We start from the raw sequence: 125,599 nt of genomic DNA on the forward strand, positions 1-125,599 counted from the left end.
ACAGTTTATAACTAAGGAAGAGTTGGAGAACATCACTAAAAACCAATTAGATGATTTCGATTACATTAAATTAAAAAGCTTTTGCACAGATAAAACTGATGTAATCAAGATCAAAAGAAAAGTAGTAAATTGGGAAACAATCTTTACAACTAATGATTCTGACAAAGGACTCATTTCTAAAATATACAGAGAACTGAGTCATATTTTTAAAACAAAAAGCCATTCCCCAATTGACAAATGGTCAAAGGATATGCAAATTTACAGATGAGGAGATCAAAGCAATCCATAGCCATATGAAAAAATGCTCTAAATCATTAACTATTAGAGAAATGCAAATTAAAGCTTCGCTGAGGTACCACCTCACACCTCTCAGATTGGCCAGTATGACCAGGAAGGATAATGATCATTGTTGGAAGGGATGTGGGAAATCTGGGACACTATTACACTGTTGGTGGAGCTGTGAACTCATCCAACCCTTCTGGAGAGCTATTTGGAACTATGCCCAAAGGGCAACAAAAATGTGCATACCCTTTAACTCAGCAATACCACTACTGGGTCTATACCCTGAAGAGATGAGGAAAAAGGGTAAAAACATTACTTGTACAAAAATATTTATAGCAGCCCTGTTTGTGGTGGCAAAGAATTCGAAATCCAGTAAATGTCCTTCAGTTGGGGAATGGTTTAGCAAACTGTGGTCTATGTATGTCACGGAACACTATTGTTCTATTAGAAACCAGGAGGGACAGGATTTCAGGGAAACCTGGAGGGATTTGCATGAACTGATGCTGAGTGAGATGAGCAGAACCAGAAAAACACTGTACACCCTAACAGCAACATGGGAGTGATGTTCAACCTTGAAGGACTTGCTCATTCCATCAGTGCAACAATTGGGAACAATTTTTGGCTGTCTGCAAAGGAGAGTGCCATCTGTATCCAGATAAGGAGCTGTGGAGTTTGTACAAAGTACAAGGACTATTCCTTTCAATTCGGAAAAAAAACCCCAGATGTCTTATTGTTTGATCTGGTTACCTCTGAGAATTCTGATCTCTTTAAGGATGTGATTTCTCTCTCATCACACCCAATTTGGATCAAGGTACAACATGGAAACAAAGTAAAGACTGACGGAGTGCTATCTGTGGGGTGGGAGGGAAGCAAGATTGGGGGAAAATTGTAAAACTCAAATAATATCTTTAATAATATCTTTAATAAATAAATAATAATAATAAATGATATCTTTAATATCTTTAATAAAAATTAAAAAAACTTAAAAAAAGAAATCATAGGGAATTCAAGAAAGCTAAGCTGTTTACATTACTATATGAAATGAGGCTTGTAATGCCTAAGAACTTTATCATTCTTAGGGTATTTAGGAGAAGTACACAAATGCAGATGGCATGATTGTGAGTTGATTATTTCAAAAAAATAAATAAAATTAAAATTATAAGATAAAATTAAAAGGTAAGAATGAGGGATACACTGGGAGAAGTGAGAATGAAGAGGTAGAATGGGGTAAATTTTCTCACATAAAAGAAGTATAAAAAACTTTTACAGTGAAGCGGAAGATGGTGGATGGGCAATGTTTGAACCTTACTCTCATTAAAATTCACACAGAGAGGGAATAACATATACATTCAGTTCAGAATAGAAATCTACCTTCCCTCATAAGGAAGTAGGAGGGGAGGGGGATAAGAGAAGAATAAAAGATACAAGGAAACAAAGAAAAGTTGGACAATATTAAAAGTTTAACATTTATTATATAGGCTTTCTTGAAACCAAAATTTATTGATTTATATTATGAATGCGCTCATATTTTATTGCACATGACTATATTTTTAAAATTTTGTGTAATAAAAAAAGAGATAAAAAAGAAAGGAAGGCAGATAGGAGAAAGTGATGGTCATAAGCAAAGCCGAATTTTGAGGAGAGTGAAAGGAGAGAGAGAGAGACAGAGAGAGACAGAGAGAGAGACAAACACACAGAGACAGACACAGACAAAAGAAGGAGGAGGAGGAGGAGAAGGAGAAGAAGAGAAGAAGGAGAAGAAGAAGAAGAAGAAGAAGAAGAAGAAGAAGAAGAAGAAGAAGAAGAAGAAAGATAAGAAAAATAAGATGGAGGGGAAACAGTCAGCAATCATAGCTGTGTTTTAATGAAATGAACTCATCCATAAGATGGGAGTGGATAGTGGACTTGATTAAGAAACAAAATATAACAATATGCTGCTTGTAAGAAGTATACTTGAAGCATAGAGAATAAGGGTAAGCAGTTGGAGTAGAATCTATATGCTTCAGCTGAAGTAAAAAAATACCAGCAGTAGATATCCTGACAAAGCGAAAACAAAAAATAAATCTAATTAAAGAGATAAACAGGAAAACTACATTTTGCTAGAAGGTACCATAGATAGTGAGGAAATACTAATACTTAAAATGTATATAGTAAAAGGTATAGTATAAATATTTTAAAAGAAAAGTTAGATTGGTTACAGGAGGAAATAGGAACAATATCATAGTAGGTGGCCTCAACTTTTCTCTCTCAGAAGTAGATGAATCTAACCAAAAAGTGAAGCAGATGAATCAGATTTTCAGAAGTTAGCTATAAGAGATCTCTGGAAAAAAATTGTATGATAATAAAATGGAGTACATTTTTGTTAGGTATATGTGATACATTCACAAAAAATAGTCATTTGTTAGGACTTGAAAACTTTACAAACAGTGCAGAAAAGCAGAAATATTAAATGCATACTCTTCAGATCATAATGCAATAAAATTACACTCATAAAGGAAGTTAAAAACCCTAAATACCCAATTAAAAATTAATTTGAAACTAAATAGTATAATTCTAAAAATTAGTGGGTAAAAGAAAAAATCATATAGAAAAAATAAATTATTTCATTAAAGAGAATGATAACAATGAGACATTATACCAAAATTTATTGAATGCAGCTAAAGTGGTAATTGGTATGAAATGTATATGTCTAAATGCTTACATCAATAAAACAGAGAGAGCAGATCAATGAATTAGGTATGCAACTAAAAATAAACTAGAAGCACTGGCCATGGAGTCAGGAGTACCTGGGTTCAAATCTGGTCTCAGACACTTATTAATTACCTAGCTGTGTGGCCTTGGGCAAGCCACTTAACCCCATTTGCCTTGCAAAAACCTAAAAAAATAAAAAAATAAACTAGAAAAAGAATAAATTAAAAATCCCCAATTAAATATCAAATTGTAATTACTGAAAATCAAAGGAGATGATTGAAAGTAAGAAAACAAATGAATTAGTAAATAAACCAGGAGTTAGTTTTGTGAAAAATTAAAAAAAAAAGAAATAAACCATTGGTCAATTTGATTAAAAAAGAAAAAAATTAACCGATATCAAAAATAAAAAGGATGAATTTACTACCAACAAAGAGGAAAGTAAAGCAATTATTGGTACTATTTTACCCAGTCTGACAATTTATGTTGAATGAATGGATATTTACAAGAATGTAAATTATCCAGATTAACAGAAGAGGAAATAGGATACTTAAAAAAAACTGAATAAACCATCAATGATTTCCCTAAGGAAAAAAGTCCCCAGGACCAAATGGATTCACAAGTGAATTGAAAGAACATTAAAAGAACAATTAATTCCCATACTATATAAACTATTTGGAAAAATAGACAAAAAAAAGTCCTACTAAATTTCTTTTATGATACAACTATGGTGTTATTACCTAAAAAGAGCAAAAACAGAGAAAGAAAACTTTAGATGGATTTCCCTATTGAATATTTTTTTTTGTGTGTGTGTATATATATATATATATATATATATATATATATATATATATATGTATGTATGTATATAGTTTTGCAAGGCAATAGGGTTAAGTGACTTCCCCAAAATCACACTGCACACTGCTAAGGAAATATTAAGTGTCTGAGGCCGAATTTGGACTCAGGTCCTCCTGACTCCAAGGCTGGTGTTCTATCCACTGAGGTACCTAGTCGCTGCCCCCCCATTATATATTGGTGAAAAATTTAAATAAAATACTAGTAAGAAACTTATAGTAATATATTGCAAAGATCATGCATTATGACTGGGTGAGATTTATACCAGGAATGCAGGGCTGGTTCAATGTTAGGAGAAACTATAAATATAATTAGCCATATCAATACCAAAAAAACCCAAAAATCATATGATTAACCTCACTAGATTCCGAAAAAGTTTTTAATAAAAAGCAACACCCATTCCTATAAAAAAACACTGGAAAGCATAGTGAGAAATCATTGTTATTCAGTCATTTTAGTTATGTCCTACTCTTTGTGACCCCATTTGAGGTTTTCTTGAAAAAGATACTGAGCAGTTTGCTGTGCCCTTCTCCAGCACCTCTGACAGATAAGGAACTGAGGCAAACAGGGTTAAGTAACTTGCCCAGGGTCAAACAACTAGTCTGTGTCCAAGTGTAGATTTGAAGTCCAGAAGATGATTCCTCCTGACTCCACATCTAGTACTCTATCCACTCTGCCACCTATATACCCTAGGAAGAAATGAAACTTTTCTCAAAATGGTAAGTAGTGTTTATCAAAAACTATCAACAAACATTAGAGAGCATAGGAATAAATGAAGTATTCTGTAAAATGAAATCTATCTAAAACCAACATCAAGCATTATATATGATGGAGATAAACTAGAAACATTCCCAGTAAGATCAGGGATGAATCAATGATGTCAATTATCAGCACTATTATTCAATATTTCTCTAGGAAATGTTGTCTATGGTAATAAGAGAAGATTGAAGGAATTAGAATAGGCAAAAAGGACATAAAACTGTCATTCTTTACAGATAGTATGATCATATACTTAGAGAAACCTAGGGAATCAACTGAAAAACTAGTTACAATAATTAATAACTTTAGAAAAGTTTGGAGGATATATAATAAACCCACATAAATTATCAGTATTTCTGTATATGACCAGCAAAGTCCAGCTTTTGGGACAAGAACTTGCTATCTGACAAAAATTATTGGAAAAACTGGAAACTAGTTTGGCAGAAACCAGGTGCAGATCAATATTTGCACCGTATATCAAAATGGGTACTCAAGTTAGACAAAAAAAAGGGGATATCATAAACAAATTAGGAGAACATGGAAAATATCAGTTGTCAGACCTATGGAGAAGGGAATAATTTAGGACCAAACAAGAGATAGAGAGTATAATAGGATATAAAATAGATAATTTTGATTACATTAAATTAAAAAAGTTTTGCACAAAGAAAACCAATGCAAGTCAAGATTAAAAGGGAAGCAGGAAACTGTGGAAATTTATTTATATCACGTTTCCCTGATAAAGGCCTCATTTCTCAAATATATAGAGCACTGAGTCAAAGCTATAAGAATGAGTCATTCTCCAATTGATATATGATCAAAAAATTTGAACAAGCTATTTTCAGATAAATAAATCAAAACTATAATCATATGAGAAAAGTATCCAAATCAATCATTGTGTATTAAAGAAATGCAAATTAAAACAACTTTGAGGTGTCACTTCACACCTATCAGATTGGTTACTATGACAGAAAAGGAAAATAAATGTTGAAGGGAATGTAGAAAAATTGGGCACTAATGACAATTGGCAGAGCTGTGAACTGATCCAATCATTGTGAAGAGCAAGTTGGAAGTATGCCCAAAGAATTATATCCTTTGATGCAGTAATATCACTACTAGCTAGGCAATCCAAAGAGGTCAAAGGAAAAAAAAGAACCTATGTTGTACAACATTCATAGAACTCTTTTCTTTTTTTGGTGACAAAGAATTGAAAATTGGAAGGATGCACATTCATTGGGGAATGAACAAGTTGCTTTATTTGATTGTGACGGAACACTATTTTGCTATAAGAAATGATGAACATGATAGTTTTAGAAATCTTGAAAAGACTCAAAGGAACAAGAAGCCTGAACCAGTGACCCTTCCACTGGGGCAGCTAGGTGGTGCAGTGGATAGAGTATTGGCCCTGGAATCAGGAGGACCTGAGTTCAAATTGTAAAAGACACCCACAAAAGAGCAAAGTACAATAACAAAAACAAAAAAAATATGAATATAAAAGTTATTATGGTGACAAGGAAACCCAAATCATAAACCCAGTAGAGGATAAGAATGTCAAAACACCTATTAACAAAACCCCAAAGAAAAATGGGGAGAGATCTCAAGCCTGGAAAGAATGCATAGAAGAGCTCCAAAAGGAGCTTAAAAATAATATGAGAGGTAGAAGGAAAATTGGAAAAGAAATGAGCATGATGCAAGAAAATCATGAAAAAAAGAATCAAAACTTTGAGAATTGCTTCAAAAGTAGAATTGGCCAAATTGAAAAGGGGATGCAAAATCCACTGAGGAAAGCAAAACCTTATAGGGGGAAATTGGCTAAATAGAAAAGAAAGTACAAAATCTAATTGATAAAAACAGCACCTTAAAAGTTAAAATTTTACATGTGTAAGCTATGATTCTATGAGACATCAACATTATAGCCAAATTTTAGATCCTGGTTCTGCTCATCTCGCTCAGCATTAACTCATAATTTTCAGATTCTTAAAAGAGAAATTAAGTGAGTTACAGGAAGAAATAGACAGCACAATTGTACTAAAGGGGGACCATACAAGAGAGAGAGAAAACATAATTTTTAAACTTTTGTACAAACAAAACAAAGGCAATCAAGGTTAGAAGGAAATCAGAAAGCTGGAAAACAATTTTTATGGGAAGTGTTTCTGATTAAAGGCCTCATTTTTCAAATATATTGAGAACAGAATCAAATGTTTAAGAAACAAGCCATCCTTCTAGTGGTGAATGATCAAAGGATATGAACAGGCAGTTTTCAGAAATGAAGAAGTGCTCTAAATCACTTTTGACTAAAGAAATGCAAATTAAAACAACTCATTTATCAGATTATCTAATATGGCAGAAAAGAAAAATGATCAGTGTTGGAGAGGATTTGGGAAAACTGGGATGCTTATGCATTATTGGTAGAGTTGTGAGCTGATCCAGTCATTCTGGAGAATAATTTGGAACAATGTCAAAAGGACAACCAAACCATGCATACCCTTTGATCCAGCAATACCATTACTAGATCTGTGTCCCAAAGAGATCATGAAAAAGGGAAAAGGAGTTACAGGTACAAAGATATTTATTGCAGCTCTTTTCAAGGTGGCAAAATATTGGAAATTATAAGAATGCCTCAATGACTGAACAAACTGTGGTGTATGCATGTATTAGAATACTATTGTGCAATGAGAAATCATGAACAAAGTCCTGGTGGTTGGGAGGGCAGTGGCAGCTGGGAGGGAGTGACCCAAAATCCAGGGAAAGATCTGTTAGTATTTCAAGTTTCCCTGAAAGGAGCACACTGTGGGTGGGGTCCCTGACAACTTGGAGCAGCTCATGGCCAGGCTCATCTTGGGACTTCTAGCAACTACTCCACCTCTGATAATAGTTACGACTGGACCCCCAGGCCTGAGCAGGTAGACCAGTTTTTAGCTGTCTGTCAGAACACAAGGTTCCTTATGTGAACAGCCTTGGGGAGAGGTACCAAATTCAGCAAATGCTTTGACAACTCCCTCCACCCCCCCTCCCATGACAATGAGGTTTAGTATTATGTAACTCTGGAGGGAGAAGAAAAGAAGGAATTGAGACTCTTTGGCCAAAAGCAGCACCAGGAAAACCTGGGCTTGAGGGGGTTTCTGAGCATTCCCAGTGTCCGTGAGGGTGTCCCTGCAGTTTAGAAGCCCACCCCTACTTTGTACTGTACTTTTTCCATATCCACCCTCATCAAAAGCTCCCCATTGCCTCAAGGCTCCTGGCTTGTCTTGTTTTTTAGCCTCAGTCCATAGTATTCCCCCTCACAACTTGGAATGCAGCCCAGATGGCCTGTATGTTGGTCTGACGATACCTTACTACAACTCCTTTGCCCAGGCCATCCCCTCTATCTAGAAGGGTCCCCCCCCCACCCCTGCCTATTCTAATTCTGGATTTCTATCAGGTATGTGGCCTTCAGAAGACTTAGACTGATCCACCCTCCCAGCTTCTAGGGTCTCTTTCTCTCCCCAGAGACGTTGACTTGATTGTGACATTTACTCTGGGAACCCCTTGAGGGGGTGGGACCTGCCATCTCACTTTCCAGCCTCCAGCAGTGGGAACTGTATCAGGCAGTTGGTCATCACGACTGAAGCCCCTACTCTGTGCCAGATAGAGAGGAAAAGGAGTAGAGGAGTCTAGCAATGCTTCTTGAGTGCCCAACTGGCTTCTTTGCCAATGGTGCCTTGGTTTCACCCCCTTCTAGTGTGGGAAGCAGATTGGAGGGGAAGATCTGGCCATATTTGGCAACTGGGCTGTCTATAGGACCTGTTGGCACTCTCCAGTGCTTCCTCTGCATCACCTATGGTGAGCTGCTCGTCGATCTCATCTACTTCTACCAGATTGGAAGATTTAATGTGGGCACCACCATGCTGGAATTGGAAATTGGAAATTGAGAGAATGCCTCAATGACTGAACAAACCATGGCATATGAATTTATTGGAATACTATTGTGCAATAAGATGAACATAGTCCTGGTTGTCTGGAGGGCAGTGGTGGCTAGGAGGGAGCCCCGTTGCCAAGTCTGTGACAAAGTATCTCAGGGGCCTGACAGGGGAGGGGGAAGGAGAGAGGGACTTGTCTGGGGCCCTCTTGCCATTCCTGCCTCACATTTCCCTGCCATATCCCAGATCAGGTTTGTGGTAGAATGTACAGGGACTAAGGGTCACACTGGCATATCCAACACTTTTGTTGCTTCAGCTGTGAAGGGTCTCTGGGAATGCAATGCTATGTGATGAGAGGGAGCTGGCCTCACTGTGGGGCCAGATATGAGACTTTTAGGGAGCATCTTCAGGGCCCTGCTCTTCCGTCTGCACATAACCCTCCAGTCTAGTCATCCCCCGGAGGAGGACTCAGCTTGGGTCCCTCCTCCCCTTACTCTAACTCAAAGAAAGGTGGCTACTTCTTTGGGGCACCTATTCCTTTGCCCCCAGCCCTGCAAAGAGCCATTCTGGGACCCCAGGGTAAAGAAGGAAAGTAGGGGGCTTGGCCTGGAGTTCTGCTCATTAAAGTTATTACATGGGGGAGGGGAAGAAATTATGAACAGGCAGATTTCAGAAAAGCCTGGAAAGACTTGTATAAACTGATACAAAGTAAAATGATCAGAACCAGAAAAACAATGTATCCAGTATCAGCAACACTGTATGATGATCAACTAAGAATGACTTAGCTCTTCTCAGCAGTAAAATGATCCAAGACAAGTACAAAGGACATGAAGGCAAATGCTATCCTTATCCAGATAAAGAACTGATGGACTCTGACTTCAGATCAAAGCATATTTTTTAAATTACTTTATGCACACTTGTGTTTTTTCTCTTTTGTTGTTTCTTTTTTCTACAACTGAGACTAATATGGAAATGTTTTACATGATAGCATATGTGTAAATTATTTCAAACTGCTTCCATTTTGCAAAAAGGGAAGTGGAGTGAGAGAAGGAAGGAGAAAAAAGTCAGAATTCAAAATCTTCTCAAAAGGAATGCTTAAAATGTTCTTAATTTATAATTGGGGAAAAATAAAAATAGGAAAAAAAGAAAGAAAAATACTATTCGCCTCCAGAGAAAGAATGATGGATTCCAGATTAAAACATGCATTTTTTAACATATATTTTCATTTTTTCCTGGTCTATGTTTTATATTTCAGCATAACTAATATGGAAATGTTTTGCATCTGTATCAAATTGCTTGTCTTCTGAAGGAGGGAGAGAGGGAGAGAATTTGGAACTCAATATTTTAAAATATTTTTTAAAAATTAGTGTTAAAAATGTTCACAGTGGCAGCTAGATGGTACAGTGGATAGAGCACTGACCTTGGAGTTAGAAGTACTCTGAGTTCAAATAGAACCTCAAACACTTAATAATTACCTAGCTGTGTGACCTTGGGTAAGTCACTTAACCCCACTGCCTTGCAAAAAAAACAATTAAAAATATTGTTACATATAATTGGAAAAAATTAGAATTTCTTCCCAAAAGTAAAAGTAACATACACAACTGTTATTTGAGTCTGAAAAATATATTTGTGGCAAATCTGTGTGAGAATGAAGATGTTACTTCTATATTTAACTATGAACAGCAGGAGATATGCATAAAGCAGGTGGTGCTTTAAATATTTTTTACTTCAAATTGACTTTACCACAATATAAGTTGTTCATTTAAGTCCTCTTTTAGTTTGTAATTTTAAGTTGAATTCATTTAAAAAAACTATCAAGGCTATGGCAAATGTTAACTTTCGAATACCAATCATTTTTAATAATAGTGGTTGAGGACAGGTCTCATTCAGAAAAACAATTGATTTTTGCACTGAATTAAAAACATTGCAGTAAAACTTATTTCCTTTTTTACAAATAAGCATGGCTATGTTTCAATAAAGCTTTATTAAAAATGCAAAAACTTTTCTTAGCTCATGAGCTGGACACAAGTATTGGGGATCAGTCTTATAGGTCTACAATTTGCTAACTATGATCTCTACTATTTCAATTAGTAATATCATCAGCTCCCATGAATTTAATGATCATTATCATGTAGATTATTCTTAAATTATTTCCCTTTTACTATAGAAGGAATCCCTATTCTCCCATTCCTCATGCTTCCAACATAATAGTCATCCTGGGATTTCTTACTCTCTCTCACCACTTCCTCCCTCCCCCTAGATCCAAGCTGTTGGAAAAATACCTTAGTATGTAATTGGAAAAAAATAAATTTTTTAAATGATATATTCCAAACTAAACTCCTCAACTTTCTCCCTCCAAACTTCCCATTTTCCAAATTTCTCTTTCCTCCTATTCCTCATGCTCTCAATAAAGAAATCCTCCTGGAATTTATCACCCTCTCAACAGCCAGCCCAGATCAAGCTGTTGCCAAGGTCTATCAATTTCACCTTGCAGCAGGTCTAGTCCATTGCAGGTGCAGTGCCTCTAGTCCATTTCACCTGTGCAGCAGGTCTATCTCATTGCACCTGTGCAGTGGGTCTATCTCATTGCACCTGTGCAGTGCTCTTAGCAGTCCCTTCTATATCATCTTTCCAATGCAGCCCCCTTTGTCTTTTGACACAGCCCCTCTTCTGGTCCAGGCCCTCATCACCTCATGCCTGGACTATTGCAATAGCTGCTGCAGTATCTCCTTGGCAGGTCTCTCCCCTCCCAGGCTGTCCTCCATGCAGCTATTAAAGTGATCATCCTAAAGAGGAGAGCTGGTTGGTCTCCTAAGCCTCCTGGATCCTAGCAAAGGGGTCCCACTCACCCACTCAACACACACACACACACACACACACACACACACACACACACACACACACACACAAAAACAACCTTAGGGAGGGGCCAAACTGAAACTGGAACTTTGAGGAGGACACTCTGGGAATGCTCAAGTACCATTAGGCCAGTTCTGCTCCTGTCCTTGTCCCCTCCTCTCTGACTATTAACCAGGAAAGAGGCAGGGCCTGACGTCATACATGCCTGTTGACTGACTGTCTAATTGGTTGCTAGTTGATGTGACCCCCTGAGCCCCAAGAGAAGCTTCAGCCCAGCTCCAGCCATGGCCAAAGGACCTTTCTCAGGTTTCTTTGTTCTTGGATCTCAGGTTGCCTAAGAGGAAATTGGAGGCTATTGATCCCATGATCCTCCACCCACTTCCTCCTCCCACTCGGCTGGTCAATATTAACCAAGGATTCTGTGTCCACAGGTTACACCCCTGAAACAAAACCACCAAGTGGTGAAATCCCACTGATGACTCATGACTCCTATCCATACTCTGAAATGCAGTTGTTGGGATCTTGGATCCTGTAAACCTGTGCCCTGTTTCCTGTTGGAAGGCACCTGGCTACTAGAGACCAGGAACTCAGACAGCATGCATGACTGCCTCAGAGGTGCCAATCTCTCCCTGAAGAGCTGCAGCAGCAGCCCAGAGATGCTGGTATCTGCCAGACAGACTACGAGGTCACATGCCATCAGTTTAGAGTCAGAGGGACTGACCTGCCCTGTCTCTGGTCAGCACCTGGTATAGATCTATTTCTGCTCAGATTCAGGTGCTCTCTGGTCAACTCCTTTGTGTCATTTACTTTTTGCACCTTTTTCTTTGCACCACCCCCATATTTCTAGCAACATTGCCATTCCTGGAAAGGACAATTATCATAGGAACCTCCCCTCACCTTGGATATGATGCCTTAGTCCAAAACAATCCTCTCTGGCCACTACTTCTCCATTTGAGTTCCCTCTCCCTATTAGAACTAGAGCTTGAGAGTAAAGAATTGCCTCATTTTTTTTCTATCTGTGCACAGTGCCTGGCAAATAGCAAGAATTTAATTCTTGCCTCCTTCCTTCCCTTTACCCTCCCCCCTTCCCTTCCCTTCTTTCCTTCTAACCATGGAAAACAAAAAAAAGGAGCAGAAACTTGCTCTAGTTTCTAGCCAAACTGTCTTCCATCACTTAGTGCTGCAAGACTACTCAGCCAGAGAACTGAAGAACAGAAGGAACAGGAGCAGGAAGCTAGCACATGTTTCTCTCCACTGGGCTTAAGGGAAAGGGTCATCTGGGACCAGTTATATCCTCCCAGAAGTCATTTGGGGACTGACTCAAGTCAGTAAAATATGAAGTTCCTAGCATGAGACAAAGTTGACAGCTTTGAGTCCCCAAGGTAACTACAGTTAAAGTGGAAGATTCAGAAAGTGACTTATGATTTCATTGTTGTCTCTATTTGGGCTTGTCTATTTGTGACTCTCTGATTCTCTTACTTTTTTTTATTGAACTATGGTCTGTCAAGTATATAGCAACTATTGCCTTCTTACCATTGTTTGCACCATTTCTGTGTCCTAATACAATGCCAAATTTTCAAAAAGTTCCACATGGTACTTCAAAACCTATTAAAGACCTTAACTTAAAAAGGTCAAGGTCTCTGTTGCTTCAGGGTCATCCTCAAGTTTTCCTGGTCCATATCCGGTCACTAGACCCAAATGTCTCTAGAGGAGACTATTGACTTGACACAGCTCCCTCCCTCAAATCCAATTCACAAGCATAAGTCATCACTTCCCTGACGTCATGATCTTCTTTGAGATTGAAGATCAAATAACATGAGTCTTTAATAGCTTCATTTAGAAGATGTCACACCTTAGTTCTTTCTAATTTCTTAAGAAATTTATCTGGTTTTATATTTTCTCTTTTATCTTCCTGCTAGATTTGTCCAAAAGTAAAAGAGAGACATTTAAATCTTCCACTGTTGTATTATTTTCTATCTTACTGTATTTCAGTTTTTCCTAGGGTATTTGGGAAACATGTTAAATATTAAAACATTGTATTGTTGTCTTTTATTCCTTCCAGCATAAAGTAGCTTGTGTTTTCTTGGTTTTGCTTTTTGTAATAGCATGATTGCTTTTTTTGATAGTAAATAATTTTTATTCTGTGCATGTCTTTGTTTTTTAAAAGTGCTTCTTGTGAACAACAGATTGTAGGTTTGAGGCTTTTTGAAATCAAATTTGCCATTCTTTTTTCATTTTAGCAAACTATTTAATCTGCTCATATTTTAAGTTTATGAGAATCAGGTTTATCTTTTCCTCCTTTTTCCTTTAATGTATTTTTTCCAAAATGGGGTTTTCTTTTTCCTCTGTAAAGATACTAGTCTCTTTATTTGTTTTAGATTAATCTGCTTTAAGAAAATCATTTTTCCATCAAATGTTTTAACCTTCAATGTCTAGTTTAAAAGTTCTAATAATTCTTCTGTTTTTTCTTTTTATCTACTTATCTAATTCCATTCCTCCTTTTTTAGTTACGTAGTCAAATAAATTCTCCTTTCCTTTCCTTCCCTCTAACTCATTTTATTTCTTAGTTTTAAATTTTTCTTTTTCTTTGTCTTAAAAAGTATTTCTTTTTCTTCCTTTTTGAAAAAAATCTATTTTAAATTTTTATTTTTTGTTTCATGTCTCTAATATTTATTTATTTTTTTTACATTGTATATGAGTTCATGAAATTAGAGCCTCTAAAGTATCTATTTGGGGCTTTTGTGTCTAAATAATTTCTCTGCTACTGTCTTCTAGATTCTGTCCCAGATCTTTTTCTTTTTGTTCGTGTTTGTTCTTGTTCTTAGAAAAGCCAATTGCTGCAGAAAGGTCATAGAGCAGATATTGTCCTCATGGGAGGAATTCTTGAGTGTCCCTGCTCAGGCTGTTCATTCATAACTTTTACTCTCCCCAACTGATCATCAAATCCCATCTCTGGCTCTAGGCCTTCCCGGGAGATAAGTGGTCAGAGGATATGAACCAACTATTCTCCAAAGAAGAATTGCAGACTATTAATCACCAAATAAAGAGTGCTCTACATTCCTCAAACCTAAAGAAATGCAAAATCAAAGTCAAACCCTGTCAACTGGCAAAAATTACAGATGATGGGAATAATCAAGATCAGCACACTAATACATTGTTGGGGGAATTGTTCGATAATTTTAGAAAGTGATTTGGTATCATACAAATAAGGTGACTAAAATATCTACATCCTTTGATGCAGAGATTCCTCGACTAGGTTTTTGTTTTTGTTTTTGTTTTTTGCTAGGCAATGGGGTTAAGTGGCTTGCCCAAGGCCACACAGCTAGGTAATTATTAAGTGTCTAAGCCTGGATTTGAACTGAGATACTCCTGATTCCAGGGCCGGTGCTCTCTCCACTGTGCCACCTAACTGCCCCCTCTACTAGTTTTCGATAAGAAGAATGACTCCATATACACTAAAATATTTATAGCAGCACTTTTATAATAATAAAAAAAATTAGAAGCAAAGTAGATGCCTATTATTTGGGGATGGATTAAATAAATAATGATACAGAAATGTAATGGAATTTTACTGTGCTGTAAGAAATGATGTGTGTGATGGATCCAGAGAAGCCTGTAAAGACTTACATGAACTGATGGAGAAGGGTAGGGTGAGAGAATATCAGTGCAGCTTCAAGGCTTGGGGATGACTGGGAAATGCAAGGATGCATAGGGTGAAAGTTCACCAATTAGAGCTCCAGAGACTGGAACTAGCATAACTCTGGGATGTCCAGAAGGACCTAAGCCCAGGGCAAATCAGTCAGGTGGCAAAGAACTCCAGAATTAACTCTACTTTGAGGGAAAAGTCCTTGCTCATGTACCAGGAAGAAGAAAAGGTGGGAATTGGGAGCCCAGGAAGAGTGCTATGCTCCCTCTTCCCCAGCTCACACTAACCATGTGATTAGAGAGACTGGATCAATAATAACAGCCAACACATCCAACTTGGAGGGGAAAGAGATAGGTGAAGGACAAACCCGAATACACACAGAGCCAGCTAGATGGAGAGAAAGCCACGCAAGGAAGGAAACAACTCCAAAGCAGTTGATTCCTTACACCAGAGAAAGAATGCTTGCTATGATCTCAACACATACCCTCCAGGAAACTCTCACGGGCACCCCTTTGTCATCTGTGTTCTCTACATCTGTGCCTCACCATTGTTGAACACTGTCTCTCCTGGGGAACCATGCATGTATTTGTGAGAGTGTACCCCCAGACTTTGGGGAGAAGAGTTATTCTTTGTGTTGACTGTTCATACTATAGCATCTTAGTAAATACTTTGCTAGAAGCTAATTGAGGTTACTGCTGATAATCCTCAGGAAACAGTGACAAAGACTCATGAGTGACAGATTTAGAAGTCACAGACCCTTAAGACTTACCCTGAGAAGACTTAGGGGGAAAACTACTGCCTCTCTCTGGGTACCTGACCCAGTGATGCAAGTAAGAACTGAGAGAGAGAACCTTAGAGGGGATATCACTGTGGAAATCAATGATGTGATTTGATAGACCAGTGATCCTGGGCTGAATTGAGAAGAGTGTGTCCAGAGTTGAGGAGGGGAAACTCTGAGCAGACCAGATCTGAAGTACTGGATTCAGTTCTAGACATTCTGAAGTACTGGATTTAGTTCTGGACGTCCTAGTGTCTTTTGAATAGGGTGTCCAGAGGGGAGCACCCAGGATGGGGAAGGGCCTTGAGGTCATGTCACGTGGGGATACAACAAAGGATCTGAGGATGTTCATCTAGGAAGAGAGAAGTCTCAGGGGGACATGAGGGTTGGGCTCCAGAGTCTGAAGGACTATCATGTAGAGGCAGGTCAGACATGTTCAGCTATATCCAGGAGTCAGAGTAATGAATGAACATTTCAAATAAATAACTTTATACTGGTGCTGGAGCTGTCCAAACAGAATCAGCCTCCACAGAAGGCGCTGGGTTTGTCACCATTGCAAGTCTCCACACGAAAGGGCTCATAAGGAGAGATGTCCAATGTGACTGGGACAGAAGCCTGAGGTCCCTCTCAGATAGACCCTGCAGTTCTAAAGGCCATTTGTGGACTGTACATCTAAGACCTTAATGTTCAGTTCAGCCAGCTGTCTCAAGGGTAGAACCCTAGTCCTGTGGCATGTTTCCATCTCCATCACCTTTCTCACCACTGGGTCATTCATGGAGGACCAGTCAAGATCTGCATCCAACTCATTAGTAAGTCTTTTCATTTCTAGGATGATTTATCTCTCTTTCACTCTGACTCAGACCCCACAATGTAGGAAGGAGGGAGCAGACCCAAGATCTTCAGGATGGACTGGACCTCCCAGAAGGCTTTGGACATAGAAGGGGAAGCATGGGTGACATTAGGGACCTAGCCCCAGTAGGAAGACATGAGAAGGGCTCCCTTTCTCTAACTATTTCTCTTTTATTTCTTCTGCTTGTCAGTCCAGGAGGAGAAGCAGGGAGTGCCTACTAACCCTCCTTCTTACCCAAAGCTCTAATCTGATCGGAAACAAATGAAAGCCAGGCTTGAGTAGAGGTTACCCGAGTGAGCATCTTCCTGATTGCCAACCCCTGTGGATGCTGACATGTGCATGAATTAAAAATGTCAATAATCTCTTTCCTGGAGAGAAGGGAGGTGCTTGTTTGCCCACTGACACTTCTTAATCTCTGGGCTAATGATCAGGGTGGAAGGCTCTTGGACACTTGATCCATATTTGCTCGGAGCAGGGGGAGGGTGGGCAGGGATCCTGGAATCTCTGGGCTTTGAGCTAGAAGAGACCTTGGGCAGTGTCCAGGCTGGTACATTCCCTATTAGTTGAGATTGGAAGAGACTTGTCCTAGGTCATACAGGTGGAGGAGGTGGTGAAGCTCTGAATCAGCCCCAGACTTACCAGGGTCCAGGGTTCTTCCCATTGGATTGCAGCCTTCCCAGGCTGGTGAAAGACAGGGCAGGGAAACTTCCCAAGTCTGGAGGGAGGTATTTGTCTTAGAAGCCTTCAGCCCTCCATGATCAAGGCCAGGCTGACAAGCTTTCAGTAATAACAAGCTTGTCTTTATTTGCTTATTTTTATTTAAGAATAAGCTTTTGTTGATAATCGGCTTCCATACTCATACGCTTTGAAGTATCTTGTGAGCCAGGTCCTGATTATGGAAAAAAAGATATAAGCCCTGGCCCCTGCCCTCAAGGAGCTTATGTCCTAATGGGGGCTCCCTTTGTTGAGAAGGGTGCAAGCAAATGATGGCTTCCCACTCACTGGGCTAGAAGAGGGGCCTCTGAGACCCTGGGGATCCTATGACAAGCTCAAGGAAGGATGGAGTCAAAGTGCCAAGGGCCCAAGGCTCAGGCTGGATCCTGGAGGCCATGGGGAGCTATGGAAGACTCAGAGAATGGACTACTCATGGCAAAGTTCCCATATGCTTGGTCCCCCCCCCGCCCCCAAGGACACGGCCTCGGTTCCAAGAAATGCAGTTTGTCTTGTTCCCAGTCTCTGTGGCTTAGGGTGTGTTTACCCAAGAGCCTGCCCAGGCTTACCTTGTCAGAAGACAAGTTTGTTCTCCCCTCAAATCCATTGGGCCTTTCTCCTCTCAAAGGGGAGATTATTGGCAAAGAGGGAGGCCAGACTTTACGAGCAGGAAGCCAACTTTCCCTTCTTCCCTTTCTTTCCTGTTTTCTGTTCTCTGAACTGTGAAGATGTAAACCTCGGTGAGCAAACAGGGGCCAATCGATCCCCATGCACATCGTCAGCACACATCCACATCCGGGATGTCTCAATCGGGACCCTGCTGCACAATGAGGTCAAGTGTTGGAGCCCCTCCCTGCCCCCCTCCAAGCTCCTCCATCCCCCTGCTTCTAGGGTTGTTTTCACTGGATTCCTCAGCAGAGAGTGGCCAAAATATTAGCTCCAGGTTGGGGGGGACCTGACCCCAGTCAGTCAACAACATTGATTGAGGGTCTATTGGGTACCAGGCTCTATGGCATCATCATTCGGGGCTGTGAGAAAGAAGGGATTGCTAGGACTGAGGAGTGGTCAGTGACTCTGGCTTAGGCCAAACAGTAGTCCCTCCAGAGTTGGGCTCAGGGGTGATACCTGGGGAAAGTCATGAAGGGTCAGAAGTTTGGATCACCCCCCCACACACATACCACATATCACAAACATACCACACATGTACCACACAGACAACACACACAACACACATATCCCACACACCACCTATCACACAATAATACACAGACATGCAGCATACACCACACACGAAACATACACATACACCTCAAGTCTTCCACCTTGCTTTAAGCCCCCCCCCCCCCCCCGGGATGAGGAGCTCCTTGGTGAACGTAGCCCTTTCCAGGTTAGGACATGTCTGTCCTTGAAGACATTTCTCTTCACTTCAAGCCACAGAGGTGAGAGGATGAGGCTCTCTTAGAGCTGCTCTCTCATGTCAACCTCTCTCCTGTGCCCCTCTAACAACAATAGAGCTGATTTCTGTGCCAGGCTGAAGGGGTGCCCATGCATTCCTGTGCTTGGCTCTGCCGGGGATGCCAGGTGGAGGACATAAGGGCCCTCCTATTGGGCATCTCTAGGCCTCAGGAAAGGCCAGACTCCCAACCAAATAATACCAGAAAGGTCAGTCTGTGACAAGATCTCAGGCAGGATTCCCACAAGTTGTGTATGGCATAGGCACAGGAGAGAGAATAGTCACTGTGGAGCAAGGTGGTCCCAGAAGCTTCATAGGCTGTGTTCCTAGGCAACGTTTACATCTATAAAGGTAGTGAGAGGGGGGAGAAGTTCAGGGATGGAGGGAGACTGACTCAGATGTTGAAAAGGACCAGGAAGGACAGTGTCCTTGGTAGGAAAAGGCAGAGAATTCCAAGTGGCCTGGGATTCTCCCAGCATGCCCAGGTCATGTATCAGAGATGTAGTCCAGGGGATCCTGACTTTAGCTCTCTGTCTGAGCCTGAGCATCCTCCAAGGTTGATGTCCACTGAAAGCACCAGACTCTTTTCAGATGAACTTCTCCTATGTTTGCCTTAGGTTGTTGGTCATCTTTGGAAGTCAAGACTCAAATGTTGCCTATTTCCAACTCTTTTCACCCAGAGGCCAGAGACAGCCACAGTATCTAGGGGAGGGTTGATTCCCCTTTGAGGTGACTCAGAAGAGTCCCATGAGTGGCCAGGTGGCCCCTGGAGAGCTGCATCAACCTGAGAAAGCAAGACCTTCTCATTGCTCATTGGCAAAGTATCACTGTTCCCCAGACAGCCCAAGGGGATGAGAGTTGGGCAAGTTCTTAGAATTTTCCCAATGTCCAGCCACAGCATTTTGGATACTGACTGGCACCCCAGTATATTAGGCACCTTTCACAGGTGGGTGATACAGCAAATGAGGCAAGCAATCCATCTCATTCTTGATCCAAATCATTCCCAAAACTACCCAGAACCCAAGCACACATCCCGGGGGTCCTCCATCTGATGTGACAGGGACTATTCTTTGGGTCTGCCCAGCCAGCCAGTTCTGAATCTTCCACATAAATGATCATTTAGTTCACTTTTTCCATTTTCCACGAAAGCAATGAGAGATTTTTATTCTTTTTTCCCCACAAAATAGAAGTAAATCGGGTCTCCAACATTTCTCTAATCTACCAGTCTAGTAATGCTGCCACCAAAAAAAGGAAATAAGGTGGGTCTGGCATGAGCTGTTCTGAAAGAAGCCCGCTGGGTCTCAATGATCATGATTTCTGTTTCTGAATGTTCATGGACTATCCCTTTATCACTGACCATAACCAAAACTATGTGTATTGGTCTAGGGTTTGCTAACTCCTTTTTTTAAAAAAATTTATCAACTTTTAAAAATTTAAGGCAGTGGGGTTAAGTGACTTCCCAAGGTCCCACAGCTAGGTAATTATTTTTGTCTGGGGTTGGATTTGAACTCAGCTCCTGAGTCCAAGGCCAGTGCTTTATCCACTAAGTCACCTGGCTACCCCATTGTTGACTCCTTTTATTGGAGGGGTAGAAGATGGGGTTGGCAGGGATGAAAGGAAGCTGGATGGGAAGATATGAGGTTGTCCTTTATATACTTTCATCTCACACTAAGAGATATCTCTCATTTCTTTTCCCTCCTCCAACCCATTCTCCATCCCTCTGTCCCTCCCTCCCTCCCTCCCTCCCTCCCTTCCTTCCTTCCTTCCTTCCTTCCTTCCTTCCTTCCTTCCTTCCTTCCTTCCTTCCTTCCTTCCTTCCTTCCTCCCTCCCTCCCTCCCTCCCTCCCTTCTTTTCCTTTTCTTTTTCTGACTCTCTTTTTCCAGTGAGTTCCCATAACCAACAAAGCCCCAAAGGGACTTCCAGTCCAGGGCATAGGATGCTGAATGTGACACAACTACACATCTAGTTTTAGTCTGTTGTCATCATGATGAGATGAAGGGCCCCGGCCCCTGCTTTCTTTGATAGGACCCAGGGAGTTGTCCAGGGGCCAGGACTCCTTGGGAGACTCCAGTCACTGAGCCCTTCCTCCCAGGCTTACCCTACCATCCTGGCTTCTCTCCAAGCATAAACACACAGGATGCCCACTCCCAGGGAGGGGCAGCCCCCAGCACTGGCCCACTCCCCCACTGCTACTGTTGCTAGCCCAAGGCCCCACCTCCCCAGACCCTGGCGTGGGAGCTGGAGGGGAGCCAGTGTGGCCCTGCTATATAAACTTCAGCTGCCTGTGGCGGAGCCTTGCCTGGTCCCCACCTCTACTTGGGGCCATTCTGTGTCATAGGTGCTACTCAGCATGGGCACAGGGAGGGGGCTTCTGGACCTTCTCAGGACAGTGGTGATAGCAGTCTGCATAACAGCCCAGGAGGGTAAGCACCCCCATCCCCAAAGTTCTTAGAACTTATGTGGGCAGGGAAGGCTTCCAGGACTGGGGTTCCCAGTCTTTGCCCTGGGGAAGGGCATAGGCTCTTATAGCTCTTCCATTGACACCTGAAACTGGGGCCTGGCTGCCCCATCCCAAGGCTCTTGCCCCCCACAAAGCCCATTGAGGAAGGGGAAGCTGGAGGCAGCAAGAACAGAGCCCTTGGCTCCTGGGAAGCAAGCCCAGGTCTGGGTGGGCCAGAGACAGCCACAGTATCTAGAGGTGACCTAGAAGAGTCCCATGAGTGGCCAGGTGGCCCCTGGAGAGCCACATCAACCTGAGAAAGCAAGACCTTCTCATTGCTCCATCCCGAGCACAGCCCATTGGCAAAGTATCACTGTTCCCCAGACAGCCCAAGGGGATGAGAGTTGGGCAGCAGGGCGGCTTCCCCAGGCCCAGCCTGGCTGAGGCTAAAGCTTTTAATACTTACTGTAAACAGCAAAATCTAGGGCCCCAGGGGCTGCTCAGCCACTGCCTTATGATGCCTGTCAGAAGAGAGAAGACAGAAAGAGGAGAGGAGAGGAGAGGAGAGGAGAGGAGAGGAGAGGAGAGGAGAGGAGAGGAGAGGAGAGGAGAGGAGAGGAGAGGAGAGGAGAGGAAAAGAGAGGAGAGAAGGGGAGAGGAGGGGAGAGGGGGGAGAGGAAGGGAGGGGAGGAGGGGAGAGGAGAGGAGAGGAGAGGAGAGGAGAGGGGATGGGAGAGGGGAGAGGAGAGAGGAGAGGAGAGGAGAGAGGAGAGGAGAGGAGAGGAGAGGAGAGGAGAGGAGAGGAGAGGAGAGGAGAGGAGAGGAGAGGAGAGGAGAGGAGAGGAGAGGAGAGGAGAGGAGAGGAGAGGAGAGGAGAGGAGAGGAGAGGAGAGGAGAGGAGAGGAGAGGAGAGGAGAGGAGAGGAGAGGAGAGGAGAGGAGAGGAGAGGAGAGGAGAGGAGAGGAAAAGAGAGGAGAGAAGGGGAGAGGAGGGGAGAGGGGGGAGAGGAAGGGAGGGGAGGAGGGGAGAGGAGATGGGGGAAAGAAGAGGAGGACAAAATAGAGGAGAGGAGGTGAAAAGAGAGGAGAGAAGAGAGGAACAGGGAAGAGAGGGGAGAACAGAATGGGTGAAGAGAGATGGAGTGGCATCTATGTGTGGTCCAAAGAAGCTTAAACTAAAAGGCAAAAGGGGGTCCTTGGGGGAGTGGGCACATCCTCGGACAGACCTTATAGACCCACATTCCTTACAACCCTTTATTTTTCTCCTATGCAGCCCCATTAAGTTAGACCATTACCTGCTCCTCCTTTGATCCGGAGCCCTCCAAAGCCCCTTAATGTGGCCTTAATCTCTACTGTGGCTGGAAACAGAAGCCTGCTTGATTACCAGAGGCCAGAACTCTGGGATCCTTAGCTGGAGGCTGTAGCTGGAGGGGCATGGGGGCTGCCTGGATGCATCTGGGAAGGTTGTAGGGAAAGGGTGGGGGGCATCAGGAGCCATGATTCTCACCACAGGCAGAACATTTGATGGGTGCCCCAAGCTCCTTCCCTAAGACGGACACTTTCAGCTGCTAGCCAAGCTAGTGCTGACCAGCCTGGCCAGAGATCCACTCTGACCTGGGAAGTGGTTCCAGTTCCAGGCTGGGGCTGAGATGCTCCCCAACCCCCAAGACTTGGGCCAGGCTAGGTCAGGACAACTGGCTCTCTCTATGGCCCTGGGGATTGACTGTTCCACTTAGAGATGGGAGGTGTCTGCTCCTGGGATGGGGCAATGCCGATCACATTACAGGAATGGATCAGGTACAATTTCTGTTGTGATAAGTCTGACATAATTGGAGACACTGCTTTCCCTCATGGAAAGAGCCCTGAGGCTGAGGTCAAGGAGATCCCTGGGTTCTAGTTCTGTCCAGACCCCTGTTCCCTGTGTAACTTTGAGTAGATGACTTAATGTCTCTGAATTTCATTCTGCTCAAATAGAAACCAAGGAGGGTTACGAGTCTTCTTGGACTATATGACTTACTCACTGTATGACTTGGTCAAGTCATTGAAACCTCTGTGCCTCACTTCCCATGGCAAGAAGAGGACAAAATACTGAAGTACCTCACATCCAGAGTTGTAGAACAAGAGAAGAGCAGGGCTCTCAGGGTCCTGAGTTCATGGACTTGGAGCCAGAATAGCCCATAGAGACCTCACTCTTTCTCTCAGACAGGGCTGGGAGCCACCAGCTCCTATCCCCTCTTCCCTCCCCACCCAGGTGGCTCCCTCCTCCCTCTTTAGCCTTGACCAGCCTCCTTCCTCCACTGCCCTCCTCAGAAATGCCCCATGGCCAACCTTCCCAGCTGTCTCTTCAGGAAGGTGCCCACACCTTTAGTGCCCCCTTGATCACCTTTAGGGATTGTCCCCATTTTTCAAGCTTTCTTCATCAGGGCTGAGGAGCAAGTTTGTCCTCATGGTTAAGGTTGCCAGGCCCAGCTTCTTGTAGTTTGGGGGATGGGCACCTGTGAACTGGAAAGCACAAAGCTCTTGAGACAGAAGGTGCCCCTGTGGTGCCACCAGTGGCCTTTGGACACCTGACTTCAAGGCCACTAGGTCACAGGGGATGGGAAAATTCCACAGGAATTCCAGAGCAGTCTGGCCCTTCTTATCTGTCACTGTTGGCACTGCCCAGAGTGGGAGCCAGGGGTCCTGGGGGCGACAGGCCATGGCTAAGCAGCTCTAAGGATGCTAGGAAGCCCCAGGACCCTGGTGGCCTGAAAACCCCCTCTGCTCCTCAGGAATGAGGGATTCTGGCAATAATGGCTCCTGCTAGCAGGAGATGCAAGGACTAGGAAGCCAAATGGCAGATCAGAAACCAGACAGAGAGACCACAAGACTGGACCAGGAAACTCAGGCTTTGTAGCACCAAGTCTTGCCCCTAGAGGGTACTGTGGAATGTGGGGGGACTGCTACAGGGCAGTGGTCCATCCCACATGCTCAAAATGGAACCTTCCTTAGTTATCTTTTTCTTGAGTATAAAAAGGGTTCCAGTTGTAGCAGGTCCGATCAAGCCAGAAGAGAGCAAAGGCCCAAGTAAAGAGATGGACTGGGGGGACAGAGTGGGGACATCTCCTAGGGGACTGGGAGGGGTCATCTTTGGGTGGTGTGTTTCTGGGGGGGATGGGGAGGGGTCGTCTCCTGGAGGGTATGGGGAGGGGGGGGTCTTCTGGCAGATGTCTCCTGGGGGGAACAAGGAGAGGGCATCTCCCTGCCCTTCCTCTAAGCCTCCAGCCTGCCATGGAGTACCTGGCAAGGGTGCCTTCTGGGTCCCCAAGCAGACAGATGGAACAGTGGGGAATGCATGCCAGTCCTCAGGGGTCTGGGTGTCCACGTGTCCAAGTGACCCTCCCCTTATATTCCAGTGGCTAGGGTTTTGTATCTAGGACCTCCTCAGTACAATTGGGGTGCCTGAGCCCTTCTGGAGAGCAACCCCCCAGCCCAGTGAGGTTTGCCTAAGGCCGAGAGCCAAGGTGGGTCCCCCTGGATGGAGACTGGACATCTTGTGGCCATGGGCACGTTCAAACTAGAAGGAGCACTGCATGTCTCATGCATCTTCCTTGCCACCCCCCCCCAGGAGCCAGGGCTCTGGGCCTCAGAGTCAGCCTTGGGGATGCCCCTTTTTCCCCATTCCTGGGGTCTGATCTGACTTCTCCCACCTCCGTCAGCTTCTTCTCCCCCACCTCGTGGCTGCCCCACTGAAGCAGGTACTCCTGGGCTCCAGGGCTGCAGCCTCTCCCATTTCCAGTTGTACTCTACCAAGAGGCAGCAGCCTCACTCTCCTGGGGTGATTGCCCATGATTTCCCAACTCTTCACCTTTGCCTAGCTCATACCCCATGCCTGGAATTCCTTCCCAGCTGGCCTCAGGCTCCTTAGAGGGTTAGTTAAGTCCCAGTCACTGCCTGCTGCCTGCAGCTTTTTCTGAGCTTCGAATCTTCTTGTTTGGAGACCCCAGAATGAAAGTTCCCTGGGAGGGGGGGAGGTCATGGCTTTCTTTTTGTCTTCATCTTGCAGAGCCCATGCTTAGTGTTGACTCAGTTGAACTGGATTGACTTGGTTCTTGCAAGAAGTCAATGGTTGTGGTGGGGGGGGGCACCATCAACCTCAGGGGGGCCTCTCACTCATTCTTTCCGTGTCTCTTCAGAGATCCAGCAGGAGAGGGTGATGACTTATGGGGAGGAATACCTGCCAGAATATAATTATGGTAAGGGACTTGCTCCTTCCCTGTCCCAGAGAGTCTGGGGGCAGCATCTCGGGCAACGCCCTTCCTCTCTGGGTTCCCTTGCCTAGCTCCCCTCCCTCCCATTTACAAAGTACTTCCCTGCCCACAGTCTGGGGTGGGGGTGGGGGTCAGCAGCTTGGACATAATTCTCACTCATCAAGTGAGGAAAGAGGGGCCCAGGAACAGTCTTTCCTAGCTGCCTCTTGGGGTTGATGGGCTATGCTGAGCTGGGGGTAGGGGAAAGGGCTAAGGACTGAAACAGCCCCTACTGGGTGCCAGGCTAAGCATTGCCAACAACTTCAACAAAGGAGGCGCTGTTCTTTTCCCCACTTTATAGTTGAGGAAATTGAGGCAAACATAGGTTAAATGATTTACAGTTGGTGAGTGTCTGAGGCCCAGGGTTCTAAGCACTATACTACCCAGCTGCTTATTCACCACGGGAGGAGATCATAGAAAGGCCACTGGCATCTTCCTATGGCAGAAGGGGAAAGCCCAGTCTTGGGCAGCCCTTGGACATGAGAAAGAAGGGAGTTCAAGGGAAAGAAAGCCCATTGTTTGTCACTTAGGGTGACTTCTTGTCCCATGGTGCCCCCAGGATAAGGAGGAGCATTGCTCAGAGCATGGGAGGGGGATCTGAGAGTAAACAGAAAGCCCACTTTAAGTGGGGAGGTCATAACAGGTCAGCCTTTGGTCCTCTAGAGGAGGGGACACAGACTTCCCCATCTGAAAGTCTGTCTTTAGCCTTGAGGGTGCATTGGTTTTGATTGTATCTTGTCCAATGTTAGTGTCAAAGAGGGCTGACCATAAAGGGCAGATGTTGGCAAGGACCCTGAGGCTTCTCTCTAGGGACTGGACTCATCACCCATGGAGAGTGGGCTAGCCCCCTTCTCTCTTCCAGACCCTTCCTGCCTAGCTCTTGCATCTCCAAGGGACCCAGATTTATACATTGAGGAAAAATTCTAGAATCGGAGACTCTACATTTGGGGTCAGAAGGGATCCTACAGGTTCCCGAGGCCAATCTCCTATTTTATCAAGAAGAAATGTGTCAGAGATGAGATCTGAACACAGATCTTCCCAGCTCTGAGGCCGGAACTGGCCCCATCAGTTCTAGGAGTCCCAGAGCTCCTTAGGAAGCCTAAATGAATCAGTTGTGGCTTTCTTCTCCCAACTTCTCAGACTATATGACGGACTTGGATGAGCCCAGTCCCACCTTGAAAATGACCTTCATCCCCCCAGGGACCATCACCCCCTATGCAAGTGGTAAGCCTGCCCTCTACCCTCTGCCCTCAGCCATTCCAAAATCTGAGCCTGGGGTCCCATGTAGGGAGAGTCTGCTGTGGGCATCCTCTAGGACTGGTCAGGGCCCTGCCCTGGGCCTCTCTCCCTGGGGCCCATCTCTGTGCTGGGAGCCAGCTAGCCATGTGGTTCCAGCCCCAGGTTGGCCACAACCTTGAGTCTTTCATTTTAGTTATTTCCAATTCCTCCTCATCTGATCCACGGATCTGTTTCTTTTTCACTGACGATGTTTGATGGTGACTGTTTGTCCACAGACCACAGACTCCTGAAGGAGTTCTGATTGATTGACCACCAATGAGGACAACCCACACTGATTAAGCCCCTGCTGTGTGCAGAGCCCAGAACTTCTAGAACTGCTTTCTAGAAGGCCTGGACCCTATTCTCAGAAAGCTCACAGTCCAGGAAGGGCCCAGGCAGAAAAGCTGCACCCTGTCCTACCCCAGTACTGGGTTGGCTAAGGCTCTATTGATGGCCATGACTAGAGTTTCTCTGAGCATGCCCTTGGGTGTGGGAGGCAGGTGCTGCCTCAGACTGCAGACCTGGTGATCAGGGAGGGTGGGGGGAAGCCAGCTCTTTGCCAGGGACCAATGTGCCCCCTCTCCTTTGCCCGCAGCCCTGAACCCTTCACACAATGGCCAAGTATGCAGTACGTGGGGCAGCTTCCATTACAAGACCTTCGATGGGGACATCTTCCAGTTCCCTGGCCTGTGTAACTACATCTTTGCCTCACATTGTCAAGCTGCTTATGAAGATTTCAATATTCAGATCCGACGCTCCCTGGTCAGGGAGACCCCCACCATCAGCCGCATCCTCATCAAGACAGAAGGAGTAGTCTTGGAGCTTTCTCCCGGTTCTATCCTGATCAATGGGCAGCGGTGAGCTTTGGAAGTACCCCCTTTCCACTGGGTAGGTGGGTCCCTAGTTTTCTTACTTCCTGATCTCTCCTTTGAATGGCCAAGGCCTCTGGGAAGTCTCTTGTCTGGGCTCCTGCAGCCATCTAGGCCACTCCCTTTATTTACAGAGGGAGCAGTTAAGAGAAAATGACCCAGGCTTGCAGATGGAGAAGTAACAGGTCCTAGATTTGACCCGAGATCTTCTGACACCAAAGCCTGTACTCAGCACTGTGATTTAATGAGAACTGGACCAAAGGTCTGCTGCCAGGGGGCCCCACAGTGCACAGACTATGGGTCTGGAGTCTTTCTGAGCTCAAACTTGGCCTCAGATACTCACTTTTTTTTAAGGTTTTTTTCAAGGCAAATGGAGTTAAGTGGCTTGCCCAAGGCCACACAGCTAGGGAATTACTAAGTGTCTGAGGCAGGATTTGAACCCAGATACTCCTGACTCCAAGGCCAGTGCTTTATCCACTGCGCCACCTAGCCGCCCCAGATACTCACTTTCTGTGTGACCCTGGACGGGTCACTTAACCCCTGTCTGCCTCAGTTTCCTTAATTGTAGAATGGGGATCATCATTACACCCGAGGATCCAATGTGCTCCTATTTGTAATGTGACTCACAAACTTTAAAGCCTCATATAAACAGTTGCTAACACTGGAACACTAAAGGGGCACGGGATGGCCTCCAAGTCTGAGTAAGGACGGAGGGGGAGGGGAGGTTGCAGGAGCCTACTTGAGCAGGTGTGGAATGCTCTCAGACACCCCATGACTTGGACCTAGGGGTCCCACTGTGGGCTGGGTGCTCCGAGGTGTGAGGCTGAGGCAGGCAGAGCAGTCACCTGGAGGAGAGGCAGGAGGTCTGAGGCTGAACTCAGCTGTCCCAGAGGTCCCCTGGGTCTGGGGTCATCCCCCTCCCCCAGCTAGGGGGCCTTTCTTGAGAAGCCTACCCCCTGTCCAGGGATCCCAAAGCCTGGGAGCTCCGCCACTCTCAGCTCTGGCTTTGGAGGTGAAAGGCCTTCTTTCTCCCCACCCTCTACAGAGAGCAGCTGCCCTACAGTCGCGCTGGCTTCACAGTTGAGGCAAGTAGCCCCTACGTCAAGGTCAGCATGCGGATGGTCTTTACCTTCCTGTGGAATGGCGATGACAGCATCCTGGTAAGCTGGGGAGCTGCCAGTTCCCTTCCAGCTTAGAGTCCCTTTCCCAAACCCATCCTCAGCCCTTCCTCACGCCCTCGCAGCCAAGCAAGCCGGCCTCTGGTTCTAAGAGGCCTCATGATGATGTCCAGTCCTCACCAATCCCCAAGAGAGACTACCATCTCCTCATTTAAAAGCGGGTGCTGGCATCTCACCCAAAGGTATTGGGCTGCTGCCGTTGCTTCTGGCCAGTCTGTCATTTGTTCAGCACCTCCTGGGGGCCTGGTCTGCTCGAGGTGCTGGGGACAAAAAGAAGGAAAGCCACACATGGTTCCTCCTCTCAAGGAGCTTACCTTCTGTTGGAGAAAAACCCCACAATTAGAGAAAGGGACACATACCCAAAGGGACAGATAAACTAAGCCAGCCTAAGGGTGTGTCTGGGTGCATCTCTCGAGGTCTGCACACACATTGAAGGGACCCGCTGGGCCTCTGGCAGGGTGTGGTACCTGAGCTGAGCTTGGAGGGGGCCGAGGAGTCTGGGAGGCCGGAAGGGCATGTGGGGCCTTTGGGCAAAGGTGTGGAGGTGGGAGAGCAGCATGAAGGGCTGTCACATGGTAGGAGCTGGGTTTAAGAAGGAATTTAAAAGCCAAAGACAAATTTTATTTGGGAGCTTCTTGGGTGGGGGCTTGCCATGGCTAGATCCAATCTGTGCTCTTGAGAGATCTCTGGAGAGAAGAGATGGTGAAGAGAGAAAATGGAAATAGATGGTCAGTCAGTCAACACTTAGTCGGTGCCTACGGTATGCCAATATATATACATTCAAAGGTTAGGAGGAGCCCCACCCGTCTCCTCCCCTGCCCAGGAACAAGTCTTGCACCGCACGTGCCTGCCTTCCGACTTTCCCAATGAATCGCTCCCCATTTCTTCCTCCTCAGCTGGAACTGGATACAAAATATGCCAACCAGACCTGCGGGCTCTGCGGGGACTTCAACGGCCTTTCCACATTCAATGAATTCTACTCCAACAGTGAGTGATGCCCTCTCCCACCTAGTGTAGGCCTCCCTGCCAGTCGCCAGTCCTGGGGGCTGACTGCTGACCCTCATGTCCTGCCTCCAGAAACAAGAGGAGAGAGATGTTAGTTACCCACTGAGGCCCAATTTGAGTCCCTTTCCCAGCTCTCCCACCTCTCCTAGCGCTTTGCTCTGAGCACATAGAGGGTGAGGTGGGCAGGCAGTTATCAGAGGAAGGATGCCCTCAGGCAGGGAGCTACATCTAGACCAGTCAGGTTGGACTCTGGCCCAGCAGGCTTCCCAAGCTGCCCCTCCCTTTCCCTTGGTCCAGCTTCAGCAGGACCTGGTGTTCCTCAGGAGGCAGAACCTCAGAGCTGGAAGGGGGACTGAAGTCCAGGGTTAGGTGACAGACTCAGTCATACAGGTCAACTCTAGACAACTTGTTCTGTTTGTGATTGGTGTTAGCTGTGTGAAGTGTGTGAGGGTTTGCACACAAAACGTACGATAAGTGAAATGTGCCAGGTCTTGCCTTTTTACTATTCACACACCTACTTCATGGGGTGGAAACTGAGGCTCAGGGAGGGAAGGTCACTCAGTAGGAGATTTGGGACCCCAGCCTATGTCTCCTGGCTCCCAGCCCAGGCTTGCTCCCTTCTTCAGAGAGGGACGAGACAGAGTGCTGGCTTCTCACTTCTGCTCTCCATCGGCAGCCAGGCCACAGGGAGCAGGATAGAGTCTTGGCACCCCAGGAAATCCCCCTTTCCCACTCCACCCTAGAGAATCAGATGTCAGAGGTGGAGATGCTTCTAGGTCAACTAGTCTGCTACTCCCCAGGCACAGAGTCCCTATCTGAGCTTTCTGCCCCTGAAGTCCTGGGGAGGGAATGAGGCAGACTTCATCCCCCACCAATCTCCATGCCTGTAGGGGCAGATGTAGTGGGAGTGTTAGGAGAGCCAAGGAGCCAGGCTGACACTCCCTGGGTGGTCTTGGGCAAGGACCCCTCCCCCTTCTGGGCTTCACCTTTGTTGCTGAGGAAGGACCTCCCTGCTGGGTTTTTAGGAGGCTCGGGCAAGCCATGGACAGGGAAAGTTTGGGGCCTCTTGTTCAGGGCCAGGTTGGGCTCTGTTCAGCTTGGTTATTCTCAATGATCTTAGGATTGCCCTCATGCTCAGGGCCTCCTCACAGGGCTCTGGGTCTTTTCAGTCCAGAGGGGCCCCACAGGACAGCCCACATTCTCTCTGCTCCCCAAAATTCTAGCAGTGTTGTGTCTCTTCCAGATGTCAGACTAACCACCTGGCAGTTTGGGAACCTGCAGAAGCTTGATGGGCCCACTGAGCAGTGCCAGGACCCCATGTCCTCTCCAGTGAGCAACTGCACGGATGAGGTGAGCCACTAGGACTGAAGGAAGGTGTGGGCACACACACAAGGCCTGGGGAGAGAAATCCTCCATTGCAGCTCCAGACACTTTGGAAACCCACAGTGGAAATCCTCTCTGTCTTTCAAAGTCTACCTTCTCCCAGCCTGGCTAGACTTGAAGCCTAGAATATCCTCTCCATGGAATCCCATTCTGCTTATTTGGTGTCCTCATCCCAGCATGCCTGGACCAGTGTTGAACTGCTGTGTCCCCAAGGGTCCAACTGAGTCAACTTATCTTTGCCTCCTCCTCAACAGACATCACAGGATCACATCTGCTGGGTGGATGGATGGATGGATGGATGGATGGGTGGATGGGTGGGTGGAAGGATGATTTGTGGGAGGATGTGGGAGATCGTTATACAGGAAGAAGAGTTAAGGGTGGGTGGGAATTGGAAGTCAGCAGCCTGACTGACACAAAGGAAGGAAGGAGAGCCTGGACAAGATTTAATGGAGGCGTCTGAGGCAGCTCTCAGTCTGGGAGATGAGGAGAACCTGGAGAAGATGAAATGAAGTCTCAAGGATGGGGGATTGTGGTCAGGGCATGAATCCCAACCTGCCTCTGGATGGGGTTCTGCAAAGAGCAAATGGAGAAGAGTCTGGAAAGATCTAGGAGATCACAGGATGATGGACTTCCAGTGCAGGGAGCCCTGGACATCCCTCATTAACCCATTCTTCCTCCTCTTCTCATCTCACAGAGGGGAAAAAACAGATTCAGAGGCCTACTACTGGTCACCCTAAGGGGATGGGGGAGGAGCTCTGGGTCCAATCCCAGCTCAGCCACTTCCAGGGAATATGAAACCCCTCTCCCCCTCTGGGCTTCCTCACTTTCCTCCTTTGTGAGATGGAGGGGGAAGGAATAATCGGTCTCCACCATCTCTATCTGAGTTCTAACCATCAAAGTTGGGTCACTGACCTTGCCCCACATTCCCTCCAGGAGAACAGTTGCCTCAGGGTCCTGACTGGCCTGGCTTTTGTGGGATGCAACCAACTGGTAGATCCCAGGCCCTATGTGGAGGCCTGTATCCAGGATCTCTGTGGATGCAGAGAAGTTAACCGCTCCACCTGTCTGTGTGCCACCCTCTCTGAATACTCACGACAGTGTGCCCATGCTGGTGGGCAGCCCCTCAACTGGCGGAACCAGGACTTGTGCTGTGAGTGGTGGACAGGAAACTGGCTTTCCCCATTCCTTGGGCTTTTACTGTATATATTCACTGTATGCAGACCTTGGAATATAGGGCCAGGGGAGACCCTTAGGGGGCTAAATGCTGGGGTTTATGGCAAAGTGGTGCTCATCCAGGGCTGTATGAGGTCTGAGAGCAAAGGGAACAGCTGCATGGAAATCTTCCTGGAGGAGGTGGGCAAAGAAACAGAGGGAACCTTTGGAGCCCTTGAGAAAGGTCTGAGCATAGGAGCAAAGGTGGCTGGAGTGTGTTTCTGTTTTAACTTGAGATGAGCAAGCTAAAATTTTTGGGGGCAGATGGACTTGGCAAGGTCCTCTGAGTGGGAAGTCGCGGAGCCAGGATTTGTTTGCAGAATTTGTTTGTTCTCCATGGAACAAGCTTCTCTCTTGATTTCCTATTGCAGATAAGACGTGCCCCTCCAACCTGCAGCACCACGAGTGTGGCTCCCCTTGTGTGGACACCTGTTCCAACCCTGAGAGGTCCCAGCTCTGTGAGGAACACTGTATGGATGGCTGCTTCTGCCCCCCAGGCAAGTCTTCTTCAGCCATGGAGCTGCCCCACCCTTTCCTTAATGCTCCTAACATTGGCACAGGATGCCTTAGCACCCTCTGCCTGAAGTGAGGCTGCTGTGGCAGTGGGGTTGAATGAGAAGGAGACTGGGGAGCATGAAGAATCTAGAAAATAACAGGTCAGGCAGTCAATGGGCAACTCTTGTTTTTTTTTTGCGGGGGTGCACCAAAATATTATTTTAAAATTTATTTTTATCATTTTTATTTAAACTTTGGAGTCCATACATTTGGAAAAGGAATTGGCAATGTCTTTGTCTAGGATGTATGATCCACAGGGTCACTAAGAGACAGATACAACTGAACATGCCATGCACTACCAACAGGCAATTCTGAAGTACCCATTGGGCCAGGCTCTGTGGCCCCAGCCTTGTTTTCTGACATCTAAAAGAAGGACTGTCCCATGGGGAAGGAAGAACCAGGAACCAGGATATGATGTCAGGAAATCCAGTGATGAGGGCTGCCTCTGGAGAGACCGCTCTCCCAGCATCCTCCTCAGGCTTATCTCCCTGTCCCCTCCATGGGCTCACCCTGGGGCATGAATGGCCTGGTGAAGTGGCTCGAGTCCCTCCCGCTCCTGACTCCTGGTCTGTGCTTCCTGTCTCTGTAGGGACCGTCCTGGATGACATTCAGGGACAGGGTTGTGTGACCCTGGACCAATGTCACTGCACCCACAATGGCCAGATCTACAAGCCTGGAGACTCCTTCTCTACACGCTGCAGCTCCTGGTAACTCACCCCTTTCTGCCTCACCACCAGCTGCACCTTTTGTTCTCGAGGCAACCTCCCCCTCAGTCCACACCTTCCTTCAGAGGTGGCTGACCACTGACCTGTCCGTCTTTCTGTGTCTGTGTAGTACTTGCCTTTCTGGTCTCTGGCAATGTGAAGAGCTTCCATGCCCAGGTACTTGCTCTGTGGAGGGCGGATCCCACATCACCACCTTTGACCAGAAGCGCTACAATGTCCATGGGGACTGCAGCTATGTCCTGTCCAAGGTGACCACAGGGCATCAGCTGGTGGAATGGGAAAGAGGGAGACTGACAAGGAGAGAGAGGGAGGAGGGGAAGGAAAATGCCTCCCCTCTGTGGGAGCCAAGCCCCTACTCTCTGGGGGGAGAATGGGCATCATCGGTGATCCCTATGTGAATAATCACAAGCCTCCTCCCATGGCTCTGGCCTCTTTGATTCTCAGGAGACTCCAGTCACTTCCCCAGGGCGTCTTGTTAGGGGTTCTAGAATCCTGGTCCTGCAGAGAAGCAGGGCTAAGGCCAAGACTTGGACTAGGAGGTTGGGACATTTCAGCTCAGAGGACTTGGGCTGCTGGGACACTGGGGGGACTACAGCCACTGGCTCCCCTTGTCCATGCAGGAGATCAGGAGCACAGAGACACCTGCCCCCCCACATAGACTTGCAGAGATACTCCTATGCCCTTGCACACTTTCATACATACATGTAGCTTCTTACATACATACACTTACATTCACTTACATATATACTTCACAGGTCTCACATATGTTCACATATATGCTCTCACCCATATGCACATGCATACACATAAATACATTCACACACATGATCACACACTTGTTTATACATTCACACATGTATTTTCACAATACATATTTACACACACACGTACACACACATGATGCCACTTTGAACTTCTGCCCCATCAGAAATGTGAGGACACCACCTTCACCATCCTGGTGGAGCTGCGCAGGTGTGGCTTGACGGACAATGAGAACTGCCTCAAGTCAGTGACCTTAAACCTGAATGGAGGAGAGACGGTAAGTCAGTCTGGGGAGCTTTGTATTGGGCAGCCTCGCATGCCACTGCCCAGAAGGACCCCAGAACAGAGGAATCAGAGCTGGGTGGAGCTTTCAGATCATCTGGTCCAACTCTCTTATTTTACAAAGAAGAAAACTGAGGCTCCAAGAGGGGACATACAGGGAGGAAGTTGCAGAAACAAAATTCAAACCCAGGCCCTTTAGGGAGTCCCAAAAGCTACAATCAGGTCAGGTGAAGAATTAGTCTTGTTCTGTGTGGTCCCAAGGTGGGGGAATTGGCAAGGAAGGGGCATCAAGATCACTGGGGTTGCTGCCCCTTCCCCTGAGTCTTGTTCTGAGACACTGTGATCATCCTAGGCCCCTTCTTTGCCACCAGGTCATCAGGATCCAGCCCAATGGAGGTGTGTTTGTGAACTCCATCTATACGCAGTTGCCCATCTCTGCAGGTAGGCACCCCTGCCAGGTGTGCAATGGGACTCTAGAGAGCAAACGCATCCTTGGATGGCAGTGCCTGGGGCCACTGGCCTTGAGGGCAGTCACCACTTCACCAAGGTTTCTTTACTCTTGACCTTGGATCACATTGCTCTGGAGAAGTTGGGGTCACAGCATGTTCTGTCTGCCACGTTGTCCCTTGAGGTTCGAGAGCAGTCAAATGGGGTTGTCCATCTGCCCCCCCCCCCAGAGCAAGGACCAGACCTTCCCGGGACTCTGTCAGCTGGTCCTTGAGGCAGTGGCTGGTGTGAACTCCCCCAGTTCACATAAATCTGGCCCCATGGCGGGGGTGCTCTCTGAGAGGAGAAGCCACAGCAAGGGGAAGACCCAGTTGGGCACATCCCTGGGCTCTGCCTCTGAGGGGCCCTGTCCCTCAGAGTGAGATTCTGAGGATTCAGAGATTCTCCGGGCCAATACCTGACTGAGTCACAGACAGGATAGGCCATGGGCAAGATCACTTGGGGATGTGTGGGCAGAGTCCTTAATGACCGGCCCATCACGGCTCCTCTGAACAATCTGAAAGCAGGTTCTGGGGCCATATTGGAAGGAAGGAGGGGCTGTGAGGCTGAATCAGCTGGGTCCCATCCCCCTTCATCATTCATTTTGCTCCTGACATTGAACCCCAAGTCATTCAGCCAGGGAGGGCTGTCCCTTGGGGCACCCCCCAGAGTGCTGGAGATTCCCCAACTCCCTGACCCTTCACCCCTGACCTTCATGAGTCTCAGTATTGTGCAAAGCAAGTATCTGGATTGATGGGAGTCAGAGCGTGTGTGTGTGTGTGTGTGTGTGTGTGTGTGTGTGTGTGTGTGTGTGTGGTTTGCATGGCCAGGGTCTGCCTCCCTCCTTCCCTCTTGCTGACTCTGCCCTAACCCTCCCTTGTCTGTAGCCAACATCATCGTCTTCCAACCCTCCAATTTCTTTGTCCTGGTCCACACTGCCTTCGGCCTGCTCTTGCAGATCCAACTGGTGCCCCTGATGCAGGTGTCTTTGCGGCTGGACCCCTCCTTCCAGGGTCAGATGTGTGGTGAGTACCTGGCTGTCCCCCTGCTCTGAGCCCCATGCTCCAGACTGAGGTGGGGGGGTCCTCCTTCTCTTCTCTCCCCCTGCCAGAGACTGACAGGAAGACCCTCTGCAGTCACAGGCCAGAAGGGGAGCAGGGACCATGGGTGGGGGACCTCAAAGGGAGTGTTTAATTCTGGGAATGGTGAATTCTGAGTCATCCTCCCTGCCCCCCCCAACCCCCACCTCCAGGTCTTTGTGGAAACTTCAACCAGAACCAGGCAGATGATTTCACAGCTATCAGTGGAGTAGTGGAAGGGACAGGAGCAGCCTTTGCCAACACCTGGAAGACCCAGGCCGACTGTGCCAATGTCAAAAACAGCTTTGAGAACCCCTGCTCTCTCAGTGTAGAAAATGGTACCTGTGCCTGTGGGGTGTTCTTTCCAGGGAGGTTCTCTGGGGAGAGTATGGACAAAGTGGAGAAAATGGGGAACTCAGGAAGTGGGAGAGCATTGGGGACCATCTTGGGAGAAAGGATCAGGGAGACTGGAATCATCTGGAGACCCTGGGGAAGGGTGCGCAAGGAGGGCATGACTGTGTAAGCATTGGCCAAAGGGATGGCAGTATGGGACTGTGGGCAAAAGGGTCTCCCCTCCCTCCACATCTACTTCATCTGTGACTTGCCTCCCCAGAAAACTATGCCCAGCACTGGTGTTCCCTGCTCATGGACCCTGGCACCAGCTTCTCCCAGTGTCATGCCTTCGTGAACCCTGAACATTTCTACAAGGTGAGAGAGCCTGGAGATTCCCTCTTGTCCAATCCTAAACCCAGGCCTCAGCATTGGTGCAGGGAGCTGAGTTGAAGGCTGGCTCCTCTCAAGGGCAGGCCCCAGTTCCCTCTGCCAGGGGATGTGCCATCTGCTGAGCCTTGTTGCGGCAGAGCTGCAGGACAGCGGCAGAGAGCCAGACCCAGGGGAGGCCTCTGGGGGCTTAAGGCCAAATGAACATCTGAAAAGGAGGCCTCTGCCTCCTTCCATCTCCCTGGCAAATCCCTGGTGCCCTTGTGCCAAGCCATCCTCTACACTCTCCTCTTTGGGTGCTGATAGGGTGGCCAGATTGATGCCCCTGGCTGCCCTCACTGAGGGATGTCATGCCTTCCTCCACCTGTCTATAGTGTATTGGATGAAGGAAGGAGGGAAGGAGGGAAGGAGAGAGAGATGGAGGGAGGAAGGGATGGAGGAAGGAAAGAAAAGAGAGAGGAAGGGAGGGAAGGGGAGATGGAGGAAGGAAAGAAAAGGAGGGAGGGATGGATCTGCTTACAGGGCAGGAGAAATAGCAATCAGGGCCAGGAGCCCCAGAGAGCAACCTGGACCGCCCCAGGGAGTGGGGACTCTACCCCCAATATGGGGCTGGGGCTCCTGAGGCCACTCAGGGTCTTTTCTGCTTCCAGAACTGCATGTTTGATACATGTAACTGTGAGAAGAGCGAGGACTGTCTGTGTGCGGCTCTATCCTCCTATGTACTAGCCTGTGCTGCCCAGGGAGTGCTGCTGAGTGACTGGAGGACCGGGGTCTGCAGTAAGTGAGCAGGGGGCTTGGCCTAGGGCTGCCATCCGTGGAGTCACTTAAGGTCTCACAAGATCTGTTCACATCACCTCAAGTGACCCTCAGAACAACCCTGGGAGGCAGACGACATGGTCGTTCCCATTTCCCAGATGGGAAAGCTGAGACTGAGAGAGATCACACAGCAGGTGTCAGACCAGGACTTGAACTCAGGTTCTCCTGAGTCCTTTATGACTCCCAGCAACCTCCCATCTCCAATGAGCTTGAAGCTCTGCCCAGCACATTCCTAATGGCAGCTCTGTGGAAGAGGACTGCTAGGAGGTTCATCATCACTCCCCTTTTACAGACAGGGAAACTGAGACACAGAAAAGGCAAGTGACTTGTCCTGGGAATTTCAGGAGAGACTTTAGGAGCTTTGCAGCCCAACCCCCTAATTTTACAGATGAGGAAATTGAGGTCCAGAAGGGGGACCTCAGGAGCCTTGTCCAGAGTTCTGAGCCCTTCATCCGGTCCTTCCATTGAGCAAGAGCTGGGTAAAACTGGAAGCCAGTGCAGGGGAGAGGAGAATGGGGGGCAGGGAGAGGGACGGGTGCTCCAGGAGAGCATCCACTTAGCCAGACGCAGACACACAGTCACACCCATTCACTCACATTTGGATACCACTCACATACATACACCCCCCCTACATACCCCCCACTCTCACATGCATACACAGTCACACACTCAGGCACACACACATATGAATTCATACACACTCATATGTGCACACTCACACTCAGACCCCACTCCCACAATGCTCAGGAGCCACCGCTTTCCCACTCATAGATGGCCACACACTCCAACTCCAACTTAGATACACACACCCCTCATACTCAGACTCACATACGCTACTCACACACGGATGTCCAGGCACATGTGCACATCTCTCATACCTATGTATTCCTACACACAGTTACACACACACACGCACCTATGTATTTTTACACACAGATATGTGCACAGTTGTGCATGCTTACATTCAATGACACGCACAATCCCAAGTCACACACAACACACACTCACACTCAGGCACATACACTCCTTACTACATTCACATGTACACACACTTACCTATGCACCCTACTCTTACACACACACACACACACACACACACACACACACACACACACATACACACCCCAGCAGGAGGACACCTGTCTGCTCAGTGATGGGCCTGAGCAAGGCCCATCTCAGTGTCCAGCATCCAGAGGGGAAAGAGGGATGGGGAGAGGAAGGAAAGATGGAGAGAGAGGGAAGGAGGGAAGGAAGGAGGGAAGGAAGGAAGGAAGGAAGGAAGGAAGGAAGGAAGGAAGGAAGGAAGGAAGGAAGGACGGTAGGAAGGGAAGGAGGAAGGAGGGAGGAGGGAGGGAGGGAAAGGGGGAGGGAGGGAAGGAAGCAATTTATTGAATGCCTACTCTCTGGCAGGCACTGTGCTCAAGCCTTCTCTGGGGCATGTCCTCCAATGACCTCCCTGCCTCACCCTCAGGACCTAGGAAAGTGCCAGACTTTCTGGTTGTGGCCCCAGTTGCTGCCCTGGGGATCAGACCTCATAAGGCCTGCTGACAAATAGGAGACTTTCTGAGGTTCTTTCCCATGTAAAAACCATTCTTTCCCTAGATCCTCTCTATTGTGCCCATCCCATAAACTAAAAAAAACCTGAGGCTCAGAGAAGTAATTTGGCCAGGATCTCCTAGTCCAGGCCTCTTCTGACAACTCCAGGTCCAGAAGCAATGGTGAGGAACTCTCAGATTGAGTCTTGATGTCAGAAGAAAGGGCTTAATATAGAGACCTGAGAGAAAAAGGGTGCTTCAGCTGGTAATGAGCTCCCCATGTTCCTCCAAAAACTGAGTCCTGGGTGGGGCTGTGCCAGGGAACCTAGAGGCCATGGGGATCCCTGCCAGCTTGGAGACTCCGGGATTTGTGACTGTCCCTTGTCCTATCAAGGCCACGTCCCAAACTCCTGGGAAACCCTTTGGTGCAGGGAGCAGGTGCAGCTGGGCCTGAGGACTGAGGCTGTTGTGAACCCAGGACTGGCTGGATTTGGAGAGTGGGGGAGTTAGGCGGCCCAGGTTGTGATTCTGATTCTGATGCTTTTTTTGCTGTGTGAACTTGAGCCAGTCCCTTCCCTTCTGGAGTCCTCATAGAATTCATAGAGAATGGGAAGGGTTCAAAGTGAGCATTTGGCCCTGTCCCTTTAAGGATAGAGAAACAGAGACCACCATACCCAGGTTTACAGAGTCGATACTCCAGCCCAGATTTTTCCTTAGAAACCCAGGGCTCTTTCTCCTGCATGCCCATTAACTCATCTTTTAAAAAGGAAGGGCTTTACTCATTTATAGTCTGGGATGGAGGAACAGTTAGACAGGGAGGGACCAGAAGCCTCTGGGCCTCTTAGGCAAATGATCTAGAAGCCCCCTATAGACAGGGAAGTGAGCAGAGCCATTTTACTCAGTTCCCCATTTCTCCCCCTGCAGCCAAGTACATGGCCAGTTGCCTGAGCTCCTTGAACTACAGCTATGTGGTAGAGTCGTGCCAACCAACCTGCCGCTCCCTAAGTGAGCCTGATGTCACCTGCAGTGTCCGGTTCAATCCTGTGGATGGCTGTGTCTGTGCCAGTGGCACCTACCTCAATGATGCGGGGCAGTGTGTGCCTGCCTCTCAGTGCCCCTGCTACTTTAAGGGCACCATGGTGGCACTAGGAGAGACTGTGCAAGAGAATGGCGCTGTGTGGTGAGAAGATAGGAGGGACATCCTGGGAGCATGTGGGTGGGTGGCACAGAAGGCTATGATGGGACCATTAGGGTTTCATTTATCTCCTCTGAGTCCACAGCAGCCCCTGGGGCAGCTGGTAAGGGACACTGAGGTCCAGAGAAGGGAAGGAATTTTCCCAGGGTCATGCAGTTAGTAAGTAGAGGAGGGAAGATTTGAACCCAGGTCTCCTGACTCGCAACCCAGAGCTTCTCCATCCTCCCCACGACTTCCTTGTAACTTGAGAAATCACACAGGAGAAAGTGGCTTCCAGATAAGCCACAGAGGGAGAACTTTCTGCTCTACTTGACTCAGGTCCCTCCTCACAGACCCCTTGCGTAGGAGATAAAAGTTGAACTGAGGTCACAAATGGCTATAAAACAAGGGATGTTCTATTTTATCTTGGTGGTAATAGGGAGCCACTGCAGCTTATTGAGGAAGGGGGGTGCTTTAAGACCACTTTGGCAGCTGAGTGGAGGATGGGGGGTTTTGAGGCAGGAGGATCAGTTAGAAGGCTACTGCAAGAGCCCAGGAATGAGGTGACCTTGAGTATATGAGATACCATGAAGGTAGAAATGACCAGGTTTTGACAATGGATTGGATATATGGGGAGACATTCAATGGATGGGATACAGTGGTTGAGGGGGTCATGAAAAATGCCAATCTCACTAACTGGGGGGCTGGGAGGATGGTGCTCTGTCAACCACAATAGGAGAGTTAGGAAGAGGAGGGTCTGAGGGGAAAGGCAATATGCGCCACTCCAGACAGTTGAGTCTGAGGTGCTTCTAGGACATCCAGTCAGATACACAAGAGAGGCCTGGAGATTCAGACCTAGTTCTGCTGACCTTTCCCCTTGCCCCTAGTTCTTGCACAAATGGGAAGTTGAGCTGCTTTGGAGTCATGGATCCAAACCCAGGTACCTTTCCCTCTTCTGCTTCCTGCTTCCTTCTGTGGACCAGAACTACCCCCTGGGGTACCAGGGTTTTCTGGGAGAAGATACTGAATAGAATTGGTACCCTTTCCTGGACCTGAGCTCCCTATATGCTGGGTCTAGCTGTTCCCCATATCCAGCCCAGGGTCAGGCATCTATGGGTATGAAGGAGCAGAGCCTCAGGGTGCCCACTTCATCCCTTCTTCCTCCTCCTCCTCAGTCTGCGCAGCTCCCATGATCTACTTGGACTGCAACAATGCCTCGGCATTGGGAACCCTGGGGGTCCAATGCCAGAAGAGCTGTGACACACTGGATGTGGCCTGTGTGAGTAGGGCAGCCTGCCCAGTGCCCACTAGGTCCAGTGGTGCCCACCTGTGGGGAATACTGGGGGAGGTTCATTGAGCTCCAGAGGTCAATGTTAGGGGCAGTCACTTTGGTCTGCATCCAGGAATGGGTATGACTAGCTCCTTCCACGGTCCCTCCCAATTTTGTGTCTTGAGCTGCCAACCCTGGGCATTTCAAAGGCCGATGACCTGCGTCCTTTCAGACTTTCACCAGACCCTTCTCAGTGGTTCACATGCAGCTCCTGAATGAGGCAAAGCTTAGGGACCTGGTTTTTGGTCTTTATGTCAGGGAACATGCCTGTGGCATTGCCTAGGCAACCCAGTTCCTCCAGAGACTCTGCAAAGTTGGAAGTGGGCCATGGAGGGCACCAGGTTCTCCTTGCCCAGGATGGGGCCAGTTTGGTCCATACAATCTTGGTTAGATGGGACCTTGGGGCAGGCTAGCCCACCCAGGTGACCAGGGTGACCGTCTGCTGGTAGACCTGGGAGTCCCAAAGTCAAATGAATGTAATTGTCCATATATGATGAAGAATCCAGGTGCGTCACTAGATGAGGACTGGAGTCTCATATAGAAAGTGAGTCTGAGACAGCAGCCCTACAGGCTGGGTCATTGGCCCACTCATTGTCCCTTTTTGAACAGTACAATACCCAGTGTGTGTCCGGTTGTATCTGTCCCAATGGTTTGGTGAAGGATGGAAATAATGGCTGCATCAAGGAGGAGGACTGTCCTTGTGTTCACAATGAGGCTGCCTACAAATCAGGGGAAAACATCCAAGTGGACTGTAATACCTGGTAGGTGGGCATGGATCACATGGATCATGGGTCTGAGGATCACAGGGTAGAGTAGCAGGAAGGGCCTGGGTGCTCATCATTATCAGATGAGGGTCACACAACAAGTGTCTGACCACAGGGCAACTCCATACAAGGTCCACTCTGGGCTGCTCTCACCAGAGACTTGGGGGCTTAAGAGAGGGAAGATTGGGAGGCTGGTGACCGGGTGTTGGGAACACCACAAAGTGATGTTTGTTCAGGTCTGTTTGGGATGCCTTTAAGGTCCCTCCCAGTCTTGGGATGTTGAAAGGCCAAGGTCCTTGACCCACTGGAGAGGAGTCAGGAAGCCACCTCTGGAGGGCATGAGGATTCACCTATGGCTCCCAGCTTCACCACAACAACCACTCTCCCCTTCCCCCAAGAGTGCCACCTGCAGAACTTTCCTCCAATAAAGGAGGAAGGATTTTCCCTTTATCATCCAGATTGAACATAGTAGAGGCAGCTTTCTTGACTGAGCTCAGGTCTCTGCCCACCATGCCAGACTGACCAGTACTCCAACAAGAAATCAGTGTCCAGGGAGAGGCCAGTTCAGCCTGGGGGTGCCACCTTGGGAGTCAGAGAAGGAATATAGGGACAGTAGAGGTTGGGGAGGCCTCCTGAAGAAGGCTTGTGTCCCTCTCAGCCTTGAAGGATTGCAAAGGAGGACTGGCAGTACCCCAACCAGGCTCCAAGTGAGAGTCCCTTGGGTGAGATGGATGGGGGAAGGAATAAACTTTTCTTCCAAACTCTTGTTTCTCAGCACCTGTAAGAATAGGAGATGGGAATGCACCCAAGACCCATGTCTGGGCACCTGTGCAGTCTATGGAGATGGGCACTTCATCACCTTCGACAGTGAACGCTACAACTTTGAGGGAAATTGCGAATACACCCTGGCCCAGGTTGGTTCCTTTGGCTCTGCCTTCTCAGTCTGCACCTACAAAAGTCTGGTTCCTGGACCTTGTCACTCTTTTCTCCCTCTTCTATTTCCAGGACTACTGTGGGGGAAACATCACAACTGAGGGGACCTTCCGAGTGATCACAGAGAACATCCCTTGTGGCACCACGGGTGTCACCTGCTCCAAGGCCATCAAAGTATTTCTCAAGGTGAATGGAGGAACCAATCTCCCCCTCCCCCACTTCCAAAGAGCCCTGGTCATTCCAGTCCAAGATGAGCCCAGAAGGAACCTCCCTCTATGGCATCCATAGTATGTCCCAATGCTCACCTGCCTGAAGGAGAGGAGCTGTTGTCTCCTGAGAAAGCTACTGGCCCATCTTGAGGAAGGTTATGGGGTCCTCTGCCAGTCCCATGGATTACTGGCCTTGGAGACTCAAGAGCTCCCACTAGTGACCACCCTATCTGGCCAGCCTGTGTCCCAACATCAGCCCCATCATTGGGTGTCTATCCAAGGCTAGAGACCTTCTTCACTATCTCTCAGTTCCAGGTGTCCCTTGGTTTTTAGCCTCATTTGACCTGTTTGTGCTGCCCCTGCCCCCCACCTCCAGTCCTCTGGGTCCAAGCAAAGCAGGGCCTGTCCACCTTTCATGGATTACTAATCAAAGCAGATCTGCTCAGATACCTTTATCATGAGGCAGACCAAGAGTGCTCTCCAGGCTCCCATGTTTAGCCACATCCAACCACAAATAGCCAGGCCACCGGGTGGTCAGTGCTGCACACCTCCCTTGGACAAATATGGGGGAGAATGAGCTCTAGGGTCAGAAGAAGGGAAAGTTTTCAGTTGAGGCAGTCACTCAGATGTTACCTTCCCTATCATGCCCCCCCCCCCCCCAAACAATCTTCCTCCTTTTTCTAGGGAACTGAACTGATATTCAGTGAAGGCAAGGTGAAAATGGTGGAGAGAGGGCCAAACAAGGAGGTCCTGTACAAGATCCACTCCAGAGGCATCTACATGGTTCTTGAGACCCAAGCGGGGATGGTTCTGATGTGGGACCGGAAAACCAGCATCTTCATTAAGTTACATCAGCACTATAAGGTCAGGCCCAGCAGCAGCCTGGGGGAGAGGGAGCTCTTGGCGGTCACCTCAATCCCCCCAGGCTGCCTCTCCTGGTGTGTGGGAGGGACCTGGCTCTGCCTGAAGCCAGCTGTGTGGCCTTGGGGAAGTTCCTTCCCTCTCTGGGCCTTCATTTCCCCACCTGTAAATGCTCTCACTCTATATCTCAGGGACCTCTTGGAAGGAAGTGATGACAGAAACTTGAGTTCTGCTCTCTGAGGTTGGGGTTCCTCTTCAGTTGCATTGGGAGCTAGTTTACAAATCTGCCCACCATGGCTGGGGTTCTTGGAATTCCCAAAATGACATCACTATGTTTGAGACAAATCAGTGTGGCCACAGTATGGCTGATCAGACCAGTACGAGCTCGGAAAGCTCTGCCACAGGTTGGGCACAAATAGTCCATGTGAACACCTGGGGTGGGTCCTCTAAATTTATGGATGTCACATTTCCTTTGAAATTCTTCTATTCTACCTTCCTCATAGAGTGCAGCCCCCTCACTGATGAGGGCACACCATGTTGGGCAGTCCTATGCCAGTATCTCCTATGTTGTACAATCAATTCTAAAGTTCTTTTTTTATGGTGAGGCAATGGGGTTAAGTTTCTCACCCAAGGTCACACAGCTAGTGAGTATTGAATGTCTAAGGTTGAATTTGAACTTGGGTCCTCCTGACTTCAGGATCAGTGCTCTAACCGCTACGCCACCTAGCTGCTTCTATTCCAAAGGTTTTAAGAAAGACATTGAGAGTGTTTGTGTATTGCTTTTCCAGACCCTGAACCCCTGTGAGTGCTTGCTCTGTGTGAATTCTCCTCAAAATAGTCCTTTTGGAAAGTAAATGTTTGGCATTCAAACATGGCCAGTCCACCATGGTTGTGCCCTCTGTATTAACTGAATGCTTGGCAGATTGGAAAAAATGCCCTTAAGGTCTTGGATCTTCTCCTGCTGGGGGAATCTTCAGAATTTTCCTAGAACAATGTAAATGGAAGCGATTCAGTTGCCTGGCATGATGTTGGTAGACTGTCCAGGTTTCACAGGCATACCATGCCCACCAGAGAAAGTCCATCCAGTCCCCTCTGCCTGCCAAGGGTCATGCACCCATAGAAAATCTCCCTACTTCAGGACTATCCAGACTTGATGGTTTTTCTGGTGGGTGGGAGTGGAAGTTCCACCCCCCCCCCAGATAGTGGACAGTCTGAGGCCAGGCTGGAGCTGAGTGAGGCAGGTCTGGCTCCAGACCTGGGCCCCTGCAGCCTTGTGGAATCCTGCAATCATCCACAGGTCCTAAGTGAAAATCATCTCCTGTAGTGGGTGGAGTGCACCCATTTGGAATGGTGTTTCTCTAGCATTCATGCAGATTGCAGAGGGTGGTCCTCGGTGCAGGAGATCTGGTGAAGATGTGTCATTTTCCGAGCTCCCATGGAGGTCCTGAGCCTACTCTCTGGGTTTCTCTGCATAGGGGAAAGTCTGCGGCCTCTGTGGGAACTACGATGGCAACAGCATCAATGACTTCACCACTAGAAGCCTCTCAGTGGTGGGTGATGTGCAAGAGTTTGGCAACAGTTGGAAGATCACTCCCACCTGCCCAGATGCTAGCCTCACCAGGGACCCCTGCACTGCCAACCCCTACCGCAAGGCCTGGGCCCAGAAGCAGTGCAGCATCATCAACAGTGCTGTCTTTGCTGCCTGCCACCCTCAGGTAATCCTAACAATGCCAGGGGTTATTTCTTCAGGACAGGTGCCAGAACCGGAGAGGTGCCTGAAGTCAGGTGTGATCACCCACTCAGGTCCCCAGCAATTGTTAGCCACAAACCACCCCACTAGTCTAGGATTCTGTCCCTTCCCATCCCCCATAAATGGGGGGGGGGCTATCAGTCAGATGAAGCCAGACCTGGAGCCCAAGAGGAAGGGGTTTGCTTGGATCCTTCTTGCTGATGTGCTTGGCCAGCTCACATTCTCCTCTTCTGACTGGTCAGTTCCCAGGAGGAGAGTTCTAGTCCAATCCAAGCAATATTAGTTGGGGTGCAGGCACTGTGGTAGGAAACATCTCTGCCCTGCAAGGACTTCTGTTCTTCTGGGGGGCCATGGCTTAGCCACCAGAATGGTAGCAGTAAAGCAGAGCAGAGAAAAGGTGCTTCCACTGGAGGGACAGGGAAGTCTTTGGGGAAACTGAGCCTGGAGGGAAGGGAAGGCTTCAGCCTATCTCCTTTCCACTTCCAGTGCCACCATCCCGGCGAGCGGGTCAGCCTCTGGCCTCTCTGCACTCCATCTCTCCAAACCTACGGTGGCCCAATTCACCCTCCTCAGGCTGATTCCTGGGGATGCTCCCAAATGTCCACCCTCCTTCCATCTTCTGTGATTCCCTTCCCTTAGTCAGATCTCTAGCCAAACGGAATTATTCACTACACCTTGTACTTGTCCTGTCCTCTCTGGTGCCTGCTCCAAGGATCACATTGCCCCCTGAGTTTGTATACAACATGCTTTGTTCCCTCTGCCCACCTCATCCTGGACCCTGCTCCCCTCCCTCAGATGTAACCTGGCCTGGAAGAGAGTGTGCTGAATTTTAAATCAGGAGAACCCTGGGTTTGAATCCTGCCTCTAGTAGTTACAAGCTGTGTAACTCTCATTCTCCCTGAATAGCCTCAGTAGCCCAATCTGTAAACTGGAAAAAATAGCTCCTGCATCCCTGACCTCACAGTGTTGTTGTGGGGTTCTCATGACAATAATGACTCTTAATAACTCAAGGGAGGGCTGGTTACACCCCAAATGTTAGTCTGGATTCTTTGAGGGTGTGGAGCATGCTGTTCAGCTGCAGTCAAATCCATTCAGCATCTACTGTCCAGCCCCCCCCCCCCCCCAGGAATGCCTATTGTATGCTAGCTCCACTCCCCACCCTAGAAGTGCCTTCTGTGTGCCAGGCCCTCAGAATGACTGTGCCCTTTTCCTTTTTCCAAGTGCCCATTGCAGGCACATTGGGGTCTCCCTCTCAGGGCCATGGCTGGTGGGCCTGTTTGGACTGTTTTTCTGAACCTAGGGCTGGGGTCAGAGCCTGATCTTCAGGTATGGAGATCATCAGCTCTCAAGGCTGATGAGTCACAGGCTCAGTTAAGCTTTCCAGTTGAAGCAGCATGACTCTATTAAGGCTCTGCTGTATGTAGGGACATACATCTTGGGCTGCAGCTTGGGAGGGAATGACCTTTAGATAACAAAATCCCAATCAGACAATGATGACTTAGGCTGGGCAGGGAGGACCAAGGTCACTGAGCCTAGACCAGGTTAACCAACTGGTATTAGGGAGCTGCTATCTTGGACCATGCCCTGGGCTGTGATCTTGGGTCAGAAAGACAGTGTATGATCCAGTCTCTGCCCATCAGGGGCCTCTGCTGTCCAGAACAAAGGGTAAAGGAGCAGGCAGGGAACTAGAGGGCAGAGTGAGGCTCAGAACCTCTGTTCCTCTCTCTCCCAGGTGGACTCCACCAAATATTATGAAGCCTGTGTATCAGATGCATGTGCCTGTGACACTGGTGGAGACTGTGAGTGTTTCTGTACTGCCGTGGCAGCCTATGCACAAGCCTGCAATGATGTGGGCGTCTGCATCTCCTGGAGAAAACCCAATATTTGTCGTGAGTTGATGACACATCTTCTTCCTGACATGCTGAGGTGGGAGGAAAGGGCAGAGCATGCATAGTCTTGCATACTCTGACATATAGGAGCAGCCTGCATACAACCCACACACATGTGCATACTCAGGTGCTGTGAGAGGAAATGTCTCCAGGCACTTTCATTCTATCAGACAAGCCTTCTGTAGGGGTTACTTCTGCCCCAGACCCTGGGTGCTAAGCCCAAGACAGATAGAAGGAGAGCTGGGTGGGTGGGGGGCTCTCAATTGGAAGTGGGTAGGCCAGATATGACAAGGGTGGGGTCCAGACAGCAGCCAAGAGAGGTTGCCCACAGGCAGTGGGTGACTGAAACTGGAATTTGAAGAATGACTATCAATCCCTGAGATAAAGCAGGGAAATGAGACATTACAGGCATAGGACCCTGCCTGAGCAAGAGTGTGGACATAGGAGAAAACTGGTTGGGTGAACAGATATGGGTTAGAGCCATGGCCCACTCCCCTGTCTTCTGAGAATTCAGGAGAATGGTTGGTCTGAGAACTTGTTAGCCAGTCTTCGGCCTCTTGGTATCAGGGGCATTGGGAGTCAGGGGAAACCTTCCTCTTCTCTACCCACTCCTCCCTTCTCATCCTTAGCTTTGTTCTGTGACTTCTACAACTCTCACGGGGAGTGTGACTGGCACTACCAGCCATGTGGAGCCCCTTGTCTAAAGACCTGTCGCAATCCAAGTGGAAAGTGCTTGGTGAACTTACCTGGGTTAGAAGGTGAGTGCAGCTCTGAACCTAGAAACTTCATCCTTAAAGAGGAAAATGGAAAGCCGAGGACCCAGGAACTCCCTGGGTGATGGGTAGGGTGCAGGGTCAACTTAATCCCTCAATTTCTGAACTACTTTCTATCATTCAATCCACAAGTAGTCATTAAATGATTACTAGGCTCTAGGTACTATGCTAAATGCTAGGGATGCATAGAGGCCAAAACAGTCCCTGATCACAAAGGTGTCACATGTTAAAGGACAATTGTGGTGCCTATGTAGGCATTATCAGTGGAAGGAAATCTCAGAGAGATCGGCTCTGGAAGCTGGGGAAAATGGGATAGATCTGCAGAAGTGAACCTGAAACCCAATGTCCAAAGAGAACTGGGAGCCAAGTGTGAGAGGGAGGTGGGACAACCTCTTGGGTGAGGGAAGAAAGGACAGTAAATAGAATGTCAGGTGGCCAGGGTCACTGGGTTGAAGAGGACATTAACAGTAAGGAGTTAGAAGATTGGAAAGGTGAGAGGAGCATTTTTCATTTGTTCCTGGAGATGACAGTGAGCTTCTGGAGATTGTTCAGTAATAGTAAAAGATTTAGGAAGGATTTAGGAAAATCACTTTGGAGGATGAATGGAGCGGAATGAGACTGGAGGCAGGCAGCTCTTGTGCAGATATCACAATAGTCAAGGTGTGAGGTGATGAGGATCCGGATCAAGATGGGAGCAGTGAGAAGGGGGCAGATTAGAGAGATGCTGCAGAGGGGAGATGACAGGAAGTGCTACAGAGGGGAAACCGACAAGAACTATGACAGGTGAAACTGACCAGAGGGGAAACTGACCAGAGGGGAAACTGACCAGAGGGGAAACTGACCAGAGGGGAAACTGACCAGAGATGAAACTGACCAGAGGGGAAACTGACCAGAGGGGAAACTGACCAGAGGTCCTGAGAGGAGAAACTGACTAGAGGTGACACTGATCAGAGATGAAACTGACCAGAGGGGAAACTGACCAGAGATGAAACTGACCAGAGGGGAAACTGACCAGAGGTGAAACTGACCAGAGGGGAAACTGACCAGAGGTGACACTGACCAGAGGGGAAACTGACTAGAGATGAAACTGACCAGAGGGGAAACTGACCAGAGGTGACACTGACCAGAGGGGAAACTGACTAGAGATGAAACTGACCAGAGGGGAAACTGACCAGAGGTGAAACTGACCAGAGGTCCTGAGAGGTGAAACTGACTAGAGGTGACACTAATCTGAGATGAACCCAGGTGAACCTGATCGACTTTAGCACCGTCTTGGATAAGGGTGGTGAGGTAGTGAAGAGTCCAAAATGACTCCTAAATTATGAACCTGAGGGACTGGGAAGATGGTGATTCCCTTGACAATTGACTTTTTCTTTGGATATGTTGACCTTAGGTGCCTACAGATCAAACCATTTGAAATGTCTAATTAGTATAGCTAATAATGAAAGTCTAGAACTCAGAAGAGACACTAGGAATGGTCTGAGGAAGAGAAGAGGGAGAGGTGGAGATGTTGGCAACAGAGGCAGCAGCAGATTTCGACCAAGAATTTTGGCAGCAGTGATGGTGACTGGGTCTGCTCTAATAAGAAATGTAGAAATGTAAACTTTGCAAGAAGAACTAGTTCTAACTGATGTGGAGAAAAACCAGCTGAAGTCAGGATAATGAAAGCTGGCAGGACTGAAATCAGAAAAACCTCTCTGAGAGGAACAGAGGCTTATTCAGTGCTAGTGACTGGCAGCAGAAAGTGGCAGTGAAATGGGCCAGGAGATCTGCATGTTTGTGCACTACTTCAAATACAAAGCTAGAGGAAAGGACAGGATGGAGGTCTTAATGGAAGTGAAAATGTAGAGTATATTTAATGGGAAGGATCTGATGAAGAATACAGAGTTTGGTCAGGAAAAAAACAGTAGAGAGGGAAAGCAGTTGGACCATCTGTATCTCAAAAGTGAACATAAAGAATCAGAAGGAGGGGGTGGCTAGGTGGCTTAGTGGATAAAGCACCGGCCTTGGATACCTGGGTTCAAATCCGGTCTTAGACACTTAATAATTACCTAGCTGTGTGGCCTTGGGCAAACCACTTAACCCCATTTGCCTTGCAAAAAAACCTAAAAAAAAAGAATCAGAAGGAGGAGAAGAGGAGGATCTATCAAATAAAAATTCAATGAAGATGATACAGATTTATCAAAATATAACCCTGATGTCAATGAAGAGGAACAATATAATAAAAGAAATTCCACAGGAGAAATTGTTCTAAGTTTTCATCTTCTCATTCCCAGCCTTCCTTATGCTTACTTATCCTTCCCACTTAAAATCAAAGTCCAGGTTCAAGCAAATGAATGGGTTCACAGAGTTTTTGTTTCAGAGTCTTAGATCAATCCTATTTAGGGAGAGCTTCCTTCCTTCCTTCCTTCCTTCCTTCCTTCCTTCCTTCCTTCCTTCCTTCCTTCCTTCCTTCCTTCCTTCCTTCTTTCTTCTCTTTCTCTCTCTCTCTTTCTCTCTCTGCTTTTGGATTTCTTCCTCCCTCTCTGCTTCTAGTTCTTCCCCTTGGGATCAGGCAGAACCACTTCAGTCCCTCCTCCCCATAACAATGGATGAGCACAGCTCTTCTGCCCTTCTCCTTTCTCCCCCTCCCCCTCCCCCTTTCCCCAGACTAAAGGTCACCAGTTCCTTCCTCAATCCTCCTGCACCTGGACTTGAGAAGCTTTTGGTCATCCTGGAAAGAGGATGTCTGTACTCCATTTTCTTCTGCTCACTGAAGCCTTCCTCCTCTCTGTCCCCTCAGGCTGCTATCCCAACTGCCCAGCTGAGAAACCCTTCTTTAGTGAAAACCAGATGAAGTGTGTTGAGCAATGTGGCTGTTATGATGAAGATGGAAACTATTATGAAGTGGGAGACAAGGTCATGAGCCAAGACAACTGCCAGCGCTGGTACGTAAGAAGACTGGCCCTACCCTTGACTTAGGGAATCAGGAGAATGTTGGCCAGTACCTGCCCCTGACTTTCCAACAAGGCCCAGGGAGGAATTCCATTCAGTTCAGTGTGCATTTAATAAAAACCTATTAGATAAAAGGTTACTACATTAATAGGTAAGGTGTTATGTGAAAGGCAGCTCCTGAGCTATAGATACAGAAGAAAGCTAAGGATTCTGAGATACGAAGGGGCAGGAGGGATGCATCCCAGGTGTGGGTGGCAGCTGGGGATTTGTCACTGGCTGCTGTCCTTGTTGGCTCATGCCCCACATTGATTCCCCTCTCTTTCTCACTCCTAGTAATTGTACCATGAGTGGCATACAATGCACACATGACCAGAATGGTGAGTAAGCTGCCCAGATGCCTGGGAATGGGGACTCCTGGCTCTCTAGACAGGTATCACATGATGTCTTTGGTCTTCTGGCTTTTCAGAATGTACATGTGTGTATGAGGGTCACACATATCATATCCATGAAGTTATCTACAATACCACTGATGGCCTTGGAGCCTGCCTCATTGCCATCTGTGGGAAAAATGGGGAGATTGAGCGCAACTCCAAAGAATGCCCTGTGACCCCCTCCACCACTGCACCATTCACCTTCACTACCAGCAGGACACCAGAGTCCACTGCAGGTAAGCTCTGGGACTGGTTGGAGTGAATCATTTGTCTGAAAGTATCTAAAGTTCCTCCCAGGTCAATCACCCTTAGGTAGTCATTCTGCATGGTGATGATTACAAATAATAATAATAATAATAATAATAATAATAGCAATGGATCCCTGCCCATTTAAGAGCCCAGAAGCTAAGACTATTACCAGGCAGAGCTACAAAATCCCCATTTATTTGGCCAAGGGTTCAGAAATGTCCAGAGCAAGGAAAAATTTTTCCCTTTTTAACTTAGAAATTTAGAATTCCAGGAAAGCCAGATGGACCCTTGATGGTTGCCTAGTCCAGCCAACCAATCTTACAGAGAGAAGGAGGGACTTGCCTTGCATCCCCTGGCTAGTGATGAGCAGAACCTCCTACCTGCCAACCTGGGGCTCTGACTATCACAAGGCCTCATTGTACTCTCCTCCTGCTCCTTTGGGTCCTACTGGCAACTTCCCAGGGGCCCCAGGGTCTCAGGACCACTGACTGGAATCTCTATTGTTTTTTCATTGCCATGTGTGCACATCACTCCTATGGAGAGGTTGGGGTGGCCACTGAGGCTGATGACACTTGGTCTGAGAAATCAGACCTTCTGAGGTTCCACTGCTGGTCAAGTGCTCTGTGTCCTCCACTTGGAGGGGTCTGAGATCATTGTCAGGGAAGGCAGTGGTCAGTATCCCAGGAGAAAAGCAATTGGGCCCCAGGAAGGCCATCACAGAGAGGTATGGTAGACTTGGGACTGAAATAGCTAGCATTTCCTGGCAGTCTAACTATAGGACAATAGCACTAGTAGTCAGCCTTTCCAGAAACACCACACAAACATCACATCTGATGTTACCTAGGATGTAGAAGATATCGTCATCACACTTAGGTTCAAATAAGTTGAAGTGAGTAGCCAGCAGTCACATGGGAAGGCAGTAGTCAAACCAAAGGCTCCTTATCTTCAAACTGGTATCCTTTTCATCACAGCACACATCCTCTCTTCTATAGGCCCTCCTCCAAGAGTCATCTTCTCTTTGTAAAAAGAGCTCATGAGTCTTCTGTTGGCATCAGTCCCAGCCTCCCCCAAGAGACCATGTTTCACAAGAGATTTCCTTTTTCTCTCTCCTTGCTCAGGGCCTACCACCACCATCCCAGTCACTTCCACAGTGTGTGTGCGAGAAGCTTGCGAGTGGTCTGACTGGTATGACAGCAGCACTCCAGGAGAAGGACTTGAGAGCGGAGACTTTGACACTTTTGAGAACCTACGGCGAAGCGGATACCAAATCTGTTCTACTGCCCGTGCTGTGGAGTGCAGAGCCCGGGCATTTCCCAATGTCTCACTGATAGAAGTGGGACAGAAGGTGGAATGCAGTCTATCCCGTGGGCTGGTGTGCTATAATGCAGAGCAGGACCCTCCCTTGTGCCGTGACTATGAGATTCGAGTCTTGTGCTGCAGCTACAGGCCCTGTGGTGGGTCCACAGCCACGAGCAGTTCACCTGTCACAAGATCCTCTGGTATTACTTCCACAGTGCCCCCCAAAATATGGTCCACTTCCACTAGGACCAGCACTGAGTCCTGCCAGTCTCGATGCCAATGGACAGAGTGGTTTGATACAGATTACCCCAAGTCAGAAGCATTTGGAGGAGACATTGAGACATACGACAGGATCAGGAATATGGGAAAAGACTTTTGCCAGGTACCCCAGGGCATTGAATGCCAGGCAGAGAACTACCCCAACCTGACTATTGAGGAAGTAGGTCAGGTTGTCCTTTGTGATGTTCACTTTGGCTTCATCTGTAGAAATAAAGATCAACAAGGTTTGTTCAAAATGTGTAACAACTACAAGATCAAGGTCCTGTGTTGTGATGATAGCCATTGCCATGAAAGGACTCCAGTCACACTACCAGCATCAACACCACAAGCGACCACCAATGTGGGGACTGGCACCACAGAACAGACATCCCTCACCACCATAAGCCTGGTGACAGGCAGCAGCCTTGCCACAACTACAACCCAAGAATCCACACCAAGCACTCTGCTGTCCACACATTCAACTCCAAAGACAAGAGTCATAATGACCACCACATCTCCATCAACATCCTCTTCAACTCTCCCACCACCCACCACTGCAACTGAGAATACACAAAGGACCTCGGTAGTGCCCATGTCAACACCCATGGTTACAACAACCAAGATGGTAGAGGTGACAACAGCAGCTACTTCTACTCCAAGGCAGACCACAATTGAGACAACAAGCTCTCCCCCCATCCATTCATCAACAGAAGCAACACAGACAACACAAAGAACATCACAGACTCCTAAGACTACATCATTAGCCACTACAATCCTGGTGACAGGGAGCAGCTCAGCCCACACTGCAACCCAAGAACCCACAACAACAATCACTCTTCTGACCACACATTCACCTCCAAATACAAGAGTCATAATGACCACCACATCTCCATCAACATCCTCTTCAACTCCCCCACCACCCACCACTGCAACTGAGAATACACAAAGGACCTCGGTAGTGCCCATGTCAACACCCATGGTTACAACAACCAAGATGGTAGAGGTGACAACAGCAGCTACTTCTACTCCAAGGCAGACCACAATTGAGACAACAAGCTCTCCCCCCATCCATTCATCAACAGAAGCAACACAGACAACACAAATACCATCGCAGACTCCTAAGACTCCATCATTAGCCACTACAATCCTGGTGACAGGGAGCAGCTCAGCCCACACTGCAACCCAAGAACCCACAACAACAATCACTCTTCTGACCACACATTCATCTCCAAATACAAGAGCAGTAAAGACCACCCCAGTTACATTAGCATCCTCTTCAGCTCCCCCACCACCCACTACTGCAATCGTCAAGACACACAGGACCTCACCAGTGCCCATGTCAACATTCTTGGCTACAACAACCAAGATGGTGAAAGTGACAACAGCAGCTCCTTCCAGACCAACTGAGGTCACAGTCAAGTCTACGAATTCTCCCCCCATCCATTCATCTACAAAAGTAATGCAGACAACAGAAAGGCAAACTCCAAACTCAGAAATCTCAACAGCAACAATACAAGTGAGCACAGCTTTGAAGCTACAGACTACCACCCTAGGTCCTCCTGGTTCTACAACAATTGCAACAGTCTCACCACAGGTCACAACCCGAATCTCTACTGCTTGTCAACCAAAATGTGAGTGGACAGAATGGTTTGACATGGACTTTCCGATTTCTGGAATCAACGGGGGAGACATTGAAACATATGACAATATCAGAAAAGCAGGAGGAAAAATTTGCCAGGATCCCCAAAAACTTGAGTGCCGAGCTGAAAACTACCCTGAGGTAAGCATTGACCAGATTGGACAGATTCTGCACTACAACCTGGAATTTGGGCTGATCTGCAGAAATGAGGATCAAAAGGGGAAATTTAACATGTGCTTTAATTACAACATCCGTGTGCTCTGCTGTGACGACTACACGGGCTGCCCTTCCACAGTAGTAGGGACCACAACAACCCTAAAAGGCTCCCCCTCTCCGTCAGTCCCCAAGGTGACAGAAATACTACCAACATCACAGAACACAATTCAAAAACTTACCACGTTCAAATCAACACTAGTGACATCTACAAAGGGGGCCATTTCAACTCCCCAAACTATTTCTGTGACAGTAAAGAACAGAACTCAAACTCCCCCCAAATCTCAGGGCACAACTTGGAAGTTTACTAGTTCCAAGCCCTTGACAGCTCCATTAATAATAGAAACTATGACAAGCACCCCTGGCCAGTCTAGAACAGCAAGTACCTTTCTTCTTGAATCTACCACAGCAAGGCCGAGCATCTTTCCAACATCTGGGACTTCTGAGGGCACCAAGCTGCCAAAGACAACTCCAGGATCCCTGGGCACAAGCCCATCCTTTGGAACCACCTCCACTAGTCAAACAACAATTTTAGGTCCCAATACTTCAGGCACAACCATGACCACATCAGCCACAGGATGCCAGCCCAAGTGTGTGTGGACAGACTGGTTTGATGAAAGCTACCCAATCCCTGGAAAAGATGGTGGAGACTTTGAGACTTACGCTAACATCCAGGCTGCTGGGAAACCCATCTGTGAGAAGCCTCAGGAAATCCAGTGCCGAGCAGAGAACTACATGGACATGCAAATCGACCAAGTGGGACAAGTGGTTGAATGTGATGTTAACAAGGGTCTAGTCTGCAGGAACAAGGACCAGTCTGGAAGGTTCAAAATGTGCTTCAATTACCATATCAGTGTGCTCTGCTGTGATTACACCCATTGTGGAACAACAGCCACACCAAGAACCACTCCTTCCAAGACTTCTCTATCTACTGTGGAAACTCACTCTCCCAGTACTACCATGCTACTACCCAGTACTACCCTCATCACCATCCCCAGTACCACTCCCACAAGCAGCATGATAACCACTACCCATTGTGTACCTCAGTGTCGATGGACAGAGTGGTTTGACACTGACAAACCCAGACCAGGGAAATATGGAGGAGATATTGAGACTTACTATAGCATCATGGATGCTGGGGACAAGATTTGTCAGGATCCCATAGCCATTGAGTGCCAGTCATCACTCTACCCAGATACACCTCTTGACCAGCTCGAGCAGGTGGTGTGGTGCGATGTGGATTATGGCTTGATCTGCAGAAACAGTAAACAGAAAGATCCCAAGACAATGTGCCTCAACTACCAAATCCGAATCCAATGCTGTGATGACTATAGCCACTGTGGAACAACTCCATCTCCAATAAGCACAGCCTCCACAGAATCAACTTCCTGGACAACACCCTCCACCAGCATCACAACCATTACTGCCTCCTCCAGATCATTGGGCACCTCCCCTCAGATCTCAAGTCTGAGTACCACGCCAACACAATTCACACAGGGCAACACCAAGACAGTCACCAGCTCAGTGACAATGACCTCTCTGCAATCCACATCCACCATCACACCATCCACTGGCCCAAGCACTGCAGGAACCTCCCCTGTGGAGTCTACCACAGAAAGACCAAACACCTTTCCAACATCTGGACCTACTGAAGTCACCAAGCTGCCAAAGACAACTCCAGGATCCCTGGGCACAAGCTTCTCATTTGGAACCACCTCCACCAGCCAAACAACAACTTTCAGTCCCAATACTTCAGGCACAACCATGGCCACATCAGCCACAGGATGCCAGCCCAGGTGTCTGTGGACAGATTGGTTTGATCAGAGCTACCCAATCCCTGGAGAAGATGGTGGAGATTTTGAGACCTATGACAACATCCGGGCTACGGGGAAAGCCATCTGTAAGAAGCCCATGGAGATTGAGTGTCGGGCAGAGAAGTACCTGAACCTTTCCCTCAGTCACGTTGAACAGGTTGTGCAATGTAATGTGAGTGTTGGTCTGATCTGCAGAAACCGTGACCAGGCCGGACCCACAAAATACTGTTTGAACTATCACGTCAGGGTGCTCTGCTGTGATGATTACCACCACTGCACAACCCCAACCTCAACTTCCTCCACTCCTGTGACTTCCCATTTGAAGACTACACATGTGAGCACACCTACTTTACAGACATCCACCTTCCCTACATTTTCCACTTCTGTAACCATCCCTCAAACATCCTTCACAACGCCATGCTTCTGCTTTGTGTCAGGAGACCTGTTTTCTCCTGGTAAGTAGAATTTTTCTGATCTTCAATGCAGTCAAGTTTTCATCTGATGCTCTATGTTTCTGTGGGATCTCTTTGGATTTAATCATTATTCTAATAGTTTTGGGGGAATTCTTCAGAAATTCTTAAATCAAAATAAATGTCACTTCTCTACCTATTCACACAAAGAATGCTGTTCATGTCCTTCGGGTTCTTGCCTTCTTCCTTTTTGACACATCTTTAGCTTCGAGGACACAAATATGATCCTAAAAATAAAAAGTCTTTTATAAGTCTTCTCTTTCTTTTGACAGGTGATGTTATCTACAACAAGACAGACAAAGCTGGCTGTAGTTTTTTTGCTATTTGCAACCAACAGTGTGAAATAGAAAGATTTCAAGGACCATGTCCAACTGCAACAACTGTAGTTTCATCAATGGTTCCACAGACCACTCCTCCCCCAGGATGCTATGATATCATTCCACCGAGACAGGTGATTGACACTTGATCTAGTTCTCTCCAAAGTGGGCTATCTTTCTTCCCATCTACAATCGATTCACCTCTGAGATAGATGGATGGGTTGATAGTTGGATGGATGGATAGATCAAAGGGCAAATAGATGGAGCCATCGATTTACGGATAGATGATTGTTTTCCTTGAATGTTTTTCAGTTGTGTCTGACTCTTCATGTTCTCCTTTGGGATTTTCTTGGCAAAGATAATGTAGCTCATTTTACAGATGAGGAAACTGAAGCAGAGTGATTAAGTGACTTGCCCAGGATTACATGACTAATAAATATCTTGGGTCAGATTTGAACTCATGAAGATGAATCTTCCTTTCTCCAGGCCCAGTAACTCTGTTCACTGTGGTGTGACCTAACTTCCCCCCGAATGATAATAGATGGACAGACAAGGCAAATGGATGACTAACTGGATGCAATGAATGACTATTTACTAAGTTTTATGTATCATCATAACTAAGCACTAAAGATGTGGGCATGGGAAAACAAGAGTCCCTCCCCTCAAGGTGCTGACATTCTTATTCTAAATCTATGACTAAAGAAACAAATGGTTAAATGGGGAACAAGATGTAGGGATAAATGCATAGACAAACAAAGTAAGCAGATGGATAGGATGATGGTTGGAGAAATCACTGGATATTTCGTTAGACTGATGCATTGACATGTGTATTTAAGGCAGCAAACAGGTGGTTAAATGGCTATATGACAAGCAGGGCTGAATAGGAGATAGAGAGTTCAACTGATGTCAGGAAGAACTGAGTTCAAATCTGACCTCAGACATATACTAGCTGGCAAGGCACTTCATGTCTGTCAGCCTCAGTTTCTTCATCTGTAAAACAGTGATGATAATGGCACCTAACTCACAAAGTTATTGTGAAGATCAAAATAGTAAAGATCTTAAAGTTGGCTATTATCATTAATAAAACAATAGATGGATAGATGGAAAACCAGGTAGATGGATGGATTTCCTCACTCCCTACTTTTTGCTCACCTCTTTGAAGTCTGTTTTTGAACCCCTACTTCTAGGCTGACATCACTCCCTCTAAGGCTACCAGTGATCACTTTAACGTTTAATCAACAGGTCTTTTCTCTGTCTTCCTCCTTGACCTCTCAGTCCCTTTCAAAGCTGTTGACCCCCAGCCCTTATATCTTTTTTTTCCTCCCCTGGCCTCAGAGGGATCACAGTCTTCCAGGTCTCAATTTAGCTCTTCTCTTTTCTTTTGCTACTTTGTTCTCTTCCACTTTCTGTGATGTTGGGATTTCAGAAGGGGTCTGTCCTGGGATCCCTTCCATTCTCTCTCTACAGACCTTCGCTTGACAAGAGGGTTGTCTTTCATACCATTACTTTCACTCATCCTGAGGATAGAACTGGAGTAGGGCCACAGTACAGATAATCTAGAATGCTGGATGATCCAGAAACAATTTCTCAGAGTATTTTCAGAAGCATTTTCCTTCCTCCCTATGTATTCCCTGATCCACTTGCCTCTGAAATGAGCTCCTGCTATCTGACAGTTGAGGCAATGGGTGAATGAACTGAAAATGAACTCAGTGAAAATGAACTCAGGGGGTAGGAAGGAATATCTGGACAAGGAAAAAGCCCCCATGGCTGATTCCCCAGTTGTTGAGCTTGGCCAGAGAAGGCCAAGGCACTAGTCTTCACAGGATACACTTGGGAAAGGTCAGGGGGCCAGGAGGAGCTAGGCAGAGTCATGGGGGGTGAGGGTAGGGCAAAGGAGAGATCCAAGAGCCCTTGACTTCCCAGTCAAGGGCCATGGCTAGGCATTGGGAACAAGCCCTGGAAGAAGTCGCACTTCAGTCTCTCAACAAGTCAAAATATGTGTGTCCTTCCCAGCCTGGAGAGCAATGGACCAGTAACTGCCAAGACTGTATCTGCGACAACAGCTCACTCACAGTACAGTGTAGACCTGTGCAGTGTCCAGAACCCACTCTACCCCCCAAGTGTCAAAAGGAGGGCTTTGTTGTTGTCTACCAGCCACTAGCAGAAGATTCATGCTGCATAGAGGCCCACTGCGGTAAGTCCAGCCAGTCCATTCTGGGTCCCCCAGAAGCAGGATGGGATTGGAATGGAAATCTCTGTGAAAGCCCTGAAACAAGAGGATAGGTCCCACACCATGGATGAGTTGCAGGCTCAGGAGACATGGAGAGGGAGAGGAAGGGGTTGGCCTACCTTCCTTAGAGCTGATGATCTGGGGGCAAGGAGGGATGCTGTGGGCTGAACCCTAGTAGGGCATAGCAATTGACCTCCAGGAAGTCCAAGAAGGGAAGTTATTTATGAAAATGGTGGCTCACACTTATCTGAATCCTTCCAACAACCATGGGAAAGAGATGGTGCTGCTCCAGGGCATGGGTGATGGTGTTAGGGTCAGATGGGGGCCAGGACCTTCAAGTCCCAACTCTGGTGCCTGCTGCCTGTATCTGTGCTGGGGCATGTCCTTCCACCTCCCTGGGCCTCAGTTCCCTCACCTATAACCAGGCTAGACTAGATGGTCTCTGAGTAAGTCCTGGAATCTGTGCCCCTCATATTTCTTTTTTTTATGCAAAGAAGTTAGAGTGTAGTTAGATTCCTTGAGGGCAGAGACTATGTGCTTCTTGTCTTTGTATTACTGGAACTGAGTTACAGTAGGTCCTGAAATGAGAGACTACGATGGGGATGGGGATGGGGATGGGGTGGGGGTGGGGGATCAGCTCAGGATTTCAAGGAACAACAGACACAAAAATACCAACAGTTGGAGCTCCAGAACCCCAGAGACAATGAGTGGACAAATTTACTTGAGGTGGGTCAGATTTCAGATGTCTTCAAATGCCAGGCTAAGGAGTTGACTTCCCTCTAGATAATCAATTGAGGAGCATTTAAGTTCAAACTATGGTACTGGCACCATGCTCATCAGCTGAAGCACAAATCCCAAGGTGGGTAGGTCCTGCCTGTGAGGAATGCCCTTCCTCCTGGGGAGATAAGGAGATGTGGGAAGGCTACAAATATGGGAGAGTGGTCTGGAGAGACTGGAGGAACTCATGAGCCAGGCCTGGGAGGGAACCAGGAGCTTCTCAGGTTGAGGTGAGGAGGGAGAACATTCCAGACATAAGACAACAGGGGTTGAGACATGCTAAGAGCCAAGTTTTGACAAGTAGCATGGAAGATAGACTGGAGTCAGGGCCTGTGGACCAGTGAGGAGGGTCTGGGACACTGTGAAGGAAGAAAATTCAGGATTGGGAAGGAAGAAGAAATGAGGGAAGAACTCAAGAGGATACCTAGGTTCTGAGGTGGCACCTTAACCCTATCCTCAGACAAAAAAGAGGTCTTTGAAGAAACAAGCTCATATTAGCCCCTGGCATGTCTGAGGACTTGACAGGACATGTGGGGTTGATGCCCCCCCCCCCCAGGCAGCTGGTATTGATGTGGATTTGGAGCTCCTAAAAGAAAGGAGGACTGGAGGGGAGAGGCTCCAGAGTCATGGGATGAGAAGTTGAGTGGGAGGAGAGGATGGGGGAAGGGCTGCAGTTGATAGGATGAGCAAGGAAGAGTCAAGGGTCCCCCAAGAGCCAGAGAAGAGGGACTTTTGGTCCTTTGAGCATGAATAGCTCTCTGTCCTGGTCACAGGGAGAAGGAAGGTGAGAAAGGATGACTCTGCCTAGACAGGGAATCAAATGCCACAAGAAATCCTGGGCTTCCTTCCCCAGCAGACTGCTCTCCATAGGAGAGTTCTGAGAGGCTAGAGGCATTATAAAGGTAGGTGCTGCAAATAGGGAGCTCTCCATGACCTCAACCTGGAACCTGGAAACCTGGGTTGCAATCCCGGTACTGCCACTTACTAAGTGTGTGAACCTGGATAAGCTACTTCCCTCCTTGGGCTGCCTCAGTTTCCTTCTCTGAAAAAAATGGGGATAATATGAGCTATGCTACCTCTCTCTCCAGGCTGTTGTGCAGTGAGCCTGTTGTTGGTCTCAAAGAGCTGTTCCAGGCTATTCCTGACCTATTTTTCTGACTGTGTGACCTTGGGAAAGGCTGTGTTTCCACTCTCCTGCCTACTTCACAGAGAGAAAGGAGTCACAGTGGTACCCCCCAAACACTTCCTTCCCTCTGATATTGGGGTGTCAGGTTGGGGAGGGGAGATTTGACTTCAGCAAAAAGAGCTGGGTCTTAGTAAAGTCTGCTGAGATGCTTTGAGAGGGAGGGGATACCTTTCCAGAATTTCTGCATTCTCCCTTCACCTGTGGCATATTCTCCTATCCCCCTCAGTCTGCAACCAGTCTAGTTGCCCTCAGGATCAGCCAAGCTGTATGCCCCAAGAGGAACTGTTTAGCATCCTGCCTAGGGAACATTGCTGTCCTGTCTTTGGATGCAGTGAGTATTGAGTCTGGGGCCCCCTGAGGAGACCTGCTGCTCCTGGGTTATCCTGTCCAGAATACTGGGCCACTTGTATTAGGGGCCATGATGATGCTTCCCCTCCCCTGTCCCTACTTAATGGGTCTCATTGAAGGGTCTTTAAAGCATTTTGTAGGCTCCCCTTCCCATTTTCACCTGCTTCATGTTCTTGTGTCTTTCAGGAGAGAGAATGTGTGAGCATAATGGGACCACCTATGGGGTGAGTGAGGGAGTCCTTCCCATTGGGATCTCTGGCAGGGTTGGGATCACAACAGTGCCACCTTCCTTAGGGATCCCCAGTTTTATTGGGGAGACACCACCTCCCAACTACATCTAGGGTCAGGTCCCAGGAAAGAAGTTCATCAGGAGGCTGTGATCTGAGGTCAGGCACATCATTAAAGAGAGTGGGGGGGCGGCTCCAGTGGGAAGAGGCACGGGCAGAGGCAGTCAAGAAACATTCTAGGGAGCAAGGCAAAAGAGACAGTCTCTCTGCCTTCAAAGAGGTTATACTCTAATGGGAGAGCAAGACAATGTGAAAATAAATATCTATACAAAGCAAGCTCTATTAGAGGAGCTTGGAAATGGGAATAGAGGGAAAGCACTGGAATTAAGGGGGTCCAGGAAGGCTTCCTATGGGGGGGTTAATTGGGACTTAAACCCAGAAGGCAGAGAGGAGGGGGGAAAGCATGCCAGGCATGAAGAAAGACACAGAGACAGAGAGAGGGGGCAAAAAAGGAATGAAGGAAGAGAGAGAGAGAGATGATAGATGATAGAGAAACAGACAGACAGAGACAGAGATGGAAAGATACAGATAAATAAAAAGGGGGTCAGAGAGACAGAGACAGAAAAAGAGAGATAGACGGTCAGAAAAAGACAGAGAGACAGAGAGACAAAGAGACAAAGACAGAGAGACAGAGAGAGAAAGACACAGAGAGTGCACAAAGTGAGAACCCATTTACACAAGAGGATACTCTTGGGCCTTGTTCCACATTCATTGACTGTATGACTTTGGCCACTTCCAGAAGCTTCACTGGGTCCCATATTTTCCATCCATATAATGGGTACAGTGCCTCAGGGACACATGTCTCCCCTCCTCTCCCCTCCTCTCATCCTATGAAGTGTTCCTTTTGTGAGGAGGAAGGCAAGACTCACTCCCCTGGAAAAGGTCTCATGTGTAGTTACTTTGGCTAGTAGCTGCATCAATGGAAGGAGGTACCCTGGTTCTAGGTTCATTCATCACACCACACATGAAATACCCTGGAATGTTCTCTGGTAGAAAGCCTGGATACTAGACCAGAGAAGGAACAACCCTTCCTCTCATTCAGCTGCTCTACTGAGGATGATAGCCCCTGTGTGTATATGTGTGATCGACTGTACAAAGGTTGGGCTTTTGTAGGTGTCTACATGTGGTTGCATGTGTGTGATTGCATGTGCATGAGTGTGTGCCATTGGGTTGTTGTCTATGGACATGTATGTTCATGTGTGTCTAGGAGCACCTTCTCAAGGAGCTTGGGAAACTTCTCATGGCTTGTCACCAAAAACTTCCTTTTCTCTGACCTGGAATTGTTGTTGGGTGCTGACACTTTGGCCAGGCCCTCAGAAGACCCCCTGCTTCGTCAGGGGACGGTGTCATGACCCCTTCCATCCCGTTCCCTCTCCTCCCCTCTCCTTGGGCAGGACCCTGGGTGTGGGACAGGAAGCAATGGTTTCCCTTGACTCTGTCTACTCTTCCTCCCAGATTGGGTCTACTGTGCCATCAGACCAGCCCTGCCACACCTGTACCTGTCGCATTGAGGTGAACCCGGAGACCAACAGCACGGTGTGGTGTGAAGCCGAGCATTGCTCCATCACCTGTGCTCCGGTGAGGGCCCAGTCCTGGTCCATGCAGCCAGTGACCCAGATCTTGGTCTTTCCCAGCCTGTGTTTCCTCAAGTACTCTAGGCTCAGGGGGAAATGTCTCAGGTGTCTGCTGGGGCCGGGGTCTCCCTGGCTCAGTTGTCAGTGGCCTCGAGCTCAAGCCTTCAAATCTTTGTTATTTTACTGCCCACTCCCCACTCCTTGGGGGTCTTACACCTGCACTGGCAACCCTATGACCCAGGTCAAATCCCTTTCCCTCTGAGTCTCAGTTTCCTCATATGTAAAAGGAGGCATGACTCAAGAGGTCCACTGAGCTCTCTTCCAGTTCTGATGACTGTGGGAAGCTCAGACCCTTTCTTGAGAGAGTTCACGGTCTCCATAGGAAGGTCAGACACAGAAAGAACCTGTGGGTGCCACACTGGAAAGATGGCTTGTACTAGAACTTGAGGGAAGACAGAGCACCTTGAGGGATGGGGCCAAGGGAGCATCTTAGAGGAAATCAGGCTTGGGTTAGGAAAGGCCCCTTAGACAAATGTTCTGAGGCAGCAAGGAGCCCAGGGTTGAAGGGAAGTCTTGCTGATGCAGAGAAAGCAGGTGGAGGGCACAGTGAGAGGGGGGGTGGGATGGGGGCCTCAAAGGTTTTCTGCTGTCAATGCTGTGGACTCACTGAAAGACTTGGAGGAGAGGAGTGGGAATATGGTCAAAGATGTGTCTTCTGCACCTTGTGTAGACAGTTGGGGCTGGATGGATTGGGGGTGGGCAAGAAGGGAATGAGGAGGGAAGAAATGCCTGTCACAGTCCAGACAGGGCAAGGGGAGAGGGTCTTGCCTGGAAAATGAGAGGAAGGGCAGCCAGGAAGTTCATCTCCTTTCTTCTCTTCCCCTCACTGTAGGATGAGGAATACCAGATCCTCCCAGGAAAGTGCTGTGGACAGTGTGTGCCAGCAGCCTGCCTTGCCCCTGATGGAAAGTGGATTAAGGTGAGAGATCCTGGAAGGCTTTGTAGGTAAGAGCAGAGGCAGGGCCAGGCAGGAGCCTTGGTCCCCGCCTTGAAGTGGGGCGGGGACACCTGGGATCCTAGGTGACCTGCAGGCCCTGCCTTTTGGGACAGCCTCAGAAAGATCCCCCAAGTCCCAGAGCTTTCTCTGGAGCAGGTGCTCAAGCTCTTCCCGGGGTGTGAGGTTCTGAGACTGGCAGACCCAGCATCTGACTACCTTCCCTCTGGTATTTCAGGTCAACGAGACCTGGGTCAACCCCAGCATAGACAACTGTACAGAATACCTATGTGAGAAGGTGGATGAGCAGTCCATCCTCTCTTGGAGACCAATCAAGTGCCCAGATGTGCTTTCTTGCAAGGTATCAACTCTCCTCCCTCTGATTTATCACATGTTTAAGAAGCCTAGGGCTCCAGGGAGCTTACTGTCATTCAGAATTGAAACCTGCACCCAGATCTGATGAGCCTATCACCCGCCGGCCCTCCCAGAATGGACTCAGTCTCACCGGGAGTCCTCCTGGCTGCAGGTGTATCCCCATTTCCTTGAACACTAGGAATGAAGGTTGGAGATAGGGAGCAGAGACTTGAGGCTCAGACTAAGGCATCCATTAGCAAAGGGGAGCATCCCCAGGGCAACACTTGAGGGTCCTTCTAGCTGAACTGCCAGCAGTGAACTTCTCATTCAGGGACCTGGAGGCAGAAAAACAAGACCCAGGTACCTATTCCTAGGGCTTCCCCTTCTGCCTCTCTGCCACAGTCCAGGTAGTGCCAGAAACCTTGCATAGATGAGGACACCAGCTCCAAAGCTAGGCACAAAAAATGTTGGCAAACCCATTTAAATTGTCTGGTGGATCAGTCAGGGGCATCACAGGATCCAGAGAGTTGTCCTAGAGGCAGAAAGCACACAATTCACATATAGCTTCAAACATTTACTAGTGAGTCACTTACCCTGTCTGCCTTGGTTTCCTCAAATGTGATATGGGGATCACAGCATCTCCCTCCCAGGGGTATTGCAAGGATTGAGTGAGATCTTACTTGAAGTGTTTGGCATTGGCTAGTTGTGAGCACTGTGTAAATGTGAGTTGTGAGGAGGAGAAGGAAGAGGAAAGCAGTCAGGGACAGGAGGAACCCTGGGGCAAATCCTTCAGGATCCATGCAGACCAAGGTCCAAGGCCCAGGCCCAAGTAGATTTGCCAAGTGCCACCTGTAGGACTTGCCCCAATTGGGGCCCATTTTCTCCTTGGTGGAAAGAAGGGATGGACCTCCATGGTCTTTGGGCTCCCTGGAAAGATCCTGGGATACTGAGGCCTAGGTTTGGGAGCTCTTGTGCCTGCCCCTGCCCACCTTGGGGTCCTGGAAGTTCACTCCTGCCTTGGCTGCTTGGCTTCTAAGGGACTTAGCCTGTACCACCCTACTTAAGTCAGGTGCTAAGCCTTCTCCTTGCCCATGCTTTGCCTTCAGGGAGTCCTCCAGAAAGTTGGCTGCTGCTTCGAATGTGAGAAGGTTGAGGGTAAGTCAAGGCAGGGCATCTGTGCCCCTTCCCCCCCCCCTCCACATGGAGCTTAGCATGTTTGGGCTGACCCCTGTCACTAAGTCCCCTTTGGATGCCCTGCCTCCTCCCTTCCCTAAGAACAATCACCTGTGGTTTCTTCAAAGTCCAAGGACCACCACCTCCCACCTCAGGATGCTCCAGATTGATCGGGTGGGCAGCTGGGTGGGCAACTATGTTCACTCACTTCTGACCACCTCTAGAAAACCATCATCTCCTCAGCCCTGCCTTGCCCCTGCCTCTGCCTGTGGCTAGAGGGATGGGAGGGCTGAGCTAGGAAAGGGGGCTCCCAGGCAAGGGAAGGGATGTCAGAGCAGGGCAGAATTTCCCTCTTTCTCTTTCTAGAAAACTGTCGAGTTCAGTCCAATGAAACACTTCTCCAATATGAGGGCTGCGTGTCAGAGACAGCTGTCAATCTCACCTTCTGTGTGGGGGCCTGCGAGTCCATGTCCATGTGAGTGAGGAACCAGCCCTACTCTGTTTCTTTCACACCCACCATCAGTGCACAACTGCCCCCAATTCCTAGGCAAAGTAATTCAATACCCTCCCCAGAGAGGGGATTCTGCTTTGAAGGATCTCAGTCTCAATAAGTATATACACTGGGCAAAAATTCTACCCACCAGTGAAAGTGGACCCCTCCTGCCCAGCATGATTTAAGAGGCCATAATTAACTGTCCTAGAGAAAGCTGCCAGAAGGACATGGAAGCTTCACCTCCCATTTTATCTGTAGTTAAACCTTCTTCAGACACCTAGGGTATTTCCTTTCTGGGATGGGGGAGTCTTCTAACAGAGACTGGGTGAGTACCAGGCAAGTCTTCAGAAGAGAGGCCAGGCCTGGGTTGGCCTTGATGCCACTCCAGAGGGTCTGGCATTTCTGGTCCTGCCCATCTAGCTGTTCCAAAGGAGGGGGTTGGACTCCTACTGTGCTCTCAGACTCCCCCCTACCATAGGTGCTGGCAGGGGGCTCTAAAAGTAGCTTCATTCACCAGGTATTCTCTGGAGGCTAATGAGATGCAGAGGAAATGCACCTGCTGCCAGGAGACCCATGTGCATCAGGAAGAAGTGAAGATGAGGTGTCCTGATGGGTCAGAGATCCAACATAGCTACACACATGTAGATGCCTGTGATTGCATGCCTGCCTGCCTGCCCTCCCACACCCAAGTCCTTTCCTAAGGACCATGCCAGTGGGAGTGGAAGGAAGACAATGAATCTTTATCAGGATCCAATGTGGAAAGCGACTCTTTTTCTAAGCCCTGAGAACTTTCTGTTGAACTTCTTTACCTGTTTGCTCTGCAACGCTCCCTCCAATAGCCTCAAATTCTTCCTAAGTCCCACCCCCCAATAAGTCAGAGGTCAACAAGAAGGGAAGGTTTGAGAGTTCTGGGATTTTCCCCTGACTGGTTGAGCACTCTGTGGGTAGGGTCTGATGGATGCAATAAGGATCAAGGTTTCTGTCTCAAAGAGAGCCTGGGGGCCTCTGAGCTAATAGAAAGAGACTGAGTTCTTCAAGAGCAGGGACTATCTTTTGGATCCTCCTTTGTATCCCCAGTGATTAGCAGCGTCCGGCAAATCAGCACTTAATCAATACTTATTGGCTGCCTAACAGAGATCTGCCAGCACCTAAATACATTAAGAGCAGCCACAGATTCCCAGGCCCGAATTATTCACCTTGCTGAGGTGAGGCTGGTCAGGCCTCCTGGTCTCTCCAAGGTCCTCAGAAGTCTTACCATTCATTCTTCCAGAAGGACCCTCAAACATAGGACCTGGCATGTTCAGGCAGATCCTAGCTTGTTCTCTCTCAGACTCTGGTGAGGGAAGGGACTTTTACACTTTAGAAAATGTTTCTTTTCCCTCTCTGTCCCATGAGCATGAGTGATGAGCAGAACACTCTCTTCATTTCTGGCTCCCTGGCAGACAGAGGAATCAAGATTGAGGAGTAACCTGCTGGCAGAATGAAAGGTAGAGGAGGGATTTATCTACCCATTGACAAGAAAATCAACTGAGGCATGGAGGAGTGGAGAGCAAATGCAGGCAATCTCCTTAGGTTCTTATGGCCTGTCTGTTCCTTGGGGATTCAATAATAAATCTTCCATATTCTGGGTCATGCTGGGCTCTGCTTCTATTTGTGCGGCACCACCTCTAATATTCAGTGTCTCCCGGGCTGGACTCTTGAGGAATCCCCAGAACAGAGATCAGAGGAAAGATAGGGATCTCAAGACCACCAGCCAGAGACTTTGGTAGATCTCAAAGTGGGTAATAAGGAGTGGCTACTCCATCCATCAGACAAGCCTAGTGAGAGAACTTTCCAGTATTCCTCAGAGTCTTGGGAGGCAGAACTAAGACCTGGGGCCAAGATTTGGGCTGGGCATGGGTACAGAGGTAAGAAGATTCAGTGATTTTTTAAAAAATCATGGATTCCCTGTAACATCCACATGAGACAGCCTTTCAGAATCTGAAACACAGTTCTTGTGTCCCCCAAGCTTTCCTTTCTAGTCCAGATACTTCAACTGATACTGAGGTGACATGATCTCAAGACATTTTCCTATCCTTTTGCTTTCCTTTGAGGGCTCTCTGGCTTGGTGGTGTTCTTCCTGCATGAGGAGGTCCAGACCTGAACTCAGCCTCCAACAGAGGAAAACTGGGGCTCATGCTGGGCTTGGACTCCACTCAAACCTTCAGATCTTTTTCAAACAAGCTGCTCTCTAGCCTCCCCTCCCCTATCTATCTTATGCTTGATGATCAAGATAGGAATTCCTTGCTTCATTTTACTTCTTTAGATTTGTGCTGCCACTCCAGTCTGTTAAAGTCCATCTGGATCCCAACTCAGGTCTGCAGAGTGCTAGTAGCTCTTCCACACTCAGCATTTTAGAAGGTGAAACAGAAGGGCATTCTAGGCAAGAGTGACAAAGCATAGTGGCAGCAAAAAATATGTCCAGGGGAGGGGTGGACAAATGGCTGGAAAAGAAGCTGTGTGGGATATGGGAGTGGCAAAGTCATTCTGACTCTGGAGAAAGATCCCTTTGGTTGCTGAGAGAAGGCTGAATAGGAGTGAAAGTCTAAAGGCAGGATGAGAAATTAGGAGGCTATTGCAAAAGGCCAGATGAGAAGCTTTAAGGACCCAAAGCAAGGGGTTGTACTATGAGGAGAGTGGATGGGGGTGATGCCAGAGATATTAAGGAAGAAGAATGAATGAACTTAAATAGGAGAGGTGAGCAGGAGAGACATCTAAGATGACCTCCTGAGCAATAAAAATGTCAAGGATTCAAGTTATCTGCCAATTCTCAGGAAGCTAGGGGGTGCAAGAGTCCCCACAGAGTGGAGACAGTCATGAAGTCTGAGTTCAAACTTGGCTTTGTGACGCTGGACAAGTCACCTGATTTGTAAAATGGCCCAATAAGAGCATTACTTCCCAGCAGTTTTGTAAGAATAAGATGAGATAATAATGGAAAGTGCTTTTTGCAAGCCTTAAAAATCACCATATAAATTCTAGTCATTGTTATTATGTCACTGAACATATCTAGAAAAATTGTAACATTTTAATTTTATGATGTTTCCACTTACAAATTATCCCCCCCCACTTTCCCTTCCCCAGCACTGAGAAAGAAGGAAAAACAAAACTTGTTATAAATATTCATATTCAATCAAAACACACTCTCATATTAGCCTTGTGTAGAGAAACAGAAGGAAGAGAATCTGCTTTAGTCTGCTCCATCAGCTCTCTATCTGGAGATGGAGAACATGTTTCATTATGAGTCCTTCAGATTGTAGTTGAAAAACCATTAGAAAGTCATGCTACATCATCTCAGCTGCCTCCCTAATTGATTCATTATCCCATTCTCCATAGTGGTTTTTTTCAAATCTTTTCATCCCTCCTCAGATCTTCCCCTTCACCTTCTCAGATGGGAACCTTGCCTCATGTCATTTGACAAATCTGAGGTCATTCACTTTGAGTGCTCTCTTCTTCTTTCCCTCCTCATCTCACATCACCTAGTGCCTTCTGCCATTGTCTCCTTCACCTCACAGGAAGAGGCATCTCTGTTTGTCAAAGTGAGCCTACTCACACAATGCCAATCCGTCTCATATTCTCCAGAAACGGACTCCTTTACTATCCTTACTAAACAATCTTTGATCTCTCCCTAGTTGTTTCCCTAGTACTGACAAATATGCCCATGTTTTCCTTGTCTTCAAAATTTTATGTTGCTCAATCCATCCCCACTAGCCGTGGGCTCTATCTGTCTTCTGTGGCCAAATTCCTTGAGAAAGTTGCTTGCAATTGGTGCTTCCACTTCTTTCACTCTCACTTTTCATCATTCAATTAAAACTGCTCTCTCCAAAATAATTAAGGATCTCTTTTCTCATTATATTTTATTATTTTGGCTTTTTAAAATTGAATTCCAGTTTCTCTTCCCCCACTCACTGAAAAGGCAAAAAACCCTAACCTCTTAATGTCCAAATCTAATGATCCTTTTTCTCACTCATTGTTCTTGACTCCTCCATGGCCCAACTCCCTCCCTTTCTCTCTTTGGCAATCCTTTCTCTCTAGACTCTTGGGATCCTCCCTCCTTCCCTCCCTCTCAGACTGATCCTTCTCACTCTCCTTTATCAGCCCTTTATTAGGTCACATTCACTAACCATGGGTCATCCCAGGGCTGTGTTCTAGGTTCTCATCTCTTTTCTCTCTATAGTATTTTATCTGATGCTTCCATTGGCTCCCTTGGATTCATTTGCCATCTCTATATGGATAATTCCCAGATCTATGTGTCCAGCCTTATTTTTTCTCCTTACTTTTAGTCATGTTTCCAACTATCAGTTAACCATCTCAAACTTGAATTCCTGGGGCTTCTCAAGCTCAATACATATAAAACAAATCTTTCTTCTTGTAGTCCTCTCTAACTTTCCCATTTATCTCAAGGACACCACCATCTTTCCAGTAACTCGGGCCCACATCACAGCTTTCATTCTCAGCTCTTCTCCACACTCTACATTGTCAACAATTTGTCAAATCATGTCATTCCTACTTCACCCCATTTTTTTCTGATGGTACCATCTCTCTACCCATGTGACTGACCACCACACCACCAGGCTCCTGCAAGAGTCCTCTCCAACCTCTCCTGTCAGCCCTCCCCCTGACTGCTGGAGTCAGAGTCAAGGACATAGAGCTAATGAGGCCACCTTCCTACTCAGTCATCTCCAATGGCTCCCTATTCCCTCCAAGATCTCAGATTAGAATGTGACACCCTTCATTATCTGGTCCTTACCTATCTGTCCCACACCCTTGTGCTTCACTATCCTTCATGCACTCTAAGATCCATCTACACTAAACTACTCCCAATTCATCAGATGCAAGTCATATCCCATCTCTATGCCTTTGCATGGACTGTGAAGCTGCCTAGAATGTGCTGCCATCTGAACTCTAGACTTTGACTCAGATCAAATTCCACCAACCCCAGGAGTCCTTTCCTGCCCCACCCCATAGTCCATGTGTTCCCCTCTTTCAAATTACCTCCTATCTCCTGTGTATGTATCTTGTATGCATTCAGTTATTTCCATGTTGAATTCCCTGAAGGCAGGGCTGTTTGCCTCTGTATTCTGGCCCCAAACTGACTAACTACTGGTGGCAGCAAGGAGTCCAGAGTCTTGGGAGCCTGAGAAAAGCCCAGAGCTGTTGATCAGTGGCACAACTCGACAAGGACAAAAGGAAGGCAGTTTAGGCTTCAGAGAGAGCAGCATGGTGGCCACGAGCAAAGGAGTGACAGTTTGTATAAATACCAGCATATCCTAAGTCAGGAAGCAGGAGTTATGTTTCTGCTCCTTGAAAACTCCAGTTGGGTTGTTAGATCAAGCCAAATTGAAGGGCATGTGGAGGTTATGAGCAGTCACTTGTAAGATGACTTTGGTTTGGGTGGCCTCCAAGGTCACATATGAGATTCAAGTAGTGGGCAAGGGTGAGTGCCACCTTCTTTCAAGATGCCTTCTCTGACCCCTTCTGTCAGCAATGACCTCACAGTGCTAGCCCTGCTCCTGTCCCTCCTAATACAAAGACCAAGTGATAAGAGTAGTCAAGTGTCTGCATGTCTTCCTCACTGCAAACCCCTGGAGGTAGGGATGGGTGCCTATCTATCACCCAAGGTCCAATGGAAGGACCCATGAGACCAAGGGATGAGCAGGTCTATAAGGCTGCTGCCTAACACTGTGCTCCTCAAGGGGATCAAAGTGATGGTTTGCTGCCATCTGGCGACCAGAAGCTCCTGTACCATGGACAGCACCCTGGTCAGGCTGCCTCACCACTCTCCATAGTCCAAGGACTCCAGCCGGGTGAATCTGTGATGCCCATCTAGAGCTGGTGGCTCCTCTTAAGGTACTGCCAGCAGGGACCCCAGGAATCATTCAGGTCAGGGGATGGGTCAAAGTTACTGAATGAAGTAGACATGCCAAAGGCCAGTTCTCATCTAGTCATCTGGAGAGCTTTGTACTTGATCTATTTGACCTGAACAAAGACTGTCCCTAGGCACACATCCCCAGCACACCAGCCCAGTCCTGTGTCTACCCAAGGTCTCCATGGAGAGAGTCCACCACTTCCTGAGGCAGGCAGACTGGCCCACCTTGGAGCAGAGATCTGAAAGGTAATCTCCACCTGGGTCTTGGCCCTATCCTCTGGGACTGGGCAGAACAAAGCAGTCCTTCAGACTTCTGGGGGTGTGCTGCCACCAACCCCCTATGCCTTCCTCCAATGCACCGAGTAGTGGGCCCCTCCTGATATAAGACTTCATACTAATCCCTTCTCGATGACATCTTTAATATTAAAATCCCCCCCCCCCCAGCATTTCCTTCCTGTCAGCTGGTGTCTCTGGTGTGTTAAAGTTTGCAGATAGGACCTTACTGAATTCTCACAAGAACCAGGTAAGACCGGTGTTAGATGACATGTCCCCTTATTACAGATGAGGAGACTGAGGTGCAGGGAGCTGTCCCACACTCACACAGCAGATGCTTCAAAGACAGCATTCCACCTCTAAGAATTACAGCCCTGCAGGGGAGGGCAACTTTCTCCTTCATCCCCTCCCCTGCCTCACTTCTCCTTACAGCTCCAGTCTAGGGGTTGAGAGGGCTCAGGTCCACTTCTGTCTCATTACTGGTTTGCAGCAAGGTGATGCAGAGCCCTGGAGTCAGGAGGAACCAAGTTCAAATTCAGCCTCAGACACTTGACATTTACTAGTTGTGTGACCTTGGATGAGTCACTTCACCCTGATTTCATCTCATCCAAGGCCATCTCCAGTCCAGATCCATATCTGGTCACTGGATTCAAGTGACTCTGGAGGAAAAAAGTGAGTCTGGTGACTTAGCCCAAGTAGTCCCCCTTTACTCAAATCCAATTTGTATGTTTGTCACAGCATCACCTTCCTGATATCATGGTCTTCGAGAATGAAGGACAAACATCATTGTCTTTTAATGTGTCCTTGGCCATATGCTTCTCTCTTCACCTTCATAAAATTTTATCTATAGCTATTATTTATGGAGGGGGTGCAGCCTATGTGTGGGAACCAACATGGAGTCCCAACTATGAGGGCCAGCAAGGTAAGAGTGATGGACCATGCAGTGATTTCAGGGGAACGATGTGCTGAGGCAGGGAGGGTGGGCTAGACTATGAGGGACTTGAAACTTGTTTGTAGAGATGGTGGCTGGAGTGGACTGAGCAGACATTGGAGTGAGAAGATCTGGGTTTGAATGCTGCCTCCACCCCTCTCCATGAGACCTCCTTAGAGGTGTGTGTGTGTGTGTGTGTGTGTGTGTGTGTGTGTGTGTGTGTGTGTGTGGAAAAGGGGGACCTGGGAAGGGCTTTAATGCTGGAGGGTTTCTTATTGGATCCTGGAGCTGATAGGGAACCACAGCTAATGGAGCAGGGGAACAACATGACCAGGTCCTGGAGGGGAGGATGTTAGACAGGGGGCAGAGACACCAGGGGACGGCTGCAATAACCCAGATCCAAGCAAATGAGGTCTGAACTGTGTGGTGATTGGGAGTAGATTCTAGCCTTCTTCATCTATCGGCTCATGGTGGGGGGAGTGAGAAGAAGAAGATGCCTCAGGTTACATCTCTGGGGACTGCAAAGATGGCAGCAGCATTGGGAGGTTCTGTGGGACATGCCATCTGAAAGCCCATCTGATGTTAGGATGGAGATGTGAGGGGCTGCAACTCAGGAAAGAGATTAAGGCTTAAGGAAACACCAGCCTGCCCTCTGCCTGCCTCAGTTTCCTCAGCTGTAACATGGAAATAATGGCACCTGCCTCCCAGGGCTGTGTGAGGAAACAGCAGTGTCTTGTAAGCCTTATATGTAGAATGACTGCAAGTCGGCATTGTCAGCACTTCAGGACAATGCTATGGGAGGAGTATTAGCTCAGGGTGGTATCTGAGGAGGAGGAGGAGGAGGAAGAGGAGGAGAGGCAGAGACAAGAGGTCCAGCTGCCAACTGGCCAGGGTGTGAGGGACCAGTTGGTCATTCTTGGGGATCTGGTGCCCTTTTCAGGTTCAGAGTTACAAGAGGGCTGGGCTGGGGGAAGGAAGAGGGAGAGTTTCTTTTGGACAAATGGAGGGTGATGGGTCAGAACATCCAACTGAAGTTTCAGGCAGAGAGGGTCTTGGAGGGAAACAAGGCAGGATGTGCCAGAGAGGGACAGTGGGGGTAAAGGGGTGGAGGTGAGAAATAGAGCATCAGAAGGGAGGAATAATAGCAAGGTCAGCGTGGCTGAACAAGAGGGTGCAAGGAGAGTGATGATGGCGAGGACTGACAAGGAGGCGGCTGTCCTTTATATTTTCTCGCATACCTGTTGTTTCTCCCCAAGTGACAGTGGCTTGAGGGCAGGCATTGTTCTGTCTCTATTAGCTGAAGACTAGCAGAAGCCTGGTTCACAGTAGGCACTCACTAAGGCTTCGTGAAGACCTGAGTGTGTGTGTGTGTGTGGGGGGGGGATGATGGCTGGAGTGGACCATGCAGAGGTTAGAGTAGGGAAGACTAAGGGCCATCTAAGGGCCTGCCTGGGGTGAGCCGGATGATCAGGGAGAGAGGGCGGGAGGGAGGGAGTCTTGGCAATGTGGGAAGGGCCCCTGAGCATCCTGCTCCGCCTGAGAGCCCAGAGGACTTGGGGAGTGTGTTTTCCTCAGGGCTCATATTGTCTTGTTCCCTGAGGAAGGGGGGGGCTGTTCTCACTGAAGCTCTGGCACCATCAAACCTCCCTGGGGTGTGAGTGATGCAAGAGAGAGCGGGAAGGGAGGGGCAGGCATGGCAACCTCTGTCCTCAGGGGCACCGGTGGCTGCCAGTTGCTCTCCTGGGCCACCGAGGAAAAAGAAGCTGCTCTCAGGGCCTGGGGAAACTGCTTTGAGCAAAAGCTTCAAATTAGGATCAGTTTTCATATCCCCCCCCCCCCACCTCTTCCTTCTCTGCCTCCTCTCTCCTTCCTCCTCCCCACCTCCCCCAATTCCTTAGGACCTAATCATGGAAAGGCTGGTTTAAAACAGCCTTGAAGTAGTCTTTTGGTCTAGGCCTGTCCCCATCCCCCTTCTCCCTCCCTGATTCCTTAGTTTTAAGGGTCTGTGTGGGGACTGAGGAGGCCTGACAGCCAAGGGCAGCCACCAATGTGCCCCCAATCCCCCCCCGCCCAGGCTTGGGAGGCTGGAGTCCTACTAAAACCCTTCTTGGGGACCACAAGAGGGCTGGGTTCCATAGTCTTCCCAGCTCTCATGATCTGCGGTGGGTCTGAGCACACCCATGTGGCCTCAGGTCTCATCATGCCTTTATCCCTGCTGAGACCAGAGCAGAGGCACACTGATGACCCCCCTCCTTCAGGAGGCAAGCCCAGTGTCCATACCTGCTTATGCCTTCCCAGGGCAGCACCTGAGCCTCACCAGGAGAAGGCAGGCAGGACACCCAAGACCGGAGTCCTGAACCATTCTGAGGATGATCACACTTTCAGACAGGGACTGCAGGCTCTCCCTGCCGCTGGCCTCTCTGCTCGCCAAGCTTTCTCACCCCCAGATGTCAACACCATCATGTTTTTATTCACCAATAATAAAGCCTTTGTTTTATTCACTCATCCAACACTGAGCACCCGATCATCATGGCAAGATGGTGCCTCATCTCAGGCCAGATCCTATCTGAACTCTGCCCCAAATATAGCAGACATTTCCTTAGTTCTGACTTTCTGGGGGATGCAAGCACAGATACAGTCCCCACCCTCAAAGCACAGGACTGGAAAGGGGTGCTGGGGTAGGGATGGATGTTAGGCATGGCCTGTCCTGACCCTCAACTGCCTTCCCAACTTGGAACATCCCTCTGTCACTGGAGAGTTCCTTTTAAAGTCATTTTGGGGGATGGACCTGGAGACCCAGGTTGGATGTTTCATTGCCTCCCCCCAATGTTTCTGTCTCTTCCAGACTTCCCAAGGCAACCCCTTCCCCACTCTGGTGTGGTCTAGACCCCTTCTCCTTTTCAGCTCCTTTTTAGTCACAATCTTTCCCTATAAGAACATAAAGCTTCTCGAGGACAGGAACTGTTTTCTCATTGAAGGGAGGGATCATTGTGGACAGGGCACCCACCCTCCTCACCAACAGTTAGAAAAGCTGAGGGTCCTGAGAGGGCATCAGCCAGGAAGGCCTGGCTGAAGTACCAAGATCCCTGTGGAAGAGGTGGGAGGCAGGCAAGGGGTTCCTTGGGACAGTGATGGAGCTAGATGAGGAGGGAGAGCCAAGAGAGCAACCCCCAAGATGCTGCAAAAGACCGAGGAGCTCTGAGGTCTAGAGGCAATGAGAGAAGAGGCCTGGTGCAGGCTCCCAATATCCCTGGACCTTCCCTAGATCTGAATCTGTCTCCATGATGGGCTCCTAGCAAACAAGGACTGTCCACTGGTTGGTACCCAATAGGCACTAAACCTCACTTCCCCTCACCATCACCAAGACCTTGCCAGGGCAGGTCAGGTCTGCAGCCTTCACGTCATATACCAAGATATTCCCAGGTCTCAGGAGTCCTTGCAAGAGCCAAAGCAGCTTCTTGGGCTGTAGCCTCATCACACCCTGAGTGATCCTGCTAGAGGCTGCCGGCTTAGAACCTCACTTATTGGGGTGACCATTGTCTATCGCCCCCACCCCTTTCAGACCACAGTTTACTTTGGTTACCATCATTACCTGTATAAAGCAACTGCCCATCCGGGTCCCTTTGGGCCTTACTCCCTTTGCCCTCCAGGAGCCAACGGCTGGGCCAGAGGGGGTGGGGCAGGTGGACCCTCAGAACCTGAGGCTCAGTTGCTCTGTGGATCCCCTTTGATGTTTACTCAATTTACCAGGAAATGCAAAGGTCTAAGGGAAAATAATTTCAGATCAAAGCCAGCAGAGCAAAAAAATGCCATTTTCCCCGCAGAGCTCCTGTTTGTTTTCCTTAATAGTTCTGTAATATTTCATTTTCCATTTTTAAAGCAGCTCATTGCTTTCATTTGGGAAATACCTCCCAACTAATCTAGAAGGTAATTTCCTCTAAATGACAATGTTAAAATTTAGGTATTAAAAGAGATTGGCTTTTCTAATTCAGCAGTATGATTTCTTTGGCAAACCTTAGAACCGAGGAGCCAAATGGCACCTCGCTCTGTGAGCGCAGTCGTTCCGTCTTGAGTTGACCCATTTAGGCAAATGTGAGTTAAAATTGTGGCAATGAATCCAGTCTTACAACGAAGGCAAATCTGGTTTTGGACTTTTTTTATATCTTGTTACAAGTGCCTGTGATTCCAAGAGGAAGTGGGAGGGGGTAGTGGGGCTTCTGGGAGCCCTTTCTGCTAGAATTCGGCTTTTTGGCGGGGAGGGGCAGAGCTGCTTTCAACTGGCTGGCCTTGTATCCTCACCCCAAGGCCCTCACCTACCAAAAAGAGTGAGGTGAGTCTGCTATAGTCTCTGGGGTTCCAGATCCCACTAAATCAAGTCAAAGTTGAGGGATACCCATGACTGCCCCTCAGGATGTTCCTTCTCCCCAGTTCACTGGACATCTCCCAGTCCCCCCAAACCCCACTACCTGCAAATCTTTTATGTTGCTGGAAAACAGATCAAGCTCCCCCAAAGGATTTTGATTCTCCACTTTTATATTCATGTAGATGACCATTTATTAAATTAGAAGACCAAAACATCTATGTGACAATGACACTGGACCCCCCCCCACACAACAGATGCAGAACCCATGGCCCGTGAGTTGCCCCAGAAAAGCCTGAGGCAGTTATGGTGGTCAAAAGGTCCCACCCCAACCTTTTGGCATCCTTTTTGCTTCCCTTCTGCTAAAAGTAAACTCCAGATCCAAGGTAAGGTATACACACCTCAAAGGGAGTTCCAAGGAAGGGGAAGGACAATGGAGCATGCCTGGGACCAGAGAGCTGGTCTAGGAGCCGTGCCCAGAGCTCTAGGTCCCCTCTGAACACCAAGGACAATCCAAGAGCAGACTCTTGTTTCCCTCACCCCTCAGACAAGTTTGCTGAGGTCACACTTCCCAAAGGGCCAGTTACCCATTTCTCCTGAGACTCCTTCTCCTGGAAGGGGCAGTCAGGGGCGTCCCTTGGGTCAGACCAGGTCGACCCTCTCAAACAAAGGAAAACTTCAAAGGCTAGTCTGAATCTGTTTTTTAAAAAGGGGGGGCGGGGAATACAGCCTTCCCAGTTATGAAAAAAACTTCTAAATTCCAAAGAAAGAAGCTCAACAAAAGCATTTGGTCCTGGCCCAAGAACTGAAGCCACTGGACAAACAGCAGCACACACACTGCCCGCGAGTCTGATAGTCAACGACAGGTAAAATGGGGAGGGAAGGGCAACACCCAAAGGGTTGGGACGTCTGGGCCCAAGGTGGGCCGTTCCCTACCCACAGAGTTCTGGAGCAGAGGACGGCCCCCATAAAGTGCACAGCTCTGACATCCATCAATGGGGAAGGTGCTGCCCGACAACCCGGGCCCCACCAAGGGAAAGGGGTGCTGGCGCTTGCCCTGGTCCTGTGGATGAAGGTCAGTAGTAAAGAAACAGGACTGAGTCAGAGCATTTCCTGCACCCTCTGCGCAGTTGGCGAGAGCCCCCCGTCAATGAGGAAGAAGGTCCTCCTGGGAAAGAATCTCATGAATGTCAGAGTGAAGGGAAGCAGGGCAAAAGCAAAGGGGTTTCTGATACACTTCAAAAGCAACATGCTTCCAGGGGAATGTGGCATGCCTTGGAACAGGGGTCCTGCTGAGGACCACTCAGGAGACGGCACAGAGCACCTGGCAGGGGCAGGGAGGCCGCCCTGGGACCTCTCCAACCCAGGACAAGTGATAACGGAGCGCCTGAAGCCCGAGGGGCAGCGCACAAGTCCTGCAGCCATGCTGTGGGTCCCCAATGGGAAGGGGAAGGGGAATAAATACACATGACATTCCTCCCACCTCAACAAAAAGTACAGCACAGCAGCGGTTAACTGGAAAACCCCACAAGCATCTGCAGAGTGACCAAAAGAACAGTGGACAGCTGGGACCCAGGGACGCCCAAGGAGAGAGGGAGGGAGGACGACCCCTCCAGACTGGAGGCTTCTGCAGGAGCAGGGGGGCTGCGACCTCGGGGAGGCACTATGCCTCCTCCCCAATCTGAAGCAGGGAGTTGATGGCGGCCTCCCGGTTGCCCCTCTGGGCTTCCAGCACCGAACGAATCACTTCTCTGTCCATGTTGGGGAACATGTCCTGGATGGCCTTCAGGTCCTCTTCGCTACACAGGTGCTGGGGGCTGACCACCGGAGGGGCCACTGCCAGGGGCATCACCCCTGGACCACAGACAGCAGGCACTCCTACAATGGAGAAGCAACAGCGGGTGAGACCCCAGCTCAGAGTTCCAGGTGTCTTGGCAAGAAGTTCTGGGATAAATATGGCCTCCCAGCCTCAGGTCCCCCAACCCTCCCTCAATCACCCCAGGGCATGGCAGAGGACCTCCAACTTTTCCTCACATCTGGGGTCCTCCATGCTTAGCTGAGTACAGCCTGAGCACTCCAGTGGATCCATTTTACAGAGAAGGAAACAGGACCACAGGTATGGCAACTTAGGTCAGGATCTCGCAGGCATCCTGGAGGATGCATCAAGCCCTTTCTGTGACCTGGGCCCACCTCCCTTTTCAGCTTCCTCCCCCTTTTGATCCCCCCCACCCCCAGCCTCCTTCAGGACGACTCTCTCATTAGATAGCAGCTCCATGGTGGGGGGAATGACTTTAACCTCAACAGATTGGAAGGATTTTAGAATCTTAAGTGGAATAAACAGCCCCTGACCCCAAAGTCCAGAAGATTCCAAAAGGAGGGCAATCGGGAAGTTGTTCTGGGGGGAGCTGTTTCCAGGCCTCTGGCCTAGCCCTCTTACCTACCCACCATGCACTTCCTCTCCCATGAAGCTCAGGCTATCACAGGACCCCACAATACCAAGCCTTCAGTCCACACCCAGGGTCTTTAATTACTTCAACTCCTAGGGATGGAGGGGGAGGAGGTGCTTATCTGTTTATTTGTACAGTCAGGTCCTAGAGAGAGGGTGGTCTGACCCCCGAGTCACCTCCAGAAGCCCATTCTCATTCCCCATCTTGATGCCCCTGCCCCAACCCTCCAATCACCAGAGGCTCAGGCCCCAGCCCTCCTTCCTCCCTAGCACCAGAGGTCTGCAGGATGATGAGATGGATACAAGTGGCTGGACCAAGGTTCTGCCCCAGAGCCCCAGACTCTGGGTTGCCTGGCTCAGAAATACAGTCCTGCAGCTTTGGGGCTCTGGCAGGGACCCCTGGGGCTCTGAAAGCCCAAGGGAAAATTCCATTTCCACAAGGAGATAAATGACCCATCTGCTGGTGCTTCCTTTCCGGCCACCACTGCTAGCCACAGCCACTGCACTTAGGTTGGACACAACAATGGCAGGATGGAGGTTGGGCAGTCCCTGTGACCCTGTGGTGGACACTGCAAAACAACCTCTTAAAGAGCCTTCCTAGCTCCCCTTAGGTGACTGTGCAAGGGCAGAACAAAAACAAACCATTAAAAAGAGAGCAGGCAAATTATGGCCCTTTCCTCCCTGAAGTATGGGGCCCTTCACCTGTGTAGAGCAGACCTAGATCACAGAACTTCCATGGGGGATGGGATCCCTCCACACAAGGCTTTGTTTCCCATTAGACAGAGGTGACTCCCCGGGGAAGCAGGTCAAGCACAAGATGGATCTGAAGCAAAGTTCAGTGGGATTGGGGGGAGCTGAGGAGTCACATGGTAGCCAGGTCCCTACAACCCCAGAAGGAGCAGCATATCCCACTTCCTCCCTGTGGTCCTGTGAGAAGCAAGGTTCCCCGTTTCCTCCCTAGGCTCTGTAAAGAGAAGTTTTCCCTAATTCACCATTTGGAGGCTCTCATAGGGAACAAGTTGCCTCCTGGTCTTCTTGCTTCGATCTGACTGAAACACACCCTGAGGGGATATTCTTTTTTTTTTTTTAGTTTTTGCAAGGCAATGGAGTTAAGTGGCTTGCCCAAGGCCACACAGCTAGGTCATTATTAAGTGTCTGAGGCTGAATTTGAACTCAGGTACTCCTGACTCCAAGGCCAGTGTTTGATCCACTGCGCCACCTAGCCACCCCTCTGAGGGGATATTTCTAAAGAAACCAAACCTCTGGCCAGGCTGCCATGTTGGACACTGAGACTCCCATCCAGTGAAAGTGATGATTTGGACCATGGCTGGAGCTAGGCCAGGGCTCTGCCCTCCACTGAGTGACCTAGCAAGACAACAGCATTCTCTGGCTGCCCAGGACATGGAAGGGGCAGCAAGCCAAGATGGGGGAGAGCCTGGGCTGACCTGCTGGCAATCAGGATGGGTCCAGGACTCGATAACAAAGGGCCAAATTTTTAAAATGAAAAACTCAACTTGCCCTGGCTAAATGTGTTAGCAAAGGGAAGACATTGCTAAAGGGGCTTTATTTTCTTCACAGTGTTTCACTTCCGCAACATTAGCACAACAAAGTGTCAGGCCATTTAGACAGGCACCCCAGCAGACTCATTTTACATTTAAATATTGATTTCTGGGGCTGCCACATTTTGACATCTCCCTTTTCCCAGTACTCTGTCCATAAAATTGCTTGCTAAGTGGCATCAAGAGCCGAGGGGAGAGTCCTTTGACCCCACCGAACACAACTCTTCCCAAAGAAGAATCGATACAGGAAGCCTGGAGAGAAGAAACCACTGGTCCTGGTCAGTCACTGAGCCAGGCCTCAGACTAGGGCCAATGCCTATGCCGATAGCCCTTCTCCTCGATCATCCAATCTTTTTTGTACAGATGCAGGTTCCCTAAGGCTGCCTGCCACTCAGGAATCTAAGATTCGCCTAACAGATGAGCATTAAAACCTGTCAAATTCCTTGCCATCTGACCATTAGCTGGTATGCTCCAGAACAACAAACAGATAGAAAATGAATCCACATCCCTGAAGCCTTATTCCAACAAGTTCTCAGATATGACCAGGGACATAAGGAAAACAAAAACAGACTTTGACAAAATGTTTTTTTTTTTTTTTTTTTTTAGAAATCATCTGATGGGGGCAACTAGGAAGCGCAGTGGATAGAGCACCAGCCCTGGAGTCAGGAGTACCTGAGTTCAAATCTGGCCTCAGACACTTAATAATTACCTAGCTGTGTGGCGTTGGACATGCCATTTAACCCCACTGCTTTGCCAAAAAAAAAAAAAAAAAAAAAAAGAAAGAAAGAAATCACCTGATGAAAAGCCAATTGCTCTTGGGGCATAAATGGCATCCGAAAAAAATGTGACTTTGATCTCCAAGCTCCCAAGGCTCAACCCAATAGACCCTTGAAAACAACATAATTTTTCACCACAATGTTCATCAAGGTCAGCTCTCAAAAGATAAAAGGCTTCAGAGCATGTGACCCTGCCAGGTCAGGATGCCCATGCAGCACCAGATGACACTGGTGGTGGCAGTCAGGGCTAGAAAGGTCATGAAAGGTTGTGTTCAGCAGGGATCTTGTGGCTAAGCCCAGGCTCCACACTAGGGACCAACCTTGTCCTGCTTCCTTCTGGGCCCCCAGCCCTTTGAGTCAAGAAGGACCAGGTCAGAAAATGTATGGGCCAAATTCTGAGTCCTCAAAGAGAAGTCAGTCTAAAGGCAACTCACTAAGAAAGTTGCATGCTATGAAGGAGTTCATCCCCCGGATTGTGTCTGGCCTCAGCCTGTGGGGAAGTCATTAAGGAGGAGGCTCGTGCTGGTCAAGACAAGGAAGTCTCCTTTACAGAGACTCCCTTCCTGAAGTGGCTGTGTGGTTGTCAAGGCATCACCTCCCTGATGGCATGGTGGTCTTCAAGAATGAAGGACAACCATTATTATTAGCACCTGGTGGCACCAAAAAAGAAGGGATATCACTGGCTTCCCAAGCTCCCCTCTGCCTCACTCCCCTGGACCCCACATGGCACTTGTTCATCCACAACTGTTGGCATGTTGTGCCTCATCTTCCTTGGCCTCACTGTGTCCTCAGGGACTAGAGCCTGGTCTGTCATGGACCAGAGGCTTCCAAAGGACCTTATTACACAGAAACACTGACCCCACCCCACCTACTTTTTCACTCAGAGAATACAGCAAGTGGGGGGAAGTAGTCACCACCTGGACCCTGTCAGTGGGCCTGCTCCTCATTGCCACTGTCCCATCCCTCCACTGCTCCCAAGTGAGTGGGAATGGACAAATCCTACCTGTAATGGGCACATAGCCTACCCCTTGCTGGTAGACTGTGGGCATCAGCACCACTGGCTGCGGCTGCATCATCATGGCGGTTGGGAGAGACTGGGGACAAAATAAGCAAGGTCAGTGGGCCCATGTGCAAGAACATATCCCTAGCAGAGGGTACCCATCACACCAGGATTCCCACCAGCTGTGCCCTCCCTGATGTGAGCATCCCGAGGTCATGCCTGCCCACGTACACCTCCTTCACTCCAGGACCCTTCCCAAGAGTGGGGGTGAAGAGACTACAGCCCGTTGTAGAACAAGGACTTTCATCAACTTCAGGGGCCCTTCTTGACTCTTCTGGTCAAGGGAGAATGCTAAGACAGGCAGTCCACGGTCACTGAATTGCCAACTGGGGGCTCCCTGAGAGTAGGGCCTACCTCCTGCCTATTCTTATAGCTTCAGGGCTTAGCACAGTGCCTGGCATGTAGTAGTCGCTTAAGAAATGCTAACTGGCTGACTCACTGTGCTTGCATACCCCAGGACTGGCTGTCACTGTGCTTGCAGAGCCTAGGACCACATGGCCCACTGAGCACTGAAGCCAACTGTAGGAATGACAGTCAGAGATGACTTTATCACATATGGGAAGGCAAAAACACATTCCTGGGACATCTGGTCATAACTTCTGATCACGGGGAGGGTTACAGGGTCAACACAGAAAGTACCTATCTTTGGGAAAGGACTTTGTGGGATGTACATCAGTCCAAGAAAAGCCCATCCTGGTGCACCTCCCTTGGGGAGGAGGCAAATTGAACTTGGTTTCTTCCCTACCCTGGGGCAGACAAAAGCCACGGGGCCGATACTTTAGCAGAGAAGTAGCATGGGTGCTCCCTCATCACCGTGTCGGCCGCCATTCCTTTGCTGAAACTTTCCCCAACAACTCAGTCACAACTTCTTGGAAGAACATGTGAAGTCACACCCACCCACATCTGCCCTTGTCCCCTCAGAGGGATTGTGACAGACCTGGCTGCTCACAGACCCTCTCCAAAAGCCAGCATCCCCACTCACTGTGTAGGACATGACCAGATTAATCATCCCTTCCTTGTCATCGCCCTGTCTTCCACTCAAGCTGTACCACTCATCCTCGACCTTCCCTTGTTTGAGAGATTCAGGAATTGTGATGTGAGTCCAAGCAATGCGGTCATCCATGGAGAAGGCACGCTGAGAGGAAGAAGAGGGGAGGTGTGATTGACCCTGCCTTAGCTCCAGCTATGACACTTAAACCAGAGCTTAGACTCAAAGAGAGACTTGAGAGGGAAGAAAACTGGCTGTGGGGCCTGGACTCTCCAGGGGGGGCAAAGTTTTTGTGACTCCACCACCAGGAACAAGTGGCTTGGGAGGCAGTTACGGCTTCGAGCTGAACTAAAGTGCTGCCTGGGAATCCCCCAGGCCAAGACACTCACTCCAGTCCATGAGACTGTGGGCATCCTGGCTGTGTCGGACTCTGGTGCATCATTTATCCTTTCTCAGTTGCCAAATGGAAAGCAGGTGCAACCCTTTAAGAGCTACAAAGATGTTGAGTGGTCACCATTACCATTCTGACAAGACCGTGTCACAGTCAACACTCTCTCTCCTCCTCATCACTGCCCACAGAGGCTGCTTCTGGATTGACTGCTACAAAGATCCTAATAACACTTTTGTGGAGTGTTTTCCGAGCTGGAATTATTGGGAAAAGGGAAATGAGGCTTCCTTTAAAGACATGGGGTCCATTAGTGGCAATAGGAGGGTAAAGTGGGACCCCAGAGTGTTTGAAATGGCACTTCTTGTATCATATTTTTAAAATTATCAACCATTTCTTTCCCCAGTGAAGTCAAGATAACAGGACCAGACAAGAGGTTGGTGAGTTCCACCTTATTCCTCCAGACCTAGAAAACACACCAGATCAAAACTTGATGAGAAGATCCAAGACAAAAACCACAGTGGTCATTTGTTCAGTGCAGGTCAGCAGACCAGAGTCAGATGAGATCTGATGAGGAGTGACCAGAGGGAGGGGCTGTCCCCCAGGACCAAAGGAAGTCCCACCCCCATTCTATGTACTTTTACATCTGGCAGATCTATGACCCTGGTACCAGACCCAGGTCAGGAAACAAAGAACATCAAGAGTGACATTCCAGGGTATGGGGCAGTCAAAGGCCCAAGGCAATGACATAAGAGAAGAGCAGGTTCAGAAGTGTCAGTCACTGGGGGCTCAGATCCCAGGAGGAGGGCAAGGGCTAGGTTCCAGCTTCTGACCCAGTCTTGTTTCTACAGAAGAACCAGGACAGGGACCCTAGTTTGTAGTTCCCTCAGAGAACCAGCAGAGTCTCCCTACTGGCTGACAGAGGCTCAATCCAATAGCATATTGTACTTTTCCGTGGATCACACTTCTTTAGAAGACCTGAAAGTTTGTAAGTCCTGAGCCTGGATAATCAATAGCCTAAGGAAGCAGCAACAAAACCAGCCCATGCTTTCCCTCAGAAGCGTGCAGAGTGCTTACATCAAGTCCAAAGGCAGGACACAGGCTAGAAGAATTCCACCAGAAAAAGTCATTCTGGTGACAGAGATGCTGAAGATATAAACTTAGAAGAAGAGAATGACTCCAAAACAACTACAAGCAAAGCCTCAACAGGAAAAAAAAACCCAAAGGAGCAAATATGGACCCATATTCAATTAGAATTCCTGAAAGAGAGGAAGCAAGAATTTAAAAGGCCTATCAAGGAAAAACAAATGGCCTGGGAAATTGACTAAAGAGAAGAAAATTCCAGAATTCTTGGGCTCTATGAAAACCAACACCAAAGAGAATGGACATTAGATTTCAAGAAATTCTAAAGGAAAACTACCCAGAAATCTTAGAATCAGGGTATACTTCCTGAAAGAAACCTAAAAAGAAAACATCAAAGTCAAAACCCAAAGAAGCAACACTACAAGCAGCCAGGAAGAAAGCATTCAGTCCCAAGGGACCAGGCAGGACTGCACATAAATTAACAGGCACTGCTTTAAAGGAGCAAAGAGCTTGGGATGTGATATTCTCAAAGGCAAAGAATTTACACTTACCACCAAGAATAACCTGCCAACAGAGTACAACCATATGAGGAAAAAAATAGATTGTTAAGGAAATAAGAGAAATTCCAAGAATTCCTTTGTAAACACCAAAGCTGCAGAGAAACTCTGAAATTCAAACAGAGGAGTGAAGAGAAACACAAAAAGGTCAATGTAAATGAACAGTAACAAAAGACCAAAAAAGGATGAATTGCTTACATTTAAATTTGGGGAGATGATACACGTGTCCCCTCTAAAGGATCACAGAGGAAATTTAGTTAGGCAAGTCTCAGGGATAATTCTGCTATGTCTTGATGACTATTTAAATGAAAAATGGAAAGGGCAGAAGGAGAACATATGGTGGGAGTGAGGGACACAGAAAAAGGGAAATTTATCTCACATAATTAGGGTGCAAAAACAGACATCTCTACAAGAAGAGATAGAAAATAGCGACTAACACTTGAACATCACTCTCAGTTGGCCAAAAGGAAAAATACATATATGTGTTCAAAAAAATTCATTTCCTCCAAGGAGAAATATGGGGAGAAAGGGGAGTTAAAGGAGGGTGGGATCAGGGAGGGGTTAGTATTAAGCAAAACAAACTCTAAGGGTGCACAAAAATACTCAAACCTTTTTTTTGAGATGGTAAAGAATGGGAGTGTGAGGGAATGCCCATAAATTGGGGCATAGCTGAACAAGTCATAGAACCTAAATGTTATGGAATAAATGACAAAGAAGATAGTTTCAGAGAAACTTGGAAAGATTTATGTGAACTGATGAAGAGTGAAGTGAACAGAACCAAGAGAACAGTTTATACGATGAAAACACCATGTTTAGAGGGAGGGAGAAAAATGTGAAATTCAAAACCTTATAAAAAATGATTGTTGAAAATTATTTTTGCATAAAGTTGGAAAAATAAAAAATATAATAGAAACCACACTATGGTAAAAGACAAACCATTCTGAAAGAATCAGGATCTCTGATTAACAGTATCATCAATCATAATTTCAAAGGAATAATGAAGAAACATTCTGACTATTTTCTGACCCAGGTGAAAGACTTAGGAGTCAAATGAAAGGGGTGGTTTTTAGATATGATCAGGGTGGAATTTGCCTCAGGTTTATAAGCAGTGTTTTGTTTTTCTTTCATTCTCAATTAGAGGGTTGGGAGGGAGACTGGGAGGGAGAGAAAGTTTTCCTGATTGGAATAAGTAAAGTACATTTCAAAAACAACCTTGTTTCCTCTTCCAAATACTGTTTACAGCCTTTTGACCATTTATCTATTGCAGACTGGGAGTCAGTCAGTTTTTAAGTCCTATTTGCTCTAAATCTCCCTGACCTATTATTATTCTTTTTTAAATCATTCAAAATCCCAAATTTGACAATGTATTTGTTGCAGAATGACCTGATATGTCTTGGTTATAAGATCTAATCAGAAAAATGAGCTGCAAAGAGTTTTCCCTGATCACCTCTTATCTAAGTTTAACTGCAGTGGTTTTATTTGTGCAAACCCTTTTTTAATTTTACATAATAAAACATGGTGTATTTTCTTTATCTCCTGGAGCTAAGATAGTGTTTGTTTTTAAGGAACATGACCCAGAGAACCAGGTCTCCAAACCCAACCTCCCAACTCTACCACACATGAGCTGTGTGACCACCATGAACTGAGCCCTCTGCCCTCTCTGAATACATAAAGTGAAACTGTTTTAATCAGCCCAGCACGAAGGCTGAGTCCTAGACATGTGAGCTAATCCTGCCCTCCTTCTCTGGCCCATGAGATTAGACATCATAGGTTCCCAAAACTGGTACATACATGCCTGAAGCCCAAAGACTAGACATGCATTTGTGCCTGCTGTTTCGGGAAAGAAAAGTTCAAGGTCAACCTGTTCAGTACCATAGAATTTGGGAAGAAAGCCCTTGCAGAACCTCTATTCCCAAAGGACACACAGATGGGAACTGATCCCCAGGGGACAGGCACCTCCCCTCTCTGGGTCTGTTTCCTTATCTTTAAAAAAAGAATAGTCTGACCCCCTACATCCTAGGGCTGTTGAGAAAATGCTTATTGAAGTAGCTTAGGAGAGTCAATGATTAACTCTGACCGCATGAAGTTATGGCCTGAGTGATCCATGCCCCAACTATCCTTAAGTCATGTCCAAAACCAAGGAGGCAGGATACAGGAATGACACACAGTGGTTTCCTGGAGCAAGGTGAGTCTAAGTCCATGTGGACCCTGAATAAGAATGAGCACACACACAAAAATGGAAGGAAGGAAGCCCCCATACTGCTATTCACCCCCTTGCAGGGGCACCTTTTCTGGCCCTTTGCCACTGACAGGCAAAAGCTCTGGCGGAGGAGTCCAAGAACTTTCACTCCAATCCTGACTTCAGTTCTTGCCCTAGTTGGTCTGAGGACCCTCCCAGCCCTCACTCAGGTCTTACCTGTCCCCTCCTAAATCTTACCTCATCAAAGATCTCCAGGTAGAAGGAGTCCACGCCTGGAGGCACTGTACACTGAATCACTTTATTCCATCTTGGGTTCTTGGCACCATTGTGGGCGGTGGCTGTTTCATACACAGCATAGCCCAGCCGGATGCGGCAGTAGGGATCCATTCGGGTTACGCCATAGTTCTTGGCTAACTTTGCCTGCAAGAAAACCAAGGCAGGGCCTTGAAGCATTTGCCCACAAATGACTCAAGGTTGAATTTGGATCCAAGCGCTCAGAACAGAAATCTAGGTCACCACACTTCCTTCTGGCTCCTGTTGATCCAGAGCCCCTAATCCCACTGGGGTTACTGTGGCAGGGGTTGAGTTCCCTTCCTTAGGGAGGGTCTTAAGCAGATGTCAGATACCCATGGTAAGGGACTAGGTGGCTCTGTGGTCCTCCCAACTCTCAGTCTGTACCTCTAATGGAACACTAAAGAGGCAGAAGAAGGTGACTAATCCTTCCATCTACAGAGAGGTGACTCAAAGCTGTTCAAAACTGTGTTTCTGGGCTCTGCCAGGGGATGGGAAAGAGGAATGTGGTCTCAAGGGTTGGGGACAGCTGCTAGGAAGGGAGCAAGACAGGGTCCAACCCCAGCTTCCTTATTTCTTCAGGAAGAAGTTTTGATGTGAATAGAAAAGATCCCCCAGGGCTTCCATCTTAATTAGAAAAATAAAAGCCTTTTGCCTCCTCCCTCCTCAGTCTCCAGCCACAAACTCTCCATCTTCGGTTCCCTCCAATCCTCTTAAACCTCTGTCTGCTCACTGGGGGAGGAGAGCCAGCCCAGACCCAAGTGAGGCAGAGAGTTCCATCTGTGGGTGCCTTTGGGCTGATGTCACTGATGCCCCGGATACTGCTAAAGCTCCTGCAGGATCCTAGTTATCTGGGTGTCTCCGGGGTCAGACAGCAAGGTTACAGGAGCATGGCTGATTGCCTCCAGCAAACTGCAGGGCTTCTCAGTAACCCTTAGCTTCCTCCATTAAGAACTTAGGCACGGGGAAGACACTGGTTTCAGATTTTTAACTTATTCTCAAATCCAGTTGAACTTTTATCTTCTAGGAGTAAGGAGGCCCCATTCATTCCTACAACCCGCCTTCCACACAGAAAACTTCCCTTGAAAAGAAATGAAGCTCCAGCATGGTTCTGGCAAACCTGGGGATGTGTTGCTGTGCTTTCCTAGAAGGACGGCTTAAGTGGTCTCAAGACTGCCAGGCAGGTGCGCGGCTGGCCTTCCTGCCACCACACGCTAAGGATTGCTTAATGAGCAATGGATCAAAGTGGTGAGAGCTTTTTATTTAAAAAAGACATTTCATTTTTCAAAAGGAACCCAGAACCAAAGGGATTTACAGGTAACTACTACCCAACATTTAAAGAATTCCGATTTTACATGACTGTGTTTGCAAGAGTAGGAAGAGGTGGTATCTGATTAAATTTTGTTCTATGAGATAAATCTAATACTGATGCCTGAAACAAAGATAAATCATTAAAAGTAAAAAATAAATGAATTGAAAATATTGAATAAATTAGTCAAGAAGCCACAACAACATATCAAAAGCATCAAAACTTGCACTTATTCTAGGAAAACTGACTGGTCATGACTCCATTTAGGGTTTTTTTTGGCAGAGATCCTGGAGGAATTTGCCATTTCCTTCTCCAGCTCATTTGAGTGATGAACTCTGCAACAATGGGAGCCCAGGGTCACACAAATCCATGTTTGAACTCAAAGAATCTTCTGGACTTCAGGCCTGGGGTTCTATCCACTACACTACCTAGCTGCCAGAAAAATCAGGAAAATTATCAACATAATAGGTCACACTAAAAATGGGATCAACAAAAATCATCATTATATATCAATGATGAAGAAAAGGCATTTTAGCAAACGCAATATCCTTTTATCTCAAACATACTAGAAAGTCCAGGAATAAGTAGAGTTTGTTTCATGTGATCAGAAGTCTCTAGGAAAAACAAAGGGACTAACAGTAGAGACCTGCCCCCATGGCAGGAATATCCACTGTGACCACTAGGGTTGGAGAAAATTAGAAAATACAATACAAAAAAACAAATAAATTGAGGCAATACAAACACAGAGGAGAGAAAAGTTAGGTGTTTGCTTTTGGCAAGTTGCTGAACAGCCCTCAAGACTCAGCTAAAAATAAAAATAAACACAAAAAAGCATCCACACGTCTCTAGGTGGTGCTGGAGTGGGTCCTTCTAGGAAGCCCATGAAGTTCTGAGAGGCCAAGAGGAGGAAGAAAAGGTCCTGCAGGTGTGAGGCACAGTCAGAGCAAAACCAAGGAGGCTGGAGATGGAGGCTGCATCCTGAACTACCAAAGGCAGCTCAGTGGCTGGCCAGGATGGGGGAGGGTCAGGATCAGAGAGGCTGCCTTGTCCTCTTGCCAGAAACCAACCAGAGGTGCTGGAGCTCCTGATCAAAGGAGGAACAAAGAGGATCATGAGAGCTGTCCCACAAACAAAAACAATGACAACAAATGGGGAAACAAGAGTTTGCCAGGAATGTCTCTGACCCAGTGATTGGGAGTGGGCAGGGAGGACACCCTGGGCTTTGGACACAGGATGCTGCTCCCTATCACCTGGGTCTCTGGGCTGGCAAGAGCCTCAGTCACACTTTCCTGCTCCACTCTCTCTGCCTCTGGTCTGTCTGATTGAGAGCTCTCATACTATGCATTCATCCACAGCCATAGTTCTAGCTCCAGAGATGAGAAAGGTGGCCTGGGATGGAGGCAGTAGATTCTTTACTCTGTATCTGGATGTCTTCCTCATTTACCACACTCATCCTGGAGGAAGGGCGAGGATGAGAACATTAGCCAGAAGAAAGGATAAAGATGAGCACAGGAAACAGAGATAAAGGGGGTATCTCTGGTGGTCAGCATTGTCCTTCCTGCAAACACATGTAGAGAAGAGCTGAGATGTGGAAGCTAAAGGTGGAAGGGCCTAAGGCAGTTGGCCCAAGCTGAAGGAGCCAAGATCCTGGGGGGAACCAGGGCAAAGGACCAGGGTACTTGGGAGGGAGGAAAAACAGCCCGAGGATAAGAGAAGATTCAATTATGCAGAAGACAGAAAACCAGACAGACAGGGATGCTGTCCCAGTGATCACTTGGGATATTCAGGGCCAAGAGAGCCAAGCTTTCGGGTCTGCTCCCTTGATCCCCAGCACTCCATGAGGAAGCTAAGCTAGCCTGAGGGACAGTAATGTTGGGAAGCGCAACTGAGAGGGAACTGGGCAGAGAGACTGAGGGGAACTGGGCAGGAGAGGTCAGTCTGAACCCAGAGTCCCCGAACAGTGACAAGGTGACTTCTGAACGAGTTCTCAATGGCCGCAGATGCTGGCAAGACCAGTGCCAGGCTCATCTCTCTTTGAGCCCAAGGCCCCAAAGAAAGAGGCCCAAGGTCAGAGGCCCCAACAGAATGGGAGTGGCTGAGGATGGTGCTCCTCAAACCAGACCAAAGGCCAGAGTAGCACTTTTGATCACACTGGGGAAAAGCCCTGTCATTTCCTACCTAGTCCTGTCTTTCGTTTTTTTCTCTAAATTTAAATGTTCCTGTCTGATTCCCAACTTCACAAGAAAAGCCCAACCTCAATCAGAGAGGGATCTAAGAAGTTGGGCAAGCTTTCAGCAAGGCCCTACCTCTCCAGACAAACATCTGAAAGGGACTATGGATTTCCCGGAGCTTTCCTCCAGGAGAGGCCCTGAGGCTTATGTCAAGAGCCCACAAGATTCTGGATTGAGGTCAACCCCAAGGACTTTCACAGGCTAGAAAACCTAGAGACCTGGACTCCCATAGGGCATTTGCCCCCATGATGGAGGATGCCGGCACAGGAGCCCCACAGCAAAGGAGGAAGGACTTGTTTTAGGGGTGAGGCTTCACAGATTTTCCTTTTTATATGATCATTGTGCCAGCCGCTTCAAACCCCCAAACCATTACTCAATGACACTTCAATCATATTCCAGATGAAAATAAAGCCACTAGATTAACAGTCTATACAGGAAAACCTAAGGAAGGGAAGGCCTCCACTCCACATAGAGAGGGAACTAGAGACAAAACGGTCTGTATTAACCCCTGATGCTCCAGCACAACTTTGTCTTGCTCCCCCACCCCCACGTCTATGTTCCTGGTACAGTCACCACCTCCATGGAAAACATGGTCTATGGGGACAACAGCAGTGATGAGTAGGGGGGTCTCCTTTGGACAGTGAACTAGACAGAGATGCCTCTAAGGAAATACAACAGCATCTCAATAATCACATGGGACCCCAGCTAAACAGCCAGTGTGCATGCTGCCCATCTCTAGCCTTTGGGCTGGCTGATGGAAGAACCTTCAAGAAGGGTCCAGTACGATACTAGGGCAAAGCTGGTGGAGTCATGATCTGATCCAACCTTTCTGGAGAGCAATTTGGAACTAGGCCCAAAGGGCTAAAACCTGGGCATACCATTACCAAGTCTGAATCCCAAAGAGATCATTAAAAAGGAGAAGAGACCCACATGTTCAAGAATATTCAGAGGTTTTCTGGTGGCAAAAATGGAAAACTGAGGGGATGCCCAATAATTGGGGAATGGCTAAACAAGTTATGGCCCATGAATATGATAGAGTACAGTTGTTCTGTAAGAAATGAGGACTTCAGACAGCCTGAAAAGACTCCCAAGAACTGAGGCTGAGTGAAGGGAGAACCAGAACAATGAACACACCAATGGCAGCACTGAGTGATGATCAGTGCCAATGGTTGCAGCTCCTCCAAGCAGATATCAAGGATCAAGAATGATCCTATCCGGCCTCAGACACTCAATAATTACCTAGCTGTGTGGCCTTGGGCAAGCCACTTAACCCCATTGCCTTGCAAAAAAAAAAAAAAAAAAAAAAAAGAATGATCCTAAAAGGTTTGTAATGGAGAACACCATCCACATCCAGAGAGGGAAGGCAGACCAAAGCAGACTATTTTCACTTGCTAAAATTTGTTTATTTCTTCTTTCTTGTGTTTTTTTCCTTTTGTTCTGATTCTTCTTTCACACTGTGACCAATATGTAAACAAGTTTAACATGACTATGTGATGCGTGTATAACCTATATCAGATTGCTTGCTATCTTAGGGCAGAGGGAGGGAAGGGAGGGAGAAAACTTTGCTAAAATGAATATTAAAAACTATATAGTTGCAAAAAATTAAATTTCAAAAAAACAAAAGAATAAAATAAATAAATAAGTGAATAATTTTAAAAAGAAGGGACCAGGACATAAAGTCTCAGGGAATAAGGCTCCCCAGAACATGGATGATGATGATAGTGATGTCTGTCCCTTTTTTTCTTGAAGAAGACTGTGACATCAGGCAGGTGATGCCATGACATGCATATGTATTGGATTGGAGTGGTGGGTGGGGGGGACACAACCCTGTTCTAAGTCACCAGCCTCAATTTCTCCTCCAGAGCCATGTGGGTTCAGTGGTCACATATGGATCAGGACAACTGGAGATGGCCCTAGATGTGAGGCAGTCAGGGTTAAGTGGCTTGTCCAGGGACACGCAATTAGTGTCAAATGTCTGAGGCCAGATTTGAACTCCCGTCCTCACTCTAAGGTCAGTGCTCTATCCATTGTGCCACCCAGCTGCCCCTCAGACCATGGAAAGCACCAAATGATGTGGGGCAGCCCACTATTAAAATGACCACCACCACTCTCTAGACAGTCAGGGGCAACATTTCCATGGTCAAAGATTTGTCCTCTTTCTACTCTCCAACCAAAATTTTCAAGATAAATTCTCAGACACGAAATACAAATCACTCCACATACAAGGAAAAAGAAATGATTTCATTCTGGGTGATCAACTGGCCAGCTGGAAAGTTGACCTGGAAGGAAACTTTTCAGTGAAAAGACTGAGTCCTTTGCCATACTCCCCATGCTCAGGGCCCACAGAGCCCTCCTCTTGACTGTCTGCCATCCTGTACTTGGGGCAAGCCCAAGAGGGTAGGGGAGAAACCAGTACCTGCACCACGGTGATGCTGAGTCGACCCACAGTGTTCAAGGTTCCCCCGTACTGCAGCTGCTGTGCTGCCTGGGCATCCAACTGAATCTGCTGCTGCTGCTGAGTGGGGGTGATGCGCAGGAAATCCTGGGGCAGCTCACCAATGTAAACCTACCGGAATAAGGAGGTAGATAGCTGAGAAGGGATTCTGGCCGCTGGCAGCAGAGGCCAGCCCACCTCTGTAGATCTTTGGACAGCAACAAGGCTGGCTTCTTTGTCCCAGCATCAAATCCCCAATGGCAGTCAAGGCTCGCCATGCACCTCATGTGGAGGGTAGCCCTCAGGACATGTGAAGACAGCTGTCCTGCATCCCTGATGTCATCTCATCTCTGGGCTGAGTGGCTACCCTTCCTTGAGAACCTTATCAATGTCTGACTCCCAGAAATGACCACCTTCCATCCCACCCTGGGAGAGGGTAGAGGACAGACTTTCAGCACCACTGCCACAAGCTCTGTGTTCCAAGATGACAATGTAAACCCATCATCTCACCAACCCATGGAGCACTAAAGGATCCTCAAACCCTGACACCCCATTTCAGAACAAGTGGGGAGAGGTGCTTTACAAACACGATCTCATTTGACATCTCCTCTGTACCCCCCTTTTCCATCTCACCCCTGGGATGTTAAGGGTTTTGTCCCAGGGAGCCAGATGATCCTTATTTTATCGTTACTGAATTGAATCTTAAGAAGTCTGGCCCAAGGCTCCTGCTCCTCTGCTGCTGTCATCCCCAGCATTCAGGACTCCTCCCAGTTCTGTGAAAGCTGGTCATTGGATTAAACAAGCCACATATATTCCTTGGATATGAATGGCAGAGGGCCCGCCTACTACCCCAACAACAATGAGCCATTCACAGCTATTCTGTGAGTCTGGCCATCCAACCACTTCTGAATCTGTCTGACTGCACTGAGGAAACAGAAAATACTACCTATTCACTCATCTTTTCATGAATGCATGTTTTGTCTGTGCTAGAAAGTCTTGTAAGGAGAGAGGACCCAGGTCATACTAGTTTTGCAACTCTAAGTGAGTACCATGGCCAGAGGAGGCATGCCCTGCTTCTCTGATTGATGCCAACCTAACAGCAGAGAACTACCAAACTGCCACACCAGTGGGCAGGCCCTCAGAAACCTGTGAAGCCTCTGGTGATGGGAATTGTTTTTCCTATCTTACAAATGAGGAAATTAAGATCCAGAAGGCCATACAGTTGGATGATGACAATCCAAGAACCTTCAAGCTGTGCCACCCTGATGCCATTCAGTGGGCCATTCCTGCTTGGCTTCTCTTTACTGTTCAAGCAGAAGGCTGTTTAGTCAAGGTACTCCAACACTGGAATAATTTTCATTTCACGAAGAGATCAAAGAAAATGGAAAAGAACCTATGTGGACAGGAATATTTATAGCAGCTCTTTTTGTGGTAGCAAAGAACTGGAAATTGAGGGGATGCCCATCAATTGGGGTTGCCTGAACAAGTTATGATTTTAATGGAATGTACTGTGTTCTAAGAAAGGATGAGCAGGCTGTGTCAGAAAAACCTGTGAAGATTCAGATGGACTGAAGCAAGGTGACACGAACACAATTGGAGACCAGTGACAACAATCCAAGACAACTCCAAAGGATTCATGATGAAAAATGCCTTTCAGAACTCTGAGTGCAGAGCAAAGTACCCTTTCTTTCTTTATTTTTGTGTGTGTTTTTTTTTCTGCTGCCATCCAGCTATTTTCAGTCGTGGCTGACTTCATGAGCCCATGTGGGGTTTTTTTGACAGAAATCCTGGAGTGGTTTGCCAATTCCTTCTCCAGCTCATTTTACAGAAGAGGAAAATGAGGCAGGCAGGGTGAAGTGACTGGCCCAGGGTCCCCCAACTAGTGGCCTACAAGGCTGGATTTGACTTCAGGAAGGTGAATCCAGGCTCAGCACTCTATACACTCTGGCACTAGAGAGCAGTCCTGGAGCTAAGGTGTTTTCTCTTTTGCAACATGGCTAACATGGAAATGGGCCTCTGAAGGAAGTGTGAAGAAGACAGGAGTCTCGGTCCCAAGGCCCAGCTCAAACTGGGGACTTTTCTCAAATTATCTCTACCACAGACTCTGTCAAGCTCTCATCAATGACCTAGCCTAGCACTACTGTCACCCTCCTCTTCTCACAGTGCACTGCCAATATTCAGGACAGAAAGAGCAGTTGGGGCCAGCCCCTCTGGTGGCGCCAGAGGTCACAGCCAAATCCAGGCTGAGCAGATTCCCTGGCATCAGGGGTCAAGTACAAAGCTTTAGTTTATAAAATCGATTCTAAACAATGCAAAGACTGGCAAATTGCCTTCTGTGGGGTGGGGGGGAGTATGATTAGGGGAAAAATTGTAAAACTCAAAATAAATAAAATCTTTAAAAAAACAAAAAAGAAAATTGATCCTAGATTCTGATAATCAATGGGACTATTAAAAATATTCCAAATGAATACAAGCACTCGGGCTCCCAACACATTTCTTGGTGGACAATATTCTGGACTATGAAATTAAAGGTCTCTTACAATATCTCTGTCAGCACTAATACTACTTTTTTTTTTTAAAAAAAAGGACAAATAAGTAAAAACAAATTCTATGTCACCAAAATAGAGGCTTGACTTGCAGCCTGGGGATGGTCCATTAAGCGTTGATTTATAAAGGTTTAACCAACCTTGGTAAACTCGCTAGGTCTGTCCAGAGAACATCAAAGCTTTAACATCATTTGTAGGCAGCCTTTTCTCTCTCCTGTCTCCCCCTCCCTCCCTCCCCCCTCCCCATGAGAACCCTTTTCTCTCTCTCTCTGAGCTAAGTTCAGATTCCAGGTTAGCCTCAGAGGCCCAAACACCCAGTCCATGCAGACCATGCCCCCCGGGAGTCTCCCACCTTGGCAAGCTTCAGCTCTGGGGCTGGACATGAGCATTACCAAGCCTACTGCACGCCAGACCCTGGCTTAGGGGCCAGCGGGAGAGAACAAAGAATGCACCGATACCTCCCCATTCTCGTGGGGATATATGCACGTATGGTCGTATGCAGGTCATACATACCCCCCCCCCCATAACCCTATAAGCTTTATAACCTTGAAACTTTATAAATGGTTTGATCCAAGGTGGAGGCTCAGGAGGGAAGCATCAGGAACAAAAGAGGGTGTCTGAACTGGTCAGTCCCCAAAGCAAGGTCCAGAGCCTTTCCACCTGTCCTCCCTGGGGCTGTCATTAAACATTAGGGAGACCATGGCTGTTCCAGCAAGCCACAGAGCTCCAGAAACAACTTCTCCTTTAACTGTTGGTAGAACTGAAGGGTCCTGGGAGGAGGGGTGGACTGCAGGAGGCTAGGTCCAAGGCTTGGACCAAGAAAGCCCCTTCTTCTCTTTGCTTACTAGTCTTCCTCAGGTACCGGCTCCTTGGCACCGCATCTTCCACTCTAGCCCTTAGCTAGCCCTCCTCTTTCTCCTCCCCCAGGTAGTTCAAGGCCTTCCTCTCTCATATCAGGAGTGTCCCTGGCCCTCCCTCTCCTAGGTACCCTACACCCGAGGGCCCAGGGTAAACATTCCTAATTTACTACCCAGGGTCTTCTCACCTGCAACGCCCTTCCATTACTGAGTTTCTTCCAAAGCTGCATCCTCCTCACCACCTCCCAGTCCTCTTCTACCTTTCTAGGTCCTATAGATTTCTCTGAGGAGCTAGATGAGCCCAGGTGGTGGTGGGAGGGGAGGCTGGACCTGGAAACAGGAGGACCTGAATTCAAATCTGGCCTCAGGCACTTCCTAACTGTGTAACCCTGAGAAAGTCACTTTGCCTCAGTTTCCTCATCTGTTAAATGCACTGGAGAAGGAAATGGTACTTGGTCAAGAAATCCCAAATGGAGTCCCAGAGTCAGACCCAACTGACTCAAGTGAACAATAACAATACATTTCTCAAGGTCCAATTTAAAATCTTTTCATGTGCCTAGGTGTCTTTCCTCTTTCCTGTTATTTCTGTCCAAGACACCCCTATGCAATCCCTTTTCCTGCTTTTCTCCCATACAACCTTCTTGATTTCATCATTGGGCATGAGAAGGGATGGTGGAGGTGCTGTGGAGGAGTCTGAAAGTTTTGAGAGTCAGAGGCCAAGATGGTGAGAATGGTGGTGCAGATGGTGGGCATCCCGAGGAGTCTGTTGGAGCCAGAGAGCCCTAAAAGAAGGGGTCGCTTCTGCCTTTCCCTGCATGACTCCTCCCCCCCACCACCACCCTGGCTCCCCAACAGGCAGATCTCGAAGTGACCCTCCAGCATAGGGATCAAACAGATGCCCCAGAGAAGGCAGCACCACCTATGCTGGCAGCAGGAACATGGGGCAGGCGCAGAAAGCCCAAAAGGGAACCTTCTGAGTCTCTTTTGGCTGGTTGGTTCCAGTCCTTCATTATCCAAGAAGACTAAAACGACATCACCGTTTCAGACAAATGACAGTGTATCCAATTGGGGCTGATCAAACCAACACGAGCTCAGATACTGTGCCACAATTTGGGTGTAAACAGTCCATGGGAACACCTGGGGTGAGAACTCTCAACTTAAAGATGTCACGTTTCCTATGAGCTGCTTCCATTCTACCCTTTTCATAGAGGGCACCCCCTCACTGAGGAGGGCATGCCATGTTGGGTGGTCCTGGGCCAGGGTCTCTCAAGCTATATAATCAGTTCTAAAATTCTTCAGAGAGACCTTCAGGGTGTCTTGGAATGGTTTCTTCTGACCCACTTGGGGGTGCTTGCCCCGTGGGAGTTCTCCATAAGTCTTTTTGGACAGACAGGTCCAAGTCAGGGGGAAACCCCCAATGACCTCAGGGCTAGAGCTTCTCTCTCTAATGGGGGAATGCTGTGTGCATCACTCACCCCCAGGTCTTGGTGGAAGCAGAGTTTCATATGGGCTGTGGAGAGGGTGGGGTGTCTGCCTGAACCAAAAAGGGACAGAGCTCCTAACTCCCCCCAATACTCAACAATGCCACTGAAGACCCCCACAAAATCACTGCTCCAAACGTTTCCCCTTGCCTTCTCCAGGGCTTCCTGGACAACCCATAAAGATCAGGCTCCTGGGTCACACTGCTCCTGGAATCCACTCATAGGAAGAGTGCAGATTGGAGGCTTTCACCTTGGCTGAGTCAAGTGATAAAATCGATGGTCCATGCCCCTTCTTCTGGCCCCCTCTGAAGAGAAGTACTTGAAGCCCAAAGCATAAGGAAGGGCTTGAAAGCTGGCATTGCCTCATGAAAGGTCACCGAGGGTGGGCAAATAGTGGCTGGGCACAGAGGAAGCTATGGTTTCAAGGAAGAACACCTGGTGGGATGATGACCCCTCACAGTAGCCTTGGGATCAAAGGGTCCCTGGCCTCTAGTTAAATCTCTGGGATATCAGGTCAGCAGCCTCGTGCTGATGCCAAGGGCAGCATCGGCAGAATGATCTCCAGACGCCATGTTTTCTGTTTCTGCTCCTCAGGGAAGATTGAGACCTGAGGCCCTGCCTCGGAGAGTCTGCGGGCTAAAATACCTGCTCCACTAGCATGCGGGCTAAAATACCTGCTCCGCTAGCATGCTTTGTTCTGTGACGGATGAGGGCAAATCGACCGGTTCTCTGGCTTCTTTCACCATTCCCAATGGCGCTTCTGGATTTCTCAGCTTTCTCATGCCCTTCCAGGTGGCTGTGAGGGTCCAAGGAGATGCCACTGATAAAGCTCATCACTACTGAACACCAACACTGCACTCCCATCAAAAGCTAGTGTTTCTGTGCTCCGGCAGGGCTGCAAAGCTGACTCCAAAGTCTTCTCGCATAAGAGGCAGCGACATTGTGATCCCTATTTCATCAGTGAGAAAACTGAGGCAAACAGGAGAAGCGACTCGTGCAGAGTCCCAGGTCTTCTTTAGTCTGGGCCCAGCTCCAAATCCATCTCTGCCAGGGGGCCTTCCATCTTGTTGCTGTGTGACCATGACCACACTGGCATTTCTGTCTTGGACATCCGGTGAGATCCAGCAGAAGGAACATTCTCAGAGGAAGAGGTCATTTTCTACAGGAGTCAGCATTCTGGCCAAAGAAACAATGGAATCAAAGTCCTTTCCTGGGGAAGGAGTGATGCGGCGATCACATGCCCGGGAACGTAGCCCCAGTTTTCCTCTTACTGACAGGAAGGCCAGCGTCCCCGGACCCAAGGGGGGCGGTGAGGTGTGAGAGAGCCGCCGGGGGAGGAAGGATGCCGGGTCGGTCCTGTGCTTTGGGGGCGCCCCTTCGGCGGCCGAGTGGAGGGGGCGCAGGAGCCTGGAAGGAGAGGAGGCCGGGCGGGAGACGCTCCGAGGGGCCTCGGGGGCAGCCGCGAGGGTGCGCGGGGTCCGGGCGGGCCGCCGTCTGTCCTTCCGGGCCGCCGTCTGTCCGTCCGGGCCGCCGTCCGTCCGTCCGGGCCGCCGTCCGTCCGTCCGGGCCGCCGTCCATCCAGGCCGCCGTCCGTCCGTCCGGGCCGCCGTCCGGGAAGGCTCGCCCCCACGAGGCGGGGGTCAGAAGCAGGTGCCCCTCCCGGCCTTGGGGGGCTCCTGGCTGGCGGCGGGGTGCCGCCGGGCAGCGCCGCTTCGCCCTCCTGCCTCAGTCTCTGTGCCAAGAGAACCCGGCGGGTCCGGGCTCCCCTGCCAGCTCCCGTGCCCGAGGGCGCCCCCGCGAACACCCCCGCCCCCAGCCCCCCGCGCGGGGGGGCACGGAGCCCCACCCCTCCCCCCGGGCGTCCCCCGCCTACCGGGCCCCGCTGGGTGCTGACGGTGGTGGCCATGGCCGCGTCGCCCGCCGACCCCCGGACCCGGAACCCCGCGGCCGCCGCCTCCTCCTCCGCCGCCGCCGCCGCGGAACCGTCAGCTGACCCAGCGCCCGCCGGCCCCGCCCCCGCCCCGCCCCCGCCCCGCCCCCGGCGCGGCGCGCGGCCGCACGGCGCAGGCCCAGCCGGCGGGGGGCGGGGCAGCTTCCGCTTCCGGCCCCTCGGAGTTCCGCCCCACCCCCGGCGGGACCCGGATGTGCCCGCCCGAGCCGCGCCTGCGCCGTCCGCATCCTCGCGGCCGCCTCTCGGCGATCCCCGCTGCGCACGCGCGGCGCTCAGACCGCCCGGGGCACGGGCGGGGCGGGGCTCGGGGGGGGCCGGAGGCCCCTCCCCCACCGCCCCCAGATCAGCCCCTCCGCCCGCGGGGGACCCCACGCAGCGCCTGGCGCCACAGGCCCCCCTGGGTCAGGCCTGCCGCCCCGTCCTTTCCCCTCCGGCCCTTGGGTGCCCATCACTCTGCCAGCTGGGCCGGCTGGCACCGCCCCGGAGCACCCGCGGGCCGCGGCCTCCCCGCCCTGGGCCGCCCTGGGCCGGGGTCTCCTCTGCCGCCCGATCCGTTCCAGAGTTCTTAGGAGACACCTTCGGTCCCGGGCGGCTTCTTGCCCTGTGTGAGTCTTTTGGGCAAGGGTGCCTCGGGCATCCAGGCGGGCCCGGCGTGGCCTTCCTCTCTGCAGCCATGGACCAGAAACTCTCCGGTGTGCGTCCACGGACTGGCTCCACTCGTGCCAACTCACCGTGCCCCAAATGGAACGACAAGAAGTCAATTTATCCGCGAAGTTTTATTCTCCAAGATCTTACCTAGAACAACGTTCATCCTTCATTTTTAAAGAAGCCCACAACACCAGGGAGATGAAGCCATGCTGCGCATGCATTGGATTTGGATGGGGGCAGGGGGCTGTGCTAAGGCTCAACCAGCCTCATCGTGTCCTCCAGAGCCATCTGGGTCCAGGGGCCAGATATGAATCAGGACGACCGGACAGGGCCCTGGATGAGAGGCAAACGGGATTAAGCGACTTGCCCAAGGTCACATGGCCAATAAGAATCAGGTATCCAAGGCTGGATTCAAACTCCCATCCTCCTGACTCCAAGGTCAATGCTCTACTGTGCCACCTAGCTTACCTAGAAACCCACGGATGGAACATATCAGTAAGCTATCCATCAAGAGCATAATGAGGAAACCATATTTATAGAAATCTAACATATAAGTGTTAGGCTTTGGTGGCCAACCAATCAGGTTACCCCTTAGTATATAAAGGTGTCATTGATTATCATGCTTTTACCCATTCCTAAGATCCATTCTATGTCAGAACTGGCAAAGGTCCAATTTTTTTTAGCAACAAGACAACTGTCTCCTCTTCTGACTTGAAATGTCATCTTATCAGATATGACATAGACATATAAAAACATTGGGGTTTCTCCCTTGTCTTTTAGAGAGATAACCAGAAGTTTCCTCCAGTCTTAGAAGGGTCTTTACACTGATTGTTTACCCAATCATGAAAGCCTAATTGTAGAGGTAATTAGAGAGGGACTAGACTGTTTCACCCAGACAGAGCCTGCCTTCAGCTTTATAACTGGAGAGACACAGACCTTGAGAAGAGCAAAGGTTAGCATTCAGACCAAAAACCCCAATTAGATCCTAAGAAACCAATTTTTGACCACAAATACAGAATTAAAGAAATTAAACTTTGACATCATTTATTGTTCCTCTCACAGGGACTGCTCTCCTTTCTCACCTCTGACTCTTAAGAATCTGGCTTTCTTTAAGATTCAGCTCAAGTGCCTCTCTTCTGGGAGAGTCTCCCCCTCTCCTGGTCACTCCCCCAAATACGGGTGTCTTTCCCTGTTACTTTTCATTTATCTGTCTATGTCTATTCATTGGCCTTATATGTCAATTTATATATATCTTCTTTCCCCATTAGAATAGGTTGAGTCTACTTTTGCTTTTCTGTCTCTACTGCACTAAATGTAGTGCATAGCATATTATTCAATAATTTTTCAGTTGCGTCTGACTATGACCCCAGTGGGGGTTTTCTTGACAGGAACACTAGCATGATTTGCCATTTCCTTTTTCAGCTCATTATACAGATAAAGAACTAAGGCAAACAGAGTTAAGTCACTTGCACAGAATCATACAGTTAGCGAGAGTCTGAGGTCAAATTTGAACTCAGGGAGTAGAATCTTCTTGATCTATCCACTGTTTTACCTAGCTGCCTAAACCTAGCACACCATAAGTATTTAAACAATTTAAGTAATTAATAAATGCATGTTGATTTTTGAGATTACATAATTACTTTTATTTTTTTAATTTGAGCTTCTATCATGTTCCATGAAGCAACTGTTCAAAACCTTTTTCCTTATGAATAGTGGTACCTAACACCATTCAGAGATGGGGGGGGGGGTCTTTGAAAGAAGAGTGAGTTCATAAGAAAAAATCAGCTTTGTTTTGAACAAAACAAATTCAAAATGCCACCTGAATACCTGGTGTAGCAATTGACTGTGTGTGGTGAAGTCCACAGAAAGATGTGAGCTGGCTATATAATTTGAGCCATCAAAGTAGAGAGGATGCTCAAATGATGGGAACAGATGAAATCACAAAGGAGGAGAAATTTTAAGGAGAGGAGATGAAAGCCTAGGAGAACGTTTTGTGGACACTGAGGAGTGAGTGATGGGGAGATGGAGAGCACAGTTTTAGGGAAACCATGAAGAGAATGTGTGTCTAGGACCATAATCCCAGACTGGTTGGCTGTTGTCCTTGATGCCTTGGCAAGAAGGAGGACCCAAATGATCATGATGTCAGGTCAGTATGCCCAACTGGGGCTGATCAGGCAGTGTGAGCTCTGAAGGCTCTATTGGAGGTTAGGTACAAGTAAACCATGTGAACTTTGGGATGGAGAGGGCTCTAAACGGACGCATTCACTTTCTTTTGAGCTACTGCAAATAGCTTCTTTGGTGTGGCATGACATGTTGGACAGTCCTATGCCAGTGCCCCCCCCCCAAAATTGATTCCAAAGTTCTTCAGGGAGATCTTGAGAGTGTCTTGAGAGTGTCTTTGTATTGCTGCAAAGGAGCCAAGGAAAGTCAGATTAAGTATTTCAGAGATCCTTTGTAAAAGCCCCCTAAACTCTGGAGCCATGGCCCTCCCTCCCCTTGAAGGCAGAACTCAGAGAATCGGGCTTTATCAATCCCACTCTAAGGGGAATAGCTCAATCTGCAGGGGAGCACCCACTTGTGCTCAGAGGCAGAAGCAGAACCTGCCTTGCTCACCAGGGCCCCCTGGTGGTTCTACCCAAGCAAGCGTCTTCTGGTCAATGGGGAGGTTTCAGAGGGGAGGCAGAGCAAATGATGGAAGGGATTCAAGCTGGGCAAAGCAGGAGGGATGGAGGAATCATTGAGGTCATATGGCTGCAGCCTAATTCAACAAGAAGGGCATTGAGGAAAGAGGGCTATGCCTAGGCGAGAGTGAGGCAGAGGAAGAGCTGGGCCAAAGAAGGGTGAACTGGTCTAAGGGACAAGGGAAGGGGAGGCAGCTCTGATAGTAGCTTCAAGTCCTAACCAGAAGGGGATCTCCACCTCTCACCAACATCCCACATCAGTCATGTTTCTAGTTCTACCAAGCAGATCCCCTCATCCACAGGGCAGGTCAGTGCTAGTTCTCATAGACACACACACACACACACACACACACACACACACACACACACACAACTGTTGATCAAATTGAAGGATCCTGCTACTGTTTTCTGCTTAGGGTTTCAGAGCCTAGTCCTCAGGGACGACCCTCAGTGGGCATTCAAAGCAAGTGCCTTTAGGCTCTGCTGCAAAACCGTTGGACCAAGAAATAAAAAGCAAGTTGTCAGAGACTGAGGCTAATCAGGGTCAGTTGTCCTCTCTCTTCCTCTTCTAAGCTCCCAAGGTCTTCATAGGCCAGTCCTCCATGGTCACCTCACCTTCTGGTGGTTCCAAGGAGACCCTGCTTGCCTTGGGGACACTTGCATTTGTCCGTTTTTTCCCTCACCCAATTTTCAAACAAATTTACTAAAATGCACCTGCTAAATATCAACCATAGCTTCGGGTCAGGAGGAGCCTTGGGCCCACCAACTGATAAAACCAAGAAGGGTCAAGTAGGACAGTTGTTCATTAGAGAGAAGAAAGTCATTGGAAAGTTCAGAAAGAAGCCTGGAGTTGGTCAGGTTTCTCCTCCTTCTTCTGAAGATGAGAAGTGCCTGTAACATCCAGGCAACCATGTGCCTGCCCGCTGTTGAGAAAGAGAAGCTGGTCTCAAATGCTGGTCTAGTATAGGGAAAAGTGAGGATGCATTGGCCGTGTCCCTGGAAGTCTATAAAGCTGGCAAGCTGGGATGTGCAATCCCACCGAAACCCTCTGGAGTGTAATGGGAAGGGAGGATATCAGTGTGTAATATCACCTATCATTTCACATTTGGCTGATCTCATTGAGTGTAACTTCAAGCTGCAATCTTCTGGGAAGGTAGAACTGTCAGCGACCCAGAAGTCACAGAGCAGGCCACCCTGGAGCCAGATCCAGGCCACTGGGCCCCGCAGGCCTGACCATCGGTTGGCACAGCAAGGTGGCAGTGGTACTAGGTGGGGGGAGAGAACAGGAGGGGCAGCTGGGGCTGGTGTGAAGAGATCTTGGTGTCAAACAGGATCCTGGAAGCCACTAGAAGCCTCTGAGAGGGAGTAGGGGGAGACAGTGATGTGGCAAGACTTGTGTGGGAGGAAAAGCTCTTGGGCAGCTGATTAGAGTACAGAGAGAACTGAGGGAGGAAACTCAGGTCAGAGGTTATGCCAAGAGTCCAGAGAAGAGACTATGATCCCTGAACACTGGTGGTGGGGGGTCACATCAGGAGAAAGGAAGGGGTGTTTGTAACAGATGTGTGGGATATAGAAATGACAAGTGTTTGGACTTTTCCTCAACATTTATCTAGCCTTCCTCTTGCAGTGGATTAAGTGCTTTTCAGTTATTATCTCATTTCATCTTCACAACAGTTCTGTGAAATAGGTACTGTTATTGTTCCTACTGCCCAGAAGAGGAAAGTGAGGTAGATTAAGTCACACCAATAGGAAGGGTCTGAGGGTGGATTTACATTCATGTCTTCCTGACTCCAGACTCAGGACTCTATCTACTGTGTCATCAGCTACAACTGGTTGGTTAGGTGAGTTGTGCAAGAGAAAATATTGAGATTTCCACTGTGATTGACTAAGATGGGATGGCCTTGCCAATAGGGAAGTGAAGGAGGTATGGGAGAGATAATAAGTTTAGTTTTGCATAAACTGAATCTGAGCTGTCCAGAAAAGAGCTGGTAATGTGAGACTGGACATTAAAGAGAGAGGTTAAGGCTGGACAAGCAGATCTGAGAATCAGCTGTATAGAGATAGCTGCTCAGTAGGTGGGAGCTGATGAGATGAAAGAGTCTGGAGGGAGAAAGGCTGAAGGACCAGGATAGAGCTTTGGGAGACACTTGGATTAGCAGGATGGTGGCTGTGCTCCTGGAGCTCATCCCTGCTTCTGCCCTGGGGTCCCTACCTGAGCAGGATAGAATGCAGCCCTGGAGCCCCTGAGCCTGCCCATGGCTTATGCTGGGGCCTCCCCAAAGCAGAAGAGGACAGCCAGCCTCATTCCAAACAGGCCCTGTGTGGTCCTCTGACCTCTAAGCTAGCTGGGTATGGAGCTGTCCCCTTCCTGGGGTATCCTCATGCATCCTTTGTTGCCAACCCCCTCCATTTGCTCCACTGATCACTCCAAGGAACAAAGGCAGTTCTTCTCCCACTGCTCTGAGGACTGCTCTGGCAGAGAAAATCAAGTCATTGCAAAGAGCCTTTAAATCCAATGGCTGGGTCCTGTGCTGTGTTAGTCATTAATTACCATTCTGGAGCCTGTACCAGCAGCTGGAAATAGATCAGTCTAATTAAAAGCATTCCAAATAGATAATGGGATTCAGTAGTGAGATCTCCAGTTCTATTTAGCATCATTTGGTGCAAAGAAAAAATGGGTCCTTGGGCTGTTTTCACCCAGCTACCCTGAAAAAAACAAAACAAAACACTGGAGAACCAGGTACAAGAGTCCTCCTATCGCCTGCCAGGGGTGGACAATATGATGGCAAAAGTTCTGCCTTCCCAAGAGAAAGCAAGAAGCAACCCCAGAGAGACAGAGGTGGAGAGATCTCTTGAGCCTGGAGATCCTGGAGAAGCAGGAGGAATGGTCCACCCATCTCTTCTCCCCATTGGAATCCTTGCTGACAGTGGTTCAAAGAAAGTGGGTTTAGAAAGGAAGGAATTCCAGGGGGTCCTTATCTGAATGGCCCTGCCCAATTTCTGCAGTACAGTGGGGATGGGCAGAGGAAAGTCAGTTCATAATCTTGCCCAGTAGCACTTTTGGGTTTCACAAGTCTCCTTTGTACCTACACCAAGACTGGCCTTTGTGGATGAGTCAAGTACCTGTGGTTAGCACTAAGGGAAGACTGGGAGACCTCTAATATGGCCACAAGATCTTTGAAGGGAAAATGAAGACAACAATGTACCTTGTTCCCTCCATCCGTGTCTGACTTCCCACCAGAAGTACAAGATAACTCTTCTAGGACATAGGCTCCTCCTCATCCCTCTTGACTGGTGGGTCCATCTTGTCCACGCCCCCCATGATAATGGGTCACTTTGGGCTCAGGGATCTTCCTCTACAATGCCCATTACCTTTGCTGACTCAGCTTTGATGAAGGCTACCCTTCCTACCTTGCATATATGTGTGTGTGGGGGGGCTGGTCCCAGGGTCTCAATCCCTCCTCCTATACTTGCCTATCTCCTCCACCTCCCAGGGTTCGCCTACTATCACCCCAATACAATCTGGGGCTTTATACGACTTTGTTTTTCCCAACCTGAGGCTGACTCCATCTGGCAGGCAACTTCCAAATTCTATCTTACTTCTAGCTTAGCCATGGGATAAGGTTGACCATTTCCGCTCTGTCCTGCATCTTGACTATTCCATTCCATTAAGTGGTCTTCTATCATCTTACCATCAGAGACCAGTTATCAGAACCCTTGTTCCTCCAGAGTTCATTCTGAATCAACTCCAGAACCAAGCCCCTAGTCCTCCAGACTCTGGTCACTTTCTGTAATGCTATTGTGGGTTACCCAGGGATATCAGTTCTTAGGGGGCTGGGGGATAAGCAGAGTAGCCCCCACTTAAGGGCTGGACTGGGGCTTCTGTGGGTCTAAAGCTTGGTTCTAGTGCCATACTAACATTCATGAGCAGCCTAAGGCTGCTCTGATCCTCAAGGCCTGGTTCACTGGGGGTTCTCAAAGATGATCAGAACAGAAAGGACTGACGGTAAGGTCCCCAGAGCCTGTCCTCACCAACCCTAGCTCATGGAGTGTTGGGATTTTAATTTATTTTACTCTGAATTTAATGAACACCAAATAAAATTTAAAAAAAGTTTGCCTAGGAAAATGGAAACCTCAGTTGTATCATCACAGCTTGCTCTTCTTCTTAACTGTAAGATAAATTCAATCTGCAATTTACTCAGTTGACCTGCTTGTCCTGCTTCCTGTGGTTACAGTTTGGTGGCACCACAATATGATGGACCCAGAGTCAGGAAGTCCAAAGTTTAAATTTAGCCTCAAACACTAGGTATGTGACCCTGAACAAGTCATTTACCCTCTGGTTGCCTCAGTTTCCTCAATTGTAAAATGAGAATAATAACAGCAGCTCCCTCTCAGGGTTGTAGTAAGAATCAAATGAGATACTTGTAAAGAGTTTTGTGTACCTTTAAGCACTCTGTAAATGTGCACTGCTATGATATTACTTCATTGGATTTTCACAACTGTGAGAGATAAGCTCAAGACTAGGTTTCCCCCACATATGAGAAATCGGGGCATTCTTCTCCTCCACAAACACCACCATCTAATCCCCTAAAGATGAAAGGTTTCAGAGGGGTTGCATGTATCATCTCCGTATACTTGAATGGAAACAATTTAACCTCCTTTAGTCCTGTGTTTTCAAGTTTACCTTCTCATATCTCCTGGGTTTGAACTTCAAAATTTCTCCACAGCTCTGGTCTTTTCATCAGGAAGTTGTTATTCTTGCTCTAAACCCAAATCTTTTATGTTCTGGAATACTATATTTCAAGCTCTTCCTCTTCTTTATTGGTGGCTGCTAAGTCATGAGTGATCCTGACTGTGACTCCTTGGACCCTGATTTTCTTTTGTTTATCTGCTTTTAGTAATTTTTCTGTGACCTGGAAGGCTTGGATTTTGACCATGATGTACCCAAAGTTCTTATTTGGGTATTTCTTTCAGGAGGCACCTGGTAAATTCTTTCTATTTCCACTTTGACACCCCCACTCCCAAATTCTAAGAGATCTGAGCCGATATTTTTCGTAAGATATTTTGAAATCTGATGTTCAGATTTTTTATGACATGTCTTTCATTTCAGATAGTCCAATGACTCTTTTTTTCTTTTTTAGCAAAGCAATGGGGTTAAGTGACTTGCCTAGGGCCACACAGGTAGGTAATTATTAAGTGTTTGAGGCTGGATTTGATCACAGGTCTTTCTGACTCCAGGGATAGTGCTCTATTCACTGCACCACTTACGTGCCCCAGTCCAATTACTTTTAATTTTTTTCCTCCTTGAAAAGTTTTCCAGATCAGTTATTTTTCTTTGGTTTTGTTTCTTTGTGCCAAGTTGTTGAACAATATTTTCTTTCTTCCATAGCTCTCATCTCTTTTGAAATTTTTTTTCAAGCCCTCTCTTTCCATTTATATATTTATTGGTTTATTTTTTCTTTCTTTCCATTTATAAAACATTTTGAACTCTTTTTTAGCTCTTGCTTCAGCTCTCCCAGGATTTTTAGCTAAGTTTGTGCCCAAGCTGTGTTTTTCTCAGAGGTTTTGCTTGTAGATGTTTCGGAGTCATTCTCTTCTTCTGGGTTTGTTTTGAGCATCCCTATCACCACAATAGTGCTTGATGATGAAATTCCTTTCTTGATTTTTCATTATTCCAGCCTATGTCCTGACTTTAGATTTGATGTTAGGACTGGGCTTTATACACTAATGGAGGCAAAGTCTGGGCTAGTCCCATTGCTACTTTTGGTGTTATTTCAGGATCTCAGGGACAGGTTGGGGACCTGTAAACTTCTAAAACTTCTAGTGCTTCCAAAGTACAGTTATCCCTTCCACATCCCAAGTTTCTCCATTGTGGTATTGATATAACAAAAGCTGGCATAAGAAATTAAATGGGAATTTTTTGGAAGTTTTATGGAAGCTACAGATGACATAGGGCCTAAGACCAAATATTTAACCCAAATTTTACAATAAGGTACTGTAAATATTCCACAAAAGAAAAAGGGAAATTCAGACTTCTTCTCTGGTACAAAAAGGAGGGTCAAAACTTTTATGTTGATTTTCCAATTTGAAGGGGCACCATGCCCGCATTCCTAAGGTGTGGAAAGGATAACTATAATTTGATCCTGGGCAAAGTTCAACTGCTGCCCCCCAAAGGCTTGAGATCTCCAAGTTCCTGACCTATTTTTGGGTCTGAGCAACAGGAGCTGTTTCTGGATTCAGCTTCTGGAAAACTTTGCTGGTTCAGAGGGGCAGAACGGCAGTTCCCTCTTGGTCTGAGATTCTTGCCCTTCTTATTCTTCTGGAGACTGGGTTAGATGCTGGAAATGAGAGCCTACTCTGAACTTGGAGTCTGAGCCACATGCTGCTGCTTCTCAATTTCCTTCTTTCTCAGTATACTATCCAGGGAGAGAGGCTTTGCATACTTTACCCAGCAAGGAGGAATCCAAATAAGCCCCAGGATGGGATGATAATTTCAGAGATTGGTGGAGAGGAGGAGGTGTAGACTTATGTGGCAAGAAGGGACTTGACTTGTTCATAAATTACCCCAAGTTCAGGTCTTTCCAAGAGGAGCAGATGGGTTATTCTGTTGTTCTGGGCATTTCAGAGACTTCTGAGAGTCTTTTGTGTTGTTTGTGTTTTCTATGAGCTAAAAAAAAGACTATTCCTAAATGATTTGTTACTTTGAATTTGTTACCTAGAAACTTGGACAAAAAAAAAGCAAGATTGGGAGATTTTTTTTCCCCAAGAATAATTTCAGGTAGTGGTAATGACTCTTCTGGTTTCATACACTGGGATCAAACCCATGGAAATCTGGAGTCTTTGGAGGACCTCTGCTGCAGATTAGGATCTCATCCTGTCTAAAAGGAGTTGGCAGAGAGAACAAAGATGTTGAATCAGTCAGTCCCTCAGAGAAGAATCCCTTTGCTCCAAGAAGCCAGCAACCTCTTGTGGAGGCTGTCACCCAGAACTGGGGAAGGGGAAAGGCTGACCAGGAGAAGGAAGATGTTTCTCATCACTGACATTTAAAATCAGGAAGAAAAGGGCTGTGAAGGACCATTTGCTTAATTGCTCTTCTGGGCAAAGAGAGTTCTTAGTTCCAGGTTCTTTAGAATGCAGTCATAGGGCAGGGGTAACCCGTTTTCAGAAAAGGAACAATTGTCTCTCTCTCCTCTCTCTCTGTCTCTCTGTCTCTCTGTCTCTCTCTCTCTCTCTCTCTGTCTCCTCTGTCTGTCTCTCTCTGTCTCTGTGTCTGTGTCTGTCTGTCTGTCTGTCTGTCTGTCTGTCTGTCTCTCTTTGTCTTTCTCTTGGTTGGTTTCCACAGCCTCACTTTTATCTATCTTCCTCTCTCAGTTTTTCTTCGCTAGGCAAGTGCCTCTTTTCTTGTCTTGCCCTTCATTAGGAGCACCATCTTCCTTGGGGGCTCTGCCCTGATGTCTTTCCTCCACCTTCCTGGCTCCTTTCTCCTTCTTGGTTTTATCTGGCTTTCCCCACCCCTGTTCTTCATAGCCACTTAGAGTTTCTTTGTCTTTTCCTTTTCTGAATGTAGATGGGTCTCTTCCCTCCTCCATCTGCTCATCCCCCAGGAGACCAGGCCATCCATCAGTCACCTGGCTAAGGACAGGGACACATTCCCTGCCCCCTCCTCTTCTCTCTCTGCAGCAGAACACACCCCTCCTCTTTCCCTTGACCCAGCCTTCCTGGCCTCCCCTTCTCAAGATAGTGTAGAAGGCCAGGACTCCTCCACCTGACTAATCCCTCCTCAGGCCCTTAGAGCTCCTTGGTGTCCACTAGGAGCCCAACAATGACCATCTGGGAGATGGCCTTTGCCCAGATGCTCACTCCACAGGAAGCCATGACCTTGGAGAAAAGCAGGAGAAATGAATACCAAGCCTTCCTTGCTACCCGCCCAACCTCAAACCACAAAATCTCTTGGTTTTTTTTTCAAAATTTCTTTTTCTGTTGAAGAAACTGCTCCAAGCAAGACCCAGAGAAGGGCTTCCTTCTCTGTCAAGACTGGGAACAAGTCTTCTCCACCCAGAGCCCGCTCTCTTAAGAGGTTTCTCTCTATTTGGTTAAGGAGGGCTCCTCCCTGAACTTCTCCCCCCTTGCCTCTCGGCTTGTCCATGTCCCCCATTAGAAAGAAGTTCCATAGGAATGGAGTTTTCTTGCTATTTGTATTTGTATTCCTAAAATTTACACAACCTCTAGCAAGTAGTAGGTGCTTAATTAATGCTTGTTGAGTGGTGGAAGCTTCCAATGCCTTCTGGGAACTGTGGGGGCTGGGAGAAAGATGCTCTGCCAATGGTGGGGGGGGTCACCATTTGGAAAATGGAGTCAGAATATTTCTCTGATCTGTCCCCCAAAGGAAGAAACTACAAAAAATCATCCCAACAATAGGGAATTGGGGTTAGGGTGTATATGTGGGGTATGTATATATGGGGTATATATATGTGGGTAGATGAATGTAGATATGACCTGGGCATGATCCTAAATTGGGGCAAGGAGGTAAAGAGCAGAATCATTCCAAACATTTTTCATTCACCTTCTTCATTGGTTCTCCAATAAATGGACCTCCTTTGAGTCCAGTTCAGAGAGAGCTAACTGGAGCGTCAGAGACCAGGCATCCCAACCCCTCCCCATTTTATAGAGGAGGAACCTGAAGGCAATGGTCTCCTAACCATTCTCTTCCTCATTTTCCCCTCTTCTGTAAAAATAATTTTAAAAAGCATCTTTTTCTCTAGGGTTGTTATAAGGAGCAAATGAGATAACACATATGAAGTGCTTTCAAACCTTAAATTCTATTTTATTTTCATTCATTTTTTATTCTCTGAGCTAGAGCTCATTTTCTCCTTAATTCTCTCACTTCCACTGGGGGAGCATTCTCTCCTCCTATCAAAGGCTAACATGGCCACCCATGATCTGGCTTCCACAACTGTTTTCTCCAGGATTGAGGTTTCCAGGATGGCCCAGATCATCCCAAATCCTTAGAACTGGAACATTCTTTCTCTGGGCTCCTTCCCATCAGACTCCAAGATCTCCAGGTCCTTCCTAGCTTGAATGATTCTTTGCTTGAACCTGCTGGTCCCTCTAGTCTCTTTCTGCTTTCCTGTCCTTTGATGCCAAGCTTCTTTTTTAAAAAATTGCCCATGTCCTTATTAAAAACTTCACAAATATATCTTCTATGAACTTTTTCTGACACACATCCCATAGAGCATTCCGTGGTAACAAAAAATCAGCCAAACAAAAAACAATATTCCTATGCCCCCATCATCATACTCTCGTCCCCTTTATTGTCTTTTTCCTCCTAATCCCAGATATGTATATTCCCCAGGATCCAGTCCTCTACTGGTCTTTGTCTCCACAGTATCTTATCTTTTCCTTAGGGATCTCTTCCATGCAGATTCATCTGTCACCTGGCTTTGGGGGTGCCACTCACTGCAGATTTCTTGATAGGAAGATATCTTTGTTAGTGCAGGGATTTGGGTTTGGGGGATAAAGTAATGTGCCAGGGCAAGGAGTAAAGAGTTAGCTGGGGGGGGGCATGGAACATTAGTCAGCTTCCTTTCTTTCAATGTCTCTATTGGGGAGAAACTTGAGAGGGAAAAGAATTCCATGCATGAATGAATAAAAAAAATATTTATTGAATGCTTATTATGACCAGGCATTCTCATGTATTTTCTGCATATAACATCTTGGAAAGGAGCTCCACTTCCCTCTCAACTGAAGTTCCTACATCTTGGATAGGAACAGTGACCACAGATCACAGGCCAGTTGGTGTCTGTTGGAAAATACCAAAGGTAACAAGACCTGCCTGGGAAGACCTTTCTCTGCCGGCCATCCTTAATGGATCAGGTAGGTCCAAACTCTAGTCAATCGCCCAAATGAAGTATCATCTAGTTCCTGCTTTCATTGTCTGTTCCATTTGCTGCCTCTCCCTTGTCAGACAATTATTGAACTAGGAATTTGCTTTTCTGGGATCCCAGTGTATGCCTGTGCTTTGTTACTGGCAAGCCAGAATCAAGGAACATTTCCTGAGATTTTGTTGCTTTCTGTCTAAAAGATGCTGGATAGGAAAATTCAGGGGAGTGTGTATTGGGACCTGTCTCTTACTTGGTTCCTCTCCCTGGCTTTGCAAGTAAACAAAATCTAGTCACTCGTGACTGGCTCTCAAAGGCTTCTTCCATTTTTTCCATTCCCATGGCTCCCAGCTTCATTTGGTTGCTTCCCAGCTCATACTTGAACTGCTTCCCTAATTGCTTAACTGGTCTCCCTGCTGCCAGCCTCATCTTCTCCAATCTGCCTTAACCCAAGACAGATTTTCCTAAATGGGATCTCTCCCTGGACACCCCTCACCTCCCAGTGGCCAAATGTCTCATTCTCTATGTCTACCTTCCTTTAATAAGAGATTATTGTTGCCAGTAAAAATTATATTTATTGGATTATTGCAAATATGGTCATTTTGAAATGCAGAGATGTGACAAAAGCAATTCCTTGATGAATCCATTTTGGAGGGGACAATGTATGTAACCACGAGGGTCTCCTTGAGATACTCTAAGGGTAAGTTCCCACTCAGAACTAGAGCTCACCAGTCCCTACTGATAAATCTCCATTTACCAACCAATCAGAGAATATTTTAGTTCAAACATACACATACACACACACACACACACACAAATACACACAATTACACACTGTCCATACCACCAGTGGAGATAAGCACAGGAAGAGAGCACATATAACCAAGATTAATACACATGTAGGAAACAGGTGACCTGGGATTCTGTCTCAAGGCCATTTACCAGGCCATGTGTAGAAGACACACATGCATATGTGGATTTGTCTAGCCAGCACATATTCACAGTCAGGGCCACTCCTGCCTCAAATGCCAAAGGGCTGCCAATCTCGCCTGATGGCATACTGGGGGGGCCATTTTTGGTAAGGTGCCAACCATTGTGTGGTCTCTTGGCCGGGTGTCTTACACTGTCTTGTGGTTTCTTGGGCTGCTTTCTGACACCATGTGTCAGGCTTCTGCTGGTGAGTCTCTTTAGGAGACTGCTGCTCTCTTTAATCTTAGATACTGGGGTATAGTAGCTAGAAATCCCCTCCCTGAAGGGAATTGCTTGAACTTTTTGGAGCATGGTTGAGGATTATGGGCCACCACATACTGCCAAGCATCCAAGGACCAGGACAATGCACCAAGCCAAATTGAAGTCCACTTTTTAAATTGCCTTTCTCTAGTGCCCCACAGATTCTCAGAAATCCACAGATCCTCTGTACCATGTCTGATAAGCATCCATCTAGGGGCAGCTCAAAGACTTCTGATAGCAGGAAGTGTCTCCTCCATTGTGCTCTTGGAAAGCTTTCATCTCGAGCAAGACTACCTTTGCCACTTGGAAGTTTCTGCCCATTGCTCTGCCCTCGAGGACCAAGTCTGGGAATTCCCAGTTGTATGACATCTCTTCAGATTTACAATGACAGTCCAAGATGCTCATTTCCTTCAGTCAGTTCTCTTCGTGCCTTATCGTGCAGTGTTTTGCCACCTGTTACCCTCCTCTGGATGCCTTCCAGATATTCAATGTTATTCCAAAAGCATAAAGCACAATACCAAGCACAATGAATGCGCTGAATGCTTAGATTGCCCTCAACTATGACTGGTTTGTCTCACTGAGTCCTATGTTAAGACCCTGCCTTTCTTTCCCTTCCCACTTCATGGACAGAAGCCTAGACTCTGGTTGAGATGGGAAACCTACCAATTCTGCTTGGGCCCAAGACCATCTTCCCATGAATCTTCTTTACTCGTGTATCTTGAAACCACTGGAAAGAAAAAGGATGTGAAGAAAATAATTTTTACAAAACCCTCTTCTCCATCCAGACCAGAGAATGTTGTGGAGCAACCCTGTGAATTCCCTCTGGAGAATCAATGGGAGAATATGGGCCAGAATACAACAGAATAAGAAGGTATGAATGGGCTGTGAACTAAACTCCTTGAAAGAATGCCCTCCCAGGGAACACTGTCCACAGAGCAACATTGGCATTGCTGGAATCATCTTTTTCATTTTTCAATAGATAAATAAAGGACCTTCAGTCCTCAAGACTCCTGAGTAAGCATGACCAACCCCTAATTCTAAAGGAATTAACTGAACTGAGTGACCTGAGTGATAGACATGGGCTCTCTCTTTCTCTCTCTCTCTCGCTCTCTCTCTCTCTCTTTCTGTCTGTCTCTCTATCTCTGTCTTTCTGGTTATGTCTGTCTGTCTCTCTCTGTGTCTCTGTCTCTCTATCTCTTTCTCTTTCTCTCTCTCCCCCACTTACCCTCTCCCTATCTATTCTATCTCCCACTCACTGTCTTGTTCCCCACTCATTCTATTTCCCCTCTCTCTGTCCCTTTCTCTCTCTCTGTCTCTCTCATGTCTCTGTCTCTTTCTCTTACTCTCTGCACTCACTGTCTCTCTCCCATTCACTGCCTCTGTTCCCCACTCATTCTGTTTCCTGCACTTTCTGTTCCTTTCTCTTTCTCCTCCCCTTTCCTCTCCCTCCCTCAAAAAGAAAGAGAAAGATCCTGAGCCCAGGGTCTAGCATTTTACTCAATGGGTCCATCCTCTTAGAATTTAAATCAGAAGCAGTCCATTGGATGCTCCCCTTCTCCATCCCACCCCCCTCTGCATTTCTGTTGTTAGGATGAAACTTTTCAGCTCTATTCCACTCAGGGGTAGTGAGCCTGGAGAGCAGTTAGCTGTCAAAGGGCTGGATGAGGTATCATTGGCTTCTGACATGATTACCCAAGAGCAAAGCAGAAGAGGGGAAAGGTTCTACAGGGAGAGGGAGGTTGGCAGGACAGTTGATGCCCTTTCCCTTTGGATTCGTCATTTCTTGGGAGAGGCAGCCAAGCAATTTCAGGCCAAATTGTAAAACAGGCAAAATTGGGCTTTGGGATATTCCCACCACATTTAAGGATCCTTTGCCCTGGAACCCTCTCCCATCTCTGATTGGAAAAGGTGGTAGGTAGACAAAAAGGGAGTTCCTCCAGAGCCTTCATTGGTTAAGAAGGCACCTCCTGGCTGCAAGACTTCAACATGTTGTCCTTCCTTCTCCCTCCTACTCCCCATTGTATTGGAAGTTCCTGGTGGGGAGGGACAGCTTTCACTTTTCTTTGTAACCCCAGCTCTTCTCACAGTGTTTGATAAATTGTAGGTATGTAATAAATGTTTTGAGAGAGTTAGATGACTCAGAGGAAAGAGTGCTGGGCCTGGAGTCAAGAAGACCTGAGTTCAAATTTTACCTCAGATACTTACTAACTGTGTAACCCTGATTGAGTGACTTAATCCTCTGGAGAAGAAAATGACAAACCACCCCAGTATCTTTGCCAGGAAAAGTCCAGATGGAGTCACAGTGTCAAATATGACTAATCAGTTGAACTACAACAATAAATAGTTATTAACTGATTTCCATTTCTCTGCCTCTTTCATCCAGCTTCCCCTTCCCCTGCTATCCTGTTGCTTTCCTCCACCCTTAGATGGGGAAAGAAATAAAGGGAAGGAATAAGCCTATGCAGTATCTATTAGAGGTCAGGTATCAGACTCAAATATTATCTCATTTGAGCCTCACAACAACCCTGTGAGGAAGGAGCTGTTGTTATCCCCATTTTAGAGAAAACTAACATAGAGATTATGTGATTTGCCCAGGGTCTCACAGCTAGTAAGTGTCAAACTGAATTTGAACTCTGGTCTTCTTGACTCCAGGCCCAGCAGTCTATCCACTATAGCACCACCTAGCGGCCATTTGTGCCTAGGTCATGGTCTTGGCCATATAAGGACCAACCTATGCCACTAGGTCCTGTCCTCCTCTGTGCTTCAAATCTTTTCCCGTCTACTTTCCCCAAATCAGTTCAATACAGTCCAAGCCAACACACACTTATTAGCCTATTTATTAGCCCTACTGTGTGGTCGACAGCAGCCGGCCAGTTGTGATGGTGGGGCTCACAAAGCAGCCCCCGCAGGCAGAGTTTCATGGCCAACCAAACTTCAGTGACTTGACAGGGCAGTCAGCTGAACAGGTAGGTGGATGAGGTATGATGAACAGGTAGGTGGGTGTCATCCTGAGAAGACCAGAGGAACCTTTGTATCAAGTCTGCACCCCCACAAGGATGCTCAAATGCATGTGTACCCACAGGAGCATCCAAGGAGCAGCAAAACCCTCATCTCACCATTTCCATCTGAATATCAAATAACCAGACCATGGCTCGTTATTTACAGTCTCCCATTTCTGGCACCACGTGATCCAGTCTGGGAGAGAACTGAGGTGGTTTGGATCAAGGTCATCGGGAGGAAACAGTGACTCGAGAGGTACAAAGGGCTTTGCAGCCCTGAATGTGCCATGTACATGAGAGTTGTCTTTTCAGTAGAATTCAAAGGGAAACAGTGCTTGGACAAGTCACCATCATGACATTATTCTTTTATATTTATTGTCCCTTAGACAATTGCACAGGTGAAAAAGGTTCTGCCTTTTGTCATTGAGATTGTATTTATCTCATTGATTGGGATGTTTGGTCTTCCTGGGTGGGCTGAGTCAGGACAGAGGAGGAGTGATTTGGACCCACCATGGCTCCATGGGGTTTCTACTTCACCCCTTTGTTCTCTCTGTTCTGAAAGCTTTTCCCTCCAAGGACCTGGGGGTTTGGAGAAGTGGAGGTGACAAAGATTGTTTTTAAAGATGTTCTTAAATGTTTCTGACTGAGGACTAAGCCAGGATAAAGATGGGCAATAGTTCACTCTCAGATCCACTTGAATTCTCAGGATATTTGGAAGTCTTGTTTTAATGATTTTGGACTTTTGTCATCTAATAGTAATAATAGACCAATAATTAGTATTTCCATAGCACTTTCCATACATTATCTTATTTGGCCCTCTTTTCTCCCCCCTTCTCCCTCTGTCCACATAAGGAATCATTTCCTTCCTGGAGGGCACTCTGCCCAGAGAAATATATATTTTGATTGCTGAAGCCTAGCAACATATCTTGGGGGTTCATGGGCTAGATTTCTTTTTTAATGGACCATGCTGTAAAACCAAATCATTCTGGCTCTCATAGACTGATCAACAGCAGGTCCCAGTCCAAGCCTATTTGGTCACGATTTGGGTTCTGATGGTGCAGACTGAGTAAAAATAGCAATTGTGTCTATTTGGACCAGAAATCCTGAGGGTCTTCCCCCTCTCAGATTGATTTTTTAATTTTTCATAAGGAGGCCATTCTTTGCCTTGTTTCTTACCTAGTCTTAATCACTGTGTGGACATTCCTCAAACAAGCTGAGACCTGGGAAAATCCCCAGCTTAAAAAAGATCTCACACTGCCTTTTGGCCATTTCCAGTTGCCCAGGTGAGGCTGATGACTTAGCACAGCACCCCTCAGTCAACATTCAAATCACAGGTAAGTCATGCATCATCTCCCTGATAGGTCCTGTTTGAGAACCAAGAACAGTCACAGCACTTGGCCTTAACCACAGTATTAGGAAGTAAGTGATTTTGTTATCCCCATCTTACAGATAAGGAAACTTGAGGCTGAGAAAGGTAAGTGACTTGCCCAGGCTCTCACTGAATGTAAATGTCTAAGGCTAGATTTGAACTCAGATCTTTCTGACTCCAAGTCTATGACTTTTATTCACCGAGGCACCAAGTTGCTGACTGTTAGTTTATACAAAATAGCAAAATTTAGATGCACAATTCTATCCACAAGATCATGTTGTATTAGATATTCAGTGTATCCCAAATGTTTTAAATGAATTAATTGCACAATTGCAATTGCACAATTTTTAAATGACTTGCACAATTCCTGCCTTTTCTTGTATAATCTCCATTGATTAATAAATCTGGATTATATAAGAATAGTAACTCTCTAGTTTCTGATGGAGATGACCAGGCTTTCAATTGCCACCATAAATCCTTGTTGGCATGACTCAACCATCCCTTTGTTTGAATTCTGGGGGTATCACTCATAAAGGGCTCTTAATTTACCTGTTATCATCTTTACCCTTATTCAGTCTGTTTGTTCCAAAATTTGACCTGTTTATCCTTGATCTGAGAGCCAGTAGGTCAATAAACATTGGTTCAATGCCTCCTCTTTTCCAGGCCCAGTTCTGGGGGTTCCAGGAAAGACAGAGGACAATCTCTGCTCTAGAGAAACTCAATCTAAAGCAGAAGACCATGCAAGTAAACAGACAAGACAAATAAATGGGAGGAAATCTCTGAAGGAAGACATTCGAGTTTGGGGAGGCCTGTTAAGAACACATTCTCCTTCTAGTTGATAGCACAATGGAGCCCATGGACTGCCGTTGTTTCCAGTGTTATCTGGGTTTGGTGTGTGAGGAATTCGGGGCATTTGGTCTCCACAAGAATGTGAAGGGAGATTGTTAGTTTTCATTACAAAGACTGGGGTCTACCTGTATTGGTGCCAATAGGCAGGTATGTGCGTGTAAGACAAAAGATTTGGCCCCAACCTGTTCAAAGCCTGAGATTAGATCAGGCCTGCCCCATCTAGTTCTGAGTTAACCTAGGATCTGTGTCCTTGTCCTTTGAGCCTACTCGAGGAGGTTACTGTTCACTCCCCTGTGTTCCTTAGTATAATGAGCAGGGCAAGGGAAACATATGGGGAAAATATGCAAATTAGGTTGTGAACCTGGCCAAGGCATGAAAGAAAAGGAACAAGTCTTTCAAACTGAGTGTAAGACCTGGCCTTGCTGAGATTCGGGGCCCCCTTTCCCTAAGAGAGGTGGTCTGTCTCTTCAAAGATGTCTTAATAATAGCCATTATAATCACTCCTCTGGATTAAGTATTTATAATGACAAACTATTGATAATAGGTGTCTCTGCTACTGAGTTAACCTCAAGGTCCATGGAGGCTCAGCTGTACATCACCCTGGCATGCTCTGGACAATGGATTGAGTTTTGAGGGGACTTTTTTTCACTTTTATAACATTTTTATTTAAAGTTTTGATTCCCAAATTCTATCATTCCCTTTCTCCCTCCTCTTCCCCCTCCCTGAGATAGTATGAAATGACATATAGGTTATATGTGTGCAATTATATAAAACATTTCCATTAGTCATTTTTTCCCCCAAGAAGTCTTGAAAAAGGGGCAGCTAGGTGGTACAGTGAATAGAGCACTGACTCTGGAGTCAGGAGGACTTGAGTTCAAATCTGGTCTCAGACACTTAATAATTAACTAGCTGTGTGACCTTGGGCAAGTCTCTTAACCCCATTGCTTTGTAAAAATAAAACAATTTAAAAGACCTGAAAGAAAGAAAAAGAAGGTGAAAAATAGTATGCTTCAGTCTGTATTCAATCAATATCCATTCTCTCTCTCTGGAGGTGGATAGAATGCCTCATCAGTCCTTTGGGATTTTGTTGAATCACAGTATTGCTGAGAACAGCTAAGTCGTTCACGGTTCTTTGTCGAACAATATTGCTGTCACTATGTCCGATGGTCTGGTTCTGTCATCTCACTTTGCATCAGTTCATGTAAATCTTTACAGATTTTTCTGAAATTATCCTGCTTGTCATTTCTATGGCACAGTTTGTTTAGCCATTCCCCAGTTGATGGGCATCTGAGGGGCCAGTGTTATTATTATTATCACATATCATATTAATATTATCATATCATTATTATCATAAACATAAACTGGTTGATTTGTTTATGTTTAATGATGTTTAAATGATGTGAAAGACATTTTCAAAATGGAGAGTGTGGAAAGGCAGGTGGAAGAGTGGGCAGAACAGTGGGTCCTCCCCCAAAGAGCTTCAGTCTAAGCAAAAAGAGGGATGTGGCCCAAGGAAGAGAAGATGCAGGGAGACCTGAGGGCTTCCTTCTATGTCGAGGGGCATTCAGGAGGAGGGGGGGAGGAGGAGTGGGGAGGAGGGATACACCAGAGCTACAAGGGAAAGTGATTTAGACTGGAGAGGAGACAAAACTGCACAACAACTATCCCTGTCCAAAGGTAGAATGGGAAGCAGACGAGATTCCCTATCCCAGCGGATGAAGCATGTATTAAGTGCCTTCTGTATGCAGGCTTCAGACAGAGGCCAGATACCCAACTCTCAAGGTTTTGGAGAAGTGATTATTGTTCTGGTGATGGGCAGATGGAAGAGCCTCTAATTCATACCCCTATCTATGTTTCTGTAATTCTGTGACAGGAAGGGTTTGGATGGAGTTTGTCAGGATGGTAGTGGGGGAAGTGAGGGTATAGACACACCTCCAACCAAGGCACTTAGCCTTGTTGAGCCTCAATTTCCCCATCTGAAAAATATTAATACTTTTTCTCTCCCAGGTGATGACAATGTCTCTGGCATTACATCCTTATTTAGAGGTCTTAAGGAAAGGGGTAAAAGATCTAAAAGAGCTTAAAGCCCAGGAACTGGCCCTCCTGGGGCCTAGAATCTAGCATTTTAATCGGTGGGTCTATCCTATTAGAATTTAAATCAGAAACAGTCCATCAGATGCATGATTTATTGATGTAATGGAGACTTCC

General features: G+C 47.7%; 2 protein-coding genes, 1 long non-coding RNA gene and 1 pseudogene across 5 annotated transcripts; 3 read left to right on the forward strand and 1 right to left on the reverse strand.

The window, feature by feature from the left end:
• Positions 1-21,064: 21,064 nt before the first annotated feature.
• Positions 21,065-69,744, forward strand: MUC5B (mucin 5B, oligomeric mucus/gel-forming). Its single transcript, XM_074230776.1, has 41 exons — positions 21,065-21,201; positions 25,393-25,452; positions 26,647-26,730; positions 27,380-27,641; positions 28,699-28,813; positions 29,728-29,818; positions 31,080-31,186; positions 32,153-32,369; positions 32,803-32,928; positions 33,576-33,693; positions 33,821-33,959; positions 34,640-34,750; positions 35,127-35,196; positions 36,129-36,266; positions 36,494-36,658; positions 36,934-37,028; positions 37,691-37,817; positions 40,316-40,571; positions 41,453-41,505; positions 41,741-41,844; positions 42,505-42,656; positions 43,435-43,573; positions 43,665-43,778; positions 44,486-44,665; positions 46,138-46,377; positions 48,145-48,301; positions 48,931-49,059; positions 51,857-52,001; positions 52,342-52,385; positions 52,475-52,675; positions 53,807-58,366; positions 58,654-58,832; positions 60,712-60,892; positions 63,118-63,222; positions 63,426-63,463; positions 64,982-65,104; positions 65,993-66,079; positions 66,333-66,455; positions 67,555-67,603; positions 67,988-68,096; positions 68,632-69,744. The coding sequence occupies exons 1-41, from the start codon at positions 21,129-21,131 to the stop codon at positions 68,813-68,815; spliced, it is 9,750 nt and encodes a 3,249-aa protein (XP_074086877.1). The 5' UTR covers positions 21,065-21,128; the 3' UTR covers positions 68,816-69,744.
• Positions 49,499-51,844, forward strand: LOC141517173 (zinc finger Ran-binding domain-containing protein 2-like; annotated as a pseudogene).
• Positions 69,745-79,185: 9,441 nt separating the features above from the next.
• TOLLIP (toll interacting protein) lies at positions 79,186-103,762 on the reverse strand. 2 transcript variants are annotated; one of them, XM_074230777.1, is made up of 6 exons: positions 100,494-103,120; positions 96,885-97,034; positions 90,875-91,057; positions 86,407-86,559; positions 85,368-85,458; positions 79,186-81,461 (listed from the first exon to the last, which is right to left on the reverse strand). In XM_074230777.1, exons 1-6 carry the CDS (start codon positions 100,533-100,535, stop codon positions 81,247-81,249), a joined length of 834 nt encoding a protein of 277 aa, XP_074086878.1. In that variant the 5' UTR covers positions 100,536-103,120; the 3' UTR covers positions 79,186-81,246. The 2 variants fall into 2 exon arrangements, with proteins under 2 accessions (XP_074086878.1, XP_074086879.1); XM_074230778.1 differs by lacking the exon at positions 100,494-103,120 and adding an exon at positions 103,660-103,762 and having other exon boundaries at positions 79,188-81,461.
• Positions 103,763-104,072: 310 nt separating this feature from the next.
• Positions 104,073-124,719, forward strand: LOC141518603 (uncharacterized). 2 transcript variants are annotated; one of them, XR_012477235.1, is made up of 3 exons: positions 104,073-104,780; positions 116,749-116,939; positions 118,326-124,719. It is a non-coding gene; the product is annotated as an uncharacterized LOC141518603 (long non-coding RNA). The 2 variants fall into 2 exon arrangements; XR_012477234.1 differs by having other exon boundaries at positions 116,788-116,939.
• The last annotated feature ends 880 nt before the right edge of the window (positions 124,720-125,599 follow it).

This window comes from Macrotis lagotis, chromosome 3 (assembly GCF_037893015.1).
Source record: "Macrotis lagotis isolate mMagLag1 chromosome 3, bilby.v1.9.chrom.fasta, whole genome shotgun sequence".
Taxonomy (NCBI): domain Eukaryota; kingdom Metazoa; phylum Chordata; class Mammalia; order Peramelemorphia; family Peramelidae; genus Macrotis; species Macrotis lagotis.

Excerpts from the sequence above, each read along its gene's own strand:
- MUC5B (XM_074230776.1), top strand. The coding sequence starts at position 21,129 with ATGGGCACAGGGAGGGGGCTTCTGGACCTTCTCAGGACAGTGGTGATA. Across the intron at positions 28,814-29,727 it reads ATGGCGATGACAGCATCCTG|CTGGAACTGGATACAAAATA; the intron begins GTAAGCTGGGGA and ends CTTCCTCCTCAG. Across the intron at positions 66,456-67,554 it reads CAGATGTGCTTTCTTGCAAG|GGAGTCCTCCAGAAAGTTGG; the intron begins GTATCAACTCTC and ends CTTTGCCTTCAG.
- TOLLIP (XM_074230777.1), bottom strand. The coding sequence starts at position 100,535 with ATGCAGCTTTGGAAGAAACTCAGTAATGGAAGGGCGTTGCAG. Across the intron at positions 91,058-96,884 it reads TCAGCATCACCGTGGTGCAG|GCAAAGTTAGCCAAGAACTA; the intron begins GTACTGGTTTCT and ends GTTTTCTTGCAG. Across the intron at positions 85,459-86,406 it reads ATCTGGTCATGTCCTACACA|TCTCTCCCAACCGCCATGAT; the intron begins GTGAGTGGGGAT and ends TTTTGTCCCCAG.